Source organism: Cavia porcellus, unplaced genomic scaffold (genome assembly GCF_034190915.1).
Source record: "Cavia porcellus strain 051 isolate PalLab524CR breed Dunkin Hartley unplaced genomic scaffold, mCavPor4.1 scaffold_18, whole genome shotgun sequence".
NCBI lineage: Eukaryota > Metazoa > Chordata > Mammalia > Rodentia > Caviidae > Cavia > Cavia porcellus.
The window spans coordinates 24,854,211-24,976,106 of NW_026947501.1; the positions used below are offsets into that span (position 1 = coordinate 24,854,211).

General features: G+C 43.8%; 1 protein-coding gene across 4 annotated transcripts; it reads right to left on the reverse strand.

Annotated features, from left to right (window-relative positions):
* Positions 1-12,648: 12,648 nt before the first annotated feature.
* On the reverse strand, positions 12,649-116,491 carry Add2 (adducin 2). 4 transcript variants are annotated; one of them, XM_005003357.4, is made up of 16 exons: positions 116,177-116,487; positions 60,250-60,367; positions 54,090-54,315; positions 52,327-52,465; positions 45,549-45,700; positions 45,057-45,137; positions 41,837-41,986; positions 40,214-40,357; positions 38,286-38,384; positions 34,428-34,604; positions 30,471-30,728; positions 29,521-29,640; positions 28,675-28,764; positions 26,710-26,857; positions 25,429-25,554; positions 12,649-18,841 (listed from the first exon to the last, which is right to left on the reverse strand). In XM_005003357.4, the coding sequence occupies exons 3-16, from the start codon at positions 54,270-54,272 to the stop codon at positions 18,534-18,536; spliced, it is 2,175 nt and encodes a 724-aa protein (XP_005003414.1). In that variant the 5' UTR covers positions 54,273-54,315; positions 60,250-60,367; positions 116,177-116,487; the 3' UTR covers positions 12,649-18,533. The 4 variants fall into 4 exon arrangements, with proteins under 4 accessions (XP_005003414.1, XP_063085636.1, XP_063085637.1 ...); XM_063229566.1 differs by lacking the exon at positions 116,177-116,487 and adding an exon at positions 64,737-64,861; XM_063229567.1 differs by lacking the exons at positions 60,250-60,367; positions 116,177-116,487 and adding an exon at positions 56,627-56,648.
* Positions 116,492-121,896: the final 5,405 nt, after the last annotated feature.

The window sequence follows — 121,896 nt, forward strand, 5'->3', positions numbered from 1 at the left end:
AGAATGGGGTGAGATAAAATGAATTTCAAGCCAGAAAAGAAGTGAAATGAATCACCAAAAATATGGTAAATAAAAATCTCAGAGTGACCACTCTACACCCAGTGTGCAGGGGAACTGGTCCAGGCTGGAGCGGTGTCACTAACGTACAGGCTCTGTGAGGAGGCCGGCACTGTGCCCTCGTGGTTGCACCTTCTTTTTAACCTGATGAGACCACTGGAGCGTGAACTCCATTAAAACACGGTACTAAACTAGAAAGAAGACATCAAAGACATAGTGAACCCAGTACAAAGGAAAATCTAAAGATAATTCCAAGAATATTCCAAGAATACCAGCAAAGAGAGAAGAGTTCCAGAAAGGTAGGTATACCACAGGCACAGAGCAACCAGCCCAGGGAAGAGAAAGCAGATCTTCATGGGATGTATTTCCAACAGCAACTAAGGGAGAGAGAGGAGGGGAGGAGAGGAAGGGAAGGGAAAGAAAGGGCAGAGCGGGGAAGGGAAGGGAGGGGAAGGAGGAAGGGCAGAAAGGAGAGGAAAAGGAAAGAAAAAAAAAGAAAGCATAGAATATTGTTCTGAGAAAATTTTACAAGTTGTAGAATGAATTAGCGATAAGTACAAAAACTAAGCAAATAAGAAAGAAGCTAATTATTAACTATGGATAAAAATTAAGAAAGGAAACATAAAGTAGTACACTGCGCTGCCCGGTTGTGAATAATATTTGTCTAGGCCTAGCAATGTAAACAGAGACTATTGATCTGACCAAAGACTCTAATAACTATGTGGGGAGCAGGGACAGGAAACGGAGGGCGGGCATAAGGGTGGAAGAGGACTAGATCCTCATCTACCATCATAGGAAGTCAGTAAGTCAAGCACATGGTGTTTAGAAACATGGAGATGAGCAGACCCAGGAAAACACCAGCTCGAGAGGGAGCTTCGGGGAACAGGAACGGGAGTTGGAGTGGGGTGAGGGAGGGCAGGGAATTGTATTTGCTGTAAGTATCTTAGTTCAGTTGGATGCTTGAAACTATGGGCACCAGTAAAACAAAAATTAATTTAATCAACCAGTTAATTTCCCCAGCAAGAGGGGTCTCCGGGATGTTGCCTCTGTGTGTTATGGTCCTTTGCCGGTCACCCTAGATGAGGGGTAAAGCTTAGAAAGTAAAGAGAAGACCTTCCCTTACTCCCCCAAATATTAATCTCTTATTTTTCATAGTATATTTTAAAAATATGCTATTACTTTTTAAAAAAGTATGCTGTATGACAAATATCTAGGAGAATAAAGAAAATTCATTTGCAGATCAAAAAATTCTAGCCAAACAAACAAAAAAAAAAAAAAACAGAAGCAAAAAACCACAAAACCCCCAAAACAAAACAAAATACCTCACTTAAGTGCAAGTTAAACAGCTTCCTAAACTTTCACTGTGTTAGTCAGCTTTCCATTACTGTGACACAATACCTGATACAATCAATTTAATAAAGGGAAAATTTCAAATTTTGGCTAACAATTTCCGAGGTTTCAGTGCACGATCACTAGGCCTTGCTGCCTTGGTCCTGGAGCAGATCAGGACAGCGCATCGTGGAGGAGCAGAGGTGGAAGCAGCCTGCTCACCTTGTTGTGGCCAGGAAGTAAAGATTGGAAGATAAGGAGTTGGGCCAGGGACCCACTATCCCCTTCGAGGGCACACCCTCACTAATCCAGCTTCCTCCCACTAGTCCTTACCTCCAGACGGGTCCACTGCCTTCCAATGTACCTTTAGAGGCATTTAGGGCCTTTGAGAGGCATTTAAAATCCAAACTATAGCATCAATCATCGCAACTTATCATGCAATTGATTTCCTTTTTCGTTTCTCGAGAAACCTTTAAATTTAGAAATTCAGCCCATGGCTGACCTCTGAGCCCCTTGGGTTCTGTGCAGAGGGACCTCCTAGTTTTAGTCCATGTTTAGTTCTTTCAGGGCCCCATTGTCCCTGTGAGTGACAAGGACATACCTCCAGACAGCAGGAGACTTGTTCATCACCCAAGCCTAGCACAAAACATACCCAAAGATAATTAGTTGAATAAATGAATTACTTTCTTAATCTTAGAACAATCCTTAAACTGTTACTAGAGCACAAGGGGTCCTATTTGACCTAGATCAACTAATTTATTATAAGAAATCCTGAAGGAAGCTGGCGTTTGTTCAGGCCACTTGAGTTAGATGCTGAGGTAGGCGTGCATATTAGTTTCCTAGGTCTGCTCCAACAGTTCCACAAAGTGAGGGGGGTTCTCCAGAGTTCTTCCTCCAAAGTCTCTAGAGAAGGATCCTTCCTTACGTCTTCCAGCGTCTGGTTACCCAGGCGTGCTCTGGCCTGTGGCTTCATCCCTGGCACCTCTGCCTCCCCCTGCACATGGCCTCTTCCTTCTGTGTCCGGATGTTTTGTGTTGGCCCACAGTGCTCTCCCCTTCTACCTCCCATCACGTTTTTATAAAGACAGCAGCTGTGCTGAATGAAAGGCCCAACCTACTCCTGTCATCTTAACTAACCACATCCGCAAGGGTCCTGTTTGCAAGAGTTCATATTCTGAGACAGTGGGGGTCAGTACTAGAATACACCTTTTGTGGGGACGCAGTTCAACATATAAGAGTATAAAAGCCAGATTTCTGCCTCTGGTTTGGCAGATTTATCATTGGGTCACACAGCTGTCCTCTCTCTAGTCTAGTTGCACCCGGCCCCCGACCCTTTAAAAGAGGCTCCTCAGATCAGCAAGTCCACTGAGAACTAAATAAATGCAGTCAAGGAGCACAGGTAAGTGGTCTTCACAGTTGGTGAAAGGCAGTGGGGAATATCTGTGGAGATATCTGTGAATATGTGCTTCTAAATCGAATTCCTGAGCACCTACCCTCATTCGTAAAGTCGGACAAAATGGAGAGCAGTTTCTGGTAGCAACACTCATCTCGCCTCTGGGGTGACAGAGCAGTTCCGCTCTCCCCACACTCAGCGACTTCCACACCTCAGGGCTCCTGGCCATGACTAGAAAGATCAGGAAGCAGGTGGCCAGAGAATTCTCCCATGGTGCTCACCCTCCTTCCATAATCCTGCTGTTCCATGACCCTTCCAGTTACCACAGTGTCCCACCCAGGCCACCCGAGACACAGAAATAGGAGCCCAGGGTCATGGGTATCTCTCTCGCCATGGCAGAACAAGTCTGATGGTGTCACTCTTCAGGATGACACAATCATCTGGGTGGGAACATGCTGTCTTTTCTTTTGCCAGTTGAGACCACAGGCTTCTGCGGATAAGAACAGGCTGTCAGGTCACACTGGCCCTGTGGTGTTTATTTTAAAAGCCACGAGAATGAATCTGATTCATGCCTTCAGTGACTCATCTCCACAAAGGTGAGGGAGGAGAAGTTTGTCTTGAGGCCTAAACGTCCCCTTCCTCACCCCCTTCTCCTCTCAGCTGTGGTCAGTTGCACTGGTCCTTCCCAAAACAACAGCTCGAGTCTTTGTGTTAACTGGTGCCACCCCTCCCAGGAGTCCTGATGCTGTTAAAGAGCAAAGAGTGAGAGGGACCAATCAGAACAATCTTTTGTATGAAGCGGACAGTTGAGGGGGAGGGCGCAGAAGGTTCCAGTTGGCCCACCACTAACGCTGCTCAGAACAGTAGGGATGGCGGGCCTTCGTGCCTGGAGGCCCGCCTGCGGGGGGAGGAGGATCTGGGGGGGGAGCACAGGGCTTGCGAGGATGAATGCAAGCTAAGGAAGCAGAGGGTTGGCCACCTGGTCCAGGCCGGGCTGAGCCATCATGTTCTTCCATCAAAATAAAGTTCAAAGGTAGCGATAAGACAAAAGAAAAAAAACAAAAGAAAGAAAGAAAGAAAAACCAGCTGGGTAATGACAGACTGGCGCTTCCTTTCATCTAAGCACCTGGCATCTCTTAAAGGCATTAATTACATCTTCCTCCCTTGGATAGAGGAGGAACCGGGTGGTTGTCACATTGCAGGTCATCTCAGTTCCTTGAGAAGAGGCTCTGGACTGGAGCCACGAGTTTCAGGCAGCTCCAGCCTCAGCACTGACAATGTTGTGATTCTGGGGCAAATTCCTTAACCCAAGTCTTGGCTCCATTCAGTTAAAAAGTAGGAGCGATAATAACAGTAAGCAGTTTTGATGGCAGACGTTGTGCGAGCCGCGCATCTGTCCTGTGGCAGGAGTCCACACTGTTGCTCCTGTGGAACATGGTTTGAGATCAGAAAACCAAATCCTGGAGAGAGTGACTCTCCCCGTACGGAGGGAGGCTGGTACATGTGTGCAGGTATGCGAACCTGGGACTGATACGAAAATCAAGTAATAGCTTTATCTCAGGAAGCTCCACATAACACAGAAATTAAAGAGAATGAAGGAGTCAGGCTTGGTGGTGCACATGTTTAATCCCAGCACTCTGGGAGGATGAAGCAGGAGGATTGCAAATTAGAACGCAGCCCGGGCAAGTTAGCAATTAAGTGACACATTGACACCAGTCTCAAAATACAAATATAAACAATATTTTAAAAGAACTGCAGATGTACTCAGTGAAAAGGCCTCGAGTTCAGTAATCCCCAGCCCTGGAGGAGGAAACAGGACACCGAGGGCCAGAGTCCCACTCGGGCTGCCATCCTGCCTTCCACACCAGGCCCCGGGCTGTGCTATCTCAGGCCCACCTTCCCTGCTCTGCGTGCTTGAGCAACCCATAGTCGGATTTCTGGGGTAGGAGTGGGGGTGATGGAGGAGGAGGAGCATAGAATGTCCTAGATTAGAACGTTATCTCGTTCCTTTCAAACCCCCAAACAACTTCTGAAACCTTCAGACTAGGACTTAGCAAAACCAACCCGTTCCAGCCTTAATCTCTTCTGGGACAACAGAGGTCAAAGTGGGAAGAAGGTCATTTAAAAATATGATTCTGCTGTTCCCCAGGGCTGGAGGGATATTTGATAGTGGAGGAAAACTTGGGAGAGGGCCTTCATTTCTAACTTGATTTTTAAATTAATGGTGGTGCACTTTAAATTATGCCAGCAGGCCCAACCCTGACACACAGCCCACTTACAATCAGCAGGGCTTCTGGGGCCTGTGACCCGCAGCCCTTTCGAGGGGCTGCTGTTCCCCGGCTTCCTCCACCCACGCGGGGTCTGTGGCACTGCAGTCACGCGGAGAGCAGGGTGGAGAGACCACCGGCTCTGCTGGGGAGCTGGAGGAGACCCCTCTGTGCACTGGTGAGGAGCAGGAAGATGATCAGAGAAACACAGGGCGCCTTGGCCACAGCAAGGCGGCCCCGAGTCCAGCAGGTGAGGCTGGCGGGGCGCAGTTAGGGTCACATCCTTTCTTGGCGAGGCGTGTCGTAGAAGTGATGCCTGGGATGAGAAATGAGAGTTCCTAGGCGGGGGCTGCAGCTAGGATGGCCCTGAACCCCCAATTGTGTGTGAGTGCCCCTGGCGAGACCAGGTGACAGTTCTTGCTTTAATTCACAGGACATGGAGATGCGCCTGCTAGTGCTAACTTTGCAGTTAACTTTCTGCAGCAGAAATTGCTGTCTATTGAATAATCCGCACAGCTATTAAGTATTTAAGACAGAATGAAAGATTTCCTCAGAAGTCATTGTTTTTGTGATTGTTGTGCAAAATCGGAGCAGACTTGAATAGTTACAATCAAATGCTCAGTAGGTGTCTCTAAAATTCTCCTCTTTTAAAGTTGTTGCTTTAGTTGTTTGCTTAGGGATTCAACAAGAGCCAACACTTAGCAGGCGTCTCTCTTGTCCCACTCTGATCTACAAGTTTGAGTCCTTTGTTAGTGGTAACAAGAGACCATAATTCACTCCACAGTCCAAGAGAGGACACTGGATAACCAGGAAGCTAGCAATGGCAGATCTGAGACTTAAATTCGCTTGCAGCCTGGCTGCAGAGCCCTCTCGGTCCCTTACCTGCCTTTTGCCATTCATGTGCCGGAAGCTGGCAGTTCCGCACAGCTCCCCTGGGACCGCCTCACCTGGGGCACGCATGCGGGGACCTGTGGGTGTGTGCTCTTTTCTAGAGCGTCTTTAGCTCTTGGCATCTTCTTGATTCTAAAACGTTACCAACCTACAGCAGTTAGGAGCCAGGTCCCAGCCCTGGCTCTGTCACTAAGTAGCTAGGTAACCTTCCCCAAGCCTCTTCATTCTATGGGTCAGTTTCTTTCCTGCAGAATAGAGGAAAGGTTGTGAACTGTGATCTCGGCGTGTTATGGTTTAGATCTAACATGGTCTCCCAAGCTTTATGTATTAGAGAAAGACCACAGGCTCTCCTGGATGAAAATGTTAACTTGTTCCTTTCAAATCCCCAAATGAGGGCATGACAGCTGACTTGCTTTTAAGAGGTGGAGCCTGGCTGGAAGAGGTGTGTCACTGTGGACATGACCTGGAAGTGTTTATCTCCGCGTGAAGCTCCTTCCTATACTCTGCTTCTTGGCCGCCATGCATTGAGCAACTTTTTCTCTGCTTTGGCTCTTCTTCATGCTTTTGATCATGCAAGGGCTAAAATTCTCAAGCAGGAGCCAAAATAAACCTTTTCTCCTCTAAATGGTGGGTGTTGGGTGTTTTTGTCCCAGAGATGAGAAAGTGACAAAGATGGGTTTTGGTACTAGCAGTGGGGTTATTACTGGGGTTATACCTGACCACGTGGCTCAGAGGCCTTTGGAACTGGCTCAAAGGAGTTTAGAAAGGTTTGGAGGTGGCTACAAAAGGAGCTATAAGCTGAGCTTGGTGAGAAACTCTGGTCAGAGCTCAGAGACCAGAATACAGGTAAGAAGGCAGGCAGCAAGGCCAGGCTCGGGGAGTTTCAGTTGAGAACAAGGACTCTGGTGGCTTTTCGTTCTAGGACACGTGTGTTATGCCCTGGGGCTCTCAGGAGGTGTAAGACCAGCTTGTGCCTCCAAAGAGCTTGTGGCCCCCTATGAGGAAACGGCCACTAGATCTAGTGTCCCCGTGGACAGATAGGGACTGGGAAGGCAGGCAGCACAGTGACACCAGGACAACAGTCTGAAGTGCAAAGCTCCTCTTAGAACAGTGGTGGTCACGGAGACTGCAAGTGGTAGAGCCCATTGCCAAGGCTTCTGTGAACTGGGCTTCAGACTCACTGAACCCTCAGGATGCTAGGACAGTCCTGTATGCATCTGGGGGGGACCTCACGAGGAAAATGCTGGCTGTCCTACCATTATGGCTCTGTAGAACCCAAGCAACCAGTAGGAAGAAAATAAGGGACAGGATCCCAACTGTACCCCAATGTGCATTCTGGGCTATGGACGATACTTATATACAATACAGCAAGGGTACAGGCTCAGAGCAAGAGGCCAGGTCAGCAAGTGCCCTTGCCTGCAGTGACAGTGGTGAAATTAATAGATGTAACTGCAGTGTTTGGGAGACGGCTAACTGACAAGTCGAAGGTACCTCTTCTGTATGTCGCTGGGAAATAGATACCAGAAGTGCATCAGGTGGAAAATGTGTACTCCTGAGCTGGATCACCTCTGAGGGATCTGATAAAGTCAGTTTTCTGGCACCACCACGGGGACAGCCAGGACAGTAGTGACCAAGCCAACAGACCAGCACTGTTTCCTGCCTGTTTTTATCACAAGTCACTTAGCTAAGAATGGCAGGGAGAGAACTGAACTGGCACACTACGAAGACTTTGATACCCTGCGAGGCTTCCAGCTTTCAGTATATTTCAGTGTCAGTGTCAGTGTCAGGAAACTCTTTGTGCACTTTGATCCCAGTCAAGGCAAAGGGAGCTTAGTTTATTTGAGCTCTCAGTCAGCTGATGAAGCAAGCAGCATCCCAGATCAGATCTTGTCACATGTCTGTGTTCCTTCGCTGTAACAAAACATTTCCCACCCAAGCCTATGGTCAGGTTTGCTTTTAATGAACAGGAAGGAGGATTTCACACTCCTTCTCAGGAACTTAAAGGAAGCTACCACTGCTTCCTGGCAGGTCCTGTCCAAACAGTCCCCATTACTAGTGTCCACATAGGTTCTTTACAAAATTGACTTGTCCACGGATTCACAGAGTGACCAGAGGACAACTGTCTGCCTGGAGGATACAGACAAGGCTTAGAGCAAAGTCCAGGATCCATGAGCATGCACATGAGGCCAGTGTAGCATGGTATGAACCCAGAGTTAGGGAGGAAAGGGTTAGAGGCTCAGGCTAGGGGATCAGCAACGCACTCCCCGCTACTCTGTGCAACTCCAGGGAGTCTGAAAGTTCTAAATCTGAACCTGGTCTTCTGGCTCATTCAGGATGTTGTGTTTGTACAGGAAAGGAGGATAGATTGCATTTAACTCTAAGTGCTTAACTCGATTTAAAATGTTTGTGATTTTAGATATATAGTATATGAACCTCCAGTTATACTATGGCCCTGCACCCCGAAACGTTCAGAGCAGTTACGATGGTCAGAGATGAACTTTTTGATGCTCAGATTGTATCAGGATCCTTCTGGACTTTTTGAAAAATGAAAGCAGAGAAAGGAACTGCTGCCCCCTGGTGGGAATCCTTGGTAATGGCAGTAGAAAAAAGCTCAGGCAAGGATTTGTCAAAACAAGGTAACTAGGTAACCGTTACTTGTGTCTTGTGTTCTGGTTGCTGATTGTTTTTTTGTAACTATCTCACGATCATTTGAAAAAGTGCATTTTTCTTACAGGGCTTATGTTTGCCTATTATTCTTCAAATCCTCTGTACACACACACGTTTTTATTTACTTGAGAGAGACAGAGAGGAGTGTTAAAGTTTCTTCTCTATAATTTTGGTTTGTTTATTTTTCTTCATACTTCCATTTATTTCACCTTTATTTATTTTTTCTATTTTCCAAAGTTTTCGTTAGTGTATACTGGTTATCCACATTTATAGGTTTCATTGGAGCAGATTCATACATGCACATAACGCTTTTGAATTATTTCTCCTCCACGATTTCCTTGCCTCATGTGTATATTATATTTTGATCATATGCATGCCCTTTATTAACTACCCTTACACTGTTAGTTTGGAAAGAGATTTCACTGAACAGAGAATTCTATGTGGGCAGTTCTTTACTTCAATACTTTAAAGGTGTTATATTACTATCTTCCCACACTATTTCCTATAAAAATAGGCTTTTATATTCATAGGAGCAACTGTTCCTCTGGACATGTATATGTTATATAATATGCTGTCATATAACATATATATATATATTACTTTTAAGAGTTCTCATTACCCTTGGATTTGAGCAATTTGTTATTTCTTTAGTGTATTTTTCTTTATGTGCTCATTGACCTTCGATCTGTGAACTTCTGGTTTTTATCAAACCTAGAGAGATATTGGCTATTATTTCTTTAAATATTTTTCCTATTTCCCCCCATATACTCCAGGAATTCCAAGCACGGATATACTATTTTACCTAAAGTTGTTCAACTGCTCACTTTTTAAAAAATCCTTTCTTTGTTTCATTTTGGATAGTTTCTGTTGCTGTCTTCAAATTCACTGATCTTCTTCAGCATCCAATCTGTTAACCCCCTCACACATTGTAGTTTTCACCTCGAGAAGCTTTGTATCTCTTTTGATACTTTCTATGTCTTTAGTTAGTATTTTGAACACATGGAACATAGCTATTGTAACCGGTTTGGTAAGTCCAACACCCAAGTGAGTTAGAAGTCAATTTTGATTAATTGGTTTTCTTCATATCAGTCACACCTGCCTGCCTCTTTGTAGGTCTGGTAATTTAATTAGATGTCGGTGTGAATTTTTGTTGTTCAGTTGCTAGATAGTTCTGAATCTTAACCTTTGTTTCGGCCTGGTTATGTCACTTAGGCACAGTTGGATCTTTTGGGATCTTGTATTTAACATCTGCTAGATGAGTCCTTAGTCTCTGCTGCTGAGGTAAGATGGGAACTTCCTGTGGAGCCCCCTGTGAGTCATGAGGTTTGCCAATGTGCCTGATAATCCTCACTATTCCTTACCCTGTGCTGGTGCTGGACACTGTTACTTCTAATTCTTTTTCATAGTTATTTCCTGGTTGTGGGTGGTTTCCTTACGTGATCAGGTTCTGACCAATCACCTGAGTACTCAAGAAGAAACTTTCACACATCTCCAGAGCTTTGTCACTCTGCAGTCCCTGCAGACTCTAGCTACCTCGGTCTCTCAGAACTCGGCACCACCCACTTAACTAAGAGCATTTGCCAGGCTCTGCTTGGATTCACCCTCCATGCATCACACCTAGAAATTCTCCGAAGATCCTACAGTGTGACCATGACAGAGTCCCCCCCCCCCGTGCACTTCCCATCTCTCTGGGATCATTGTCTTCCACTGCTGTATGTGAAGTGTTTTGAAGATCATAGTTTCACACGTTATCCATTTTCAAGTTATTTTAGGAAGAATGATTGGTCTCTGTTACTCTGTCTTAATGGGGATTCTGTTGATTATTTATCATTCATATTTTTCTTTAATGATTCAGAAGTTATAGCCTTTAATGAAAATTGTCCTCTTTTTTTTTTATAAATCATCTCTAAGCGCACAACTGTTAAGGACTGAATGTTTGTATCCCCCTACCCAAATTCATATGTTGAAATGAACTAACACAATAATATGTTATATGTGATTGGGCCAATATCCTAACCATTTAAAAGATTAAATAATCCATTAAATCTCTTCTGTCAAAAATGAGGAATTTTTAGCATGTTTTACTTCCATGCTGGTCCAAGTATTATGATATGTACAATAACTACTTTGTAACACTTGCATTGTTTGTTAACAATGAGAAATTAGACTTAGCTGTATGCTGTTAATTTCTCACTGCTTTAATTCCATATTTATTTACTTATATTAATGTTCCAGTCAAGTGGGTACATGATTGGCTAATTTTCTGTCAAGTCATAGACTTTGGACCTCCTTCTTGACATATCTTTATGTGTGCCTCACTTATGATCAGCAATATCCAATCTGCTATCAACAGCCTACGTCTCATTTTAAAATATGACAATGTTTTTCATTACTAAAAGATACTATCTGGATTTAAAGTTCTTCTTTACGACGCGTGGCCAGAATACTGGATTTGCTTAATGTTTCCCTTTCTGAGTTTCCTCTAGGACAATGTGTTTTAGTTTCTCAGATTGGTCCTCTTTGACAGTATGAAACTCTTACCCTCATCTGCATTACAGAATTGCTACCATGCTTATCCTTAACACAGTGAGGGATCTATCCAAATTTCAGTTGGCTCCGGTCACATAGGTTTGGCTCCCTGTGCAGAGGCCCAAATGAGGAGAAAAGGAATGATTTCTATTTCTTTTACACTTTGCCAGATTCCAGATTGAGTTGTCTGTGTGGCAAGGGGTGGAATCCACAAGAACTTGGCTCAGAGTCCTCTTTCTGTGTATTTATTTGGGTAGCCAAGATGAACCGGGGCCATGGCAGCCTTCAGTGACCTTGTCAGGATTTTGATACCGAGGCAAATCTTCCTCCAAACCCTCTTTCTTCTCAGACTTTGCAACACCGTCCTGTTTCCAGCAGTGTAAACCCAGCGCCTTGTCCACAGTTCTGAGGCCACTGTCGGCCCCACCAACTTCCCAGGTCCTGACCGTCTCTCCCTGCTCTCCCTTCTGGGTGCTCAGGTAGACACTGCCCCCCCCTCCCCCCCATGATGGATGGGTCCTTCCCAAAGCCTCTCCAGGTACAGTTTTTCTTTGTAGAAACTTGGACCACGGATCTGTCTTTCGTCTTAGCGTTTCTGGCCGGTAGAGGGCGCGCTGCTCCCACTTTTGCATCTCCTTAGCCACACCTGGCTAAGCTAAGTACTATGAGCTGGGTTACCTAAAAGCCTCGGTTTGGATTTGGGCTTCACTATGTATAAATTTGTGGTCCAGGAAAAGTTTCTGTTTCAGAGAAGCCTGTGTTCTCATCTGTGTAATGCGAAGCAATAACCACCACCTCTGGTGTTTCAGGGACTTAAATGAGGCACTATGTATAAGACCTTTAAGAGGGCCTGTCAGATGGGCATCCTCTGTATTTTTTTTTTTTTTTTTTTGCATAAAGAAGATTGGGGAGAGGGTAAGATGAGCTCTTTCTCTCCTTTGTTCCCTCCTGTAGCTGCAATCTCCTCCTCCCCTTTGGGGTGACTTTTCCCTTGCCTTCTGATTCTTGCCCAACACCCCATTACACTGCAGCCCACAGATCCCCCACTGGAGGACTATCTGCGTGCTTGTTTCCACAACCCACTATCTCAACCTGTCTAAATGGATCTTGCTCTACGGTGCCATTTTCAAATCCACATTAACTTTCCTTTTTCAGAGGCTTCTAATATTTTATGATCTGCCTTCCCCCACTAGAACTCAATTACACAAGTGTTCAGCTTTCTACATGTGAAAATGGCCCAAGGGTGGACACTCTTTGTGCGGTCAGTGTTTCCATAAATGGGCCCCCTGCCAAGTGCAATGGCACACACCTGTAATCCCAGCACTTTAGAGGCTGAGGCAGGAGGACTGACAAGAGTTCAAGGCCAGCCTGAGCTACACAGTGAGTTCAAGCCAGCTGAACAAAGCAAAACCTTGTCTCAGAAATAGACGTCCCTCCCCCTCCTCTTTCTGATTTCATTTTCCCTGGAGCCAGAAGAACCGAGTAGCCAACAGAGATGGGTCACACACACCAGGAAGCCAAGCAGGTTAGATTTACTAGGGTAATATCTGCAGGTGAGATAACAGCACATACATACAGAAACCCACGGGCAGACACCACCCAGCAACACAGTCAGACACCAAAGCAGCAAAAGGGCTCAAGAAGTGGCTTTGGAAAGTTCTTGTGGAAATCAAAGGGCAGCTTTGGTGCTCAGAGATTCAAACAGAAAACTATACAGAACCAACCCATAAATATATATATTATATATGTGTATATATATATAAAATTGCAAAATAAAAGCCCAGGAGATTAACCATCCATCTGCACATCAGTGGCTCAAAAGTGTTAGCACAGAGAAAGGCAAAACCGTTTGTGAGAATGGTGCATGGTGCTGGCGTTTTAGTAGCAGAAATTATTTACATGGAACCCCTATTTGAAACCTCACGATACTAAGAAAAACTAAACACAGACAATGTATATACAAGGGAAGACAGTAAATAGTACTCTCGCATGACGATTGTCGACACAGACATCTCACTGAAACCACCCACAGCTTTAGATAACACTGCATTTCCCACCTAGACTGGGTTCCCGCTACCTTCTACTCCAGCTGGGTCATCCTAGGCTCTGGACTGTTAGTCTCCCCACCTTGCATCTTCCTTGGAGAAGGAAAACTCTGGGACTCAGTGGGTGTCCCAGATCGTGGAAATTAAAGGTGGACCAGTCCCGGGGCATCAAATAATCACCCACAGCGTAGGACCAATAGAACAATCACCAATCCAACAGGAAAAGAGGAGTTGAAATGAAGAGATGGGGCTCCCCAAAATATATTTCCAGCTGTATAAGGGGGCTGGGATGTTTTTCAAGTGTGGCTTTTCTGCCCTTGGTCCTACCGTTGTCCTGTTTCTGATTCACTTGAAAAGAAAATAGCTGGCCTTTAGGTTTCTGAAAGTTATACAAGATGATTTGCTGGAGGGGGGGGGGGAGTTTAGAGTCTTTTACTATAGCCACCCTCCCACTACCTATAAGCCCTAGAAATGTCTTCTTTGCTCTTCATAGAGACCAGGGAAGTGGCCTGTCACAGCCAGCACATCCTGATCCTTGGGAAAGAGAACTGGTCTTTGGGAAAGGACTTGAGAACCTGACTACCAGAAGGCTAGAGGTGCCTTCAAACACCGAGGCCAATGCCAGCTGCACCTGAATCACCCCTGTATCAATCATGATCTTCCTTCTCCATCTTCAGCCCCAATTTCTCATAGCAATGATCCAACTTGGGGGAAAACCTTGAAGGCAAGAGGCACCAAACATCAATGCAAAACCTACTACCACCTAAGTATGAATCAATGCAAACCAGTATTTATGTATTTCTAAGAACATTTCCCACCTGGAGATTATTACTAACAGTTCCTCAGAAGCCTACATTGTTTAGGGAACAGGCTACATAAAAATGACAAAAAAGGAGCCTTCTCCACTAAAGAACATGCACCTGAACTCTCCACCCTGACTCCTGAGTGACTATGGCTTCTCTACCTGAGAGGGAGGAGTGGAACAGATAGTGTCCTGTCGAGTTTTGCCTTGTGGAGTGCCCTGTTCTTCGGTGGGACTGGAAAACGTGGGTTTATTTTCTTCCTTGTTTCTCCTCAGGCTGTGAATGTGATTATCCTAGGGTTCAGCTGGATTCAGTCATAAGCAAAGACATAAAAGACCTGTCCCCTATCAAGTCAACTGCAACTATGCTGACGATCCAAGGACTCCCACTGACCCACATGTGTAAGATGAGTAAGATGTAAATATTTTCACATCTATTCAAAGTCAATATTAGATTACTCTTGGGCCTAGAATTACGACCTAAAATTCAAACACAGATTATCAGCTACGATAGGTGATGTGTCTATCTTTGTGCACATCTTCCTGGAAAGTCCAAATTTATGTTTAATTTTTTAGACTTTTGGAAGTGCATCATGTCTTTGAGTGAATGGTTCTTTCAAATCTGTATCAACCAAAGACTGGATATATAGCATGCTACCCATGTTGACAAGAGCAGTAGCCCTCTGTTACAGTAGTGCCCAACGTCTAATGCCTGTCCTGCCACATTACCATGAATGAGTGTGTCATTCCACAGGGGACAGGATTCAAGGCTCAGTATTCAGAGTTGGGGGCTGTGGTTTACAATGGGGTTCTTCCTGTAAGAACCTTCTGCCCCTCATTCAAATTCACCCCTACCAAGTCCTTTAAAAAGAACTTGGCTGTCCACAGAGGAAGAGCCTCAGGTTGGTTACAGAGGTATCTGTGGGGGTCATTTTCATGTGTACAACTTGGCTGTAGCAGGACAGTGACTTGGGTCAGCTTCAAGCCTGGAGGCTCTGGGCTGGGCCAGGGGTCTGTTTCACAGTGCCTTTTGCAGTAAAGGGAAGATATGTGCATGGATGGTTCTCCAACATTACACCTGGGTTCCAGTTACTAATGCATGAAGTCATCAGAGCCAAGCTTATCTCCCTATAACCATTCATCCTTCTTCATCTCCATTTCTGCTCCTTCCCATGGAAAGAGGTTCTGAACTTTCTCTTCCTGGGTCAGTCACAGTACAGCATATTGATCCAGATTCTCTTATCTCTTCTCTGTGCATGTCCAAGCACCAGGGCTCAACTCAAAATGAGCCCATCACCTAGAAATTCTGACCTTATGAATATTCAGTATCTCATTATCAGATGCTCATTAGATTTTCAGCCAGTTTTTATGTAGTGCCGTGGGAAATGCCCTTTCTTCTCTCCTCCATAGCCTATGGTTTTACTCATCCTGCAGGTCTGCTTCAGTAGCATTTGGTGCACACCTTCCAAGCTAGAACTAAGCCCCCTGCAATGACTCCCCACCTCTCCCAGCAGGTCTGCACAAAACAAAACAGAATCCGTAACTGTTTGAATATTTCCCTCTCATTGAAAATCTCTCTTAAGGTGCTCTATCCAAAGAATTTTATGGAGAGGAATCCTAGGCTGGAAACTCACTGTTTGCTAATGAGGATCATGTACCACGGGGCAGGTTATCAGTCCTGTTTCAGTACTGACATTCTAGAAAAGCCACATCACATCTCGCACACCCCCAGCCCCTTTCCTATTCAGCTAACAAAAGACTCTTCAACAGTACAAGCCTACGCAAGACTGGTTCCCAACTTCTTACCCGAAAAAGTCTATCTCCTCTATACTTTCTACGAGATTAATTATGCTCCATCTGAGAAGGGAACCACCCCCTACCTGCCGCTTCCCTACCCTGGCAACACCACAGCATTCAGTGGAACGCACCATGGAATTTCATGTTTCCATCTCTGTGAATTCTTTCATCTCTGTGGAATACTCTGCCAGCTCTTTTGCTCCGGAAGATTCCTCTTTGTTTTGAAAACCTAACTCACCCATCACTCCCTTCAGAAAGGTTTCTCTAGTACCCAAGACATCACACCACCTTCCCTGCTGTGTAACATGTCTACAGGCCTCCTATACTCACGAAATTTTTGACATCAGGAATTATGTCCCACCCTTATACCTGCCCTATGACCCAAGCTCCATGCAGGTTTTTCTGAATATACAAGAAATGAACAAAATTGGTAAATAAGAGGTGGACTCATGGCACAAATTCCAAGCAGGATACTCTAGCAAGGTTCCAACAATTTCACCTCACTGTGAAACAAAGCCTCACCATTATAAAGGGACTAAAGAGAATTTGTTAAGCACAGAGTTGACTGACATTATCTCTGAGCAGCAAGCACTCACACACGATGCTGCATCAGAGGTCACATCCATTCCTCCCTTCTCTTAACATCATTTGCCACTTACTATTGTAGTTACAATGGTTGCTTTTCAGCATAATGTCTGGTGCAAAGTGAATGCTTAACCAATATTATGAAAGAATGAATGAGTAAATGTGAAATAATTTCTTTAAAGAAGGCATCAAAGGATTGGCTTTTAAAGGCATTTACCATATGACAGATTTTTCTGAGGCATCAGTGGCCCTGGGTCATCCATCATTAGATGTGACCCAACCAGGAAACAGGACAGAGTGTGGGACCCGGGGAAGCAGTGAGGATTCTGCACTAGGTTTTCAGCATTGACTTTTCCTTGGTCCTGTTAGTTTCCTTCCTTCTCAAGACACAGCGAAGGATGGATGGTATTTCTTGCTCTCCTCTGTCAAAGGTCCACACTGGCATCACTTCAGTCCACGTTCACTGGAAGCTTAAGGTATGTCGATGAGAGTGAACACAGGTAATTTCCTACCTCCAAGTGCAGTAGAGACACTGCACTTCTGCAGTAGAGACCAGTCTTTGAAATGGTTCATGGACTAAAACAATCATCTTGACGATAAAAGTTGTCCATTCACCATATCTACTAAAAGCAAGAGCTCATGATTCATACGGACCTGGGTTCAAATGCAGACTCCAGCTCTTTGTAAGCAAGTTAATGGTTCCTTTAGGACTCACATTTCCTCATCATAAAGTAGAAATAGTCTTATCTTACAGGCTTGTTATTAGGATTAGAGGATAGAATGTATATGAGTCTGCACAGTGTCTACAGATATTAAATACTCAAAAGTGGAAAACTGTGACTAAGAATTTTTCAAAAATATTTTTATGAGAATCAGGACCAAAAAAATATTCTTTGAAGACACTGTGCTTTAAAGAGAATCGATTGTCTATGAGCCAAAAAATGCTCATTTATCAATACCCCAGGGAAAAAAAGCATTGGAAGTTAAAACAATAGGTGTGGTATTACCAGGCGCAGGATGGACAGAGTGTGACAGGGTTGGGGACACCCAAGCATTTCTCTGAGCATTGGTCCAAGAGGATAATCCTGAAGGACTCATTTTGTTTCTCCTCTGTTGGTTCCAGAGTGACTCAAAGTTGGAACCCCAAAAGAGCCAAGGTAAAGATACCAAAAGCAAGATGCCAGTTCTGGTCTGTGAGCAGGTGCTCCTGGGTTTGAGGGAAGGTCAGAGAATACCTGACTGCTGGACAACAGTGAGGCAGGAACAGCCATGTTGCTCTATATCATGCAAAGCTAGAAAAGCAAAGCATTTCCTGTGCTATTTTGATCCTCCTTGTACTACTCAAAGCCAACACAGGGTTTCCAAAATTTCTGTCCTGAGCATGAGACAAAATTTTTTTATGCTAAATTTGGTTTTCAGTTTTGAAGCACTTGAGATGCACAACACAAATATTCGAGTTCGTGGCTTCTTAAATTAAACCATCCCTCGCCATCAGGCTTACTCGGTTGCCCTCATGTCAGCCATCTCTTACAACTCTTCCACCCATCATTCAGGAGGTTCCATGAAGAAAGCTCAGGGTCAGTGTTGGGAAGTAGAAGCTAAGCCATCAGCCTTGGGAATAAAGATTAACTTCTATCATAGGGGGTGGATCAATTTATCTGATTACTTTGAGCAGCCAGGCAGGGATTCAAATGGAAAGGAGAATGAGATTTCTTAATGTGGAGATAGCTCCATCATAGAAAATGGGATTTCTGGAAGAGATGGACCTTACTTAGGGAAAGCCTCAACCTGTCTGATTCAGTCTGAACCTGCGAGAGCTCACGGTCCATTACTGACCTTCTTGCCCTGGGCTCAGATTGGCGGGAAACATCCTAACAAAGGTGGCCCACGGTTAGGCAGTGTGTACAGTGGAAAGAGCACTAGACTGGGAGTCCAGAGACCTGAATTCTAGTGCAGGCTCTGCCGCTATCTGTGTGACCTTGGGCAAGTCACCTGATTTCTCTGGGGTAACTGTAAAATGAGGGGTTGGTTGAGTGATCTCTAAGCTCCCCCTCTGGATGTAATCCAGGTTCCTATTCTTTCCCTCCTTGGCCCCATGCTTCCAGGGACAGAGTTGGGAACAGGGGAGGGAGGAAGGAGAGGATGCTGATGGGAGTCCATGGGTCCCACAAATCAGGACTCCACTTTCTCTTTCTTTTTGCTCTTTTTCAGGAAGGAAGGGGTTCGGAATTTCTTTTTCTTCTTTGAAGGAGACTTGGAAGGTGAGCCCTCTGGAGACATGGGGCCGCTGGTGACCGATTCAGTTTTGTCCTTGGCGGTATCAGCATCTGTGTCAGCATCGGTGGTCACCTGGCTCAAGCCTCTGCTGAGGATTTCCTCTGCCGTCTGCTCCTCCTCCTTCCCGTTGACCACCACCCCTTCGGGCTGGGCTGTTTCAGGCTCTGTGGTGGCTTGGCTTGGTTCTGTCTTCTTAGCATCTTCTAGAAAAAGATCAAAAGACAGCATCCATAACATTTTACTCAGGTGGGAATGAGAGTGCATGTCTAGGGTCTACAGAACCACTTCTATGGAATTCCAGTCAGTTATCCAGAGCAAGGGGAGAAGCGGATTGACATGGGCAGTGGGCAGGGTGTCAGGGGGATGGACAGATTGGTTTTCACCCAAATCTTCTGCCCCTTCCCACATGGCCCGCTCTGGGGAATATGTGCTTGTCAGGACAGTAGCTCTGGGCTTTTGTCTACACATTTACATCAGAACACAGCAGGGGAACCAGCAGGGACTGAGTTCAGACTATTTCTAGGCACAGAATGAGGAAACACAAACAGAGGAGAGAAGCTGGGGGGGCGGGGCGTGCCATGTACACCACAGCAGAGGCATCCGGGAACTGTCCTAAATGGTTCAGTTTCATCAATAAGAACATGTAAGTTACATGTTTCCATATCAATTTCATTTCCTCCACCAGTTGGGCACTTGGAAACTATGGAGGGAGTCTTCCCAGGAGACAAAAAGGGAAAGGCAGAGGGAGAATGAAATTCCCTGAGTGGTACAGACCCCGTATTTCCATGATAGGAGGGTCAGCCAGGAGAGGTTAACCCATGCTAGCAGCCATAGAACCCCCGATCTTTATTCTACCTAGAGTTCAAGGTCAGAACTGGTCAGACCCTAGAAACTAAACCCTCTGTCCACCCTTTCTTTCTTCCCTGCCTACAACATACCCTGTTCCCTGAAAGCTTTGAAGTACTTAGGTAAAGAGGGAAGAGGAAAAAACAAGTAAAAAGTGACATAAAGATCTCCTGGCCCCACTCTCTCACTTCACAGCTAAAAACTGTGAACAATTCTACAGTGCTGGGCAGCCTCAGATCACCGGCTTCTGGTTTGGTTCACAGAACTGAAAGGAGAATCAGTGTGTGATGTGTGTGTGCTGTGAGCACGTGTGAGTGTGTACATGTGTGAACATGTAAGTAAGCCATGTGGTGTGTACATGAGAATGGGTGTGTGTGTGTGCAGTGTAACAGTGTACAGGTGTGTACATGGGTGTGGTGTTACACATCATAAGAAGGAAGTCCGGCATGCTCCACCATAAGAGAATGTGAAATATGGGGGAAGCTGAGCCAATGTTACAGAAATAGGTCAAGAAATGAGTTTTGGGAGAAGCCTGTGTTTGGGCAGGGCTCAACAAGGGAAATATATAGCAACTTGGAGGATGGGCAGGAGATGGGTAAACTCGGGACAGACAGAACGGGCTGCTTTAACTACCTGGTCAAGATCTCCCTGTAATGACGTGTTAATAACCTCTGAAGCTGGCAGATCATCGTCCTCTCCCAGATCCTTGCTGCAGATGACCTCCTCCTTAGCCCCAGAGCCTTTGGCCCCTGGCTCCCATTATTCCCACTGCCCAGGCCACATCCTGTCCCCAGCGTCCTGGCTCTCACCACGCTCACCCCAGTGCCCTCACCTCTGCCAGGCATTCCCATGCCACCCCCTGGGCAGTGCTCCTGGATGCCAGGAGTCAGCCTGGACACGAGGTGCTCTCTGTCCACTCTTCACCTGCTACTCAATTGCATCAGCATTTTGGTTCCTGTCATGTCAGCCCAATTTCTACTGTCTGGAAATCCTTCTTCTCTCTTTTCTATGTCCCCAAACTTAACCTAATTCCACAAATCAGCTTGAATGTTTCATCTTCCTTAAAGTCTTTCCTGATTCCCATTCCCATTCCCATTTCCAAGTAAAACTGAGCACTCTGTTCTTTCTGCCTCTACTCTGTAAACTTCCATCATAGCAACCGTAAAACTAGCACAACACTTTGTAAAATGTGCATCTCTTCCCGCCCCTGTAAACTGAAATGGAGTCCAAGTATCTGTGTAACTAGCTCCTAGAAGGTTCCCAGAAAATGTAGAATCCATGAATGATTGAAAGCATGAGCAGATGCATGTGTGCACAGATTTATTCACCATTTCCTTTTCTCTCCTGGCCATCCCAGCCAAAGCCTTCCCCGCTGAATTGTGTCCTTCCATGTAAACAGCCAGGCCGCTACCTTTGTGCCCTGTACGTACTCTCCTAGTCCCACATTCTTCTTCCTGGGTGTTTTTATATGTCCCCTGTTCCTGCGACTTCAGTCCACACCCTTATGCAGGCACTGCCTTGGCTGACATGTTAGGCCATGTTTCTTGAGCTTGGTGTGTGGTGCCATCCTGAGATGATGCTGGGACTTATCTCTTAGCTCCACAATTTTAACTGTGGTTAAGAGATAAGAAGGGCTCTGTTCAAGTGTCATTTCCTGCTCTGGTAGTGATGAGGATCCTCCTGTTCTTACACTGGGGCTCTGTCATGTCTTCAGACTGATAACGAATTATACCATTGGCTCTCCTGGTTCATCTGCTTGCAGAAACTCTGTCGTGAGGCTTCTCGGGCTCCATAATCACATGAGGCAATTCCCTAATTAGCATCCCTTTATATCTCTATATGCCTTATTGGTCCTGTTTCTCTGAAAAACCCTAATAAGTCACCTTCCAGCAATGCCTACTCCACCACATTTCTAGATATCAATCTTGGACAGCCCACTCCACTCCTGTCTGCCAGTCCAAGTGTGTATCTCCCAAAAGTCTAGCTCGAACCACACTTCCCCTGATGCTTGACAATGATCTGGCCCTCTTCTAAAACTATTACTCACCTATTCATTTTGCACTTACATGCATCATTTATCACCTCCATAGACCACTTCAGGCTGTAACTCTGTCTTCTACTTTTCTGAGCCATCACTCAGTTCAGTGATAGCATGTTTGAGCTTCTTGCCAAGCAAGACCAAGCAAGATGAAGGCTCAACATGGGATGCCTCGCTTCTCCTCCACAGCTGGCTCTTCTGTGTCCATGTACTCGTGGGAGGACACGGGGAAGGACTATGCACTTTGCCCAACTGCAGGACCAAGGCTGCCTTTCCTTCCTGCCTGAATGGTCCTGTCTGTTAACATCTTAGGGTCAAATATATGACCACAGCCTCAGTGCTACAACTTAGAGAGGCTCTGTATTTGTAGCAAGGGAGATGCCTCTGGGCCTGGAAGCAGGATTTGCTGACTTGCTTCTGATTTTAAGGTCAACTAGACTGAAATGATCTATGTCCCAAATGGAGAGCTGGTCCCTACTGAGAAGCAGTCTGTAACACTGCATCGAGAATACAAGAAAAATGTTGATTAATGGCTTTGGAAAAAGAAATCCGTGACAGGCTGCCACAGGACTGGTGGTCCTGTAGCAATGGTCAAAAAACAGACAAGGTACTTCCTGAGGAGAAAGGAAGACCAGCAAACAAAGCTGCCTCATTGCCGACCATGCAGAGAACTTTCCAATAGGGTTTCTGTCTTGATTTAAATATTCAAAAACTTGTGACTGAATGAATCACCCAGGGAGCTGGGGAAAATATGAAGTCTTACCTTCACAATAGACTGTGAAACATGGGCCAAAGGCATTTATATTTTAAACAAGTCCTCAGGCAATTCTCATACAAAACCCCACTGGCCACCTATTGGAAGATAGGGATTTAGAATGACATGTCTCCCTTCACACTGACATCCCCCAAGAAAGGAGATGGCAAAGAGAGCAGAGCTTCTTGTAATCAGGTATTCAGAGTTATTCTGTGTAACTCCCTCCTACTCATCATAGTTGGAACATAGAAGTTCTCCCGAGCACCCAAATGTATTTTCAGTGTGTGGGATAGCCACGTGCAAATATGGCACCTATCAGCCCCTGAGCCAGGCCTCCGGGTATTCACATACTTGTGTAATCCCTCCACTCACTGTGCATCCAGGCTGGCCCTGTGGCTTACTAGAATCACTAGAACTCAGAATTGCTGCAGAGCCCATCTCAGCCCAAAGATTTAAAGTCTAGCAGTCTCTGCTTCCTGTGGCACCATGAATAAAGAACAACTGTCCCAATGGAAACATGGAAATGCCACATGGAAATGGCCTGAGACCACATGGAGAGGGCCTGAGGCCAGAGAGAGATTCAGACTCACTCTGGTGTCCCACCCAAGCCCAGCCGGTCTTCTCATCCTTGATCAAGATGCTAGACATGTGAGTGGGCCATCATGGAAGTTCCAACTAGTCAAGTTCCTGGCTGGCTGACCACCAAGCTCATCCCAGGCAACTCCAATCAATTCATAGAACTAATTTCCATAAAACTAGTTCTTATGCACCATGATTGAATAACTATCTAGTGCTGCAAACAAACCATCATAAAACTTAAGAGGTGATCATCTCATGTTAAATAAAGGGCTATTTCTTTGCACGGTTAGTCAGTAACTCTGAGGGTTCACTGGCAGACAGAGTTAGCAGGGACAGCAGTCAGTCAAGGGCTAGTCAGAGAGAAGATGGGGCAGATGGCCAGATGTAAAGGAAAAATATTTGGAAGAGTATCCTTTAGAGGGGCCGATGGGGTGGGAATCAGGGATACAGATGAAGAGTGACTAAACTAAGGTGATTCAGCACAAGACGATTTGAGAGCAAAGTGATAAATAGTTGAAAAAAACCTACCCCGGATTTGATGGGTCAGCTAAAAGTGAGAGTGCAGATGTTGCCCTCTGTGTGAGACTTGTCTCTGCTGGGGAGCTGGCCAAGGATCCTAGGCTCATCTCAGATTGCTCCACACAGCTGCAGCTCGGATCCTCATCATCCAGGTTCTGCTCCATGACAGCCACACTTCCCAGTACAGTCTGTGCTACAGGAATTTTACCTCCAGTATCTTCAGGGAAGACCCTAATTTTTCTAACACTGCAACCACAGTATGGCCCCCGAGAAGCATGGATTTGGATCCAAATAAATGAAGACTCCTGCCATAGCAGGTACGATGTCAGATAAACAGGCATTCTATCCATCCCATACTCTTCCTGCTCTCTGTTCCTTCTAGGAGCTTATGATAAATTGTTGCCTTTGTTCTCCCTTGAGCCTCCTCTCACCCCCAGATCTGGTGCACATGTCATAAGACCAGGGCCTCTGCCTTATGTAGCAGCTGGACCCTGGCCTGCAGTATTCAGAGAGATCATAGGTACCCAGAGGTACCTATGCATTAGGAATAGGGAGGAGGTAAGCCTCTTAGGGCCATAAGCACTGTACTGCAGACAGCACTACAGCCGCCCCACTGTCCCTCATGGTAGGGGCTGGTGCTTCTAGATGTGTGTGCCCTATGTGTGTGTTTGTGCAGGTGTGTGCCCTATGTCTCTCACAAGGAAACCTTGTCTGTGCATGGAGCAGGTAGAATCGGTCATCCAGGAAACCTCCCAAAGATGGGGTTGTGAGTTGCAAAAGAAAACACAGAGAGAAATACATTACCTTTGCCAAGCTCCTCCCTCCCCCACTGCAAATGTCGGAGTGCGTAAACAGCCTCTCTATACTTACTACAGAGACAAGTATTCAGAATCGGAGGAAACTCCTTTGATGAAGGCACAAATGGGAAAAGAAAGGAAGACATTGTGGAAACAGGTTGACAACACAACATCACGATGAGACACATGAACACAAATGGTTGCGGACATCCATTTGGGGCTGGAGCCCCAAGCGGATGGGTTTCCTCTGGCTATGGCAGACCTGTGCTCAAGGTAGCAATTGGCTTACGGAGGGAGCTCAGGGCAAAGGTCTACCTGAATCCGCCTATGTGGCCATTCTACCCAAGAAGGAGAAGATTGCAGCAGACCACCAAGGTGCTGCTTTCTGGATGGCAGCACAGCCCTCTGTACTGGAGCCTCTCGGGGAGCCAGTGTCCATGTCCTGGAGTGATTTAGGAGCTCATTAAAGACACTTTTATGAGTTAAACAGCTAGGGGCTCTAATAGTGTCATTGTCTACCATATGTATATTCTTAGTCATATTCATAATGAGATCTTACACTTAAATGTGCTTTTACTCTTTCCAAGAGTGATTGCATCTCCCCTATAAGAACCTTAAAAGGGGAAAATAATAGTAATTCCATTTCATACACAAGAAACTGAGACACGAAGTTTGATATGCTAAAATTAGCAATTCAGTTGGGCCTAGTCCTTGGATCTTGAAACTAGTGTTTCTAATAAAGCTGTTTTCAACCTGAGCTACACGCTGGAGTCTGCTGGAGAGATCTTAACTCCTGGCTGCAGTCTTTCCACTCAGGAAGGCCGGGTGTGGGATCCAGGCATCAGGATTTTTGAAGCTCCCCAGGTAATTCCAATGTGGAGCTGAGGTTAAGAATGCCATCAGCCTCACTTCGGGAAATGCAGAGCCTCAGATCCCAGCCCAGACCTAAAGGATCAGAATTTTCAGTTTAACAAGGTCCTCAGGTGGGTGTTGCCTGGAGGAGAGGAGACTGGGGGTCAAAAGGCTCAACCCTTGGTCACTTATTGCTTAGCAGGGTGTAAACTGTAAGGTCTACTGTCATCGCTCCTGAATGAAACACAAACTGAAAACTGTTCAGATTTCCTAGAAATAGATGAAAAAGTGGTGGTGGGAGGGAGTAGAAATAACACCTGTAGAAAGGTGGGTACGTGCCTACCCTCCACACCCTTCCAGCCTGCGGCTGCTCTGCCTCGGCCCAGCGTGCACAGCTCCACTCACCCTCGGTGGACTTGGAAGGAGAGACCGCAGGGCTCTTTGTCTCTGTCTTCGTTGGACTCTGAGCTGGGGAAGCAGGTGCAGACTTTGCAGGGGAGCCGGGCTCTTCTGTGGTCGTGTCCTTCTCTCCTGAAAATATATCCAGATGGGCAAAGTGAGTGCTCATGAAAAACTGTTTTTCTATTTGGTTCTCATTTCTGCAGGCTGACAGTGACTCTCTTGGCTGTAGTTAGCTGCTGCTCCTGAGCTTTCTCTTCATTTCTGCTCCTTCACTGGGGAGGCAAATTGTAGAAGTAAACATGATGTTGTTTCCTTCATTGAAGCCATCTACCATGAAGTGTGGGGATGGCAAGATGGCAGGAAGAATGGCACATACATCCTTTGAAGAGGACCACCCAGATACACAGATCAGTGTCTCAGAGAGGAGCCCTAAACGACCGACCACCGACTCCCCTTAAAAGCCAAGGATTTGTTTGCATGTAGCTAATTTATTAACTTAGCTAATTTAAGGTTTCTTGTCCAAACAATTACTAGGTTTAAAATGCACCAGGCTCTTCAGTTTTTCCATGAAAGCCAGGAAGGTGGCTGACACTGATGTGGGGAGGTGAGGGAGGAGACCCTCCCTGAGGAATGTGAAATATAACCAAACGCTGAACTACGTGTTTCATACCCCAGCTGCTTTAGAAAAAAGAGGAGGGCTGGGGTGGACTGGGGAAGGTGACAGAGAGACTTTCCTAGCTGCAGGGGGATCTGAGATGGAGGCTGCAGAATTGATGACTTTGGAACAGGCTAGCTGAGAAGGCAAACAGTCCTAGGAAGAGATGAAAGCATGAACCGGGGAACAGCATGACAATAGTATGAACATTTAGGAATCAACATGGGGATGGGCTGAACTGAAGTCTCCAACATAAAGGAGAAATAAAATATAAAGGAGTCAGCTAGTGGACATAGCTCTGACTTCAGGGTAAAAAGCTTACATCGAACCCGATAGGTCATTAATAATAATTATTATACCTATCTTACTATAGCTAACACTTCTGTTACAGCCATATTTATAGGCATTATTCTAAGTGCTTTACAAATATTAAATCTTTTATACTTAGATAAGAGGGTCTCCTCTAAGGGAATGGTTAGGCAGAAAGCAATCAGGGGCATTATCATAATTGAGTGCTCTGCTAATAGGGACATTATTTGATGCTGGGGCAGGGAGATCCTTGCTGGGAGTCCTATACTTGCCCTCAACACTGGGAAACTCTGAAGTCATGATGCCCCAGGATTATTTACCATCCAGTTCTAGTTTCTTCCTCTCCACTTCTTTCTTGTACTCCTCCAGCTCCTGGTCAGTGAGTTGACTGAAAGGGTTGGGTACCGTCTCCTCTGAATCATCTTTGGTATCCGCGTCACCCTTGGACATCAGCTGGCTCTCTGTAGACTGAAAGTTAACCACAGAGTGTGTGTCGCAGATGGGGCCCGGGCCTGAGATTCCTTTCAGATGGCTGCCAGCAGTCTTGCTAGGGATAGCGTGGCATGCAGCTCCTTGGAAACAGCTCAGGCCCTTGGGGTGGGGCTTGCTCATTGCTCCCCATTGCTACCTCATGCCTAGACCCAGATTTTGCAACTGTTCGAATGAAACAGGGGTCTACCCTTTGCCCTTGAAATAAAATCAAAGGATGCTCCCAAGCAGAAGGAAGACACACCTTTATTGCAATCCCTCTATGGATACTCCAAGCTGGTACTAATGCAAATACAGTTAGTGGCCCAAAGTCAGTCAGCCAAAGCCCAGCAAGCATAGCTTGGGCTCAAGCAAGCTTCAAGCCAGCCACTCCCCACCACTGCCCCCCACCCTGTCCCCAATAGCAGTGCAAGCCACAACACACAGCATTAAGTCATCTGCAAAACAGCGGCTTCAGCATTCTCAGTCCAAGCAATTAGTCCCGTTTTGCACTCCATCATAAATTACAAAGGGGCCAAGGTCCTGAGTCTCAGATCTTCAGCCCACCTAGAATGCAGGTCCCTACAGAGACATTGGCAAAATCACTCCATTTGAGCCCTTGGCCCTGGCGCGCTGACCAGCTGGATTTTGTGTATGCTTTAGGAACACTTTGGCACCTCTAATCCCAAACAGACACTAAAATTCAAACTGCATAGCCCCTTTTCTTAGTTGAGCATCCTTATCTTAGCCTTTGAAAATGCAGTGGTCTGAAGCTGACGGGAAGCAAAGGAAAGGGAAACCCAGAGTGGGCAGGTCTTCTGAGGACAGGAGACGCGAGCCAGCCTACTCTGAGGCATCAGAGTCAAGGAGAATCCAAAACCAAGATCCCAAAAGGACTCTAAGCAGAGCACCAGGTAGAAATGGAGGCATTGGCTTGGGACAGTTTTGCTCACTGTACTGACCTTTTACCTCCCCTAGAATGGTGGGCTATTTCTATGCTTGACATTTTGGCATTTCAGGATCCCCGTTTTGGCTGAGTTGGGGAGGAGGTGGGTGTGCAGACACGATGTTCACCCTTTTCCTGCCAGCAGGCCCCCACCTTATGGGCTGCAACCTGATCGAAAACTGTTGTATCATCTTGATTTGCTCTGCGAAGAGCAACATTTTTCCATACTTCTTTTTACTGCTAAAGAAAATGCCAGACATGCCCATTGCGACCTTGCCATGAGCAGTGATGATTTTAACACAAGTCAGAGTTCTGAACTTCACTCCTATTGTTAAGCACTAGACAAGACATCATCTACCTCACACACACACAAAAACAATGGCTTTTTGTTGTCTAACTAAGTGGCTTTTGTGGGCAGCTAAGACCCTTCCCAGTATGTAAGAAACCTGATTCTGTCTACACGTCCTTCTCTGTGGGTCGGGAGCATCTTCCCAGAGCTCTGGCTGATGCTGCTGTATTCACACACAGGAACACTGGGGGCCAGGCCGGCCCCAGCACCTGAGAGCCACCTGCTCTCTGCAGGGTACTAATAGGGGGTCAAGACGAGTCCATGGTGGAAGGTAGGAAGCTGGCCAGCAGCAATCCTGTAAGCAGGCTGGGCTGCAACCTCCTGCCTGGTGCGCACAGGGAACAATTAGACACTGTCCTCCCAGAGCCTCGCAGCTTCCCTGTGAGGTGGACCTCCATTTTGCAGAAAGAGTACCAATGGCCAAGATCACAGGGGAGGGTGGGCTTGGAGTCAGGGGTCCTGCTGAGAAGACCCAGAAAGCAAACACGCTTCCCAGCCAGCAAGGGGTGGCCTCTGCTGTACCGGGCTTCGGCTCTTCTCAGCAATGACGCTTGCCAGGAGCTGAGACTGAGGCCCTGCTGACTTCACATCTTGTCGGTTTTGTTCTCGAATCTGTGTGGAAAGGAGTGAGAAAAATTTTGGCATCAGTGTATGGAGTTTGCCAGGAGGCACACTGAAGTTCAGTGCGACCTATGACTGGGGTAGAGAATGGTCCTCCAGTGGCCTTTACTATTTAACACAACCTATCTGCTTCTAGAGATGGTCCCCGTGCCTGGCCCACAGTAAATGCATTGCTCATGCAAAACACCAGATTTCCATTAACTCTGAGGAGCCATAAGAGGGAAGAGGCCCATGAGATCCTGGAGAGAGGGTCTTATATTTTAATATCCCCAAGGAGGCCCTGAGAAATGTGCTTTAAGTATACACTACTGGGACCATCTGACACCTCTTACATCTAAATCCTGAGAGGAGGCTGGGAGGTGGTAACCCCAGAATTTGAAATGAGCACTGAGTACTATTCTGGGAGCTATCAACTTGCTAGGGGTGGTCTGCTACAACTCCAATCTTAGGGTAACATTAGGGTATAAGTGAGTGAACTGTTAGATACACAGACAAAAGGTCTTGAAATCTTGAAAATAAGCGAAAAGGAAAACCATATAAAATTGGTAACAACTCATTTAATAGGTGGTGCTTTAGACCTACCTATATCTAGGATGGTGTAAGCACAGCCCTTAGTACAGTACCTAGAAGAATATGGTCCGTAAAAAGTGTGGCTTTTTCCTGTGGGCTGCTGGGAAACTCAGCCCACATCTACAAGACTTGAGAGTCCCTTATGAAGAAGAGAGAGACAGGCAGCCACCACTTTACCTTGTTCCTCATGTCCAGCACTTCTTGAGGGTCAGTGTAGAGAGGCACAAATTGGTTTGGGTTTTCAATCCGGATCGGCATGCCACTGCTGGATTTTTCTACCTCATCCGCCTTCATCCACTGTAAATGCAAGGTTAGAGGGTGAGGCAAAAGAATAAGGCCACAACCCTCTTTAGGGGTCCACCCATTGAGATCTGGGCCCCCCAGCCTACATGGAAGGTCAACCAGACTATTCTTGGATAGTCTCTCTCCTTGGGCTTCATTAATGTCTCCCAGAGTAGATATGGGTGACAGCACCAGCTGCCAAAGGCGGCCCTCAATCCATAAAGAACACAGGAGAGCAGGGCAGGGGTCAGACCTTTGGTAAGCAGCTTAGACAGGTAACCACTAAAGTTTCAGTATCACATAACTGGACTTGAGTTTTGAGAGTTTCATATTATTTCATACAGAGCTACTCTATTTGCTCCAGTTACTTTCATGTTAGTTAGAAATCAAACTGAGAGTCTATGTATATGAGAGAGAGACAGAGAGAGAGAGATGGAGAGAAAGAGAGAGAGAGAGACAGAGAGTTAATACAGGTGATTCTACTTCCCATCTCCTGGGTTTCATCAGACTTAAGAGTCCAAATGGTGGTCACACATCCCTGGAATTTCCCGGATGGCCCTCCGGACACAGGAGCAAGAAGCAAAATCCAACTGCTCTTGGGTCTGAGGCTGCTGGGAGTATCTCTTCTGGCTGCCCTCTGGAAAAGCCTGCCCTCAGACCTAACTCAGAGCATGGGTGCAAGAAAGGGCCTGCACAGCTGCTCCCAAGGGCCCGAAAAGGAGGCCTAAGAACAAATTGTACAAAGCTGTGCACAAGGAAGACTGGCTGTGTTCCCTTGTAAAGTTGCTGAAGTCCACAAATGGAGCTTTCCTTTCCTCCCAGGGCTGTCCTGGCTTCCCTCTTACTGTGGTCTTGGGCCGGGGGCTGCCCATGCTCCTCTGGACCTCGTCTGCCACGTTGACCCTCAGGTAGGTGTTTGGTGTATTCAGCCAGCGGGTCTTCTCCTTCTGCTGCTTCTGGGCATGCTGTCGCAAGGCCGGCACTGGGGCACCATCCTCCTCAAACACAAAGGCTGTGACCGTGGCTGGGATCTCCACCTCACTTTTGTGTTTGGTTTTCTCTTGGACAAAGGGATGGCGGTATGTGTAGCCTGTTCTATATCCCTAAGACAATCAAAAATGGAACCATTAATAATGGAAGAAAAAGGTCTGTAGATACACACAAACACTTTACACTTTGTTCCCTTCCATTTAAAGTATCCACTTTAAATCTCCATTGGACAATCTGCCTTCCTGGCCTTTTGGTGTATTTCAGAACTGTCCCCTCCTACTGGTCTCCAACGTGCTCACTGATCAGGACTGAGAGAATCCCTGTGTTCAGAACCTTGTGAACACAAACAAGCTCTTTATCTGCACAGAGGCCCAAATTGCATCTGGTACAGTGGTTCTAACCCTGGCTGCACAGTGGAATCTGCAAGGGTGCTTTCAAAGTACTGCTGTCTGTCCAAATTGCTGACTTAACAAGATAATGGCTTAATTGGACATGGCATGGTCTGGGTTCTAAGATTGTTAAAAGCTTCCCTACCTCCCCCCTGGAACCCTGAAAGCTGACGCAAGAACCTCCTGGCCTCCTAAGAAAGACCGTGTACATATACAAACACAGAGCTGACAGCTGCTCCTTGTGAGAACAAACACCCAGGAAGCATCTGCCCGAACAATACTCAGTTCTCCCTGTCTTCCTTTTTAAACTAAAATGGCAGTAGGGTATTGTTCTGATTATAAAGAAAATACAGATCCATGTATAAAAATCAAACAATACAGAAAAACATAGGAAAAAGTATAAACTAAGCAAAAACTCACCCCCAGAGACAACCATGAAAACTTTCCAGTCATCTCTGTGTATGTATTATACATATTTCTACTGAATTGTTCATCTTTTTCACATTGATGTGTAGTAGTCTGTTTTCACAGTGAACCTATTAATCTTCAGCTATTGGTTAATGTCACAAATATTTACCTCTACAATTTGTCTTTTAGCTGTTTGTAGTGGAATGGTTTACAGAAATGCAAATTTGTGTGAGTGTATGTGTGTGTGTCACTGGCAGTTGAACGTGGGGCCTATCTATTGAGCTACATCCCTAGTCTTTTTCATTTTTATTTTTTATTGTGACACAAGTTCTCACTAAGTTGCCCAGGTTACTTGTAATCCTCCTGCTTCCGTCTTCTAAGTCACTGGGATTACAGGGATGCACCAGGCCCAATTTGAATTTTTAATGTTATTGCGTTTGTCAATATTTATCATCATGATCTCTATCTCACCATGCTTAACAAGATCTTTCCTAATAAAAGCACACTGCAAATATAAATCAGCGTTTTTTTGTGTATCTCAGGGAGCTCATTTTTCATGTTAAAATTTTGGAAAACTCAGGCTTTTGTGTTGTTGGAAGGAATAAGGTAGCAATTTGCCTTAGTTTTCTTTCCTAAAGGGCTTTTCCTCACTGACTTATAGTGTGGCTTTTTACCCTGTGTAGCTTTTCAGATATTTTGGACCTATTTCTGGATTCTCGAAGCTGTCATATGGATTTGCTCGTCCATTCTATTACTCATACTTTATCACACTTTAGCAAGGGGTGGACCTAGTAATTCCTACTTAGATTCTTTTTATAGCATTTTTCTAGTCATTCCTAGTTTCATGTTGAAAGTACATTTTGTTAAATTTTTGTACCTGCCTTCATTTTTGAGAGAATTACATTCAGTGTGCAGACTGATTTTGGAGCACACGACTTCTTCACCTTATTGAGGTTTTCTAACCAAGGATAAATTATAACTCTTCACTGATTTTTAAGTTTTCTTTGACATCTCTGGGTAAAGTTTCAGTTTTTTTTTAAATGTGATTTGCTTAATGTTTATGACTTTGCTCCACTTGCAAACAGGATTAATTTCTTCTATTAGCATCATTATTATTTACAGTTCTTGGGGTCAAACCCAGGCCCTAAGTACCACTAAGCTATACCTCCCAAACCCCATTATATTTTCCAAGAAGTTAATGCTAAGATACAAAAACTGATTTTAAATAAATATTTTTGTATATCTTTTGCAAGTATTTTGTATACTATATTTATATATATGTTTCCATAGTTGACTACCTTAAAAGTCTCATTGCTTCTCATTTTTTCAGCCAATTTTGGATTTATTGGGTATATATTAATAATCTTATTTAATTTATAATTCCTCTTTCTTATCTCTCACTGCATAGAGTTCCAATATTAATCCAGAATATAATTAAATAATAGTCCTAAAAGCAGAAATAATTATTTTGTAATTATGCAATTATTTTGTAAGTATGATGGAAATACTTTTAGCATTTCACCATTATATTGGTGAAATTGTTTCAGGACAAGTCATTTAATCATATTAAGTCACCTATTTCAGTTGATAGCTGTTATTTTTATAAATTGATGTTAAATTTTCATCAGGTTCCTTGATACTCATTAACATGTTCATAAAGTTTCTATCCCTTGAATCTTACATAATATCAACCTGTCCTTGCATTTTTAAGGATGAGCCTTCAATTACTGTATAGTATTAGTCCAATGTTATGTTCAATATTACCTGCTAGTTTTTAAGAACCTTTTTCTTTAGTGGTAGAGATTGATCTCAAGGCCTTTGCACTGAGCTACATTCCCAGCTCTTGTTTTATCTTTTACTCTGACATACGGTCTCACTAAGTTGCCAGGCTTGGCTTGAATGTGTCCTCTCTCCCCCCAACCTCCTACAGTGTTGGAATTATAGACATGTGCCACCACGTCTGGCTCATACAGCACCTTTTTCATTCACCCACAAAGTGTAATTAGTCTAAATGTGCTATAATTGTTATAGCTTAGTATTCTTTCAGTCTTCTCTGAAAGTTTAAAGAGCATCATAATTCTTTATTTCTTAAAGAGTTGAAAGAATTCCTATATGAGATCATATAGGCATGAGAATCCACTGAGGTGTCAATTATCCAGCACCTAAATGGTACCCAGGAGTTGCACTGTCTTTGTGGATTGTACCTTTCACTATTATAAAGTGAACCTCATGTCCACCTGTAATGAGATGAAGATAACTTAAGAGGGGATGAAAGCAGGGAAAAAGTATTAACTATTTGCCATGACCTTGACATGATAAAGGGGGCAGAAGATACTAGCAGTAAGGATTAGAAAAATGAACCAGGTGGAAATGCTGTGAAGATAGATTTCAGTCTCACTTTTCCGAGCAATCTAAGACATTATAATTTCTTGCTACAATTAGCTCCTCATTGTATATGCTTCCCTTTTGTTCTTAAACTGTCTCCTCTAATATCTCACACTGTTAACTACTTAGCCTCTGGCAGAGAAAAGAATATGTCAAAGTAATTTAGGTATAATGTAATGAACCAGCCCACTTCTAGACACACGCCCGTTCAATTTCTTACATGATCAATTCTTCAGTTCACTGCAATAGGGAACTATTCTGAAGCTGCTGCCCAAGAATAAGGAAAACAGTAATATTATGTGCCTTCTACATCAAAATCAAAAGGCTAAAAAGACAGGGCTAACTACATAAGAGGCATAAACTAAGCTCCAATATGAGAGGCTATGGAGATATATAAATAAATTCTCATGGAAGTCCTGGATCACTACTTCTCACAAAGTACTCTGCAAACATGACATCCATAACAACTAGACTGACTGCAAGTCTAAATCAAACTCCCCATCAGCGTGCCCTTCAACAACTGAATCAATGTGCTGGCAAATTTTCTGCCCACCAAATACCTTGTGCTGTTTGGTTCTGGGGGCTAAGTCTCCATGGACCAGCCTAGAATGGCAGTGGCAGGGGACTTACCAGGTTGTCCAGCATCCTCATAAGGGCCTCAAACTCGTGCTCCCCCAGGCGGCTCTTCTGCATGGGTCCAAAGGTGTTCCCGGCCCACTGCACGGAGCCCACCTCGTGGGGCCGATGCTTCTCCTGCTCCAGGAGAATGAGGTTCTCCACTCCCCCAGCACTGGATAGAGCCGACACCTGCAGCAAGGAGAGCCAGAGCCCATGTGCACACGGGAGCCCACCCTCGTCTGTGCCCCTGCATGAACTGGGACCAAAGGGGCCACAAGCGTGAACTCAAAAGCCAGAACAGGTGGGAAACTGAGGAAAAGCCACGCAAAACTTGTTGGCATGCACCCATTCCAAGGGATTAGTCTTTCCTTTCCCGATCTCAGCTCCCAGAGAATAGAGAAAAGAAATAGCAAGTGTTAAACCCTCAGAATAAAAGGATACAGAGGACTGAAAAGCTAAGATAAAGACCAATTTAGACTTGTGATTATTTCTGGGAAGAGAAGGGAGGAGGATGAAATTGAAAAGGCTCCAAAGAAGACTTTAATTCTTGTCTGTAACATTTCTTGAAGAGGAAAAATATTTGAAGAAAAAGACTATTAATATTGGTTAAATCTGAGTCGTGGGTGTCTATTATGCCCTTCTGTGTATTCTTCTATATGTTTGAAATCTTTCTAAGTTTCTTAAAAGAAATAGGGTGGTTTCTAGGCCAGTGAAATTGGAGTATAACCTGATGGGAAGGATTAACAGATCTAAAAGAAAACTTACAGAATAGTACCGCCCTCTGTGGTACTCTTGCCCAGACAAGACAGCCCAGGAAAAGGAGACAAAGAAAATGTTTACAGTGCACAGCCAGCAGTGTGTAGGTTTAAAGGGTTTTATCCAGGAACGTAGAGTGTCTGTTCCATGGTCAAAGCCCCATGGGAGGATATAGGTGGTTGCAGGCAGTGGATTTGGAATAACAGGACAAAAGAGATGTATATACAGCAAGACACATTAGAATGATTCTTAAAACCATTCATTTAACTAATCTTATGTTCCAATTGCATGCTCATCTGAGAGTATGTTCTATGGACTCCACATGTCCAGCACTTGCATGTAATGAGTCAGGATTTAGCTTTCTGATTAAGTTCGGCTACAGAGAGAGAGTGGCTCTTGGGCAATCTCACTGGACTGAGCCAGGCAGTCTGTGCTGTGCACTAAGCCATTTGTCACCCCGAGTTAGATTGGATATTTCACGTAAGCATGCTATTCCCGGGGAGCTGCTCTGATTACATACATTTGCAATTATTTGGTGTTTTGGTGTTGTTATTTTTTATTGAAGATCCATTTAGCCTGCTGACAAATGTGGGCCTATGGACCTATGAAGATCTAAACAGTCCCTCAGGTCTCACATATTCCCATGCTTATCAGATGTCCCTATAGTGTTCCTTGGAGGTCAGCCAGGCAACCTGCTAGGTGAACCCCTAGAAAAGAAGAGGGAGGAAGAAGATTTTCCACACCCTTCTCACCTAAGACACCTGTCCACATGTCCACGTGACTGTTCTCACCGATCCTGCTCCAGAGAGGCAATGCCAGGTAGCCTAGAAGGGCGTGAACTTAGGTGTCAGTCTACCTGGGTTTTAATCCTGGCTTTGCTACTTCCTGTGTGATTTGGGACAGTTATTTACCACCTGTAGGCCTCCAGTTTCCTCATCTGTAAAATGAAAACAGCAGTATCTACCTTGTAAGGATTCTTAAGATAATGATTGTAAAGCACTTAGAAGAGCCCCTGGTGCTTAAGGAGTGCCCCAGGAGTGTTAGCAGTAAATGAATGAGATGCAGACTCCTCTGGGACTGGTCATTAATGGAGAAGGAGAGAGAAAGGGAGGCAATGGTTCATAATCTTGCAAGAGCTGCCTCCTCCCCACACCATCTTCCTCCACTGGTTTCCATGGTGATGGGTAACAGATGGAAAAGAATTGCCTTTGCATCTTCCCATCTGCCTGTGAGCAGAACAGGGAGCTGCCTTTCTCAGCTAGGAATGACCCAGTTTCCCGGAACCCCAAATTGATGGAGAGCAAAGAAAACACAGTCTTCAGGAGAACTGAACAGGCACTCAGCCTTGAACCACAAACATGACCACAGCCACATCTGCATGTTTGCCAACATCACAGAGGGAGAAAACAAGGCCGATGTGGAAACAAGCTTCAGTGATGGTCACTTCGCTGCAATGACCCCAGTGAGACCCAACAGCACCTGCAGCTTGCTGCTACATGTGCTCTTCATGGCCTGACCCATTGGCCTTTGGTGTAATTTTCTAAAGAATCTTCTAGCTCTGTTCCTCCCTCCAGAACCCTCTCTTCCCATCAGCTAAAAAAAAAAAATATACATATATTGAAGCTTTACTGCAGGCTAGATGACTGCACAGCCTGAGATACTTTAACAAGGTCAAATCAAATCCATCCTAAATATTAAGTGACAGCAGTCAGGGGTTTGTCAGGACAATGGCCAGCAGCACTGCCCTTTGATTACAGATGGCCATTCTGATTTTGATTAAATTACCTAGTGGCCACTGCTGGGGTCAAGAGGCTGGGCTGTCTTTGAGATGAATGAAGTTTCTCTGTAAGCTAGTTGCTTAGAGAAGCCTCTTTTCCAAAGGCAAGATGGAGAGCTTTGAGCAGTGTGGGTTGGGAAGGGAAGAAGGCTTCTCTTTGTAGCTGAGGCTCTGGGGGGTCCTGCCACCAGTAAGTGGACAGAGTTTTGGATTATACCATTGGTTGGGGGGCGCCACATCAGAGAGGCACTACCTGTGTCCTGGCCTGTCCCACGGTCTCCACTTCTGCCCACCGCTGCTAGAGGTTGGGCATTGGACTCTCCTTGCTTCCTCCAACGCCTCTGCATTATGGGCTTCATAACTGTATTTGCAACACAGTCATCTAAAAACTGTTGAAAGGGCACCTATGGGTGCCTTTGCCAGTGAGGTACCAGCCTCTACCATTCTTCTCTCAGAAGGCTGAGAGAAAGGTGGTTGGCTTTCATATGGTGCCCTTCTGCCAGGGTCCATAGAGACACCCACCAAAAGGGCCCAGCAAAGAGCTAAGGCATCCTGCAGCAATAGGTCTCTCCTGCCATGAACTGAGTCCTAAAAGTACCCCTCATGACGCTTCTCTTTGTCTGAAAAGCCTCGTCCCCACAGTAACCCTCTGGCCCCTATGTCTACAGTTGAGAAAAAATGAATTTCAGATAGCAAATGTGCTACCCAAGGACACACAGCTGGAGCCCAGTCAGGCTGGGAACAAGTCCTCCAGGGCTGGCCAAGACTCTCCTCACCATGATCAACTGGCCACACTGAGTGTGTGTGTGGCTGATCCAGTGAGCAAACTACACAATGAACTCCCTGGACATCGTCTTAGGACTGCCTAGCTGTTCAGGTGGCCATGTCACCACTCCAAATGGCCAGCCCCCAACTTCTCTTTCCAAATTTGACTGTGTTGTTGACTTTTGCAAAACCCCCACCTCCACTCATTCCAATCTGTTACAAAGAAATAAAGTGGGCACAGCCAGGTGGAGCAGGCATACCCAGGCCACATACGAGCATGGTAAAGACTTGCTGTATCCTTGGCAGTTTCTCCCCTGTCTACCTGATGAGCCCAAGTAACTCTGTCCAGGCTCTAAGCTCCTAGAGTTGGGTGGAAAATGGCGCTTAGTTTTTCTAAGTCATGGAACTGACTTTATGTGTGACATTTTAGAAGTGTAAGGTGATGCAAAAGCAAAGAAACAGGGTGAAAATTTTGGAAGACTGGGCTCAAAGGTGTCCCTGACTCACAACCAGCAGGGCCACCACTATTCCCACAGACTTCATCAGAGCCAACTCCCAGAGAACTTGCTCACCTGAATCTCACAGGCAGCCTGCAGGTGGAAGACTTTGTAAAATGCCTCCTCTACGGTGTCACCTAGAGCAACCACGCCATGGTTTCTTAGCACCAGGATCTATGGAGGAAGAAACAGCCAATTAAACCCCAAGCTTGGGAAAAGTACTTCAGAGAGAGCTACTGCATTTTATGTAGATTAATTTCTATATTCAATCCTAGAGCCCCCAAGTTATTGTGTATTATTATTCCTAATCAAACACCCCAATGTGTTTGACATGTGCTTTTAACTAAGGCTTCTACCCTAAGAAACTGAAGAGGATTTTAAAAACTGAGACCATCCAGCCTGATTGGTTGCTTTGGACAATGCCTGGATTTTAGGCCTTGGAGAACTCCTAATTTTCAAAAATTGGTGTGAATGAAATTATTTGACATCTAACACAAGGGTCAAACCTCAAAAGTAAGATCTTGCCCCGGTGACTTTACTAATTTGGGGGTCAAAATTCAAGAGGGTGGTTCTGTGAGAGCTGGTTCTCCAGGAACAAGTGAGTCACATTATCTCTTTTGACCTCCAACTTTTCCTTCACAAACTCGGTGAGGCCCTGACTGGTACAAGATCACACAGTTCTAGGAAAGAAGTAGCCTTCTAATCTACCTGATCTTATAGATTAGGAAGTAGAAATCTAACTAGAGGACTTCTCTGGATAATTAGGCAAAATCTGAACTAGAACCAGAGGTTCTCACTATTGGTGCAATGTTTCTGACCTTGCTGGGGCCAGGTGGGGCAGGAGACCTGAAATGAATTCGCACCAATAGCACAACTCCCCAGAGGCTTAAACTTCCCTTCCTGGAAACATTCTTTGGTTGGTTTTAGCCTCAAGAACTCTAGAACCAGACAATGCCTATATGGGATCTAAAACACAGCCTCACGTGTCAGACCCATTCTTGCAGAGCCTACCCAGGCTGAGGCCTCACAGCCCGGAATACCACGTCCTCTCTTGCCACATACAGCTGGAGGTTTATCTTTCAAGGACCAGAGAAATGGAAAGAGACAATGACTCTGACCCACCAAAGATATCAGAGACAGCAAGTGCCGCCTCGTATAGCACCCCTCTCCCAGCACTGCTAATGACACTTTGGAGGGTATTGGGAGATTGGTGGGGCTTCTCACTCAGCTTAGAGCTGGGGAGATGGGGACTCAGACAGGAAGTGAGTTGGACAGTGAATGCCTTGCCAGGATGGCAGCAAGCCACCAACCCAGGCTCATTTTTGAAGCCCTCCCATAGCAAGCTGAGCACCCCCACATATGCACTGTTACACGAACTACATATATGCCAAGCAATAATAAAGTCCCATTTTTCTCCAGCAAGTTGGCAATAAACAAATGAATAAATAAGTGTGATAAAACTCAAATTTAGGGAGATGGCAGGAGAATAGTACTCTTTATATTGGGGGAAGGGAGACACTCTTTGTAGGGGGCACAAAGAAATTTGTCCTAAGGAAATCACCTCATGCACACACAGACTGGCTCGAACGATTTTTATGAGTGCTTATATTAAGAGAAAATTCAGAGGGCAGGGAGACCAGCTATGACCTGCAAACACAGAGGTTTATTCAGGAAAACAGTGGCATAGCCATTCACATAATGAGGCATCATTTAACAGTTTAAAATAGTGACAGAAAAAATAATGACATACAAATGTGTCTACTATACATTGCTAAGGAAAGGGAAGATCTTATTTTATGATTCCAGTTATATAAATATATGTGAACTCACTAGGGTGAGAACCAAAATCTCAGAGCAGTGTCAGAGAGATTTTTTTCCTTTTCTTCCTTTTAAAAAAGCTACCTGCAATATCTAAACAATTTCCAAAGAATGCATGTCACTTCGGTGACACTGGTTTTTCACAGTGCCACTCCAGAACATCCTCCCAGAAGGGCTGTGCAAACCTTGCAGGTGGGTCCAAGGCACTTCTGCAGGTTGACACGATCAGCTTCCTGCTCCATTTCCCCATTGAAGTCGTAATAGGCCATGTCCCCCACCAGCAGGGCATTGTGGGAGACGGGCAGGAGGCCCCACTTCATGGCTGACACCTGTAGGGAGACAGTGGGATAGGGGGTACCTGCAACCTCCATCCTGCCAGCACATCTTCCCTTCCTGAGAGCAGCACAGGCCAGCTCCAATCTGGGGTCCACGGAGTTGAACGAGGATGAGAAAGGCCTTGGCATCCTTCTCTACCTGCTCAGGAGGTCTGTCTTTCATACAACGGGCTCTAATGTCTCTCTATTGGTTTTCATAACAGGGTACTAGCTGTCAGAATGGCTGGACAGAATGTACAGAAGGAAGCCATGTGGTCCTGCTGTTGTTTACACTTGCCTTGGGACTCTGAGAAGAGAGAGGTATGCAGCAGTTCGTGCCAGGCTGGGGTGAGCAGGGCCCAGGTCCTCTGGGATGAGTCACTGGAGCCCCTCAGCCTTTGTTTTAGTGTAGAAATAACCATGTCTCCTTGCTCTAATAGACAAGACCATTTGGAAACCATAATTTAAGGCCCCGAGAATAAGACTGTAACCCACACACCAACCTCTTATTAAAGCAAGGAGCATGGAAAGGCTTAGCAGGGACCTTGTCCTCCTCCTTTCTTTCTGCCCGTGATATACATGGTCCCTTGCTCAGCGCAAATACACCATCAAGTTAGTCCAAATTCTGGAAGCTCTGAGCACTCACAACTGGTGCGGGTCACTGAGAAAACAACAGCCTGGTCAGAAGTCTGCCTGCCCCCGTAGGTGTGTGGCCTGGCGTCCAGTAGGATGGGGTGAGGTTTGGGCGATGCCTGAACTTACCGTCTGCTATCTACTGCACGGTAACTTAGATGCACGTGGAGAAATGACCAGAGACCCTAGGGGGACAGCCTGCTTCTTAAGCTTTTGCCTTTTCACCTTCCCTGAGTTTTACATGCTCCTGTCCCCAGCTCTCAGCTACTCTAAGGTTTAGAAAGTTGGAAACGTTCAGTTTTCTGCCTGTTTGATAACCTCTGTCAAGATTTCTCCTCCCAGGCTGGGCACGGTGTGCACCTGTAATCCCAGCATTTGGGTGGCTGAGGCAGGAAGATCGTCACAAGTTCAAGGCCAGCATGGACTACATAGCAAGGTCAAGGCCATCCTGAACTACGTGGCAAGATCCTGTCTAAAAAAGAAAGAAAGGAAAAAAAAAAAGATTTCTCCTCCCAGAGCCTGGGCTGTGTGGCAGCAGGTGCAGCTCCCACCCATATGATTTAAGTAGAAACTCGGAAGGCACAGGCCCTTCGGTGGGTGTCCCAGCCTGTGAGGGTAGCACAATGGAGGACAGTGAGAGACATGTCCCACATCTTACCTTATATCAACACTGTGGTAGTTAGAAAAAAGAAATGGGGGTTTGTACATTGAGAATTTTCTCTCCTCACCTTGGTCTGAGTTCCAGAACTTTCTAAACTGTTTCAGTGAGACCACCAAGAGGGAGAATGTTAGAGACATGGATCCTCTGGGTCTGGCAGCTACACTAGGAGCTTTCATGGGGCCAGGCGGGCACCCACTCACCGCTGCCGTGGCCGGTGTGTGCAAGTGGATGATGCACCGCACGTCGGGCCTGGCTGCATAGATGGCCGAGTGCAGACAGAAGCCTGTGGTGTCCACCGGAAAGCAGCTGCTGCCTTTCTCCACCACCTCTCCCAGGATGTTCACCTTGATCTGGACCAGGGAAAAGAGAGACTTAGAGCGACAGGACAGCAGGGACCCTCGCTCCTCTAGGGTAGGTGGGCCCAGCACTCGCCACCCACGTCCAGGCACTCATTCCAGATGCCAGAACAACTCTGGGCACAGTGTAGGGGAACAATGTGAGTCCTGTTCTCAGTGAGAGTCGTCTCAAGGGTCACAGGTGACTATAATGCAGCAGGGAAAACGCTAGAGCAGAGTTTCTCAAACCTCACTGTACGCATGAATCCCTGGAGTTCCTGTCAGTGCAGATGGCTCACAGAGTCTGGACTCCTAGCCACTTCCCAACTGATACCCAGGCTGTGGTGCTTTTTGAGTATCAAGGAACTATAAGAGAGTCATTCACAGAATTCTCTAGAAGCAGAGAGGAGGAGCCTTTAACACGCAGAGCAGCAGAATCAGAAGCCTTCCTAAAGGACATCATGTTTAAGTTGAGCTTTTTCAATTTCTGAAAACTTAAAAATCATACACAAAGATAAAGAGATCAGTATACTGAACACCCGTTGACCAATCACCCAGAAGCTAGGTTTTAAAGGACAAGTGGAAGGAAATCACGGCTTTATAATCTGCTTCTGACTACAAAAGATAGTGCATACCATAGCTTAACATAAAAAGAAAGAAAAAGAAACCACACACTCATATGTAAGTACGTGTATGTGTGCACATGTGTGTAAGAAACAGAGCACGATGTGACTGGAAGTTGGCCATGGCATTCCCTACCTAACATAAACAACTTCTCAGCTCGTCAACATCAGAGGTTACTATGACTGCGAAACAGGAAGACAAATCATCTTTCAACTCAGGCGACATCACTGTATACATGCAGAAATGAGCAACAGCCCCTTTTCTTGCTAACAGGAGGGAGTGTTCCTGCTTTACCAGTGACAGGTAAAGCCTCATTCCATGTCCCGACATCCTACACAGAAACTGATAACATCAGGTAAGACTGAGTAATCTTAGAGTTAGTATTCCATTCTGATAGCCCACTCCACAGCCACGCCTTCTCTGAAACACTAATCAGCAAACATAAAAGAAATTCTCACAAGATACTCTTGCTAAACACATACCCTGATTCCCTATGTGCAATTTCCCTGAACCTAATCTAACTCACTGACTACAGCTGTTCTCTAAACATTAAGAAGCTAGATTAGAGTTTCTAAAAATCATTACTGCAATTTTGGCTCTAAAAATTGAAGAACCCATGACATCTTGAAACTAGCATGTAGAGCAGTTCGGAAATTGCCTACGTATTCCAGAAAGCCCTAAAAGACAAGATGGGGACCAAAGGAGGTAGGCCCTGTATGGGGTAAGGGACATGTTATGGACATCATCTGCTAATGCAGGAGCATCAGCAAGATGTAAAATAAATTCCTTCTTGAGCAATTCTATTATAAGTAAGTTTTATAAAATAAACATGACTTCAAATTGACCTGATCCCTGAAACTGACAGCAATTCTCTTGCCTCAGGCACCCAAGTGTCCGATGGTGACTTTTGGTTTCCCTTCAGCTCAGCTGCCCGAATCCTCAGATACGTGGCCAGTCAGAATTTCCTCTCTGGTATGATCCCTCTCTAATCACATGCATTCTTTATCTCATCTTTGCATATATGATTTGCTGTCACCAAGAATCTTTACAGCCTAACCTTAGTAGAGATTACAGCCTAACCCATATGGTGCCTTTGTACAAATTAGGAACCAGGTCCTCTCTCTGAGGACAGGCCCAGGGACACAGAATGCTGTCCTTACACAAATTAAAAAAAAAAAAGCCAAGTGTCAAGACATATAGTACTTATTGAACAAAGCACAAGTTGATTTTATCCTTTCCTCTTTAGCATCAGCCAGGCTCCTCTGTACAGTGCCTAATCTGTACAGCGGTGCACAGCAGAACTCAGTCTACACGCATTTTCTGAGCAGCTCATGCCCATGACGCTCAGACCTGTATCTTGAAGCTAAATCTCTTCCAAAATTACAAACCACATATCCAACTGACCATCTCCTGAATGTCCACACAACTTTTCAACCTTGACCTCAATTCCCAAACCAGCTGATCACCAGGCCCGGTGAACATGCAGGACCAAGTGTTTTTTCTCTGCTTACTATAAATGGACTAACTAATTGTCCTGATGTCATTTGGCACCCATACCTCTGTCAGAGGAATCTTCGTATAATGGTAACCCGATCGCCTCACTCTCCTCCTTATAATACTTCAGTGGCACCATACATCCAGCAGAACAAAGTAAAAAAAGCTGCAGTATCTCTCTGGGCACCAGTCCAGTATCCTTCTCCCGATACAGTGGCTTTGGCCATCCTTCAAGTCCTCTTCTGCCTGGATATTCTGCAGCTTTGTCATCATGGACTCTGGACTTGAGTCCTTGGACTCTACACTTGAGCACACCTTCAGTGTGGCAGCAGCCCCTGGGGTGGTGTCCTCTTCTTTCAGGTGCCTGGGATGGCACAGCAGCCACCACAGTCCATGCAACTGAGAAGGACGGGGCTTTCTGCTTTTGTTTTGTACTGCGGATCAAACTCATGACCTCACATTTGCCAGGCAGGTACTTATGCCGCTGAGCTAAATCCCCAGTCCTAAGATGGTTCTTTCCACTGCCTTCCTCCTCCCACCCAGAAATCTTTTCTGATCTACACTACCTTCTAGAAGTCTCTCCTACCCCACCTAAAAGGAGCAGCACTGAGAGGGACCCAGAAGCAACCTCTCATGGCCCTGTGCTTTGGTTCTTGTTCCTACTGTGTCTCCCATCCACGAAGGCCCCAACTCCCACCTTCGGTGCAGTCCCAGGCTGAGCCCACTGGGCTGTCTCCTCTCCCCCATCCCTCCTGTTATGTCCCCTGCCTGCACCTTGCCTTGGACCTGTTGGTCACATCATTCTCTGAGAGCTTATTTGTTCCAAGTGTCTTCTCTGCCCCCACTAGATTGTGAGCTGCACGAGGGACAGGACGACAGTGGCTAATCTGGAGATGACCTGTCACTGCAGGAGCAGAGGAAGTTCTGCTATCTCAATAAGGACAGTGAGATAGCAGGTAGCACTCACCAGGCTGGACGCCGTGACTTCACTGCAGGAAACTCCTTTAGGGCTTATCAGGAAGTGGTCCTGCTCCTTGCTGACTCTCAACTGAAGGAAAGACACACATTCTCAGAGACAAATAGAGAGATGGGACATTTTCAAGGACACTGCATTTGAATCTCTTCTTCTCCTGAATTTATTGTGCCCAAATATTCCTCCAGTGAATCTTTCTCTTTACCCCTACCATTAAGACACGAAGAGGACTTGACCTTTATTTAGAGCTGGGGAAATAGAGCTACAAGAGGAATCTTGAAATCTTTAAGAAAAGCCCCAGATACAGGATCCAGGAATTCCTGCTCCCCATCCAAAGATGTACCCACTGGGTAAGTTTCTATTTCAGTGGCCACAATAGTTAGAAAACTTAGAAAAGTTCATTGCATTTTGGCCAAAGGCCACCAACAGCGCTATGGCCATGTCACGGGTCAGGAACTCTCCCTCTGGATTTGGTGCTCTCCTTACCGTGACGTAGGTATCGCTCAACTGGGCCCAGCCGTAGAGGTCCAGGAGGCGGTAGACACTGCTGATCTTGCATCGCATGAGCCGCTCTCCCTTGGCCAGGTTCAGGGAGTCAGCGGTGTGGAGGTCATTGATTGGTGTCATCATGGAGAAGTCTGCAGAGGACAGCACCAGGGACAGTGCTGCTCACTCAAGGTCAGGAGCTTGCATCAGCCACCCCCCCCCATTTCCTGTCCTAGGCTTCTTCAAAGTCTCCCTGGGCCTACAACTGCACAAGAAGCATTGCTGGGCAGAGGATTCAACACTTTTACCCTTACCCAGTGAAGAAAGTCCACAGACTAGATATCCATGCTCAAAAAAGCTTATAGTCAAAACTTATGCAAGACTTAGGTTTACAGAATGAAAGGTCCCTGGAATGCTAAGATTATCATAAATCCTAACAATGGACATTGAATAAAGGCAACAATAAATTTCTAGTAGAAATACAAGTATATTTCATCAGTTAGTTCTATTAAGGAAGTTACTAATCATGAGATCAGTCAGGTTGTTTTAATTATTCCATGCAATATAATTTTTCTCTAATTTGGAAAGACAGCAAACAAAAAGCCAAGTCAGCCAGGAAGTACATCTGTCAACTTCTCCTGAGTAATTTTTAGGAATCATAAAACCCTGGTCAGGGGCTGGCTGAAGGGCCTGAAGCTTCTGTCAGGGCATATCTGCTCCTCCTTGGGCATGCAATTCCTTGGTTATATGATAGTTCTTTTAGGAAACTGTGGATGGCAAGTGGAAAGAACTTGGAAACAGCCCTACAATTTTTGATAGTTTTATTCTCAGAACACGCAAAAGCTCTAGGATTTGATGTTCTGTCTACTCCATTAACATGATGTCCAGGCCTTGGGTAGGGAGAACAAGGCATTTGAGACTCTACCCCCACACTCAGATTAATCAGAGTCTGGGAACCAATAAAATAAATCAATAAGAAAGGATTCTAGCTTAAAGTGATATCTGGTTAAGAGCCTCCTGAAGCTGTCCATCCCAGCTCCCCTCTAAAAATTTTAATGGATTAAAAGGCTCTTTGGAAGCTTCAGGCATCTCTGCCAACTTCTCTGCTATGCAATGTGATGTATGTCCTGCATCAGGCTTGCTGTTAGTTGAAATGATGAGATGGTCTGAAAATATGAGGGTGGATTATATGAAGCTAGGCCATATCCAGCAAGCACGAAACATGCCCTGCACAGCCCAGGTCAGGGAAATACGGCAAAAAGGAAGGCACATCAAAAGCACTGGCCCCAGGCAAAGCCAGACAGGTGAGACTGGTCTGGGGAGGGTCTTCAGACCCAGTGTTCTTTGAATTTATCTCTTACGAGTAACTCTGGGGCTCCAGAAATGGCCAAGAGGCCAAAACAGATCTGAAAACATTCACTCCATTGCATCCTCTGTGTCAGCCTCACAGAAAGTCTCCCTGCCGTGTCCTGTGGAGCTTCAACTACAAGAATTACCTTACCCACAGGACTTACGGACAAGAGACAAGAATAGACTGTACAGCAGTTCCCAAGTCTCCACTTTCAGGATCTTAACGTACAAAATACTTATTCTGACCAGATTCATGAAAGTTAGGGTGACTGAATGTGATGTATGGGAAGCAGATCTACCTGGGCCATGTATTCAGTGTACCCAAGAAAACAAAGAAAAACATGAAAACTCAACCCACTCCCCTTGAAGTTAATATTGAAGGGCACCCTAATGCCAACCCACCCTTTCCTCACCCCCAAATTCTAAGGCGAATGCAGTTAGATAGGTAACACCAAATCTGGGCTTGAATGGCACTGGGAACCTCCTTTCTCTGTATCTTTCACTTTTGATATCACACACATGTACTCATCAAATTTTTGTAAGCATCCCATCACTTTCCCCTTGCAAGATGCTGATTAGTGAAGCAATGACAATGCTAGTTACCCCTATGCATCCATCAAATGTAAGAGTATAAAGACAAGACATGAAAACAGTGACAGAGAATATGAGGGATACAAGAGGCAAAACCCAGAGGACCAGCATAGAGACCATCAGTGCTGATATAATAGAAGAAAATTTTGCAGAACTGAAATAAAGACCTTGCATATAAATTTTAAGAACCTGTTACATTTTAGGGCAAAGAAAGCTCATAAAAATTATATGCTTCTGAACACCATTTCTAAAATACAAATTTAGAGAAAAATCCACAAGTACCTAGAAATAAATCGGGTTACGGACAAAGAAATAAAAATAAGTTGTCTCAGACTTTTCTGTTACAGCCAAATAAGCTGAAAAGGCAGAAAGCACTGAAGTACCATAAAACAGATAAAAATAAAAGGAAGATCAAAAGTGTACCAGACAAATAAAAAGAAATAATAAAAAGAGGTAACAATATTATTAGCACAGTAGAATTGCACAAAACAATATTCTCCTAGACAAAAAGAGCCATTTTGAAAGTCATTTTATGTGAAAGGTATAACCCATAATGAAATTATGGATAAAATAAACTTATGCTTTGGATAGTATTTCATCAAATTATGCAAAGCAAAAATCATCAAAAATACAAAGGGAAATGAACAGAAGCCCAACACAGTAGAAAACAGCATAATTTCCATTTTTAAAAACAATCAAATGAAAATGGAAATAGAGATTAATTAGTATGTCCTAGAGATTGTCTATAACTATATGCAATTTTAAAAGAATATTATTTGGCCACAAACAAGCTTCAAAAATCCCCAAAGCAGAAAACAAATAAGATATATTTTCTAAACATAATGCAATAAAATCTGATATTACTAACAAATCTTTAAAAGAACACACATTCAACCATTAGAAATGAGAAAACACACTCCCTGGCAGCTCTTTAAAAAATAAAAGTGAACAGGTTTGGGATAGAGCTCAGGGACAGAGCATGGGCTTACCATGTGTGAGGTGCTGGGTTCAGTCCTAGCACCATCAAATAAGTGCATAAAGTCAAAACAGCAACTGCAAACTATCCAGAAATTAACAATAAAGGAAATATTGTGAATTCATAGTTATTCTAAACCTACACCCAGAAAAAATAAAATATTTATATGAAAATAAAGCAAATTTAATTTATTCTAGTCTAGAAAAAAAAATATAAAGAACACAGCAAACCAATGAAAAGTTATTGAAAAGAATTCATAGATATAAAAACAAAATTAACAAATTAAAAATCATAAAAAATAGTAAAACCAATAATTAAATTCAATATGTGAGAAGATCTCTGAATAAACAAACATCTGAATACATCAGTAAAGAGAAAAGCGAAATATACAGGAGCAGGAATAAGAATGGGACATCATTTCATCCACAGCACAAAATGTAAATGAAAAAACAAAGTAAACCACCTTAACAATTTCAAAAAATAAAATGAATTATTTCACACAAAATATATGAGCAAAATTGGGGATTTAGCTTAGCAGCACAAACACCTGCCTGGCAAGCATGAGGCCATGAGTTCAATACATGATATTTAAAAAAAAAAAAAGATGTGGTATTTTTATGCAGTGGAATATTACTCAGCTATAAAAAAGAATAGCTCAAGGGTCATAGGTAAATGGAGGCAACTTGAGACTATCCGCAGAAGTGAAATAAATAAGAATCATATTTATAAATATCACATTGTGTCTCTAGTGTAAAAAGTAATAAGAACTGTAGGAGTAACAAAACCCAAAATGTGTAATTGTTATTGTAAAAAAGAGAGAAAAGAAAGTGTTCTAAAGTATAACTGCATGTGTGTTTAACCGTGTAGGATAGATGACCAGATTACTAAGTTTTTGTTGGATCCTTGAACAGAACTGTTCACAGTCTCACTGTTTGAATGTCCACTTTGTATGCTTTACTTTTATAACTTGAACAACTATTTCTAAGATGACAGTATATCATTTATCAATTAGTAACTTCTTACTGTTTTTTTGAAATTCTGTATTATTACTACCCTTCTTTGTTTTGCTTTTTTTCTCTAAATAAAATTTAAATATATATTTATATATGTTGAGCAAAATTTACTGAAGAAACAGAAAAATACATTTTTTAAAAAACTGTCGATGAAATTAAAGAGAAAATGTCAAAGATGCCTAATAATGTTCCAGATCTAGATGGTTTTACAAGTGAGAAATACATCTTCAAGAAACAAAGACTTCCTCTGTTATGTAAACTCCATGAGGGCAAAGAGCAAGGTGGGATTACCCTGGTCCATATTATGAAGTTATATCTTTCATACCACTATTAGATGGAAACTGCCCCAAATCTGAATTGCTGACCAACCTCAAGTGTGAGCACGGACCCCAAAATCTATAACATTCTAGCAAATCAAATTTAGAAGAACATTTTTAAAAGACTGTCAAGACCAGAAATTATTTATTTCAGAAATGAAAAAAAGCAAGAGTTCAATACTCAGAGTTCTATTACTCTAACTCATCACAACAATTGTTCAAGGAAAGAAAAATCAATAATGCCCAAAATGCATTTTACAACATTTAAAATCTATTTCTGAGAAAGACCTCTAATAAACTACAATAAAAAGATATTTCCTCAACATGATAAAAAATAATTATCTCAAACTCTGTGGTAAAAGAATTTCCACTAATGTCAAAAACAAGACAAGGGTGACTGGTCTCTCATATATTATTAAACATTGTTCGGAAAGTGCTAACGGGGTAAAATGAGAAAATTAAAAAAATCAAAGGGCAAACGTTGGAATGATGAAGGCAAACTTACCATTAATCTGCAGATTAAATGATTTTCTATATATAAAAATTCAAGAGAATTTATATAAATATGTATGTAAATCCAGAAAGAAAATTGAATGGAAAATGATTTATTTAAAATAAAAAAGCTACATAAAGTTTCCTAGATAAATTTAAGACAGTAGTAACTACATAAAAATAGCTATCAATCTTTTCTAATGGGCATTAAAGAAGACTTAAAAGTCCCTCACTTCTGAAAATATTTAAAATTCATTCATGCAAATATTTTTAGAATACTTCCCAGTGTGTTAGACACTATTCTAAGTCCGGAACCCTATTCTAGGAAACAGTATCAAATGTATAAATTTCTAGAATATGTAAAAATTTCCCCCATGAAGCTTATATTCTACTATAAGATTATAAATCTGTACATTCCCCACTAAATCATTCTTTTCATCGCATGCAATTCCAATCGAGCTCCCAAAAGGATTTGTTAAGGTCAATGGGGGTGGGGCTTGACAATTCTAAAATTATTTTAAAGAACAAACTTGTGCAGACATTCAAGGAAAATTAGCAAATAAAACATGGGGAAGGTGCCTCTGAGCATGCATTCAAAAACAGAACCCAAAAATAATAATAATAGATTCAACTATGGGAATGAAAGAACACAAGGCGGAAAGGAAAAAAAGCACACCATGAGAAAATTAAGCAGCAAAGGAAAGTTAGAAAAATAATTGCAGTATGTTGGAAATATAATAGGGAAATACTGTTAATTTGTAAAGATTTGAAAATCTATAAGAAAAATATAGCAACGGCAAAATTGGCACAGGATGCAAACAAGCAATTTACTGCAAAAGAAAATCATTGTGTCCAATATGGATATAAACACGTGTAATATACCCACTCTCATTAGTGATAAAATAAACAAATATTAAAATTCAAATAACCAATAAAAAATAAAAACTGAAAGGAAGTAAAACAAAACAAAAGTATTTATAACCTCTAAAATCAGGAGGATAAGACACACCATAGTATATACTACAGATCAGGCTGAAGGAATGGGCACTGTCAGTGCTGGGGATGTAAAATAGTTCCATCTTTATCTAGGATGGAGAAAGAATCTAACTGGTCAATACGCATAAAAGTCTTTTAAATATGGTCCAGCAGTTGTACTCTTTGTTTTATATATATATATATATTTTTTTTTTTTTTAATCAGTAGTGGGGATCGAACTCATGACCACGCACTTGCAAGGCAGGTGCTTATGACGCTGAGCTAAATCCCCAGCCCTGTAGTTTATATTAAGAAAATACTGACAGATAAAGTCACAGATTTATTTAACAAGATATTTACTGTGTATTGTGTGTAATAGCAAAAAGTTGAAAACAATCAAAAAGTCCAATAATGAAAAATTAATTAAATAGCATTTATCCACTAAAAATTAAATTGCAGGATCATATTTTATTAGGTGAAAGATTAATGTTATTAAAATTGTATGTATAATGTGATTATATTGCTTTTGCATATCTATATACACTGAGAAAAGGGTTGAAAAGATTCACATCAAAATAGTGATAGTAATAATTTATAAGTTTTAAGAACCTTGATTATTTTCTGACATCATCCTATATCACTGTTGAGGGATATATTTTTTTTAATGTTTATTTTAAAACATCCATTATGGGTGGAGCTTTACAGTCTAAAAAGTAGACTCAGGCGTAGCCCCGGATCTTCTCAGGGCTCATCTGTGGAGCCACGCTGGCCAGTCCAGTGGGACATGGGAACACTGGTTTTGATGGTCTCTCTTCATCTCTTGAAGTCACCTCCACCCCTCCCCTTCCTGGCATCCTGGATAACTCTTCTGTGGGTCTTTAATTTGCAGCAACATCAAAAGCAGAGCCAGACACCTCTCTGGCTTCTGCTGAGTTCCCCCAGGCCTGCTAATGAAACTGCACACTTGTACTGTCGCCTGGCAACCAGCTTCTTGCAGCTCCTGCCTCTCCTCCTCACCCCACCCAGCGTCCCTGCTCCTGGCAGCTCCCCAGACACCCACTTACTCATGGAAGATGTGGGGAAGACTGCGTGGGAGGTGCTGGCCATGAAGTCCGCAATCTGCCGCAAGGCCCAGATGTTGGAGGAATTGTTCCCCTTCTTCATCTGCTCCTGGATAAGGCCTTCCAGCTCCTCCCTGAAAGACTGAAACAGGCCCAGAGGTGCTGGTCCCCCCGCCCCCAGCATCTCACACAGGAAACAGGGACTCATGGCTGTTGAATAATGAGCTCTCCCAAGTGCCCACTTCCAGCCCTGGGTCAGCTAGCCCAGGCCATTTCTGGGCTTCCGGGGCCCCAGAAGCAACTCCATTAGGACCTCAAGAGCCTTCCCAAATTACTGTGCGGGGAGCTAAGAGGTGGTGCCAGGAATGGATCCCATGCATCCTTTTCCCTGTGCATAGTAATCTAGATCCCAGGTCCTTCCTGCATCTGGCTAATGGGCAAGACATGCCTCCCCTCACCCCATCAGACTTGGCAGGATTTCACTTTAGTAATTAAGGGCATTTTAAAAAGCAGAACTAAATGAGAATGCATGCCACCTTCCCTCTCCATTAGGATGCCTATGGCTCCTCTGGGCCTCAGTTTCCTGGTGTACTTAATAAAGAGGCAGGATCTGATGATCCCTGAGGTGGTTTCCACTTTTGATGCCCTTTCTAAGCCTTTCAGAGCACCAGGGCATAAACTGGGCATCTTGCCCACAGGGGATAACAGGAAACACTTGAAAGAAAGAGGGAACTGCTTAAGCCTATAAACACATCAAAAGAAGCAGGATCTTGCAGTCCCCCACCTCCTACCTGGCCCTCAAAACCTAGGCTGGTGCTATCTAACCCTGCCACCCCTATCAGTCACACTCTGGGGATCTTCCCTGGGACTCCTCACCCCAGTGCTTTTAGGGCCCGCTGTTCTCCCCACACAATGCCACTAAGACCTCAGGCTCATTCCCTCTGTGGGGCCTGATCTTTCACTCACAGCCAGGGTGGCACAAGGACTATATTTCCTTCCTGCCTCCTTGAAGCTGGGGCAGACAGGGCGGTTGGGATCACAAGAATAAAGCAGAGCTGAACCCACGGTCCTGGGCCAATATCCCGCTGAGTACTGGGATCCCAGCCCTGTCCCTGGCTTCCCAACCCTTAGTATCCCCTCTGTTCCTGAAGAAGCCCCAGGTTGTACTGCACAGGCTCCCCAACCCCCCTGCACACTGCTCTTTCTCGCCATCCAAGCCTTCCTGGAGAGTGAGTGCCATGGGCGGCCAGGGAAGGCAGGCACCGCGGCCCCAGGACTGGAGAGAGCAGGATGATCCCAACGTGGCCTTGCTTCCTCCACTGCTGTCCCGTGATCCTTTCCCTCTCGGTCCTCCACTCTCCCCACCTCCGGGGCCTTCGGGGTCCCCTCAACCTGCCAATGCATTCAAGCCTTGCTCATGCCACAGTGAGTTCAGTAGAGGGAGCCACCAAGTCTCCGGGGCGCCCTCTGCTGTGGCGCGGGAAAGAAGACTGGAAACAGAATCAGAGGGCAAAGGGCGCTGAGGAGGGTGTCCTGGCCCCCTCCCTCTTTCTGAACCAAGCTGTCTGCACGCGCCCAGCTTTTGCCATCCACTAGTGACCAGGAAGACAACACCACGTGGCAGGCCAGCGTCGTCGCTCCGAGGGCCTAAATTGCCCCCACGCTGAGCAGAGAAAAGAACGAGACTGGTCATCTGGGTCCCCCTCGCCCCTCGCTCCCGCCTCCTTCGCCTGTCCGTGCCCTGGAGCTGGGTGGGACCCACTCACGGGACTCTGCAGGATCATGGTGACGCGCTTCTTCTGCTCCATCAGGTTGAAGTCCTGCCGCAGGTCGGCAGCCCGGTTGCGAAGACGCAGGTACTCCGGGTCCTCTTCAGAGAAGCGGTCATAGTAGGGCTGCCCCTGGGGGTGCGGCGGGGAGGCGGCCTCGGGGAGGGTCTCTTCACTCATTTTCCCGCTAGGGCTGCGATCGATCCGATCGGCTCCTGGAATCCTGCGGAGAAGGGACAGGGGGCGCGGCGGGTTGGTCCTGGAAGGCGGGCCAACGCTTCCTAAGGCGGAAGTTTGGGGAGGGAGGTGGTAGGATTAAGCAGGGGGGGGGGGGGGCTACTAAGCCACACACGGGACGCGGCCGCCCCTCCCCCGTGCCGACCAATAGGGGGCGCTGTGACGGGTCGGGCCCTGTGTTTAACTGGTCACACTGGGGTTGCAGCGGAGTTTCCCAGAGGAAGTGTGACCTGCAACACCTTTTGAGCTTTTCTGCGATGCATTCTTAACACAGCAGAAACTATTTAGTGGAAGTCAGTATTTCATCTCAGTGGCAGGCAGAATAAATCACTTGCTTAGCATGTCCAAGGCCCAGGATTATATTCCCAGCATGGCTATGTAAATTTAAATACATAAACATATAAATAAATGTAAACCCTCTTGCAAGCATCCTCAAAAAATATGGTGGGGGCATTCGCAAACAAGCATCTGTACTAAAGCGTGGGCAACGCTTTGCTCAGTGCCCTGGCCCCTGGAAAGGAACCACTGGTGAATCTGCTTTTTGCAAAATATGGCTTAATGCAGAATCAAATTCTTACCAAATTTAAAAGAAATAAGTGATTTGTATTAGAGAAAAATGTATTTTCCCCAAATCTCACTAAATGTATACTGAGAAACAATTAATAGCATGTAAAGGGAGTGTCTTAACATATTGAGGCCTGAGCCATACAGTGAAGACCATCAAGCCACATCTTTTTTCTACTCAAGCAAGCCTATTTAAATGCACGAATGAAGAACAGAAGAATGTCTTCTGTTGCTATATTGGGGCTCTTCTGAGGAGTCAGGCTGCAATTTCAGCCTTCACTTCCTGACTATGGATCTTGGCTAAGCCAGTCTCCTCTCACCTATCAGCTCTGCTAGACTTTAAGATTGTGGTGCGCACCTCACCATCCTGTGCTTTGCTTGGTGCCTGCTGGCCCTTCCCAAAAAAAGAAGATGCATACTTTGAGTGAACCATAATTAGCTTTTGAACACAAGGAAGTTGAAGAATATTAAAAGGGCTCAGGCTCTGGGATCTCATCCATACTCTGTCACCCCTCTGCTCCTTCTTGGGCTCCCATTGCATGAGGTGAGGGGGTGCCATTTTATTCTCTGGAGAATCCTCCTGATCTCTCATGTCCTGATCTGCACTTGACCTTCGGCTGACCAGTCCCTGACCCCCTCCAGCCTTGCTTCAGCAGTCCCGTGTTCCTCAGCATTAACTTTCATTCCCACTTCATTACAAAGGAGGGCTTGCTGATTCCAGCAGGGGCTATTCTCCCTGTCCCTGAGCTGCCTGTGCCCTCTTCTTCCAGCCTGTCAGGATCCACCCTTTACCATTACAGTCTCTGGGTGGTGTGAGTGGAGGATAAGTGCCATAGATTAGCCCAGAGAAAATAAACGCGAGCGTATCCTATTGACTGGAATACCCAGCTGGCTTGTGGTTGTTGTTTGCATGCTTCCTTCAGGGAAATGTGAAGAGCAAGTTCAAGGGAAGGCACATAGACAGAGTACCTCAAGGGTTTCATGATGGCCTAAACCCATGCCAAGAACAATGCTTCTCAATCATGGTTACACACTGCAATCACCAGAGGAACTTTAAAACCACTGATGCTAGAGATTCTAGTATAATTAGTCTAGAGAGTGACCAGGGAATGAGGATTTTTTTAAAACTCCCTGAGTGATTCTAAAGAACAACCAGAGTTGAAATATTGCAGGTTATATGTTAATGGTTGTAACATGTCATATAATGCTCATTCCAGGAGATGGCTATTTTTAGCAAGCCAAACAAAGATGACATGAAGCCACATGTTTCTAAATTCATGCTATATCATGTCACTTCCCATACCTGTCCAGGACCACTCAAACCAGCCCCTACCATGATGCATTTGATCTGGACATCATATGCCAGCATGACCTGTTTCTGCAAGACTGACAAACTGTAGCCTCTGTTCTTAGTCCTTTCACTAATTCATCATCTCCTTAAGAAAGCCCTTAGCAGGTCTCCCCGCAATCAGTCATGTTGTTGAGATATTTGGCAACAAGAGACAGGGATAAGTGACTAGGAGCGGGAGGAGGAGTCTTCTAGGAGAGGTGACCCACCAAAACAATTCTTGAAAGACTATTTTAAAACAGAGTTGGCAGTTTGATAGAACAACTTAAAGAAATTTAAATCCAAACTCTTTTTTATTCATCTAAATGGAAAAGAATGATTAGATCTGTTAGCAATATTTCTGGTAGAATTTGGTTGGGCTAGAATAAGAGACCTGAAATCTTACCTCGATTCTGTCACGATACCTGCATGAGCTGGGGCAGGTCATCTCCCTTTCTGGGTCTCACTTTGTACATCCCTAAGTGAGGAAGGGACAAGAGGGACCTCTGGGGCTGCCTTCCAGCTCTGATACTATACAGTTTATCCAAACTGAAGACAGATCCATGTAGAGAAGTCAGAAGGCTGGAGGACCTGGGTTTCCCAGCAAGGACTTACTTGCTTCCCCTAAGGCTTGTTCCTCCAGCCAAGAGCTAAAAGAGAAACGTTTGCAAAGATCATACATGAGCAACTGACTGGCCTGTAGCCTCAAGTCAATCCCGTGAGCTTGGGATCAGTTCATATTTCCCCTCCATCACGCTCCCATCCAGCCTCACATCTGGGCCTGGAGAGTGAGAAGAGACTGCCAAGGTCAAATACAAGTGCACTGTACCACAGCCATGCAGATGTGTGGTCAGCACCCAGATTTTCCTGACAAGAAGTGCTGCAAACCAAAAGCCTTCCACTGCATCACCCCACTCAGCCTCACCACTGGTGAGTTCAGTGACTCATCATGGCAAATAATTCTCTTTGGCACTTTCCATGCCCTGAACCTTGGATGTTATTTTTAAAATAGCAACAAGCAACCACACACACACACACACACACACACACAATATGAATACTGGATGTGAACATAAGAGATGTGAGATCCCTGTAATCCTTCCAAGCCCAACAGCTGCTAAACTCTAGAACATGGATTGTTTAAGCCAGCACAGCCTTGTACTGAGCCTTTCTAGCCTGAGTCCTTTCAATGCAGGCAAGCAAAGGTGGTCTCCTTCCCTTTCCTGTAGCGTGGCCACACTTCTCAGGAATGGGGATGTGAAGGCTGTGAAGGAGCTCACTCCTCTCTGAAACATGAGGAACCAAGAAGTCCTGAGCCTGAGAAGAGGAGCCCATGCTGCACGTCCCTGGTCCCTTGCCCTGCTTAGGGCTGTTCCAAGGTGCTCCTGTAGGAATGGTGTAAGCAGACTCCATCATCACGAAAACAGGGGCTTGGGCAGAGCCTTTGGCTTCGTAAATCCAGAGGCAAGAACCAGTGGCATTCTTTTGTCATTCTTCCTTCCCTTCCCACAGTGGATCAAGGGATCCACAAAGGATCAGAATTACATACAGATAGCTTTATGGTCTAAGGTACAGACTCTGGAACTAGAATTGGGTTCAAATCTCAGCTATGTCCATTAGTAGCTGTGTAATCTTGGGCCGGTTAACCTAACTGTTCCTCAGATTCCTCATATTAGATAAAGGTGATAATTTAACTGCTTTAAACAGTGACTGTAAGAACTATCAAAGTTAATGTGCATGTATATGTGAAGTGTTTAAAACAAGAAGTGGAGTATAGAAAGTACTATTAGCTCCTTTGGTCAATGTAGGTGTCATTTAGGGGTCAGAATCATTTTAGCATTAGGAACTTGAGTAATGAAAGACTTGTGAATCAGTGGTAAACAGGTGTACACTAAATAGCTGTAATTATGTACTTTAGTCCAAAAGATTAATTCAGTGATGAGCTGTACTAACAAAGGGAAAACAACTAGGAAAAAACTGAGAATGCCTACTTTCCCAATAATGGGAACATGTCAACCTGGAGATGACAAGGAAGAGGCTAAACAGGAGGAAGAGGATCGGAGACAGTATCTGTTCAGCCAGGTGTAATGGGAAAGAATTAACTGGGTTTTGTTCCCAGTTCCTGGCACAGGTCTTCAAAACCCTTAGAATTTTTTTCAGTATCCAAAAGATAGTAAGAATTATCTTTCGTTATTCACAATGAGCCCCCTTCAACTTGATCTAAGTTTATGCTAATAAGGTAGTTTCAAGGGAGAATCTGGTCAGAAAGATGAAGTGCATGATTAGAAGGTTGGAGCTTCAGCCCGAGGAGGAAGAGAGGCTGGGGACTGAATCCAGTTAAAGGGTGTAATGGTTGATAATCTGTGTCACCTTCAGAGGTTTAAAAGCTTATAACTAACTCAGCAGTTCTACATCCTAGGGTGTAGAGGACATGCCCTAGGACATCTGTTTAGGTGCTAGGATGTTGCAATGGTTAATTCATGTGTCAATTTGAGAAGTTCAGCAGCTTAACTAAGTGACTCAGCAGGGGCCCAGGTCCTCACTTGGTAAACATCCTGAGCCTGTGCAAGAGGAAGGCACAGAGATAATGTGAGTGCTACACCTGCCTTAGGGCAGGTAGCCTGCTTACCATATACAGGAGAAAAATAGGCTTGCTTCCCACCCTTTTCTGGTCCTGTTGCTTTTCTGTCTTCCAAGGCCTTAAATGTTGCCCCACTGCCATGCCACTCTGCTTTGGAGCCAGCTGATCATGGACTAAAACCTCTACAATCTGTGAGCTAAATAAGCTTTTCCTTCCTTAATTTTGGGTGTTAGGTACTTTGTCTCAGCAAAAAGAGAAAAGTAATTAAGACAAATGACAAATAATTTATTCAACTGCGCTTTTGATAAAATAAGCCCCCTGAATGAGATAAACAAAACCCCAAAACTCTGGACACTCAAGCCTTGAGGAGTTTCCTGATTGTGAATACACTGATGCTTGGATAACAATGAACCCAGGCGCCAAGAGGAGAGGACACCGAGCTCTGTGTGTCCCCACTCCCACCTAGACCCTGTCCTATATGACTCTTGAATTTACTGCTTCTGGCTTAGAGTTTTATAATAAAACTATGATTGTAGGTACATCAATTTCTCAGGGCCATTCTAATGAACTGTGGAAACTGAAGAGGAGTTGTAGGAACCCCCAAACTTAAAATAAGTCAGAGAGAAGTACAGGTGGTCTGAAGATCCTATTTGTGGCTCATGTCTGAAGTGGGAACACTCTTGTTGGTGACCTTATCTTTTAACTTGTAGATATTTGGTGGGCCATTTAACTCACACGTACAATTGTTCAACTGAATTGAATTGTCAGACAACAAGTTGGTAACAGAGGATTGGTGGCAGAATAGCACCCAGAAACCTCTATTCGTGATTATTCTATTCCCAGGACCGCTGTATAGCAGGTATTATTGTCCAAAATTTTCATACACAGAAACTTAACTTCAGAGAGGTTAATTAACCTGCCTCAAGATCACACGTACAACAATGGATTCATACAGGTCTGATGTGGCCCCAGGTCCTCATCTTTTTATTCCATTTTTCATCCCCAGGAACAGCTGTGCTGTCTTGTAGGAGAGGGGATTGGCTGATTCCCTAGGCTCTTAGGGACAAGAATTAGGAAGCCAGGTGGTTGCTTCAGACAGGGAGATTTTCCTGAGGGTATAAGGAATGTTCTGACAGCAGGAGCAGCTCCATAGAGAAAGACGGGACACCTGCCTTGTCAGGCAGTGAGTTGTCTCCTGAAGTCACATTGCTGCTGGCTGTAGAGGGCCTTCTGCCCTTGCTGGGGATGAGACAGGGATAGGGGAGGGGGGAACTAGCAAATAGGACCGCAAAGGTCAGACAAAGTTTCTTGCAGCTCTTGAGTAATAAGCAGGCTGGGGTGGGGTGTTCAGGACAATGACCTGAGTGTGTGGAAGCTCATCCCTGTTGGATGGGCCCACTGCAAAGTGTGCATCACCCCCATCACCTCTAAAAGCCCAGGCTACTTACCCGGAGGCTACCCCAGCCTTGTTGAAGGGTCTGTCCTCTCAGCGCTGGGTCTTCACCCTGTATTCCACTCTCAGGGGTGCCAGCTGCATCTACACAACCTCAGCCATCAAGGTGGAAACTGGGAAACGAAACACAAACACAGCAAACATCAGGACGTTGTTTGTGGCACTGTGACCCTCCTCAACCTGACTCATTTCACAAACTGTTGGGGAAATCTTAAAAGTGAAGTTCAAGTAATTGTTTTGAATTTTAGAAAACAACTTGTATCTAGAAAAGGAAAACAAAGCATTGTTATCTTTACCATTGGAATCAAAATTCCTTTTCAACAGGGATGGGGTAGATCCCTCTGCTGAATGCTGGTTGGTGAGGCCTCAGACAAAGAAGCCTGCTCCACAGTGGGAAAAGCAGAATGTGGGAAAAGCCTGCTCCACAGTGGGAAAAGCAGAATGTGGGGTTCTTGCCAGAACCCCAGGATATAATCGCTTCCTGGGATCCCTCCCCCAAATACTTCACAAAGCTTACAGACAGTGCAGCCCCAAAGGTAGAAATAGCCTGAAAAACATTATGCCCTAGGCAAATTGGAGAGACTCTGATTTATACTGGCCATGACTTAGTGAATCCAAAACCACTTCACCTAGAACTCAAGAGAAGAAAGTCCCCAGTTAGTGCCTGGATAAAAGGTCATTGAGTACTTCTGAAGAAGGAATGTATTGTTGTTATTATCTTACAAAGATGGACAATTTACTTCGCAAAAAAATCCTGAAAAATAAGTTCATCAAGGGGCTGGGGATTTAGCTCAGCGGCATAAGCGCCTGCCTTGCAAGCAGGCAGTCGTTAGTTCGATCCCTGGTACCGATAAAAAGGAAAAAGACAAAAAAAAAATAAAAAATAAGTTCATCAAAAGATTAAACATCAAAGTGTTTTAGCACGTGTACAAGAGTGATAGTCTTCCAGAGGTGCAGGGGCTGTGTGACTCAGGACTGGCAGCATTCCTGACTGTCCCCTTGCCACCTGACATAGCTTTAGTATCATCTCCACTCCTGACCTGGTAACTGCCCCTGATAGAACCATTATTAAAGGCAGCTGAGTTAGACAGAAATGTTATAGGCAGTCAGACAGGGCTGGGCCCTCAAAGGAGCCAGTGCAGAAGAAATTTGGAGGAGAGAGATGCCAGACTGTAAGACAAAAGATCAAACAAATATACCCACATCCTAAGGATAAGCATCAGGGATTGATATTATAAATAGGTTTCTATCACCCTGAGGAAGCCAGGAGTCAACATCCCAACTCCCTAGAGGAAGACCCACTGCTCTTTAAGCATGCCAGCTTGCTACATGACTCGCTTCCCCATTTGTCCCCAATTTAATCAATTTTACCTGAGCAGTTAATCTTATTGGTTGGCCATAGTTCTGGCCCGCCTCATGCCCACCTTGCGAATTCCCATTTCCCCCCACTTTAGACCTGCCTCACTTTGTGGTTTTGCTCTATAAAAGTCCCTAGAAAAGACAGAGTCGAAAAAGACAAAAAAAAAAAAAAAAAAAAAAATCAGGGGGCTGGGGATTTAGCTCAGCGGCATAAGCACCTGCCTTGCAAGCAGGCAGTCGTGAGTTCGATCCCTGGTACCGGTAAAAACGAAAAAGACAAAAAAAAAAAAAAAAAAAAAGAAAAGACAGAGTCTTTGGCAACTCACTCAGGACTCCTTTTGTCTCTCTCTTGGACAGAAGTTTTCTTTCTCTCAAAAACCTCTGTTGTTCCTAAAATCCATACTTCAATTTTAGAGAACACAAACTTGGACCAGACATCTAAAGAACTGAGAGTTTCATTCCCCGATAATTGCTCAGGTAAAATCACCATCCAGGGAAAATTGTCCCACCCTTGAGAGACAAGACATGTGGACTTAGATGGTATGACATGTTTGGGAGAGCTACCTGCCCCTAAGGCACAGCCTCCTCCTTCACCCAGCCAGCAGGCCCAGAGCTCAGCATTCAGTCCCTAGAGGTGCTGGAGGCACTGGAATTTGCTTCTAGAGAAAAGCTCTGTGGTTGGCATATTTAGCACTATTCTGCATCCCCCTCCCAGTGGTTTTGTTTTTGCCTAGAACAAACTCACCGCTACCACTGGATACTGCTTCTGACCAGTGCCCACCAATACAGAAGCCTTCCCTTCCGGGGCTAAGTGCAGTGACAGGTTCTACCGCTTTCCCTGAGACCAGTCCTGTACCCAGGCAAGCTGTATTACGTCAAGCACCAGCTTCTTATTTGGTCCAGCACCCAGTCACAGATGGGCCTGGGGCTATAACCAACTAAGATTTCAGTTATTACAGCCTAAGCGATTTTTTTTTTAAAATAGGGTTTCACTGAGTTCAGGCTGGCCTTGAACTCACTATGTAGCTCATGCTGGCTCAAACTCACAGCAATCCTCCTGCCTCAGCCTCCCAAGTGCTGGGATCACAGGCATGTACCACCACGTCAGGTAAGAGCCTAAGCTATTTCTTGTGTGCAATAACAGAATTTATCCGGAAGTGACACGTGCCACTCACGTAGGAAGGCAGGTATCTGTTTCTAGATGAGCAAAACAATACCATGAAGAAAATAACTCCCATCTCAGTCTCTGTGAGTGTGGAAATTCCACTCTGAGGGCTCCATTCCTTTTGTTATGGTGTTATCCACTAATTAAAATGCAGACACCCCTGAAAAGTACCGGGGCAAAGGTATTATTATCAGTAAACCATGACAGCAAACTGTCAAATATCTGGCTGCAGAGTCAGGCTGAGCAGAGCCAGGACAGGCATCAGCAAGTTTTAATGAGGGAAAGGAAAGAAAGAGAGGCCATATGCCGGGGTTACCCAAGAAGGCCCCGGCACTTGGACAGGGCTGGTGCTCTGGGGACTTTGGATGACCTTGGCCTGGAAGAACCCTCAGAGCCTGGCTAGTGGCAGAATCAAGCACAGCATAACCCCAGGATGTGTGCTGAGAACCACCTGCAGGCCTTGGCAGAGCTGACAATCAAGGTGCAGTATGAGTTTTGGTGAGAAAACGATCGTTGGTAGTTCAGAAAGCACCAGGCACAAGGCACCTCACGGCCACCTGCTCTCAGTGTGCTGTCAGCTTGGGCTGTGAAGTGGGAAAAGTCAGGTGAGGGAGTCTAATCTTTGGCTGCCCACTAGACTATGAAGCATTGCCCACCTGCAAATCTCATAGCCGTCTTATAATCAACTTGTGGAAAAGAGCATCTTTTCCATTCCACTTGCAGCCCACAGCAGCAATCTATTCCCTAAGCTCTAAGCAGGTAGACGCCCATCTTAGACATTTCTCTGTGTGCCAGGCTGCCAGAGGGCTGGTGCTGAGGTGGGTGCTGAACTTAAATGCAATTAATGGTGCACAGGAATTTGGGCCAGCTTAACAAAGCAGAACTGGTTGGGGCCTGGGTCGTGGGGGTTAGGAAGGTCTGACTGAGGGAGGCTCGCCATCCAGTGTAATAAGACGAAACCGGAAGCCGCTTGTTTCAGGGTAAAGTGCCAGGTGTTTGTGGAGACATAGTAGCAGGAGCCTGTAAATCACATCCTGCTATAAAAGCATCCTTTTGGTATAGAACCCAGTGGTTGAGCTCCTGCAGTCACTATTCTCTTCTACAGTGAAGCAAAACTCCAGCAACCGATTGCAAGTGTCAGTCCAACTCCACAATGTAACACTGATCATAGGGGACAAAGAGGAAGAAAATGCAAGCAATACACACTGCAGGCTTTGTGGCTCCCCAAAGTTTGTCTTGCTCTCCATTTTCATCTCTTCCCTCCAAGACCTCCTCAGTTCCCCCACTGAGGACACACACCCCACAGGCACCCTTCTCGGGGAGCCTTAGAGCTTCCTCTCAGTATTCCCAGTTGGAATTCTCACGCCTCTGCCCCTCCTCAGCAGACCCTGCTTGGAATGCAGCCCAGTGACAGGGCAGCTCTGGATACAAGTCAGGAAACATACTCCTGTTACAGCACACTTTCTTCCCTGCCTCACTAAGACCAAGCACGCACACCCACTAGAATATGAAATCTCATTTTTTGTGCAACACTTCTTGTGGCTGTAAAAAAAAAAAAGGAGTGTCTATTAGGGGAGTAACACATGCCCAAGTTGCCTGACTTGGTGCTAAAATCTCCCTTGACTCCATACACCTGAGAAGAGGTGAGTGACTCATCATTTGCCACTGCACTGGGGCCTCTAGATGACAACAGACAGTTACATGGCTTGGAATGCACAGCCCAAAGAGAAGTGACCCAGGAAGCCGTCATTTCCTGCTGCCCACCACTGCCCCTCAGTGTCACCAGCCATGCAAAGCCCAGGCCTCAACACACACACACACACACACACACACACACACACGCACGTGCACGCGCGCGCACACACACACACACACACACACACACACGCTCAGCTCTGGGCCAAGACAGCACAGCATTTGCTGCAAGCCTAAGGCTTAGAGTCAGAACCCAAACTCACCAATCCCTGAACAAGACTCCCTCCAAACTGGAGAGGAGGCAGTCATGGCTGTTTGTGTGGCTGCTGCTTTCCAGAATAAATGGAGGCAGTTGGAAGAGAGACAGGACCACACCCTGCCTGGCGTGTTCAGATAAAGGGGAAGGCCATGGCCCTCCGTCGGGGGATCACAGGGAACGCTTATCAACATCTCTTCACGTGCTTCTGAGTTTTCAAAAATTCAGTTTCCTAACAATGTACAAGGGATTTTCAAAGTCTTTCCAGTAAAGGGCCTCAGACCTAGTAGTTGTGGACAATTCTTTTTCTATCTCCATGACCAGGAATTGCATGTTATGGAAAGAATGGATCCTACATGCTTTACTGAGGCAATCAGCCGCATTCCCTCTCAAGGAAAACATAATTATTCATCAAATATCTACTGGTGCCCAGGAGTGAGCAAGAACTAGACATGAGAAGGAAGATGCCTGGATGGAAGGAGACACAGCCCCACTTCTTAGAGACTCATAGTCATGTTTGTTTACAAGAAAAAGAGAAATACAAACAAAACATACACAGATACACATAAATACACATGCAATCAACTGTTAAGGTCAGCACAATATAGGACACTGAGAGTGAAAGCCAGGAGTGATCTGAAATACAGTGCTCATGTTTGTTGGGTCAGGACACTGGAAGCGTGGGGGTCTACACTTATGGGAACCAAGATCCTGAGTTAGATCCTGAAGAAAGACATTTTTCAATCAGCAAGAGATGTAAAACCTCAACAGATGTCAGCACTTCTCTCCAGCCCTGCAGTGAAGGGCCAGCATCCTGGTTTACCAGGTAGAAAACGAAGGCTTTGAGAAGCCAAGTGAGGTGTTCCAGGCCACTTACTGGTAAAGGTCAGGACCTAACTTTGAACACATCTGATTCCAGAGCCTATGCTCTTCACACTTTGCAACACTTTCGGGCTCCATTCTTTTAAATGAAGGTGAGTGGGCCCAGAGACCTGGGGAAAGGTGAGGAACAGAAATCTGCAAATGGCCACAGCCCAAAACCCAGGCTTCACCTCCTTAATGGAAATCCCAAGGATTCCGGCAACACCTGAATGGATGATTCCAGCTCCTGTGTCTGTGGTTTGTGCTCAGAACTGAGCTCTTACCCCACTCAGAAGGAGATGGGGATTAGGAGACAAGGGAGAGAATAGACAACTCAAATGTTGACTGACGATGCAAGCCACCATGATTTCAGGTAATGAGGCTGCTGGTCTTCTGCAGGAGGACAGGTGGGCTTCAGCGATGACGGTGATGACACATGGCAATGGATCACCTACACATACTTGCTTGGCTGCTAGGTCACTGTAACGCAGGTAGAGCCAGCATCTGAGTCCTGCCTTCTCTGAATTCAAAAACAATTCTTTCGTTAAGTACCTGGCATGAACCAGGGCCTAGCTCAAGAGGTGAAATTCACAATTCTCATGCTCAGAAGGCCCATAATGGCATGGGGTGGGGTGATTCAAAGAGGAATTGTTACAATAGCTGGTGGGAAGAAGAAATAGACAGTGCTCAAAAAAAACCTTAGTAAAGCAACAACATGATTTCCAACCACAAGGGCATAGCAATGGGCTTTAACTTACTCTTCAGGTGCCTCTGCCACTGATCACAGCACCACATGGACCTCATGCCTTCATAAAGGAAAAAAAAAGGGGGTATTGGGGAGCTCTAGCAATGTAGGCATGGCTGAACTAGCAGGATAGCTAGGCTCAGCCTTCAAATACCCAAGTCTTTCCAGTGAAGAGATCAGCTAGACTTGGAGACCAGGCAGATAAAAGTTCATCAAAAAGAGTGTCTAATTAAGCTGACATGTCATCTGATTTGCTGTTCCATGCCTCTGGCTGTCACAGATACTTTTGGGTCACCTTGTCTACTTCTAGTCTTTAGGCAAGGCTGTATCTAATGCCATTCTGAACAGTTTCAGTTTGATCAAATTTAAATGTAATACAATGAGTCTTCTGTTTAGCCCAGTCTGGATGTATTAATTCTTCTATAGGAAAGTGAAGTATAATCCACCGCATCATGTGAGAGGGCTACTCCTGTCCCCCACACCCACTTCCAGCCAAGACATCACAGAAACAGCTATTGGACAATATCCCCTCGGTGGCGTAAATCATATCACTGGACAGGATAGGTAGAAATAAATACTCCTTTAACTCCTTTATTGAAGCCAAAATTACTTTGCCAGTTTTGTTTTATTAGTCTTTGGGGGCATTTTTGTTTGTCATTAACTGGGAACAAGAGAAAATTATAAGAACTCTCAACATCTAAGCTGGGGGATCTGATACCACTCCTCCCCTCTCCAGACTCAGGAATCTGAAAATTCACAGCTCTCTTGAGTTTGCTGGTTTGACAGAATGGAGGAAGAGAGTTAGCAGACTCAGGAAGAGAAGATGGTGGGAAGTAAAGGAAACACATTATGAGTGGGAGGATCTAATGGTTCATATGGGGAACTGCTGGCCTCCAGAACATCCACGTGGAAACATCCCAAAAGTCTGTGCAATGAAGCTCCAACTGTCACTGGATGTCAAGAACAAAATGGCAAAAATAAGATGTATGTTGTTGACTTTCCACTCCTTTCCCTGATGACTCAGTAAAGTTTGAGTTTTTATCATGAAGATACTAATAAAAGAACTATTTAAACTTCTGTGTATTTTTTTTTTTTGTCTTTTTTCCTTTTTATCGGTACCGGGGATCGAACTCACGACCGCCTGCTTCCAAGGCAGGTGCTTATGCCGCTGAGCTAAATCCCCAGCCCCCAACTTCTGTGTATTTTTAGTGTGTTTTGTATTAGCATGTGCATGTGTCAGAGACAATATTACACTCGCCTCAAACCCACTTCCTCTCATATGCAGACATTCATACTTTATAGCTCCTTCTCTCTGGATCAGGTCATATGGAATACAGTCATGCAGTGCAAGCAGAAGCTATGGGCATTACCTGTAGCTTAGACAATTGCTTTAGTTTAGATCTGGAATGTCCCTCAAAGGTCGATGGGTAAAAAGTTGGTCTTTAGCAAGGCACTACTGAAAGATGATGGATCGTATAACAGGCGAGGTCTAGCTGAAGGTTTTAGGACATCGGGAGCATGCCCTTCAAAGGGCTTGTGGGACACTAATCTCCTTTGCTTTCTCACCCAGCCTTGAATACACAGACCCTGTCATGGCTTATATCTGGACGTCTCCCCCAAAGGCTCACGCACTCAGAGGAAGAGCTTGTGGAAGGTGATTAGATTACAGGGACACTATAGCTGGCTTAGTATTAGGAGGTGAAGCTGGATGGTAAAGGACAGTCAATGGGGGCCTGGCCAGAAGGGTTTATCTCCCTTCCTGGCTCTGCATTTCCCCTCTTTCTGCTTCCTGGGTGCCATGACATCAGCAGGTTTCCTCCTCCCTGACCCTTTGCCATGCTACCCTGCCTTGGAGCCAACCAACCATGAACTAAAACAGGAGCCAAAATAAACGTCTCATCCTTTACTTAAAGTTGTGGGTTCTTGGAGACAAGAAGGTGACTAAGACAGGCCCTTTCTGCCATCCACACCTTCCATGATGTCTTGTGCCACCCAAAGCTCAAAGCAATGGCTTGATCCATGGACTGAAACCTCTAAAACTGTGAGCCAAAATAAAGTTTCCTTTTTTTTTTTTTTAAAGTTTCCTCTTTTAAATTGATTTCTCACAAGTACAGGAATGCCTCTGTTCACAAACATTTCTTTTTGTGAATAATTCAGTTTGCCAAAAAAGCATTTGGCAAAATTTTGCTTCCATTCATAAACTCTGCATTGGGAGACAAACAACCATGGGCATCTTCCTCACATGAACACAAATGTGGTCATCTTCCCTAGAATCATGGAACAAATTAAGTTCATGAGCCAAGACACTGCTGTATTTGTTACAACAATAGAAAGCTGACTGACATAGGAATGGAGCGGAGGTGCCTTCTCCATCCTCTTTCCCAGTGCCTGCCTCCCTGCTGGATGCAAAGAATCTGGTCGAAACTTCCAGCCAGGGAACAATGCTGCCAACAAATGGAAGGTAGCACACTGAGCATCCGCGGGGAGTTCTGAAATATTACTGTGATAGTAGGTAGTTTTCCCTGAAAAATGCACCCACACCTTGTCTTTAGCTCAGGATAATCTTTAGTGACTCTATGGTTACTTTTTTAATATGTCCTTTGGGATCACCAATTACCTATGGGTTAAATCTCCGTGCCCTAAATTTATCATTTTCCTCTCATTAGTTTTATTATTGACATTTTCCTTGCATTCCGATAATTTGTTATTGTTATATCTCACTTCAATGATTTCCAGTCAACAAAATTAATGTGAAATTAATTCTAATATTTAACATTTTTGCCTTTTGTGTATTTTTTTATCTCTGTTTTGCTGCAGAACATTTTACTTTAGTCTATTCTCTCCTTACAACTATCCTTTTCTATTTCTTAGAAGCCAGGTTTCATTTTAAACTGTACTAAGAATATCAAATAATTTTCTGACACTTTTCTTCTGATTGCCTTAACAGATTATTGTCAGAGGTAAGTTATCCTTTTGAACCTCCCAGATCACTTATTTTCCTCTGAAGAGTCTTTTCTTAAAATGTTTCTGATTGTTTTCCTCTTACTTTATTCTCAGATAAAATAAAATCAAGTGCCCTTAGATACTACCTTCAGGGAAAACAGCTTGTACCAAGAGGTGATGAATCAGAAACCCACGTGTCTTCTGGAAATCGAGTGTGATACACACATTAAATAACGGTGACTTTTGTGCCATCAGGAAATGTGTGCACTAATGTGGCTATAGTAATTATGCTAATGATCAGTCCAATTAAGTTAGAGATACAGAAGGACAAATATCAAGGAAGTCAATCTAATCTTTTATAGAACACTTAATAAAGTTCAACCAAACTCATTTTAGGTGGTAGAATAATCGAGTTATTAATATCAGGCTCAAGGAGATAAATTATTAGGTAAACCCTCAAATCCTAAAATACAACCTTCCAATTTACAATTTCTTGAGATCCCATAAAACTACTGATATTATACAACAGGAGGCGATAAAAAATCAACATCATAAGAAGTCTTTGGGGGCTTAATACACCCTGGTGACTAAAGTCAGTCTCACTTTTCCAACACCTCCGGCTTGAAAGAAAGCCATGGGAGATGAGTCACTCAAGAGCACATCAGGAAAACTTCAGATGCTGGTTTCAAAGTGAAAAAAGCTATCAAATCAGGCTTTGTTTTAATAATGAGGAGTAAAAACAAGTAAACACCAGCACTACCATGCTTCCTCAAACCTAAGGTGTTCTCATTGATGCACCATTATTTAAAATATTACTAAGAAAGACAAAATGCTAGTGAATATAAGCCATTGTTGTTGGGAAGATATATCCAAATTTCAGATATATTAAAATATGGGGGGAACATATGTCATAGACTTGACGAAGCCGAGTTGGAAGTTAATGTCATCAACTTTGGGACCACTCTTCACGCTATACACTATCTCTCGAGTAACGGAGCCAGGGATGACAAAGGAGAGGGTTTAGGTCATGCATACTTTAGGAGAGGCCTTTTACATTCTTATCAGCAGACCAGGTTTGATGGCTGTCAGTCTCTGCTTTTGCCCAGTACTGCATCCTAAGATCCAAGATAATAGGTAAACTGATGTGCTCAGCTCCAAAATGGTTTTTTCTCAGTGTAGATTCACATTCTGAAAAGGAGGCCTTTTATTCCTCCATGAAACAAGCATAATATCACAAGGCAAGATGAGACTAGCATGAGAAGTCCAAAGCTAAAACAAGAAGAACATTTCTAGCCATTGTGTTTTCTATGAGCTCAGGGAATCTGAAATCCACTTAGTAGATCCATCTGCACAGTGATGCATGCTTCACCAGGACAGAGTAGATGCTTAATCAGTGGGAGTTCCCATCCTCTTTACTGCCCCTCCAAAAACTCTCCAAGAGCTGCCATTCAGTTCTTCCCTGTATTTTCCCACTGTTGGGAATACAGCAGAGAAAATTAAGAACCCAGGAAAGACGGTAAATAATAGCAGCCACAGCCTATTCTACATGAAGGTCCTAGAGTATTGGTTATACTATGCAGCATCATGACTAAGAATCCAATCATGAGAAGGCCAGGATTGAACCCAGCTCTGCAACCTTCTAGTTGTAACCTCTGGCAAATTACTTAATTTCTTCTTCCCCAGAGGAATATATAAGAAAACGTATGAAAACTTAGGCTTTGCACAGGACCTGACAAAGAGTCAGGACTCAGAAGATGCTACGTGCTGCTGTGAAATCATCCCTCCCATCTTTTATTGACATTGTAACAATGTAATTTTTTAAAAAAAATCAGTCTGGATTCCAAGCATGCATCTGGGCTGACTGCCCCTATCAAATGTTCTCCAGGGAATGTCAATGAATCCCTGAAGCTGAGTTTAATAAAATTAGGCATGTGATGTCTGCCGCTGCATTTCTGTACTAAACACACAGACAGACTTTTGGCCAAGGTACATTTTGAATGGTTTGTTCCACCTTCCCTTCAGAGCATTTGGTATTATTTAAATGTCCCTTCCTCATTTTGAAATTTAATTGTCATTGTAATAGTATTAAGAAGTAAGACCTCTAACAGGGGATTAGGTCATGAGGGCACCACCTTCATCAATGGAGTAGGGCCATTATCTCAGTAGAAGGCTCTTAATAAAAGGATACTTTGGCTGATCTGGATTTTTTCCCTTTTTTTATTAGTACGCATTTGCAGTACACAATGATTACTTTCATCGTAAGAAGTTAGTAGATGTACATAATACATCTTAATTCTTTTTCACACACTCCTCCTATCTCTTGGTTTACTCTCTTTTTGCAAAAGATCTCTCTCCCCATTTTCTGTTATCTATCCCAGCAGCGTTACCCTCTTCCCTCCTATGATGTCGCAAGAAGACCTTCCCAGATGCTAATACCGTGCTCTTAGAGTTGCCAGCCCCCAAAATTGTAAACTAAATAAACTTCGGCTCTTTTTCTTTTCTTTGCAGTGCTGAAGATCAAATCTCAGGCTTCCCAAATGCTAGGCAAGTACTATGCCACTAAGTTATATTGCTAGCCTTAAACTTTTATTCTTTGTAGATGTTCCAGTCTCTGGTGTTCTGTTATAACAGCAGAAAATGAACAGAGGTACAAGTAACCTAGAGCTTGGTCACAGTGCTCTTGAATCACTGGTGATTGTGCCTGGACTGGGCTGCAGAGTCCCCCAGATGATCCCCTGATCTTTCTGGCCTAGCCATTGATTATGGGCTCAAAAGGCTATGCCCAGCCATCTCTTAATATTTGTGACTTGGGAAGGGCTTTGGGCTCTTATCCAAGTCAGCTTGAAACATAAGAGGAAGTAGGGAGACTTTTCAGTTTTAGAAAAATAAAAGTGGCAATGGACTGCAAACCATTGCTGAAAATCATGAAGGTTGTAAAGGGTAAATGCAAGGGGACCTCCCCTGTCACCATTCAAAAAATTCAAGGATGCTTCACATACTAGTTAGTAAACAAATGGAATGGTTTATTCCAAGGCAAGGTACAGATCAAATATACCAACTTACAGATTTATTAAATACATACCCGATGACCTTCCTTGATGATGAACACCTACACAGGCTTAAGTCAGCTTAAGTTGCCTCCTGGGAATTTGCCTCTATATAGCATTAGGTGAGAGATAAAAATTTACAGTTTCAAGTGCCTCTACGTCAAAGAATCTAGCAAGGTTTTGACTTGACATAAGCCCACCATTCCAAGACCCACTTTGTGAGTGTGGGGTGAAGGACATACCAGTTGTCTGACCTTGGGCAAGTCCTCCCTTGTGGCACTGCGAGCCCTATGTCTACACGGTGGCCACAGAAGCACCTCTCTCATAGGAAATGTTCCATCTGTATTTCTGAGTGGCCTCTTCATAAGAGATTCAGCTGTCAGCTTCCAATGAAGCTGAGTACCTGTATAATACATAGCTATCTCTGTCTTCCTCTCCATTCTGATCTCCACACACTGTCAGTAGGACTTTCAGAGCTCAAGCTAGGCTATGTGCTTCACTGTGTGGGCACCCAAGCACACCAGAAGTTCACCTGGTTTCACTTCTGTAGCCCCACAACTAAGCTAGCTCAGCTTTTAGGTTTTCTTGACTTGGATAACCTCCTCTCTTTCCTGCCCTACGGACAGCCTTTTGATCCTTTCAGAAGCATTGTTACATACTGGAGAAGAATGAAGATTGTGCAGACTGCCTGGTCTGTATCCCAGGCTCACTTCTATAAGCTGCGTGATAGTAGGCAGTCATTTAAACAACCTGTGCCTCAGTTTCATCATCTGTAAAGTGGGATTGCTAACTATGGTGGCCACTCCCAGAGCTTATCAAAATTATGTGTTCATCTGTGCAAAATGCTTAGGACAGTGCCTCTACTAGAAGAAGCATTCAAAATCCTGGCCTTATTTGGCAGTTTTTGGTTGGCATGAATAAACTGGAAAGGGGATAGACTAGCTGAGGAGAGTGACCACTGTCAGGGCTGGGAGGAAGTCTGCCTGGGAATGTTCTAAGGTAATGTGCAGTGTGCTGAAAACCTCTCTCCTCTAAATAAATAAATAAAGGGGTCCATAACCAAACTCCCAGATTCCGTAATTGTGGCCTTATTTACAAAATGGATCTTCACAGATGCAATTAAGAATCTCAGAGTCATCCTGGATTATCTGAGTGACCCTCAAGTCTCATCACATACATCCTTATAAAACAGAGAAGATAAGCATTTGAAAGTGGAAGTAGTCATTCAAGTGATACTGCCACAAGCCAAGGATACTAGAACCTACGAGAAGCTGGAAGAGGCAAGGAAGGTCCCTAACCCTACCCTGAGCCTCTGGTAAACACAGCCTGCCAGCAAGCTGATTCTGGACTTGTGGCCTCCAGAATCATCCCAGCCCTTCTCCAACCTTAACGTTCCCCTGAACACCTTATTGACTACAGATTCTGATTCCTCAGGTCTGGGTGCTATCTGCTACTCTACAATCCTTAAAGGCTCCTAGTGATGCCAATGTTTTTGATTCACACCACAACTGAGTTGGAGGAGAGGGGTGTTAAAAGCATACTGTCAGCAGCAGCACCAAAATGACAAAGGGAACCATGGAAACAAAGAGGCTAGACTGTAGATCCCATCAGCCACAATGCTGAGCCACCGTGACAGTGTGCAAAAGCTCAGCCTTTAGCCGTAGGATTAAGAGTGGATGTAAATCATTGACCTTTGGTGGCACTTGTTCCCGGGCTCAATCAATGCCTCTGAATTGAACAGCAGCTCACTCGGGCCATGCTAATGGGTTCTGACTGCTCCAGTTCATCACTCTCTCACAGAGTCAGGAAGTTCTCATCCTTTTGGATTTAAAGAGAAAAATAAATAAAGAGATCAGCAATCATAACTTACAGAGATCCACAGTAATTCCTGGGAGGATGGAAAACATTTCTGATAGAATCCTACTTTCCTGCTTTCCGGAAATTACAACTCATTATTTTTGTCTTAATGATTTCATGGGGTAATAAACATGTAATCGCAAAAAGAGGTGAGAATGTGTCTCTACTATCCTGTGCTCTAATATGACTAGGTGCCTAGGAGCTCAGTTTGGTAGGTAAAAAAGCAAAGGCAACTGGCATAAATGCTGTTATTGTTTGTTTAAATGTCCCCCCAAAGCCTCATATAGTTTTGGATGCAGCTGAATCTAGCATTTGTGGTTGGTTCATTGTCTAGCACTGGGATTGGTATTGTGCATGCTGCACCCACCCAGGAAGGGAAAGGGAAGAAAGCATGCTTTCCTCTTTTACCCTGTTTGCTCTTGCTGCTTGCAGCTGCCATGAACGGCTGCCTCTCAGCCACGCCACCCTGCCTTGGAGCCAGCTGAGTATGGACTGGAACCTCCACAAGCTGCAAGAAATAAACTTTTCCTTGTTTCACTTTGGGCATCAGATATTTTGTCTCAACAATGAGAGAAAAGTAATGAAGATAAACACCTCAGGATGAAGGCAGAAGGGCAGGATGAGGCCAAGTAGCTTTACTTATTAACAAAGCCTATTGAAAAAAACAACTGGTCGACCAAAGCCAGTGCAGGAATGGGCATGTGATGCAAATATTCTTTAGCTAAAATCTTCACTGCATTTTCCTACTGGTCTCTTTCTCCAGCCACCCCTCCAAATCTGTCCCACACATATGGTTTCATTTCTTAACTGCTTCACTCATGACTTCTTGTTGCCCATAGCCAAGACAATCCCAAGGCTTTGTACCATGTGCCAACTCTGATCAATCAGTAGCAGCTACCTTAAAGAGGTTGAGTCCCTCTCTGCTTTCAATTAGGAAGAAAGTTGGGATTGATTTTCAGTGCCTGTGATGGGCTTAGTACCATTTCTTTCTGTACAAGACAGTCATCTTAGCTTTCAAGCTCCTCTTCTTCCAATTAACCATCACCTCCCACTCTTCTATATGAAATACTAACTCCAGACAAAGGGGAAACCATCTCTTCCACCCTCCTCCGTACCCTGCATTCTCCAACATGTGACCACGCTGCCTCAGTGGTTTGGCCTAGGCTCAATCTCTCCTCTTCCCTTGGCCAAGGACTTTCCAAGCTCTGATGCCTAATTCTTTCTCCTTCCCTTTGGCTCTAAGAACTTTCATTCACCACCAAATGCTTTCTCTTCCGATTGTTACTCATCTCTGCACATGAGTCAGAACAAAGATGATCGCTGTATGAGTATTCCCAGATTTTCCACTCCTTTGAACCTTCTCTATCATGGTTTAACTGTTCCCTCCAAAACTCATGCTGAAAATTCATTGTCACTGTAATAGTATTAAGAGATGGGACCTTTAGGTGCTGGTTGGGTTATGAGGACTCTGCCCTTGTGAATGGATTAAAGTTCTTATCCCCCAGAGTACATTAGTTCTCTCTCTCTCTCTCTCTCTCTCTCTCTCTCTCTCTCTCTGATGCTGTAGCTTCTCAGTCTTCGACCTCCCAGCCTCCAGAACTATTAGCCAAACAAACTTCTATTGTTTATCACTTACCCAGCTTATCGTCTATTATAGCAGAAATAAACTGCTATAGTTTATTTCTCCTCCTTAAACTCCAAGAAGGGCCTGTCTCACCTCACTAGCTCCTTTGATCTCCTAATGCAGAATTGACAGGGAAGTGGCGAGGGACTGAGAAGACGCAATCTGCAAGAAAGTATGTGGCTTCTTAGAGTCCTTGAGTTGCAAGAGGAGAAGCTTTATGAGTCTTGAGGGCACTGCACAGTAAAGAAAGTATTCTCTATTTTATATTCAAGAAAAGCAAATAAAGACCTCAAGTTATCACAAAGAGCTTCTGCTGGCCACTTCAGTCCATCTTTGAAGCCACAGCAGAGCTCTCAGTCTGGACTTCACTGCATTTGGCCTCATAGCTGTCTGCTAGGGTCTGGGGTGGGTTCCATAGTGACAGAGTTTGGAAGGGCCTTAAAGTATACCCAATCCTAGAAGCGTAGAAGGGTCAGGTAGCACCTCAAATTCCCCTGGAGCTGAACCACCAACACCCGCCAGAGGAGTGGTTTCTGGACTGATGTCAGAGTGTAACTGCTAATCCCTCTCGCCCTTCTTCAGGAAGGGGCACATTCGGTGGGCAGATATCAAATCCAGTTTGACAAGCACTGACTGAAGACACTCCATAGAAAGAGATGCTTTGTATGAAAAGTGTTTAATATTCTAGAAAAACCTGTTATGGACATTGTCCCATTGTTTGTTATTTTATAATAAAAAGTATTCTTCTGCACAGATGCAACCATCCCACTCATAGGTGAACACTTGGCCTCTGGCCTTTGGGGTCCTCATCTGTTCCTCTCCATCACACACCACACAAACACACCCTGAAGGCCAGCCCACACCACACAGGCAAGCTCAATGCAAAAACAGGGCTCCCTGTGGAATGTTTATTTCTAATGATGAGATTAGGAGAATCTTCTTAATGACCATTTGAGCCTATGCACATGATTTTCCCACTGACAAACTCTCAAGGATGCATTGAGGGTCTAACCCTTATTCAGTGTCAGGGTTTCAGGACTTCAAAAGCAATCCAGCCTGGTTCTCTATCCACCCCACCATCCCTCAGCCCTCCTTGCTGCTCCTCCCGCAGGCTCCTGTGTTAGCTGCTTCTTGTTGGGATGGAACAATGCAATTATAAACTCCTGAAGGGAGGAAATGTTACATTTCTGCTGTCCAGCTCTGGCTCTAGTGGCATCTTCTCCATGGTCCCAGCTCCTTCTAAAAAGGCCCACTATGATGCAGGGTCCACAAAGTGACTGTGGCCCCAGCTGAGATGATACCACTTTCTCCCTCTCTCCCAGCAGTCTCCAGGTGGAGGTGGCTTTCTGCTGTGACAATTTCATCATGTCCTCTCTGTTTATTTTTAGCTCCTCCATTACCTTCATAGGTTTCCTGCATGAAATTCCCTCTGTTGAGATATTCAAAAGAAGTTTCTATTTCCCTTGTTACATCCTACACACTGACCAATCTTTCAAGTAAACCTATGAAAAATACAAGAACAAGAGGATGTAATTTGGCCAAAAAATAAAAAACACATTGATAGTTGTTCGTGTTTGCATTGTTTCTTTCTTGGTTTCTATCCTCTGCATCTGTGCAAAATACAGCAGAAAATGTTCCCTTTTTACTTCTTCCAAAAAAATCAGGAATCATTGAGATCAACAATTTTGAATATGTGACTTTTAGGGAATCACAGCCATGATTCTAGACCTTTAATTTCCTAAACAGATCCACTGGACACTAGGAGTAATTAACGTCCTAAGCTATGACAGTGACCACCTCAGAGCCTACTTCCAAAGCCTTGGCTTCCAAATGTAAGGAAATGAAAGTAATATTAAATAACCATTTCCAGAAGCATTCAAAAATATCTCTTTAATATATGCAGCAAAACTCAAGTTCTCAGATTTTTGAACCAGATGGTTTTGCAACTTTGCAAAGTAGGTTTCATTTCATGGTTATTTAAATATCGCCTATATTTTAAATACACAATGCTCCTGCTAATTAACACTTCATAATTTCTCAAGAGTCCCACAGGCAATTGCTACCATTTGTAACTAGTGAAAGTTAGTGTCAAGAAAATGAATCTTATTTCCTTCTCAAATAGCAGCCCTGGGATAGTGTTTGCAAAATAGCTCATCCCTCCTCCTCCATGTGAATGGAGTGGTGAGAGCAGTTGAGTGTGACTCCCTGGGGTGGGAAAGGACTATGTGAGCACAGCATCACCTGGGGCCCTTGGATACCCTATTAACCATCTTCCCGTGACTGGGGCAAAATGTCTGATGCCCTAAACTTAAAGGAGGAGAGGTTTATTTTGGGTCAGTTTAGTTCATGTTGGCTGGCTCCACAGAGCAAATGGAAAGGCCTGGGCAGAGGAAAGCTGTTCATCTCATGGCAGCCAGAAAGCAAAGAGCAGTGAGGAGCCAGGGACAAGAATGCACCCTTCCAGATCATACTCCCAATGACCACCTCCAATCTGGTCTTGCATCCTCATAGCAAATTCAGCTACTAAACTTATCAGTGGAAAAAGCCTATTGATGAATATAGCACTTCCATGATCCAGTCATCACCCAAAGGCCCTGTTCTAGCACAGGAAACATTTTGTGGGACAGTCTAGATTTAAAACACAACAGACACTGACGTTAAGGGCAGATGCCCCAGCATGAGCCTGTGGGCCAATATTAGTTACAAAGATGGATCTAAGTTCAATATTCCGCTAAAAAGAAGACATGGACACACAGTGCACACATACCCCCACACACTGCAGGGGAAGGGCAGTGTGACCACAGTTTGTGTGAGCCTATGTGTACAGGACAGCTGACCACAGGGGTGGAGTAGGGACTGGGGCATCCTGGCCCCTCCCACGGGGTTCAGAGCATGGAGTAGCAGAAGGTAGCAGTGAGAAGTGGCCACAATATTGTCGGAAGACAGAACAAAGTTAGTAATTTGTAACCAAATCACGAAGAAGTGCAAAAATATATAGCAAGAGACCTTTAGATGTTTACATTTCACAAAACTCTTTTATCAGTCAACCGGAAACAGCTCTGGATTTACCCAGCAAAACTCCTTCCTAAAGCCAATCTACAAAGATCTACACACATGCTCAATGCTAGGCTTATCACAAGTCATCAATTAATTTCTGTCCAATTAAAAAACATTTAAATGCAATAGGCATCTGAACCAGTGGAGATCATAGTAGCAAAGAGATTTAAAGCACAAAATAAAAAAATAAAAAAGCCTGCCCCGACCCCTGGGTATAGATTCAAACCACACACCACACAGAGAAGCCAAGCCACTAAACTGGCATTCTAAGTGGGATCATGTAAGAAAAAAACATCAGACAGACTCAAAAGACCTGGAGTTTGGTCTTGGATCTCCATAAGTCACCCTCAGATGTTTTGAGGGTCAGGAGGTGAGATGGAGAGGAGAATGCTGTCTGTCTAGCGTCAACATAGCAAAGTCTCCAGGGGAGGGAGGTCGCCTCAGACAAAGAGCACAGCAGACTGATGCTGGGCAGAGCTTGTTTGCCTGGTGAAATCAGTGGCTATCCTTTGGGGACATGAAAGAAACAGAGGAACCATACAAGGGGTTTTAGAATGCAGCAGCTCACCTTCTGGTTACAGGAAGAAGGAAGGGGACATGCAGAATCTAAATTTGAAACCAAATTCTGTGATCATCACAAGACACAACTGCTAAAATGCCTGATAGAAAAGGTCCCAGGTTCTGGCCTCCATTGGTCCATGCATCTGTCAGGATGAACTTTCCCTTACTAATTAGTTCTCATCTCATCACGGTCCCCCAGCACATAAGTGCTGTTCACATTTCTCCATATATATTATTTAACATGCAACAATTCACTGCCCTGACTTAATATAAAAAAGGTTTGTTTGAACAAATTAGCTATTTTTTTAAGCCCAAGCTCCAAGTGTCATCTAGACTTGTCAGAGGCTATAATTTTGCAGAATCTTTTTCCTGAGTTTTCCCAGCAGCATGTTGCTCCTTGCAGGGAGACTTAAAAATCAGTACCGGCGGCCCATCTTCTCCCCAATGATCCCCAGGCTGCTTTTAAAAGAAGCTTTAATAATGCATAGGAAGGGGAGGTGGTGAATGAATAAAATACCAAACCACCATGAAGACATACTGCCTTGACATCAAGCCTGGCGGTTAAAGCAAATGGGCCAGTTTTTTGCCTGAATCTGCTGGCTCGCATCAGGAATAAGGGTTTGGATCCCAAAACCTTATCTGAAGATGCCATCTGACAAGTGCAGGTTTGAGCCAGCATCAGCTTGTCAAGTGCTGATTTTAATTTCCCAGCAGCCAGGCCACACAAATCATTACTAGCTTCGGAAAGAAGAAATGGTTTTGATTTCATCTTTAAGAACAGTAGTAGTGAGTTAGCTATTTGACTGACATTTTGAAACATTTTATCAAAAAAGTGTTGTGGATCTAGTAAAACCCATCAAGGATCAGAGACAATGCAGTAGAAGAATTGATAGTTTTTGTATCTTGACTCCCAATGTGCGGATTACATAACTGATGTCACCATGCCACCTGGGGAAGCTTTAATGTTGTTAATAACACAGTAAGGATCGGTGCATTTTCCAAAATGACTTGCTGCACTGATAAAGAAAGGATTGCCTTTCCTGTCCCCAAATCCCAGAGCTTTCCACAGACACACAAAGCCCACCACAGTGGCAGATGAGCAGACTTCATCTCTGTTGTCAAGGAAACCAGTCTGTTCTTAGCTCTAGAATTAGCCTGGGCCTGGCCTCCGCAGTGCCTTCCGCCCACCCCTCCGGATGCAGCCTGCCATCTCTTCCCCCAAGACACGGTAGGACACTGCAGACCCTTTCTCTAGCAAAACTGCCTGCATGCTATCAGAGTGGGGGCTCCACTGACAGCTCAAACCAACCAGCAGACAACCTACACAAGTCCATAGGAAAGAAAATGAGGGGTTTTCTGCTTTTGTTTTTGTTCTTTGTGTCCCCCACCCCACCCCATCCCCACACACACAGGACGGAAAAGGATAATTAGCAAAGGTCTGGAATAAGTGCTAATTGATTGGCCTATTTATTGAGAAAGGTTTGAGAGAAGTGGGATTGCCCACCTAGTACTGACCAGCATTTTTACTCTCTGAAACACCTGTCCCCACATTTCTCTGAATGGGAGCTTAAGCCCCTGGCACACATCATGGGTCAACCCTGGAGCTGGAATCGGAGGCAAAGAGTACAGCCCAGAGAACCTTTGGGGTAAAAATGCTTCCTGGAACAGGACATTTAGAGTCAGAGTAGCACAAGGTCTGGGAAGAGGGGAGGGAAAGCTAATGTTATGTCACCATATTCAAGGAACAGAAAGATAGGAAGAAAGAAACCCAGGCACGAAAGAGGAGCGAGCCAGCTGCTGGTGAGAGATGGGAGAGGGTGGCCATTAGCTCTGAGGATATGCTCTGTGGTAACTCTGGGCAGGGAATATACTAACAAAGGTCTCGAGATGACACCTGTTATGGACAGTCTTGCCAAAAAACAGAACCCAGAGGCTTGATCCACTGAACTCCAAAGCCACTTACAGTCGTGTACTGCTTAAGGAGATTTCTGTCAATAACAGACCACATACACAAAGGTGGTTCCATCAGATTATAACAGAACTGAAAAATTCCTATTGCCCAGTATTGCTACCATGTGTTTTCTACATTTAGATATGTTCAGCTACACAAATCCTTAGCATTGTATTACAATTCCCTACAGTAGTAAGTTAATAAACAAGCTGTGCAGGCCTGTGGCCTAGGAGTGGTAGGCTATACCACACACCCTAAGGGTGTACAGCAGGCTGTCTCATCCAACTTATGACTGTTACTGATGAAATCACACAACACCACATTTCTCAGAACTCGCCCTGTCACTAAGCAACACATGACTATATATGACGCTCGGAGCTTCCCAACCTGCTTGTGCCCTGGCCCCTTTGAGACCTCTCCACCTGCCATCGCACCCGACTGCTTATGTGTTTGTCCGTCCTCTCCAGGCCAGCACCTTGAGGAATCACATGCTTTCTCATCTTCCATCCCCTGGACCCCTGGTGAAGCTTTGTGAGTTTTAATGAACTATTGGATTCTTATTCTATATACTATGAAATTGCCAACAAAAAATGTTCAGAATTTTGAAGAGATAACAAATTTTAAGATCTTTTTTTCTAGAATTTCAAATAGTATTAGCAGAGTTTTCATTTCTACTGGTGCTTTCTCCAACTGTCCCAGTTGTTGCAAGTGCCTGGTGAACATCATCATCATTTTAGCAATTATTATTAATGAGGATGGTGATCCCGTTTGTCAGCACAGAGAAGTCTGGTGAGACACCTTAATAGAGAAATGAGCAAATTAAGAGCGTTCTCTGAATCAAACCCTGCCCAGCAGGCTTGATGCAATGGGGGAGAGATTTGCATAATGATTAACTGAAGAGAAAATGACTCTTTGGCTAGGATTAGACTTTCATTAGACAGACACCTAGGTCAGTCCTGGAGGGATGTGGTCATCATGGGGGACACAGCTCATGCAATCTAAAATTAAACATACCTGGGCTTTTTTGCTAGAATTTCTCAAAAGTCATGAAAAAAAAAAAAAAAAAAAAAAAGAGTGTCTCACAGGGCTTTTAAAAAGCCTCCCATTTCCTCTCCAACACACCACACTTCATATTCAGCTACCTAACCAGCCTTGCCTCAGCCTCCCGTCCCTCCACATCTGTAGGCCCCAGTCTGTCCCGCCTCACCCCAACTTCTCCCTTTTCCTCTTCTCTTCCCCACAACCTAAATACTTCTATGTAAATGTAAAAGGTCATTCATTCCTTTCCCACCCTGCCCACCTCTCCTCCCAAAACCAATCTCTACTCTCTCACTTTCCAAGACACAGGATGCGGGCCTCTCACCTTCCATGAGTAGAGCAGGATGGGAGGAAAGCGTGGACCCAACCTAAAGCCAAATCTGTGTCTGCCAGGGGCGCGCAGTGGTGGAGAACAGTTGGGTACATGGTGATGGCGTCTGTCTGGTCTCATAAAGAAGGACTATGTGGGAGGCAGGAGAGCTGAACAGGTACAAAGGCCTGAAGGAACCAGTCGGTGGGACAGAGGCTGGATTCCAGCGGGCACAGCAGATGCCTGCAGTGTAGGTTATTAAACAAGCAGTCTAGTGTCATTGGCATAGGATAGAACTGAAGCATCAATTAACTTGGGTTTCTCTACAGGAGCCCTCACACTGTGCTAAACTGGTTCTGTTCCCACTGAGGAAACAGAAAACTTGGACAGCTCCTGCTTGTTCTGACCTAGAATTTGTAAAGACTTTTTGCAAAATGCTCCTCATGGTTTCATGGTATAAACATGATGGTCCCTGAAGCCTGTCACCACCTTTAAACTAAATAAGACTTGATTCAGTTCTGGGTAATGGGATAAATTATTTAACTTATTACATAATTTCTAGAGCATCTCATACGCCTTTCAGGAAGCTAGCCCAGTTCAGAAAATCTTATTAATAATTTCCTTACTTCAGACATGAAGCAAATCTTTTTCTCTACAGTCCTGCTTTGAAAAAAAATGAGTATTTAAACAATGTCAGCTTAAAGGTCGACAGAATCATTAGTCCACCCAAAACACTCATAAAAACACACTTCAGGGGAAAGCAGCCTTGCTTCCTTTCTCTCTGTCTCTGTCTCTGTCTCTGTCTCTGTCTTTCTCTCTCTCTTTCTCTTTGTGGTTCCAGCAATTAAACCCAAATCCATTGCATTCAGCTATATCCCCACCCCTTATTCATTTATTTATTTATTTTGAGGCACAGGGCAAGCTTTCCTGCTCTGATTCTTTTTCCTGAAGAGTTCTTGACTGTGATTCAGCTTCTCACATTGCCAAGAGACCAAAAGAGAACAAGCTCTGGCTAACACATCACAGATTGTCTCTACTTTTCTCTACTGTTCTTTAGAGTATAAATTATTATTCCCATTTTATAGAAAGGGACACTGAGAACCACTCTCAGGATTACAGCAACTTGCTCAGGAATATGCAGCTTCCCAACAGCAGAGCTGAACACGAGATCTGAGAGCATTTGATTTCAAAGCCCTGGCTGCTATGAGGCCTCCAGGTGTTTCTGTAGCTCATTTACTTTTTAAAATAAAGCTAAACACTACAAAGGAGATCTATTTGTAAACAAAAGCAAAAATCCAGTAAGATAAGACTAGAATATTTAAAATGATCGCAAATATTACAAGGAATTCCACTTTGGGAAGGCATCTGGCTGGCAATCATGGCTCACCCTCTACAACTTTTCACTGACAACCTATGTCAGTTGGAACACAGAATCAAAGCGTAACTCATAAGAACTGCAAATCTGGCAGCCAGTAATTACCTTGGAGCCACATAATGGATGAACAATGACTTCACAGGACCTAAGACTGAAAGGAGAGGCGACAATAGCAACAGAAGCAGGCACTCAGCTTTACCACACAGAGGAGAGGAGGGTGAAGCCGTTCCACTCCATACGCCTGGCTCCTGGCTCACAATCAAACCTTATCCCTGCCAGGGTGCAGAAGCTGCTCCTTGAAAGGCCTGACCACCTCCCCGCACCACTTCTGTGCCTGTCTCTCATGTTTCATCTGCAGCCAGTGACACATTGTGACCAGGGACAGATGTGGACTCTAATGCTGGTCACAGCCCAAGATTTAGAGTCACAAATAAGAACCAGCTATTGCAGAGTCAGACAAAATCCACCTCTATCTACAAATAAAGAGACATCTATGCTGAAGTCATATAATATGATCAAAAGTTATCAGCTGGATAAATATGCTGGATAAATATGAGTTATAGTGTATCAGCGATAATAAAATTCAAGGTGAATTGTATTCTTTGATACTGTGATTTGAGGAACTATTTTCAAGATGATAATATGTAATCTACTAACAGGTGATTTCTTACTGTTATGTTTTTGTTTGTTTGTTTGTTTTGTTTTGTTTTGTTTTTTTGTAGTCCTGTATTACGTGTACCCTTACACCGCTTTGGTTTGTTTTGTGTTTTTCTCTTTTTTCTCTTAAATAAAAAAAAAAAAAAATTCAAGGTGAAAGCTATAGATTATTTAAATATCTTTATATTTGAAAAGTGTAATCCCTATAATAAAAATATCATATTGTATAATTACGTACTAAATAACACAGTATTAGATTATATTACACCAAATATAAAAATGTATATGATGCATAATATATGACATTTTATATATATATATATATATATATATATATATAGATAGATAGATAGATCTGTAAAGAATCTGACAAAAATGGGATCACAATAATGGATATTTATGTGTTTGTTTCAGTCCTTGGCAGATTAAAGAGGTTTAAGGGTGCAAGGATAAGTAATCTGAACAGGCTAATAGATTAGACTTTAAAGTATTCCTCATTATCTACATTCTCCCAACACAAGTCTGAAACCTGGCAGATTTAGAGCTCCAGGTATGCATTGAACATTTACATTACAGTAGTCAATTTTTCACTACAAGCAGCAAGGGCAGAGTGAAATGCCAGTTAAAATAAACAGTTCAGCAAAACCTTCCTTCATTCTAGAAAAAAACATCATTTATCCAGAAGGTGACAGTGAGGTTTTGTTGTTCTGATGTTTTAATCCAAGAATTTTTTGATGAGCTGCTTAAAATATGAACAGCGACTCTAGAAGATAATGAAACAAAGGAATAAACTGCCCTTCAGAGAAAGTAACCAAAAAAGCCAAGTGGCACAACTGTAGCAAATAGAAAACAATGAGAGATGTAAGAACAGGAGCAGGGAGACAGAACATGTCAAAGTCAGGAGCCTGCAGAGAGGAGCAGCAGGGTGAATGACCCGGTGACAGAGAATGGTCAGTGTGTTTCAAGGATCACTGATATCCCACACCAGTGCAAATGACTATGGTCCTGTGCTATAATAATAACCCTCTAACACGCTTAGCCCTCTGATTTTATGTTTGACATTTAGGGGAACCTCGCTTTGGGAGGAAGGAGGCCTTGTGCAGTGAAAGGCAATGCCTTACAGCGGGCAGCCCGAGAGGGCAGTTCTCAAGCAGAGGGTGCAGGTGTTCACCAGCACTGTTCCTTCTCTCTTTCTCCTGGAGGAAAGGACAGCATTTCCTCATCTTCTTCCAGTAGGCCATCGATCTTTTTGTGATGGATGAAATATGAACGCGAGTTCTGCTGGGAAGAAGTGTTGTAGAGCTCTTTCCAAATGGTGGCATTGCTTCCAAATTCCAAATGGTGGCAATGCCATAGCTAAGCCTCCATAAGGAAAACCCTGGACTGGATCACTCCCACGCCCTAAACTTAACAGACAGGTGCAGAAGCAAGAGCTAATTATCTGCTGTGTTTCCTCATGGAGATCGCTTAGGTGGCTTGATACTGCAGTACAACTGTGGTCTGTGGTGAGCTGAGTGAGCTCATGGTTAGCTGCAGCGGTAACAGAGGGAGGGGCAATGCCAAGCTTGCCAGTCCCTGTGTAAAGTCCCAGCTACTCAGGACACTGAGGCAGAAAGGTTGCTTGACCCAGGAGTTCAAAGTCAGTGTGGGCAACACAGTGAAATTCTGGCTCAAAGAGAAAAATAAAAAATAAATAAAGAAGTACAAGCCCCAAAAGTCTTATGGAATCTGTGAAAGGCACTGGCCTTTTTACAGTTTGCAGAAAAAGAATTTAAGCCATTTTAATTGCATATTAAAAAGAAGCAAATTGCATATTGAAAACAGGCTGGAGGTCTTAGAAAAATGTAGCTTACTAAAAGGACACTATGTACCAACAATTAGAGGCAGCAACCGGAGTCACATTTAGAAACAAACATAGAACTTTTAATATTTTTATTAACAAGACAAAAACAAATTATCCAAATATTCAACTTTAAAAGTTAGAAAGCCTAGAACAAACCCAGAAGAAGACAAAAGAAATGAATATAAATAACTGCAAACCCGAAAGGGAATTGATTAATAAATCCATGATCTGGCTGTAACTAGACACATTATTTAGCAACTCAATAAAGGAGTTACCAGTAGATAAAATGGGAATGGGGACACAAGGATGTGTCAGCTTACATTCACTTAAAAATATAAGGACTGAGGAAGGGGAAAGAAGGGCAGGAGGCAATGGCCTTGCTTTAGAAAAATGGGCGAGATGTTAGCATTTCATCTGGCAACTTCTGCAGGGCCAGATTTTCTACAAGCCCTATATAAAATGAGCTATGAGGAGCATAATTCTAAACCTACAAGAGCTTAGATCTGGTTTTGCAGCCGTTGGGCAGAACATCGAAACAGGAATATTTATTTCTAGGATTGGATCAAACCTTTCTTCCAACTTGAACCCTTACTTAAAATCTAAGTGGTAAATATCATTTGCAGCTCAAACTAAGCAATTGCAATTTATCCTCCTTCTTTGGCATTAACTTCACACCTCTCTCTGTCTCTGTCCCCTGCCACTGTCCCTTGTCTTTTCACTTTCTGTCTCCCTTGTCTCAGTTTCTCTTTCCCCTCAGACTTCCCCTAACCACTCTAGGAAGCTCAGGATTATAATCACAGCTCCATTCACACACATCAAGCCAAGCTGTGGGCTCTCAGGCAAATCCACTAGCCACATCTATAATTCTCTAACCAGCAAAAAAGCAAGGATTTTGGACTGCATTGGAAGTTTGCACACTGTGCTCCAGGAAGGTTCCAAAGAAGCATATCAGGGGATCCGCGAGCATTTTGTTCAAGGCGATTTAGCTGATTGTAAGACCATACTGAGCCACATCTTTAATATTCCTAATTCAAATACATCAAAGACTACCAATCCCTCATGCTAATTCTTCTTTGCTATGACTTCAGAATAAAGCTTCCCTGTTTCTTCTGCAGATTTGAGAATCTTGGCTAAGAAAGTTCTATTTCTGAACTGGTTCTTTTATGGAAAAGCAAGTCTGTTCCGTCTGTTCACATGAAAATGGTCCAGCAAAATCACAAACGGTGCAGTTACATCTGCTCTTTTAGATAAAGTGAAATAATTACCCTTAAAATGAGAAATGGACAACTCGTTGAAGACAGGAAATTTTAAAAGAAAATATGATGATGCCTATGACCAAGTGGTTAAGTTCAAGGTGAAACATCAAATCAGATCCCAATGATACCCATTGATTCTTCAACTCTGTTTGGTTGCAAAATGCTCATAAATGAAAAAGGGGGTGACATAAAACTAAGCCAAGAAAATACTGTACAGTAGCCATTATGTACCTCGGGTACTCTCCTTCCAGGGCCAAAAAGTCCATTTAAGGCTTTGATGTGCTTTGTATGAGAAAATCTGTCAAAATAGTTCTAGGAAGCCATGTGGTGGCACATGCTATAATCCCAGCGCTCAGGAGACTGAGGCAGGAGGATTGCCATGAGTTTGAGGCCAGCCTGGGCACATAGTTCAAGGACAGTCCAAACTGCACAGTAACTCCCTGTCTCAAAACAGAAACAAACAAAACCAAAATTAGTTCTATATTTCCTGCCACTGACCATTCGAACAGCACCTATAGAGCCTAAAAGAGAGGTCATTGGCTACACCTTGCATAAAACAAATATTTTAACGTTTTTTAAGCTATACAATACCTCAGTTCACAAACACTTTTGTTTGCAAACAATTTGATTCACAAATTTTGCTTTGTTCACAAACTCTACATTGGATAACAAATAGGACTTCGACCATCGTTTCCATACAAACACAAATTTGGCCATCTTTTCCAAAATCAAATTAAGCTCATGAATCGAGGTACCACTGTACAGTATTGAGCTTGCCAATTATGTTTAACTTTGCCCTTAAGGAAAAACACATGCTGTCCTCTTCTATAAACCCTGTTATATATGTATTCAATTAGAAGCCTACCTTGAAAATATCAGTATCGCTACTGGATAGCACGATTCATCTGAAAACCAAGACTGCATGTCTAAGGATTTAATTAAAGTCACACCTTTAGTGCAGCAAGGTCTGTTGGCCACGTCCAAATTGGCGGCAGTCAGTTATCCTTGAACATTTCCTCAGTGGCCATGAGGAATGGGGTGTGGCTGTGTACGTACTGCTGTACACAGTAATGGAGCATCTATAATTACATAACATGTACTTAACGTCTCACACACAGAGGGACATATGCAAAACAGAACCGGGTTGTATTTTCACTGTTCTCTGGAAGCTGGATTGCCATGAGATGAATGTGAGCATGAGGCATTTCTGCTGTATAACTATTAAAAGATAACTATTTCAATGTTTCGATGAAAAAGAGGTGGCATCTGGTGGGTCTCTCTAGGCTGCTTCTTTGTTCATTATCATCAACCACTTACAGAGGAAAAGACTTGCTTCAAAATACTTAACACTGATAAAAGAAAAAAAAGAAAATGTTTTTTCTCCTCGGAAAACGTGTGAAATTCAAATAAGCGTGCAAAATTCTGCAAGATTTGCCAGCTTTATTTTTAAATAAACCCAGACATAGCAGCTTTGGGAAACTGCCACTGAAGTACATTTAAAGATAAGCACTTGCTATTAGGAAGGTGGCAGTGGCTTTCAAACTAAGGTTTTAATTTGTCAAGTGCATTAAGACATTGTCTTCAAATGACTCACTTCTGGGAATTTCTTGAACTACTTCGGGCAGTGACTTCCGGAATATCTGGTTTTCACTGCAAAGCGTATTGGGTGTTTTAAGGCAACATCCTGATGTGTTTCAAATGAGACAAGAAGATAATCTGAGGTTATTTTCCTGACAAGTAACTCTTAGCTAAATACAGCTCAAACATAACAAGAGCGCCCTTGCTGGTGTATCTTGTTGATATTTTTAATCATCAAGTGAGCTTAATTTGGCAATTTAGGGTCTTATAAATTCACTTGGCTTTGATGGTGCAGACATTGAGACTTAACATTCCAAACAACTGGAGGGATGAAGCTCAGTGGTAGGTGATGTGCGAGGGCCCGGGGCTGACCCCAGCACTATAAAAGAAAACTGATTACTGTAAAACTCTGAGTGATTGACAGAAGTAAAGACTAAGAAAAAATTTTAATAGAATTGTTGGATATTTCATCGTATTAACATACAGTAAGATGAACTTTCTACCAAACACTGAAGACTTCATTGACTGAGGCATTCATTTAATCAACTGCATTGAGACTCAACACTTGCATAAAAGGCAAGAACACAGTGTGAAACTGCCAGGGACTTAGCTGAGGGAGAAAAGCATTTGGCACACAAAGAGTACAATGGGGGCGAAGCCAGGCTACGTCCCAGCAAGCGCAGGAGTCAGAGTCTGAACTGGGCAACGATGCCCAGGACACTTGTATGTCTTCTGTCCCTCCCTTCTCCCTCCCTCCCCCTCCCCTTCCTCTCCCTTCTCTTCCTCCTCATCCCTCCTCCTCTTCTTCTCCTTCTTATTCCTCTCTCTCCTTCCCTCTCTTCCTCTCTCCCTCTCCCTCCCTCTATCACCCAGGGGCTTTGCATTGAGCTATGCACCCCCAAACAGGATCTCCCTAAGTCACTAAGCTGCCCAGGCTGGGCTTAAGCTTGTTATCCTCCTGTCTCAGCCTCTCAGAGTGCTAGGATTACAGGTATACACCCAAAGGGATGCATTTTGAGAAATGTGTCATGATGCTATTCTGCAAACACTATCAAGTGCATTTAACCAAATCTAGGTGGTGTAGCCCTCACACATCTAGCCCACACACATTGAACGTAGCATTGTATATGAGGGTCAGCATTAACTGAAGTGTTGTTTTGCTAGAGCTGGAGAATTTGACTTCCAAATTAAGGAGGTCATACACAGCTTCCTCGAAGTACTGGCATTTGAACTGATGTTGTAGGGAAGAATAAGAGTCAACAATAAAACAAGAAAGAAAAGTGTGTTCCAGGCTGGGGCGTGAACATGTGCAAAGGCCCTGTGGAAGATTACAGCATAGCAAAAACAAGGGATCAAAAGAAGATGACTGCGGCCATAACAGAAATGAAGAACTGAGAGAAGCTAATGGAATTAACACAAGGGAGCCAAATCATACTGGGTTATAGTCATCCATTCAGTGACTTACTCATTCACTCATACATCAGACAATCTATGTGGTAGTCACTGTTCCAAGTATTAGGGGAGATAAAGCAGGGAACAGGACAGGTAAGGAGTCTGCTTTCCCAGAGTATACATCCGGGGTAGATAATAAACATCGGGCTTGGAGAGTCAGAGTGAGAAGAGCTACAAAGAGAATTACAGGAGGGTAACATCATCACCATTTAGCAACCGCTGTGGTAATCACTGTTTCAAGCAGGCGATGTCACTGGATACAAAAACTAGCAGCAAGACTAAGATGACAAACAGAACAATTCTACAGTCTCCAAGTAACCTTCCCCAAGACACTTAGTAATTACAAGAGTAAATACAGTAGTGCCTTCACTCCACAGAAGCCTGGCAGACACTTGAGCCAAGCACAGTCAGAGTGTGCCCCAAGAGAAGGCACGGAGACAAGAGCAGCACCCCAGAACGCACACACTGACCCTCACCACGAGAACCCCTCAGGCAAACTCAACCTGTAGAACATGCGGCAAAAGAGCTGGTCAGGACCCTTAAAAAGTGTCAAGGTTTCCAAACGTGAAGACTGTGGAACCGGAAGTTCAGAAAAGCTTGATCCTGAACCAAATCCTGGACCAAAACAACAAACAAACAATTTTGCCAGAAAGAATATTGGTGAAACAGGCAAAATTTGAATATAGTCTATCAATTAAATAGTTGAACTGTACCAATGTTATCTGCCTGGCTTACAACTATCAAAAGTTGTATTTGTCAAGGGATGTCTTTGTTTTTACAAAACACACTGAAGTCTTCATTGTAGATGGGCAGAATTATATCAGCATTTTACTTAAATGGTTCACAAGATACTGTGTGGTCAGAAGTTTGTATGCATATATGTATATGCAACAAATACAAATACATACTTTGGAGAGAGATCAAGTGAGATAAACAGACAGAGCCTTAGAGACCTCTGAAGAGGTAAAAGTCAGGGCATGGGCGAGTTGAAGAGCACTGAGTGGATTTGGGAGCTTCAGGGACAAAGTTCAATCAGGACTTGGTGGTGCCCTGGATCTGCTCTCTAGTTCTCTTCTTTGAGCTTTGGCTCAGTGGATGGACGTCAGGTTTCAAGGTAAACTATTACAGTACTTCTCGTTCTTGTCCTAGGGTTGTTATTTCCACTTATTTCTATTCCCACCGTCCTTTCAGGGCAGAGTCAGAGATGCCGTGCATTTACGCCCTGAAGCGTGGAGACTGCCCTTCGATGTAAAGGAGCTGATCTGGTGTGCAAAGAGGCACGCCCCCACGTCTGAAGTGTGCACGGTGTTTCTAACATCTCGGCACAAAGCAGGAAAATGCCATGTGCTGGGGTGGGTAGGAGGGGCACATGCCAGCTCCCCGTCCACAGCCAGACTACAGCCTCAACACAAGTCCTCCCAGGGGAGCAGCTGTCTGTGTAACTGGGAGACTGCCTGTCTCTTTCTTGAGAAAGCGTAGCAGATGCTTTTTATATAATGTCCAATTACCCCAAGGAATGTCACCGTTTTTATGATTAATCAGTCGCACACACTCAGGGACATATGTGAGGTGAGTATCCAAGGACAACAAAAGACCCTGCAGGGAGGAGATAAGAGGAACCCAAGCCTGCAGCCAATCGTTAGAGAAACAAATGACTGTATATATTATACAAGTATCCTTGTTGTAGATTGTAGCCAAAATGAGGACTGTTTTAAACTAAATTAATTGTGAAACAACTCTATGGATTATGTAAATGATAGGAAAAGCTGTAAACAATAGATATCCCCTTTTCAGAATTGAAATGATAATAAGCTAGTGAGCCTGCACTTGTGATTATTAACACATCTGATAAATAAAATTGCTTTTGTGTTTAAAAGGATTCTTCCAAAAAAGAATGAAACCAAGCAGGAATATCCAGTGTTTTGGGTTTTTTTTTTTTTTTTTTTTTAAATAACAAAAGCTCAAGCATCAACTGCTTTGTGTGAAGTTTTCTCTGATCTTCGGAGCAGAATTAATAAGCCTCTCTTCTGAGCTCTTAGGGCACTCATCGGTGGGAATAATTTATCAGGGTAAATCTCTCAGATGGCTGTCTTTGATTACAGTTCCTCCTGTCACTCAGCCTCCTTTTCATTCTGGGGTTTAAAGGAGTGCAAACAGGAAAAGCAGGAGCAGCAGTTGGGCTTGCAGCTGCTCACTCTGTGGAACGGTTCACGGGGCCAGGCGTGCACGCCACACATTAACCTCGTTAGTCCTCACTAATGTCACCTTAATGAATCAGGGGCCATAACAACGAGCAAGAGAGGGAAGGCCACATGTCCAGTCAGTCTATTACTAATTGGGGCAATCAAGATTCTAACTCAGGCAACCTGCCTCTTTCCAGAACAGTAGGACGGGGCAACCCTGGCCTAAGAGGCAAAGTATGTGGAATTAAGTCTTTATGGGTCTGTTCATTAGCTGTGCAGTGCCTGTATAACTGTGAGCCCCTCTGACCTTGGACTTGCCTGCTTCACCAGATTTCTGGGTGTCACCCACCACTCTCACTGGCCACACCGCAGCAACCCTTGCTGGGCTTCCACCACTGACCTACAGCTGAGGCTGCCAGCCTAACATCTGAGCCAAATGCTCTCCCTGAGACAAATGTTTGCTTGGGCATGATTGCTCTCCTAATGTCTTTACTCACACTGCAGTTTTTGAAGACCAAGTGATGCACTGGAATAAGAGCTTTGAGACAGCAAAAATTCAGTAAATGCTCCCTGCACTCCAGGAGCTTAGAGCCTAGCAAGGATTCAGTCAGGAAGCCAAATCTCCAGATTACACTGTAGCGCTGTATGATAAATGCTCTTCCCATCATGCCATGTGCTCTCCTATCATGCCTATTACTTTCCCATCATGCCATGTGCTCTCCTATCATGCCTATTACTTTCCCATCATGCCATGAGCTCTCCTATCATGCCTATTACTTTCCCATCATGCCATGTGCTCTCCTATCATGCCTATTACTTTCCCATCATGCCATGTGCTCTCCTATCATGCCTATTACTTTCCCATCATGCCATGAGCTCCCCTATCATGCCTATTACTATCCCATCATGCCATGAGCTCTCCTATCATGCCTATTACTTTCCCATCATGCCATGAGCTCTCCTATCATGCCTATTACTTTCCCATCATGCCATGAGCTCTCCTATCATGCCTATTACTTTCCCTTCATGCCATGAGCTCTCCTATCATGCCTATTACTTTCCCATCATGCCATGAGCTCTCCTATCGTGCCTATTACTTTCCCATCATGCCATGAGCTCCCCTATCGTGCCTATTACTATCCCATCATGCCATGTGCTCTCCTATCATGCCTATTACTTTCCCATCATGCCATGAGCTCTCCTATCATGCCTATTACTTTCCCATCATGCCATGAGCTCTCCTATCATGCCCATTACTTTCCCATCATGCTGTGTTCTCCTGTCATCCCCAGTGCTTTGCCATCATGCACGCTCTCCTGTCATGCTAAGTGCTTTTCTTCTCTGCTACAGCACAATCACTGATGAGAGAAATACATCCTGTCTTCTGCGCATGTGCATTTTGTGTTCCAGGGACAGTATCTCTTTATGGGTCAGTGGCTTGAGAATACTTATAACTTCAGACTGACCTTTCTTAAACATTACTCAGTGATAAACATATTGCTTCCTTCTTGCTCAATGTGATTACTATTTAAATTCAATTTGTTTATACAGCAGGTCAACTATCAAAATGATAAAAGAGTATTTGTTCCTTTGGATGTGAGGTCTGTGTGACCTATGCTTTCTCAAAAATGTATAAGGGCATAAATTTTTAATGATTTTTTAAAAAAATTTTGACATGGTATTGCTGCGAGGAGAGCTAGGTGTTTTGTCATTCCTGATTGGAATCAAGAAAGAGCTTGCTGTGTCCACTGCGGGGTACAGAAAATAGCACAAGAAGAAGTGTTCCCCCAGGACACCACACCCTCACTCGTGGAGAGCATTTCTGTTCTCAGGTGTGATGACATGATTGCTTTATCACATGGTTCCTTCTCTCCTGCTCACCCTGTCTCCAGAGGTAAGATTAGAAATGTCACCTATTCAGACACAAATCAAAAGAAAGCATGCCCTGTTTTGGAATCTGGTCTATGTTTCTGTAGCATTAAGTTTAACGTTATTATTTGTCAGAAGAAGATAAGCTGTGATGAAGTTCTAATTAGCCTCCCTGACCACATAAAATTAAAACAAACAAACAAAGGTAAATGAGAGCTTTGTGGCTTCTATCGCCATAGCCACCTTACTTTGGGTCCAATTGGCCCTCCAATGGAGCTCTTCCTGTCTGATAATGGAGACTTACACTGTGGCTTCCCTGGTGATTAGAATGTGAGACCACAGAAGAGATCATTGAAGGCCACTGTCACTGGCAAGGCCTCCTGAGCCACTCTGCAGCATCCACTGTTTGAGAAGGTAAAAGGTCCCTTTCTCTCACTGCTTTAAATGTTGGTCAGAAGAGGCAGCACTGCTGTAATGCATTCTAAGTATATTACTTTTAACATGACAACAATATGCTAAAGAGATTTGGGGAGACTGTAGAGAGGTAAGTTCCAAATTCCATTAAAGCACATTATAAAAAATGAAATTAGCCTAGGAACGCAAAAATACATCAAACCACTAAATAATTTAAAGAGCTCTTAGTGTAGCACAGACCCATACAAGTATGGGTACTCCTAAACTTCTTGAGTTATACTAAGCTAAATGCTTGGCAGGATTAAACCTGGGGGAGGATACTAAAAGCCTAGAATTCAATAGGAAGCACTTTCTTATGAAGGCCAGCCAGGAAAAATGTTTAACATGGGACTGGTCACTAATGCCAGAGGAAGTTGTGTGTGTGTCAACTGCCTAGGCAATATTCATCTCCCTTTCTTCTTCCCTCACAGAACTTCAGCTTAACCCAGAAAATAATATGCCCACTAAAATACTGCATTTCCCAGTCTTTCCTAAGGGTAGAAGTGGCCATTTGATATAGTCCTGGCTTAACAGGGTTCAAGCAGAAATCTGCTAGGAATTGCTACAAAAGTCTCATTTTTGGTGGAGATACAAACTCCTCTTCTTCATCATCATGTCCTCCTCTTTTCTAGAAGGTAATTAGGAAGCTGGGAACGGAGTGGCTGGTTTATAAACTTTCAAGAGAAAGAATACCAGCTGCTGAGCACACTCCAGCATGTTAGATCAGTACGAGCTGCTGCGCCAGCCCCTTCCTGCAGACCTCTGACTTCCTAGGTGAGGGAAATAAACCTCTATGTGGCCAAAGCCCTGTGGCCAGGATTCCACTTCATGCAGCTGAAAGTGATCTTTAGCCAGAATAGAGTATCATCAGACAACAGATTTCCCACCCAGTAAGTTTTAGAACAAGACCTTTCTTATGAGCCATTTATATTCTAACTGCCTGATGAAGCTCAGAGAGGAGAGAAGTCAATGTCTTTTAAATCCTGTTGACTATGAAAACCTTTGTTCCACATTCTTTGGGTGTTATGTTTGGGATCCAAAATGTCCCCCAAAAGGCTCACTGTGTTTAAGGGCTGGTTGTCAACCAAGGAGCTTTTGGGGAGTGGACCATTAAGGATCTAACTTTGTCAAGTGGGTTAACCCATCCATGAATTCATTTACTGAATATACTTATTGAAAGGTGGAGCCTAAGTAGATCCTGGGGGTGTATTGCTATCTTGCCACAGACCTAAACTATGGAACTGATTGACATGAACCAAAACCATAAGCCAAAATAAGCTTTTCCTCCTTTAAATTGTTATTCTCAGGTATTTTGTCACAGTGATGGAATACTAACACACTTGAAAATAGTATACCATTGCATTTACTTTAGGAAGCAATATCCAGGTTCTAGTCAGTTATTTTTTCTCTCTCTTTTCTGTATCAAGAACAAAAGCATGTCTTTCTAGGACATGCAAGCATAGATTCTTAGCAAGGCTTGAAACATAAAACCATTGCAGGTTTGTAAACTGGGTTGAACTGTATCTCCTCCAAGTTTGTATTCATATGAAACTTCTGAATGTGTCTTTATTTAGAAATAGGGTCATTGTAGACATAAGCCAAGATGAGCTCATAGAAGGTTAAAGTGCATTCTAAATCAAGTGATCAGCATCCTTACAAAAAGAGGGAGACTTGGACATATAAAGTCACAGAGGAGACAGACACACAGAGGAGACCACAGGACAGTGGACACAGAGACTAGAATGACGAAGCTGTGAGCCAAGGAATGACAGGGATTGCTAGCCAACACCCATGACAGAAAGAGGAAAGTATCTCTGTTAAAGCCACACAAGGAGTACAGTCTTGCCAACATGCTGATTTCAGACCTCTAGCCTTCAAAACTAGGTGAGAATAGATTTCTAATAAAAACCATCCAGTTTGTGGCACTTTATTAAACTAACAGACGTTGTAACATAGTAACAAAGTCTAAATTTTTTATTGTAAGTTTTCCTGTGTCAAGGGGGAAAACTAATGGTCAACACTGAGGCCTGGCCATTGAGAGACCCTGCCAACACCCACCCAACTCCTTCACCACATTTTAGATTCTTATAAGGAATGTATTTTCCTCCTGTTGCCTTTTCTCGAGATCAAACAGCATCTTGGAAATCCTGACACTAAAAAAGGTTGATGTTTAATGGAAATGGCCTAAAGAATAGCTTTTTGGGAACCTGGATTTGTCATTAATTATCTGCCTCACCTTGGACGAGAGCCCTTCTCTTTCCTCTCTTCGTTTGTCTGACAGGCGGTTCTCTATGGTCCCTATGGTCTGCTCCGACATTCTGAAATTCCAGTGGGGAAGTGCGACCTGTGATGTACATTACTCAAAAACACAAAGACAGGCAAGGGCCAGTTGCGGAAAAAGTCCGGCTAATGCTTAGTGCTCCATTTGAGCTTTTCTGAATTTGTTTATACAGATGTTCCTGAGTTATGATGGGACTGGGTCCTCACAGACTTATCATATGTTTAAAATACAAATTGAAAATGCATTACCTGCTGACTATCATAGCTTGGCCTTGCCTATCTTAAACTTGCAGAGAACACTTACATCAGCCTACAGTTGGGCAAAATCATTTAACAGCAAAGCCTATTTTATAATAAAGTGTTGCATAGACATATAGTCTATTGAGTACAGTCCACTCTACAGTCTAGGTGCTTACTGCTGTGATCACATGGTTGAGAAGGAGCTGCAGATCCCTGCTGCCTCTTAGCATCTCAGGAGAGTATTGGGCCATCTATTCCTACACTGGGAAAAGAGCAAAATCTAAAGGGAAGTTTCTACCAAATACACATTGCTTTCTTACCAAGCCCCCCCCCCAAAAAAAACCACAAAAGCAACAAAAACAAAAACAAAAAAATAACCCCTATAAGTTAAACCTTTACTAATTCAAGACCATCTGTATGTAAGAGTCTTACTTCTCAGAATGAAGTAATGAGGCCCCATTTGGAACTGTATTCACCTTGGCATACTGAAAATCTGAGAGGACAGATTCCTTTTGTGGGGTGGCGGTACCAGAATTCAAACTCAGGTTGCACTTGCTAGGTAGGTGCTTATGCCGCTGAGCTATATCCCCAGCCCAAGGAAGGATTCTTTAGAGGGATGTAGTAGAAATTACTAGGATAAAAATGAATGTATCTCTCTTAATCACTTGTAAATTTATACTTCAAAAAACTAGCTGAATTATTTACATTACGTAACTTTTGCAATGTTATAGGTTTACTAAAGATTTCCTCTAAAATATACAGTATAAGAAGAGAGGTGACTGACCTGGTTTTGTCCTATCTAAATAGCACAAACTCTTTGAGATTGTTTTTTATCTTAGAAATTGGTTTCCGCCCACATGACTACATAGGTCATCCTTTCTGAACACCTCCACTTCTCACACTTCGCAAGTGTGCTGAGCAGTACACAGCACAATGTGCTCAACATCGAGCAACACAATGGAAACTTAAGAAGGGAACATACGTTGGAGCTTGAATGTTATTTTTCTCAATACAATCCACGGCCTACAGAAAATCAATGATATAGTGAGAAGTAAAAGAGTTTCTGCTTTCACAAGGACACAGAAACCACGTTTTAGTAAAATGCATCACAATATTGTAATTATCAGACATAAGTGGTTCTAGTGCCTTAAATGCATGTAACCCCTGCCAAAATGGTTTGGTGACAACAAACAAACTATACACTGTAACATTCAAACCCTTTGGACATTAGGCTGTGAACATTAGTGATATAATTTATACCTAGCAAGGACATAAAACCTTAAAATAATATACTGTCTCCCTAATTCTCTAAGGGTATCAATAGCATGATTTACTACTGTATTTATATTAAAGGAGAAAAACTGTATTTATACTAAAGGAGAAAAAGACCATAGAAATTAATTGTTTTTTTTTAAGGTCATAAACGACATGTATACATAGGTTTACCTAGTCATAGCATACAAAGTTTATTCACTTACCCAATTCATAAAGATTTATTGCCTATTATGGATTTATTGCCAGATTTATTGCCTATTATGGATCCACATTTTCTCATCCTCCCTCCAAAAAATGATGTGAATAATATCAACTATGCTGTAAAGTGGTTATGATTATCAGAATTTTAAATGTAAATATATATAATTAATATGGCTTGACATGCATAAGTGCTGAATGAGTATCACCTACTGTTTTCGATGGGGTCGAGGGGAAAGATCTGGGATGGGTTTTGGAGGATTAAGGCAACCATAATTTGCAAATATACTAGACGAGGAAGTGAAGTTAAGAGATAAACCAAGATTAACTCCAACACTTCTGACCTGAACAGCTGGGAAGATCACGTAAGGAAGATGCAGAAATAGGCTTGAGGAAAGAAATGAAAGGGTAATATTAGGTTTGGTCTGAGATGCCTGTAAGACATTCATGTAGAAATGTCAAGCAAGCCGCTGAAACACACACCTGCATCCTCATTACTCATCCCCATGCCAAGTAAGATCCAAGACCCGCTGCATGAGCATCGCTGGTGAGCCAGCAGGATGTGAGGACTCTCGGGCCTTACCCTAGACCTGCAGAACTGAAATCCATACTCCAACAGGCTCCCCAGGGGATGGGTGTGCACGGTAAAGTGTGACAGGCACTGAGCTCATTTGGAGAGACAGATACTTGGTACTCTATGATGAAATGGACCCTACAGCCAAGGCCTAGAAAAGTTCTGCTATGGAAAGCATGAAGGGATGGAGAGAGGGAACCTATCAGGGAAGAGAGGGACAGCCAGTGAGGCAAAGGGAACCCGGGAGAGCAAGGTGCTCCAGGTGGCCAAATGATAGGATGTCTGAAGAAGTAGTAACTGTGAGAAGACGAGAACAAAGAATCAGCTGGGCACAGTGGCAAATGTCTGTAATCTCAGCACTCTGGGAGGCTGAGACAGGAGGATCACAAATTCAAGCCCAACCTGGACAACCTACTGACTTAATGAAACCCCATATCAAAATGAAAAATTTAAAAAGGACTAGGGTTACTTAATGTGAAGGCCCTGAGTTCAATGTCCAGTGCTGGAAAAAGTATTTATTAAATTTCCCAATTTGAATGTCCTCATCAATGCTCAACAAGATCAACCTTACTAGTTTACAGAGAGGAAGTGAGATACAGGAAGTGAAACAGAGCAAAGCTGACTCCTTCAAGGAGTTTCCTGAGAAGACAGACAGAGAGCGTGGTAGCTGGAGAAACTGGGATGGGAGATACTCGGGCTGCCTGACAGCTTATGGAAATGTTGCAATCAAGAGACAGAGGGAAGGGGGCGGGCGTGCTGCTGATGCAGAAAAGAAAGGCCAGTTGCTGGAGTGGTATTTTTGAGAAGTGGCCTAAAGCCCAGAAGGAAGATATCTTTGATAGGAGCAGGCCCACTCAACCTGAAGCAGCAGGTGGGGTGATTCGTTATGCAGCGGGTGGGGGTGGAGTTTCTGTTTCTCATTGAAATCAGAGGCACCCAGCAAAGTGGGTAGAGTGGGGAGGGAAAGATATTTAGAGAAAGGAGCAGTGAATTAGTCATTCTGGAAAGTGGGAGAGTAAATGCATCAGAACTGCCAGGTAGTGTAGAATGGCTTTTTTGAGACTTTTTGGCCACATGTCTTTTTTAAAGCCTATACTCTATCATAGTATGCTTCATTCCTCCAAAAATGTCTTTTGCTAATGCACAGAGCATGAGTCATAGGGAAGTACATTTCCCCCATCCATCAATTCTTATTATTCCTGTAAGCATTTTATTATATTAAAGGTCACCAAAAGCAGAACAGTCTAGACAGAGTCCTCATGGAGCACGATGGTGATATATAAGGACAAGAGCCTTCTGTCTCTTCCATGAAATTTATGGCTGAGAGGTGATGCAGAAATTAAAGACAAGAAAATACAAATGCCTCAAGGGATAGAGCTTTTCCTTCTGCTCTTACAGTTCACAAGAACTGCTAGGAGATTCCTCATGAGACAAACACTTTGGTAAACAACATCAGATACCATTCATTGCTTTTGATTGAGATTTGAACAAGTCCAAAATCAGTAAGACCTCCTTGGTTACCCTCCATCCTGTTTGGAAACCAATCACCATGAACAGTCACACAGTTCTTCGCAGCCCTCCCTGATCCAGCCACATAAAGCCCTTTTCTGTGGCACTCTCCTGAGCACGCTGTCACCCCACAGCCTCTTCCCCATCTCTCACTGCTGGATGCAATGTGGGTGCCCCACGGTGGGTGACCTCTTTCCATTTACACTCCTTCAAAAACCCTGCGGCTTTGAAGGTGCACATCTTCCAGCTGACATCCTGTCACCCCTCCTGTGACTCTCTTGTACCTGCCTCACAGTCACTTGTCTCATTCTCTGATCATGTCAGCTCCTGGCTGCTCACCTCTCATTCTCTATCCTTATTCCCGATGACCTCTACATGCACACAGCTGGCCTCTGATGCCAGCCATCTCTCACTCGGCCCAGCCTCAGTCACACCCTCCCAGGGCCATGCTCCAGAAACCTTTCCTCCATCTGTAAGACCCCCATCACCAACATCTGGACGTCAATATCCTATCCTTGAGCATCCCCTTCCAGCCCATCTGCTCTACTACCCCCTTCTACCAATTATCCAACATCTCTAAGACCCCTCTCTCACTTTTTCACCATCCCACAGCTCCACCAGGTTCATAACCACTCCCTTAAAAAGCACCGCTAAGTCCATTTCCATCCTCCCCACCATCCAGTGTCCTCACCCCACAGTGCCCTGATCTTAGGTAAGCTCAACATGATCTTGTTCCTGATCTGTACCTGAGAATTTGATCCTTGCACACAGCTACACAGCAAGCCCTCCATTCCTTTCAAATGAATTCTTACCGTTGCCAGGCAAGACACCCTTCCCTGGTAAAGACTTCAAGAGAATGGTTTCATATGACTGATCTCTCCTCAGATCCCCACACCCTTCTCACCTCAATCTCAGCTAATGATATCATCTCAAATAGCATCATGAAAGTGCCTGCAATCAGCCAGGACGGCTTATCCTGAACTGTCCATGGTGTCTGGCTGCACATGGAGAGGTTTCTGTAAACACTTGCCGCCCAACCGGCTCACAGGCAGAGGCAAGCCACACAACTTGCCTATCTCTGTGACAGGTTACTTATTGTTGATAGTAAACCTCAAACAATCACAGATGTACATTTTCTTGAGCATTTTTCTTTTATTTGACCCTTCTCTCTGCAAAAATAGCAGTGGGACTGCTACTTAACTGAATCAAACTTGTCTACTTTCAAAGAATAGTTACTGAACTAAAGATACAGAAATCAAACACAATGGAATCAATATTACAGCTTGTATTCCTTCTTCTTCCTTCCCTTCCTCAGGGAACAGCAAGCCCCTCACAGAACAAACCACAAAATCCTCCAGAGAAGAACTCTGAATGCAGCCTGTGCAGAGGGAAAGTGGATACTCCAGCTCCCTACGTTATCCCCTAAACATCGCCTTCCTCCCAGAAACTCCCGGCATCCTCCCATAAGCCCATTATACATCTGCTCCCACTTTGACAGTAAAGAACCACCCTTCCCCCATTTGCCCAAGAATGGGAGCACTTTGTGAGTATTTTAAAAGCAAGGAACACACAAGGTGAGATACTAAAGCATTTGAGCACAGGAAATGATTCTCAGTATCACTGATCATTGGGAAAATGCAAACTGAAATCACGCTCAGATATTAATGTGACGGCTAAATTTTTAAACAAACAAACAAAATCCCTGACAATAGCAAATATAGAGTAACCAGATTTTTATGTACTGTTGGTAAGAACACAAAATAACGTAGTTATTTTGGAGACATTTAGGAGCTGCTTATAAAGCACACATTTATTATGCAACAATGCAATTCTACTCCTAAATGCTTAGCCAAAAGAGATGAAATCTTATATTCATACAAAAACCTGTATGCCAATGTGTGTACAGGGGCTCTATTCATAATTGCCCTAAATTGGAAATAACATAGATGTCTTTAATGGATAAATAGCTAAACAAATTGTTCATCTAACCATTCATCTAAAGACATATTATTCTGCACTCAAAAAGAATAAATGTTAATATTTGTGACAGCATAAGTGGACCTCAAAAAAAGTTATGCAAGGTGACAGAACCCTAACACAAAAGGCTGTGATCTCATTTCTGTTACGTTCTGCAAAGCCCAAAACTACTGCATAGGCTAAACCAAAATCACACGATTGCTTCCCAGGGCCTGCAGATGGGATTCACTACAAAGGAGCACAGTGAAATTTTTTTGATCTTGCTTGAATGGTGGGTACATGGCTGTATTATGTTTGTCAAAATTCATAGAGATATAGATGTAAGGAAGATAAATTTTACTGTCTATATATTATACCTCAGTAAGCTTGATCATATTTTTTAATCCATAGGCTTAGTAAATTAAAAGCAACTTTCTACATAATGGTGGAGTGAACACAGTAATAAATAATGCCAGCAACACAGAACAAATCATCTCTAAAGAATCAGTGCCTGGTCCTCCAGTTGCCACACTCCAGCCTTGAAAGAACCTGTAATGAATAAACCTTGTCTGCAGCCAGGTTTATTTGAAGGTGCAATCTTGCTGCCTGCCATCTGGGAGCTGGGCAATCATCCATCTCAGCTCCACAAGACCTCACTCCAAATCCGCAGCCACCTGGCCCCTCTCATTGGCAGAATCAAAGTTAACCTGCAACTTTGTCCAAGTGTCTCCCCACATCAGCTTACATGTGCAGCGGCCAAAAGATCACTACATGCTACAGGACTGTATTATGGAATTTAACAAGTGGCAATGGAAACCTTCATCAAAATCAGTCACTTTAAAAAGAATACTTCAGCAGGTAAAAAGTCATGGAGATGTGACATAGGGGAAGCACTAAGCAAATTTTAACTTTTCATAATCCTCCTGTTTATCAAATCCCTTTAATATGCTACCCCAACTTTTCTTTCTAATTTGTCACTTCCTCTTTTCTTTTGATGAGAAATGATGGTTAGAATCGCCATTTATCTTGAGTGGAGTGGAAGACTGTTTCAATGTTCCTGAACCATTATAAATGGGAGAAGACTTAGGACCCTAACTGATAACTATCAGAGGGAATTTTCATAACAGAGCAAATCAAACTTCATCAGGGTTTGAATTTAAAGTGAGGCCATGTCAATAGTTTATTTGACTACCATATATGACTTTATTGAAAATTAATGCTCCTGTCTTTTAGTTCAAGATAGTATGCCTGGCCCACCTTTCCTATTTTTCTCTCTCCTTAGATGCCATACATTGATTAGTAGGGAATAAAAACATGGAACCCCATATTGACAAAGTAAAAATGGGTCATAACCAGGCAAAAGACTTCAGTAAAGTTCTAGACTAAAGTTCAGTTGGGAGACTAATGACTAACATCTGACAGAGAAAGCAGTCTTGGCCTAGATCCCAGAGGAGACCAGCGCCAAAGAGGTAATGGATCTGTGTGGCAGAGCCCTAAAGATCTCCCAAACTCTTAAGATGCCAGGAACTACAGGGAACAGGAAGGAAAAAAGAGGCTGAACACAGAAGCACAAACTGCAAGTTTCTATACAGAGGAGCAGACGCTGCCCATCCCCACTTACGGCCCCATATGGAGCCATCCACAGTGGAGCACTCAGCTGGGGGTTACCAACAAATCTCAAAATACCATGCAGACACTGCTGTTTCTGAATTAATCACTTTAACTACAGGAAGGTGCTTTTAGAGGGAGAGAACAGAGAAAGAGAACCAGAGGAATTGTGACAGTGTTCAAGCCCCCAAATGAAAGGCCTTGTAAGTGTCTTTAGGAGGCCCTAGACAAAAGTATCTATTTGAACCTCACACCTGGACCGTTCTCTACTTAATGGCCCAAAGGGTGAGACACTGGAGACCCCGAGAAGGACATAAAATCGGTGCAGGTAACATGCTGCACAGTGAACAGTATCAACACCAGCAGATGATAAACACTTCAGGAGCTTTCAGTTTTACAAGTACTTTGTGGACAAATCATAGCTATGGCTGGGACACAGAAGGAACACTATCCACACTGACAAAGCAAAAGGACCAGCGGGAAGGAGGATGAAGCAGAGGGCGCTGGTGGCAACGGCCTTACCTCACAGAGCAGAGCATCAAGTGACATGAAAAACAGCTGACGAAATGGGAAGTTTGGATTTTTCTTAAATATATTTGTTTTAGTGCCTATTAATCTTACAGTATATTGGGTTTCAATGTGGTATTTTTATACATTTATATATTTTGATCATATCCGTCCCCCATTACTCTCCCTTCCACCCTCCCTCGTCCCTTCCTCTTGTCTAATAATAATCTCCCTTCATCTTTTCTCTATTCCACAAGAGAAAAATTATGCAATACTTGGATATTTGTCTTTTCTGAGCCTTGTTTATTTAGCTTAACATGATCTCCAGGCCCATCCATTTTCTTGCAAATAATGTAATTCCATTCTTTTTAATAGTTGAATAATGATGAGCATCTCTCTCTCTCTCTCTCTCTCTCTCTCTCTCTCTCTCTCTGTGAGGAGATGGAGGCTTGGTATAATAAGCTGCATTCTTGGGGCTGGGGAAGAAAAAAAAAGAAAGCAAAGCAATGGTTGCTTTTATGAAATAAGAGAAATGAAATCTCACAGAGTATATAGAAGCAGCCATGGAATGGTTAAGCTGGATACTGCATAACTATGGTAACAGATGCAGCTAATTTAGGACACAAACGAGGGTGTTAGAAAAGCTAAAGAAACACGGTGTTAAGAGAGAAAGAGAATAAATTCTAAATAAAGGGATGCTGAGATAATCAGTACGGATGCTCTGGCACCTGACACAGTAAAGAGGTAAGAACTAAACCCCCTCACTATTCCTGTATCTTTCCACTGTAGAGTTTTAAAAGCAAAAGCCAGATTCTTATGGGGCTCCACGCCAAATAAGGAAAGCAAACATGATGAATTTCGTATTCCATAAAATAACGTGGGTGGCAAATCATCTCTATTGTTGAATGAAATTCTGCCTTCATAAAGTCCCCATGCTTTTCTAGGCTTAACGACTTAATTTGTTCTTCAAGTAAAAACAATTTATTAGTGACATTCAAATGCACTTATATGGTTTTCCTTTCAATAAAATGATTCACAATTGAGCACAAGTATTTAACTACACTTCCAAAAGTCCCCAGAAGAATACCAAAAGAATGTAAAAATAGGAACAAATTTGCATCACTTCTGGTTCCTAGGAGCTTCCATCCACATAGAAGGTTCTATGGAGGAATTATATCTTTGTAAAATGGTTTCTCCCACCCAGGAACATGACATTCTATTTCTTTCTTTTTTTTTTTTTTTAAGGTAGTAAAATACAACAAAATGAGACAGAACAAAGCCAATTGAGACAATGCAGTGAAATTAATACAGAACTTCACAGCAGGATATCAGGATAACAGTAATAGCTACCATAGTATATCTCTTTATCTTCACAGTACTTGTCCATTTTAGTTAGGTATAGTGAAATCAAACCAAAAACAGAACATTACAAAACCAATCCAAAAAGAATATTGAATAGAGCAAAACAATTAATCAGAACAAAGAAAAACAGTGAAAACAACATTTGCCATCCCCCATATTTGCTATATTGCATATGGTCATCCCCCCAAGAGATGCCCAGACCTCTGCCCCCAGTTGCCTTGGGAGTGGGGGTGGATAGGATGCATGATCCTCAGCCAGCGCAGTAGTAGGTTCATGGGAGATGTGAGAGACTCCAGGCTTGCGCCAGGGGCACCTACTAGGAAGGGAGGCAAATTGCTTTCTTGCTCAGCTGCATAAATTCCTCCATGGCTGGATCTCAGAAGACACTGACTGGTTCTCCTCCTGGCTTGCACTTACCAGCAACATTCTATTTCTTGAGTAAATACTGGTCATAATTATTTTCTGTGCAAATCGTCCGTTTCATGCCAAGTTTCACACAATGGGATTCAATAATGCAGATATTAATTAAAGAAGTCTCCATACTAGCAAAAAGCTTCCATAATAGGACAGACTTGGTGGTGCACACCTAGAATGCCAGCACTGGGGAGACTGAGGCAGGAGGATTGCTACAAGTTCGAGGCCAGCCTGGGCTACAAACTGAGTTCTAGGCCAGCCTGAACTGCATAGTGGGGCCCTGTCTCAAAGACCAAAAAGAAAAAATAAAGAGAGAAAAACTAAAAAATCAAAACAAAACTTCCTAAAATACCCACAAGCCTCAGATCAAAGAAAAAGAAAAGAAGAAAATAAAAAAGAGAAAATAAGGCAACAAAATAACTCTAAAAATTCCTAACTCCCTAAAGCTGAGCCATGTGGCATTGAAGAGGAGAAAATCCAAAGCAAAACAATCAAATTATCTGAAAGGATAAGAGAGGGATAATGAAACAGATCAATAAGCCATTTCCGTGAATAAAGAGCATCTAAAAACCTTATGACCACCAAATCATATTCAAAAAAATCTAAAGATTATCATAGACAGAGACAATAAAACTAACAATGACAAAAGGGTTAATAGAATGAATATAGCAGGTAGGGTAAGTAATTAAGAAGTGAAAGAAAGAAACTCAGCAACAGGAAAATAACAACATGACAGGAATAAGTCAGTACCTGTAACTCCCAATTCCTCAATCAAAAGCCAAAGATGATAGAATGAATCAGGAAACAAAACCAAATGCATGATATATATAGATATATAGATATAGATATAGATAGATAGATACATATAAAACACATTTAGCCCAAAAAGAAATTCAGACACTAAGATCAAAGGATGGAAAACAATATTCCATGCAACAGGAATCTAAAAATAAACAGGAGTCATTAGTTTCAAAGTGGACTTCGAGCCAAAGCTGACTAGATTAGACAAAGAAAGTAACTACACACTGGTTAAGGGAATGATTCAAAAGATGTGATAAGAGGCCAGGGATTTAGCTCAGCGGCATAAGCACCTGCCTTGCAAGCAGGTGGTCGTGAGTTCGATCCCCGGTACCGATTTAAAAAAAAAAAAAAAAAAAAAAAAAGATGTGATAATAATTGTTAATGTATGTGCACCAAACAACTGTCATTAAATAAACACCACTGGAAATAAAAGATCAGATCAACATAAACAGTGGGAGAACTCAATACACTGCTGTCACAAATAGATCAACTGGACAAAAATTCAACAAAGAAGTATCAGAGTTAACAAAACTTTCAAATAAGTGGACTTAAAAGATATCTACAGAATGTTCCACCTAACAATAGAATTCACATTCTTCTCAATAGCACATGAAAATTTCTCCAAAATAACCACCCTAGTGAATAAGACCTGCTTAAGTAAGTGCAAAAGAATCAAAAGTATACAATAGCACAATGAAATTAGAAATCAATAGCAAAAGAAACCACAGAAATTATCCAGATGTATGGAAATTTGGTAATACCTCCCCTGCACAATCTATGGGTTACAGAAGACATCAAGGAAGAAATAAGATAGCCTCTGAAATTAAACTACAATGCCAGTACAATATACCAAAATTTACAAGACACAATGAAAGCAGTCCTAAGAAGAAAGTTCATAGTGCTAAATGCTCACATAAAAAAATAGAGTGAGTTTAAATAAATAGCCTAATGATGCACCTCAAGGTCCTAGAAAAACAAGAATAATACAAATCTAAAGCTAGTACAAGGAAGGAAATTATAAAGATGGAGCAGAAATTAATGAAAAGCAGCATAAAAATACAGTACAACAAATCAATGAATTGAAGATCTGGTTCTTCAATAGAGCAAACAAGATAGAAAACTTCATAGCCAAATTTTACAGGAAAAGAAAGAAAAAACAAATTAATGAAAGTAAAATGGAAAAAAGTGAACTCACAATGGACACTGTCAAAATTCAGAAGATTTGCAGCAACTACTTCACCAACCTGTATGTCAATAAATTTGAGAATTCAGAAGCATTGGATAAATTTCTAGATTCATACAAATTACCAAAACTGAAACAAGAAGATATAAAAACCTTGAATAACCCAACAACAGGCAATGAAAATTAAATCAGTTTTAAAAAAAACTACCAACCAAGGAAAACCAGATAGATTCACTTCTGCATTCCACAAGAACTTCAGATAAAATCTAATACTAGTATTCTTCAAACTCTTTAATGAAATTGAAATGGGAGGAATATTCCCAAAGTCATTCCTGAAAGCTAGTATAATCCTGATTCTAAAAGTAGGCAAGAATCCAACCAAAAAAGAGAACTATAGGCCAGTCTTTTCGACAAACATAGATACAAAAATCCTCAACGAGATATTTGCAAACAAAATGCAAAAAATGATCAAAAAAATAATAATACCTCATCACTAAGTAGGTTTCATCCCAAGAATGCAATGATGGTTCAACATATGCAAATTAACAAGTGTGATACACCATATAAACAGCAAGAAACACAAAAACCACACAATCATATCAATAGATGCAGAAAAAGCCTTTGAAAAAATTCAACACCAATTAATAATAAAACCATTAAAGAAACAGATATATAGGGACTTTATCTCAATCTGATGAAATCATTTATGACAAACCTACTGCCAACATCATATTAATTGGGAGAAAACTGAAAGCTTTTCCCCTAAAATCAGGAACAAGACAAGGCAATCCACTATCACTATTTCTGTTCAGCATAGTGCCCAAAACACTAGCAAGAGCAATCAGGCAAGAAAAAGAAATAAAAGAGAGATTTGTATAAGAAGGGGAGAAATCAAAGTATTTTTTGCAGATGATCTTCTACATAGAAGACTCAAAAAATTCCACCAAAGATTCCTAGAATCAATGGCTAAATCCAACAATGTGGCAGGATACAAAAATCAATAGCATTCCTAACACCATTAGTGAACATACTGAGAAAGAAATTAGGAAAACAATACCATTTACAATAACATCAAGGAAAATTAAATACTTAGGAATTAACCTAACCAAGGAAGGAAAAGGCCTCTGTAATGAAAACCACAGTACTCTGAAAAAGGACATCAGAAAATGGAAAGATGTCTCCTATTCCTGGGTAAGTAGAACCAATGTAGTTAAAATGGCCTAACTTCTAAAACTGATACACAAGGTAATGCAATCCCAATCAAAATACCATCGATATTCCTCACAAAATCAGAAAAAAACAATCGTAAAATTCAAACAAAACCAGAAGAGACTCAGAATAGCAAAAGCAATTTGGGCCAGTTAGAGCAAAGCAGGAGGCATCATAATTCCAGATCTGAAGTTATATCACAAAACTACAATGATAAAAGCAGCACGGTGTTTGCACAAGAACCAAAATGTAGATTAATGAACAGAATAGAGGATGCAGAAACAATGCTAGGTACACTCAGCTATTTGATCTTCGACAATCGAATAAAAACATACCCTGAAAGAAAGTCTCTTTAATAAATGATGCTGGGAAAATTGCCTATCCCCAGGCAGAATTTTGACTCTAGGCCCCCTATCTCTGACCACCTATTAAATTAGAATCAAAATGATCAAAGATCTAAATGTGAAAACAGAAACAATCTGCTAGAAGATAAAATAGGCAAAACTCTTGAAGCCACAGGCATATGCAAGGACTTCTTGAACAGAACTCCAGTTGCACAAGAAATAGTATCAGGAGTCAACAACTGTGATCATATCAAATTTAAACGTTTCTGCACAGCAAAAGAAACAACCAACAGAGTGAAGAGATAACCTACCAAACTGGGGAAAAAACTTACCTGCTGTTCCTCAGAGGGCTGAAATCCAGAATATATACAGAACTCAAAAAGTTAGGCCTTCCAAAGCAAAAGACCCAATCAAAAACTAGACAAGTGACACACCCAGAAGCTACTTTCCTCTTCCTGTAAGCCACACAAACCAGACGGAGCCTGGGAAGAGATGCCAGATTACCTCTCCTGTGAGCAGACTGCACCCAGGCCACCTCTCCAAGCAACTGGCTGGTGTAGGGGACAGGCTGAGTTTACAGCGATTGAGGTACAAAAATAACTAAATGCTTGGATTGTTTGATTGACTTTGCAAGACTAAGGCCGGTTTCCTAAGCATCTACTAGGATGATAACAGTATACAATATGGCAAATATGGGGGATTTCGTTTTGTCTTGTTTTTGAAATCCAGTATTATTCTCACTGTTTTATTCTGATTTATTGGTTTGTTTTATTCAATGCTCTATTTTGATTGGTTTTATTCTGTTTTGTTGTATTCAATTTTACTATGTCTGAGGAAATGGACAACTATTGTGACAATAACAAGATAAAGTATGGTAGCCATTGTTGATGACCTAATTGCCTTGTTTTGAAATTATGTACCACTTTCACTGCCTTGTTTTGATTGGCTTTATTCTGTTTTGTATTGTTGGATTTTACTCTCCTTAAAATAAAAAAAAAAAATGGGCAAGTGAAATAAATAGACACTTTTCAGAAGAAGTAAAAATGGCCAATAAATACATGAAAACTTTGATTATCTCTGGCCACTAGAGAAATGCAAATTTCTCTAAAACCACCCTAAGATTACTTCTTACCTCAGAAAGAATGGTTATCATCAAAAAATCAAAGAAAGAAAGAAAATAACAAGTGCTGGTGAGGCTGAGGGAAAAGGGACCCTTTGTGATTGGTGATGGGAATAAACACTAGCACAACTACTATGGAAATCAATATCGAGGACCCTCAAAACACTAAAACTAGAAATTCCATTTTACCCGTATATTCCCCTAAAGTATTTTCCCAAAGAGTTAGATTCATTATGTTTTAGAGACATATGCAGTCCCATGATTATAGCAGCACAATTTGTAATAGCTAAATATTGGGAATGGCCTTTATGTCCATCAACAGATGAATGGGTAAATGTGATATTTATACACAGTAGACTGCTACTTTGCCATGAAAAAGGATAAACTTGAGTCATTTGTGGAAAAATGAATCGACTTTGAGACCATAATGTTAGGTGAAATAACATTAACCAGACATCGTAAATATCACATCATTTCTCTCATATAAGAAACCTGAAATATAAATAAAGAACAAACTAAGGGATAGATAATAAGAACTAGAAGAAGAGGTTGCAAAAGAATTCAGATGTACATGGACCAACTTGTCATAAGGAATATAATCATTATATATTGGAAACATATACTAATAAAATTAAAATTGAAAATAATAAAAAAATGGAGGGGGAGACCCCCCTGGAGCACCGATATAAACGAGCCATCATGTTCAGCTAATAAAAATAGTCATTGTTAACTTTATGGAACCTTATTATATGCTCCAGGTCTTTCATGTATAATAACTAATTAACACTCATAAAATCGCTATGAAATCAGGACTATATGTTTAAACCCTTATTAACATAAAATAAAATTGAACAACAAAGAAACCGAGTAACTTCCCAAATTCTCACGTTAATAAGTAGAAAAGCAGGACATGAAATCAGGCCATCTGGCTCCCCTCTGCCGATACTGCAAATTACCCATCTCATTACTTTAGATGTACGGCACTGACTGCGGAGTTCCTTGACCTGTAATAAGTGGAAACCTGGTCCAGTTATTGTTAAAATCAGCGACAGGATTTTTGTGCATTTTTGCTACAACACCTGCTGCTGACAAGTCGCTGCCACGTGGTCCACAGAAGGTAGAACGGGAGGGGCTTCATTCCCTGCTGTCCAGCGGGGGTCACCAGGATCTGTCCTTCAGCACAAGGCCAGCCCGTGACCTTTCCAGACTCACACCCTGCTCAGGCTCACCTCTGGTTTCCACCCTCCGTCTCAAATGGAACGACACGGAGGCGAACTCGGATTCCACATCAGCCCGGACTGACATCAAGATGATACAGAACACGTTCTAACTATTAAAATCATTTCCGATTGCCCCTGGAATACAGCCACTGAGTTTAGAGAATGCACAGATCGACCCTTCGTAGTACACACTTCCTCGGAAGTGCCAAGGGATGTGAGGCCCATCTCGGGAACTCATGAGCTCATACTGAGGGGCACCATAAAAAACACACATGGTGGGCTGGGGATTTAGCTCAGCGGCATAAGCGTCTGCCTTGCAAGCAGGCAGTCGTGAGTTCGATCCCCAGTCCGATAAAAACGAAAAAGACAAAAAAAAAAAAAAAATTAAACACACATGGTAAACCCACCCTGTGTCTGACAATGCAATGACTGAAGTCACTGTCTCAAACGCTGTATTTGGAAAAAGTTTCTCTTTTTGATCTTAGAATCAAGAATTGATGTGTTTTCCTTAAGAAGTTTTTATTTTGTGTTTTCACATGCTGGACATGTGATGTCTTGTCTTATCATAATTTGTAATTATGGACTTGTTTGACAGATTTCTGGATATCTGTTTTACACTGATCTTTAAGTACTGAGAAGGCAAAAACCATGTGTATCTCTGTCCTCCCTTTGTTCCCAGCACTTCTTACAGAACCTGGCATGTAATAAATTCTCATTGAATGTTTGTTGACTGAATAAGTAACTGAATGAGTTAATGAATGAATAAAACTTATGAGCTATAGGCTGGTCAATTATCTTTCTGCATAGCTGCTAAAAGATTTACAGCTGGATTGCTTCCTTTCCTGCCAGGGCTCTACCCTGAGGTTCCTTTTTTCTTTCCCTTCTACTTCTAAATTAGGCTGCCTTGTTATATTTTATGAGTCCTGGCAAATGTTTTTAAATCCCTTTGAAACAAGGTAGGAGAGAGATAAATATATTTTCCAAAGTCTTTTTATATGTATTTAAAGTCTTAACACTAAACCTTCTGCCAACAAACACACTTGATCATCTGCAAACCTTAATAGCTGAACGATGCTAACTCTAGCACTGTACTAATATTTAAAGCAAATTCCAACCCCAGCCCAAGAAGCCACAGGTGGTACTGTTATTTCGGGCACCACTGCGTTTTGTGTGTGGAACAAACACATTTCTAGTAGGGAGCAGTGCAATTTGATGAACATGAAAGAACAGAGGGTGTGATGGGACACATCTGTCATGCCAGCCACTTGGGAGGCTGAGGCAGGAGGACAGCAAGTTCAAAGTCAGCCTGGGTAACCTGACAAAGCAGTTTATCTCAAAATAAACTTTCAAGGGGGGAGGGGGTGTGGCTTGGTTGTAGAACCCTTGTCTAGCATGCATGAGGCTTTGCATTCGATCCCCAGGATCCACGCCTCAAATAAGAAAGAACATAGAGAATCCTACAGATTACTGTGGGTGTGGGATCAAGGATGACTGACTAGTGGGTTTTCAATGTGCTGACCTCATGATCACGGTGAAAAGTTACTTGGTCCCTGTGTACGGGAGAGAGATGAACGGGCTGGGCAAGGTCTTGGTTTGTAGGCCCTGAGAAAAGTCACATCACTTACAGGATGAAGGTGGACCGTTAGAAAGTAAAAATATCCAATGGTCTAAGCCCTTTTAAAATCTGACATATATTATTCATATGCTAAAGGGAGGTCTTTGCAAGTCTGAAATATGCAAGTCTGAAATTTCATAGCTACCTTCTTGGCCGTACTCATCTAAAGCACTTTCACTTCAAAAATTGACCATCTCGTTCTTCCTTAAAACAGAAACATAACTTTCAAGTCCCACTAATGCAAACATCCTTTACCATGTAAGTTAAATACCTCAGGAATCCCGGCTGGCCCCTCAAACCCGGTGTGAGAGGAACTGAGCTGGCCCTGTCCACGCCCTAGGCTCCTGCCAGGATGCCCACCAACCCTTCCATAGGGCTTAGTCAGAAACCCAGATTTGATTTCTATTATTTATAAGGCTCACTTGAGTCAACTGAATCTTAGATGTCTGCCAGAGGAGGGAAGGTGGGCGTAAAGAAACCAATGGATAATAATTGTGTGTCATAGATAAATGACAATTTTTTAAAGGATTTGATAGGATGTGGGCTGGGGCTTGCTTTTTAAAAATTATTTATATTTGGCAGGGCATGAAGCTTATGGATGAGAAAAGGGAGGAGGAGGAGAAGCAAGACAATAGGCCAGATCAGAGATCCTGATCAGCATCCTGAAGTAGCGTGCCCCTCCCTCCCTGCCTCCCTTCCCCAGCACCAGGTAGGCTGCGGTCCAGATGTCTAAACTAAGCCGACACTGCCTCGGCTTCCTGGACCCAGGGGGGCTTCCTTTCAGGCGACAGAAGTGAGGGGAGGCAGAATGGAAGCTAAAGGTGAACACACTGGCAACATCTCCTCCGGGAGAGTGGGCTTTTTTCCCTCCAAAGTGATGGGGTTGCACACCAACCAGACCCTGCACAGAGCCTGCTCATTCGTCAGCTGCAGACCCGCCTCACCTGCGCATCGCGCCCCCAGGGGGCACAGCAGATCCCGGGGCTCCCTGGAGGGCGGTGGCCGACAGCGGGAACGGAAAGGAGGGGAAGAAAGGAGAAGGGAGGGGAAGGGAAGGCCGGGCACCCGACTGAGCGAGGCAACCCCAGACCGAAGAAAGCCCCACCGGTCGGTCGGGCGTCCCCCCGCAGGAGCCTGCTCCCGGCGCTCGCAGCCCGGATTTGCACACGTTGCATCCTAAGCCGAGACCTTCAGGCGTGCACCACGCAGCCGCGGCCAGGGCTGCCCGGCGGGTAAACAGCGCGCCCGGCCGCTCCGGGCGGCAGCTCGCTGCTGCAGCAGCCCCCGCCCGGCGGCGGGATGCGCGGGGCGGCGAGGCCACCGGCTGCCCCGCGCCCCCGGAGCCCGCCAGCCTCCCAGCAGGCCCGCTTACCTCCCGCGCTGCACCCCATCCATCGCCGGCGCCGTGCGCAGCGGGCCGGGCTCCCGGGGCGGCTCGGGGACGGGGACGGGGACGGGGACGCGCTGCTGCATGCGGCCGCCGCCTACTCCGCACAGCGCCGTCCGCCACGCGTTCCGCCCCGCGCGGGGCACAGCCGGCCGGGGCCGCTCGCTGCAGGCTGCCGCTGCCTGACAAAAGGCTCCGGCTCCCGCGCGCCCCTCACGGCCCCGCGCCCACAATTAAATCCATGTCCCGCGGCAGGCTGGCAGGAAATGAGCTCGCCGCCGCCGCCGCCGCCGCGCGCGCTGACAAAGGCCGCCTCGCCGCGCGCACAGCGCCCCCTACAGGCCGGCCGGCCGCGGCCCGCGCAGGGCGCCCCGCGCTGCAGTGTCCCCGCCCGCGCCCGCAGTGTCGCCGCCCGCTGCCGCAGGCCCGCGCCCGGCCGCCCACGTCCACCGCGCAGGGCGCCGCTCCCTGCCGGGCCAGCCCAGCGCCGGGGAGCACCCCGGTACTAGGAAGAAAAGGAAAGGACGGCTCCCTTAGGGGCTGTCTCCTCCCTGAGCTTAAAAAAAAGCTTACACTTGGAATAAATGTTTGATCGGGGAACGGCACCTTGCCTTTGGGTGTTAGCTCTGTCAGTGATGTTCACAGCAATCGTTGAGTGAATTCTAAACCCAAATTATTGTGATTCCGTTTTCAAGCAGGATAAATTTCTGTTATGGCCCCGGCCTCCCAGCACTCTCTGCATCCTCCTCGGTCTCTTCCCTTCCCCACAGGGAACAGACGTGCAGGCAGTGTGAAACCCCATGGGGGATCAGGAATTAACTTGGCTGCAGTCTCGGACCTGTCATTACTCAGCTGTGTGACCTCGATGAAGCCACTTAACCCCCTGGGCTGGCACCATCTAGACCATCGCTAGCCTTGTGTGCAGCGTTCCTCCAGCCTGATCCTGAGAGTAAGTATCAAGGGGCAGCTTGGGACTCCACGTATCCATAATCTCCCTTAAGCCCCCAGAGCGCCCCTAAATCAACACTGAAATCACCCTGGCCACCGATCCCAAACCAGACCTCAGCACTCTGCCGCTTCCAGTTTCCAGGGTATCACAGATCCCCCAAACCCCCGCAACACTCCCTGGGCCCCATCATGTGCTGCCGCTGCCGTGGAAGCAGTCTCCGCAGGGCTCAGGCCCTGAGGTTTTTAACAAACACCCTGAGTGATTTTTTTGGCACACTAGCATTTAAAAGCTGCACTCTGTGCGGACTTAGAAAAGAGGCAGCGCCATCACGGAAGGGCTCTGAGGCTTCAGATGCCTGGGCCAAGTTCTTCAGGTCCCCCAGCCCAGCCCCGACCTCACCTCACCCCCACAGCCCGGGTCCCTGCACCCTCTTGAGCTGCTCACTCACTCCCATCCCTTGTCAGAAGCACAGGGGTCACAAGTTCTCCCCCATTTTCCCAGGGAAGCTTGCTAGGAGAATTACAGCGAGCACAGACACAGACAGACAGGAAAACTCTTTCCTTGTCCCTAGTCTCCAAAGCCAACGAAGCTCTGAAGTAATGTATTTATTGAGACACTCCCGGGCTGTGACAAAGCTGGGCTGCTGGGCAATGAGACGGAGGAACCTGGATACCTGTTCTCCACCCCCAAAAAAATCAAGAATTTTTATTTAGTCTAGAAATTGCAGGTTTCATAAGTCCTCTCAATGATCTCTGTCACTCAAGTTTCTCTTCCTAGGGTGTTAGTGTTCTCAAACCAATACTAGCTAACTCCAATTGACTTCTGAAGCCTTTAAGTACATTCTTACTCCTTACAAAAGCTCTATGAGTAGTAATACCCTCATTTTACAGATGAAGAAAGTGGCACTCAGAGAGGTTAAGTAATTTCTTGGGAACTGCACAGATATTAGTTGGCCAAACCAGTATTCAAACTCACACACTCTGGCTGTAGAGCTCATCGGCCCTAACTCCATATGTCATGGCTCCGCAAAGGGGACAAAAAACAATAGATATTTAAAAGCAAAATTATAACAAGACACTGACAAGGCAGATAGTTTTCTTTTCCCAAAACAGTGATTCTGCTCCTCTGGCTATTACAGGATTAAAAAAAAAAAAAAAGAAAGAAAGAAAGAAAAGAAAAGGAAAGAAGAAAGCATGGAAGGAAGAAAAAAGAAAACATGCTCCACATTTCCCAGATGCCGCCTGTGTGTGAGGGTGCTGAGAATCATGGTTCAGATGCCAGACAGGGAACAAGACATCCTTAAGTTCCACACTAATAATCTATGTAAAATTTTCATTAAATTTCTAGAAATTCTCACTCAATTCCAAATTCACTTTGAAATCCAGTAAAATGAAGTACGACGGTTGCTGGCTGCAGCCATCGCCAGCCCACAAGACGTCCAGGTTCCCACTGCAGCAAGTGCTGGGTCCCTGGCTCTCAACTCTCGAGGGAAAAGCACAGGAGAACCCAGGCCTGACCTGAATACAGCTGCCTAACCCCGTGGCCAGACCAAGCATAAAATTAGATTTCCTGATTGATTTGCACTAAAATCATGTCTCTAGGTCTTCTGACAGAAATGTTTCTGAACAGCAATAACTCATAGGGAGAGAAGCTGGCTGTGCGGTAGACACACAGTTCCTTGCGAGGCAGCCCGTGAGCTGGCTCCAAGGACCCCTGCTCCTGGGATTCACACCCTGCACAACTCGCTCCCCTTAGGTGCCACCGTGACTCACCTCTACCCTGTGGGGTGCAGCCAAGGTGATGAGATGCCATTTCTTCAGTGACCCTACATAAAACACTTTTTCATGGTAACAGATGATTATCTTCCTCTTTGCATGTTCCATTAAGTAGCCATATTGGAGAGACCCACATGGGGCAGGAAATGGTAGAATCCAGCCAGGAGTGCCAGAGGAAGGGAATTCTGCTAACAGCCACCTGAGTTTATTGGTAGGCCCTTCTCCAGCCAACACTTCAGCTCAGACCATAGCCCTGGCCAATACTTTGAGAAACCTTGAAGCACAAGACCCATAAAATCATATCCGGATTTATCTCCTGACCCCCAGAAACTGTGTGATAACAAATCTGTTGCTCTAAATTTGGAGTAATTTGTTACACAGCATGGGTTTAGGCATAATTATGAGTGGCCTTCCCTGGGAAATGCTGGGAAAGCTGGAGGAATTAACACCTCTGGAAATTAGCCTTAAACCCATGATGGTGGGGAATTAGTGAATCAATAGCCTGGTTGGGTCTCCCTGGGTGTGGAGAAGATGCCTCTGAGGTGGGTTTTATATGATCTCCCAGCGTCTCAGCAGGACTGAGCCCTGGCTGCCCACAGCAGGAGCCTTTCCAGCCAAGCCTCTTCTCTGGCCTCTCTTCCCCATTCTATACTGCTCCGATCATGATGAACTTCAGGAGAAGACAGAGGAGGGTGACAGACAGTGCTTTCAACACAAGACCAAAGAAAAACTGCAAGTTTATATCTTCTGAGACACTATTTCCCCAACAAATGAAAGTTTGTCCATCCGGTGGCTGAGATCCACCCTGGAAGGAGAACTGAATTGGGGTTCAAGGGCCCTCGGGAACGCCCCTGATCCCTGGTCTCTTCCCAGCTATAAAGGGAAGGTAACAGTGCTGCTCTGTTATGATCATATTCTATCCTTTCTTAATATTTGCATGTTGAAGTCATGACCTTTGGTACCTTAGACTGTAACTGAGGAAATAGATCCTTTCAAGAGATAATGAAGATACTGTTAGATCACATGTGTTAGCTTTGTTCCAATGTGACTGGTGTATTTATAAGAGGACACATAGCTAGACATGATGTCGCAGGTCTGTAATCATAGCACTCTGGGAGGCTGAGGCAGAAAGATCACAAATTCAAGCCCTAGCCAGGGCGATTGACTCAGCAAGATCTTGTCTCAAACATTTTTGAAAAAGGCCTAGGGATGTAGCTCAGAACAAAGTAACACAAAAAAAAAGGGAGAAGGGTATGTGGGAGACACAGAGGAGAAAGAGGAAATTTGGGCACAAACTAGAGAGGGAGGACCACCAGACCTCCAGACTGTGGGTAGAGCTACCGTGAGCCTGGTGTGTTTTGTTAGCTTTCCACCCCTGTGACAAAATACCTCAGAAAAACAGTCTAGGGGAGAAAAGGTTTGTTTTGCTTCAGTTTCAGAGGATTTAATCCATGGTGAGCTGGCTCCATTGCTTTTTAGGCTTAAGGTGAGGCAGAAACATCACAGGGGAAGAGCTAGCCCAAGCAACAGTGTTCGTTTTATGGCAGCCAGAAAGCAGAAAGAAAAAAAGAGCCAGAGCTCCAGTATCCCCTTCAAGGAGACACTCTAATGCCCCCAAGTTCTCCATCTAAGTCCTCGGTGCACTTCCCAATAGCACTGAGGCTTGGGGACCAGGCCTTCAGCATGTGAGCCTTGGGGAACATTCCAGAGCTGACCCGTAAAGCCTGGTGCTACGCGGATCCTCTGGGAGAGTCTCACATGACCACAGGTGCTAAGTACATTGGTTCCTTCTTCTCCCAGCCCTTTGCAAGAAGCAAGATCCAGGAGGGATGCTGTTTTCAGTTTCACCACTCGCCCAGTAGGATTATTCCGGAGTTGGTATTGCTAGAGAGTGTTAATGCTTTCAGGGTCTGCCCTGAAACTTGAGACTGATGCCGCACATGGACCCAGAGCTTCTGGTCCCGAGACCATGACTCTTTCACTGCCTAACAACACCTAGAACCAGCAGACAGTTCCCACGGATGCCACTTTGGGGTGCACAACTCACATCAATAAGGAGGTTTTTTTAATCCCTACCTTGAAGTCCAAATCCACACGATGCCAAATTCAACAGAAACAGATTCCACTGTCAGGGCCTTTAAGCTCTGCAAGTCACTGAAGAGGATGAAGAGGCCAGAGCTAGCTCTCTGCCACGTGAGCACATAGTGAAGGCGGCTGCCTTCAGCCAGCAGGTAGCCCTCAACAGGAGCAGCTCTGCCTCAGCTTCATCTTGTTTCCCAGCCTCTGAAACTAGGAGAAATCTATTCGTTGCTCCGCCACCTAGTGGGTGGTATCTGTTATTGCAGCTAGGTTCCCCCGCCCCCGCCCTTTTTTTTGTCTTTTTCCTTTTTTTTTTTTTTTGATTTATAGTAGCTACTATGCTTTCGCTTGTTATTTTCAATAGAATTTTCCACATCATCAGGCATTATGTAGTTAAGCATAACATTACATAGATATTTTTATAAAAACACAACTTTGAAGACGTTGTAGGACTTGAAAGCAGTTAATAATCAAAACTGGAATGGATATCTTTTAAATCTTTTCATTTTCAGTGTAGTTACCTCTACTGTTAGACTTGATACTAGCAAGCACACCAAATGTGAACAAAATCAGTCAAGGCAAAATAGCATTCAAACAAATCAGCTTCAAATAAACCAGTCATAGTAAGACAAATTAAATAATACAGGGTTTCAGTTTAAGTTAATAGGAAATTAAGGATAATTAGCATGGAATAACCTGCTATTTTTGGGTTATCTCTTTGTGCCCTCAAATCTAATATGAGTAGACAGATCTGAACAAAATATCATCAAACTAAACACAGTTTAACTACTGTTTGTAAAACTACTATAGCTTTTAAATCCTGATGCACTTTTAACAATGTCCTCTGCATTCTTTTTTTAGGCAATTCCTCACCTTTCTCCTTCTCAGGATACTGTTATTCA

Excerpts from the sequence above, each read along its gene's own strand:
- Add2 (XM_005003357.4), bottom strand. The coding sequence starts at position 54,272 with ATGAGTGAAGAGACCCTCCCCGAGGCCGCCTCCCCGCCGCACCCCCAG. Across the intron at positions 40,358-41,836 it reads ACACACCGGCCACGGCAGCG|GTGTCAGCCATGAAGTGGGG; the intron begins GTGAGTGGGTGC and ends GTCTCCCTACAG. Across the intron at positions 18,842-25,428 it reads TCCTTCCAAGTCCACCGAGG|AAGATGCTAAGAAGACAGAA; the intron begins GTGAGTGGAGCT and ends ATCTTTTTCTAG.